The sequence below is a fragment of the Sinohyriopsis cumingii genome, unplaced genomic scaffold, assembly GCF_028554795.1.
Source record: "Sinohyriopsis cumingii isolate HCF-2022 unplaced genomic scaffold, ASM2855479v2 utg000426l, whole genome shotgun sequence".
NCBI classification, from domain to species: Eukaryota; Metazoa; Mollusca; class Bivalvia; order Unionida; family Unionidae; genus Sinohyriopsis; species Sinohyriopsis cumingii.
The window spans coordinates 5,422,655-5,551,786 of record NW_028315897.1 but is presented as its reverse complement, the minus strand read 5'-3'; the positions used below and the strand labels follow the sequence as shown (position 1 = coordinate 5,551,786).

The window sequence follows — 129,132 nt, the reverse complement described above, 5'->3', positions numbered from 1 at the left end:
GAAGCTTGCACCATTGCCAAAGCGTGTTCCTTAGTGTACCGCCAACGATTCATGCCTGAAAACACCGTGGCTGTCATCAGTCCTCAAACGACCCACTATGTCAAGCGTCAATACTCGGTCAAAGCCCTACGTTGGTTACATTACTTGTGCGACAAGAAAGACAAATGGATTCAGCATGCCCGCAACGGAGGAGGCGAAAAGACCATCGGAACGTATTCGGTAGATGGCTGGGACTTAGAAAACCCCAAGATCGTGTACGAGTTTAACGGTTGCTTATTTCACGGACGTCCCGTCTGCTACCCTGACCGTGACACTAAAAATCAGTTTTTGCAACGAACCATGGAAGACTTGTACCAGGACACTTGTCAGCGACGCCTAAAGTTAGAACAGCAAGGATACCAAGTGGTGGAAATGTGGGAACACGAGTACGATCATCGTTTGAAAACCGATCCCGAGTTTAAACGCCTCGTGGAAAGTTACCAGTTCATGGACCCGCTGAACCCGAGGGATAGTTTGTACGGAGGAAGGACCAATGCCACCTGTTTGCTGTACCAAGCCGACGAAGAGAAAGGAGAAGAAATCAAATACTTGGACGTGTGTTCGCTGTATCCCTACGTGTGCAAATATTGTCGCTTTCCTGTAGGGCACCCGCAATTGTTCACGGTACACATCGACCTGAAAAACATTCGACAATACGAAGGTTTGATCAAGTGTAAAGTTTTGCCTCCCACGAACCTATACCATCCCGTCTTACCTCACCATTGTCAAGGCAAACTGATGTTTCCATTGTGCCGTACTTGTGCCGAAACGTGCAACCAGGACCAACCTTGCCATCACAGCCAGGAAGAACGTGCCTTGACGGGAACCTGGGTCAGCGTGGAATTGTTCAAAGCTCTGGACATGGGATACCAACTGTTAGAAGTGTACGAAATTTGCCACTTTCCCAAGACACAACAGTACCACAAGGGTGACCCTACTCAGAAAGGCATTTCGCCGACTACGTGGATGCCTTTTTGAAACTGAAACAAGAAGCCAGCGGCTATCCTTCCTGGTGTCACACTCCCGAAGACCAAATACAATTCAAAGAGAAAGACTACGCACAAGAAGGCATCTCTTTAGACCACATCGAAAAAAACGAAGGCAGGCGATCGTTTGCCAAAGTGATGTTAAATTGCTTGTGGGGTAAAATGGCACAACGACCGTGTTTACCCAAGACGGAATATTTGACAGAAACTTCCCGCTACTTCCAGATGATTCACGACAAAACCAAATACATGAAACACGTGGACGTCGTTCGAGAGGATTTGATCTTGGTCAATTACGAAGAAGATCTGGACTTTGTACAAGACGACCCTTTTGGAAATGTCATCATTGCGGCTTACGTGACAGCTCATGCTCGCTTAAAATTGTACGAAGCTTTAGAACTGTTAGAAGAACGCGTCCTGTACTTTGACACGGACAGTTGCATTTAAATCATCACCCGATTCAACAGCACCCTGACATCGAAGGAGACCGTTTAGGAGCCTGGACAGACGAGCATCCCGACGACAAGATTCTAAGTTTCGTCAGTGGTGGTCCCAAAAATTACGGCTACGAATACCGGGACAAACAAGGAGAAGTGCACACGACGTGCAAAGTGAAAGGACTGACTCTGAATCATCGTACCAGTCGTGTGGTCAACTTTGGGGTATTGAAAGAAGCCTTGCAATCGGGAGAGGATGGAAACTTTAAAGTGACCACCTATCAACCGAACAAGATTGCACGTTTACCCACTCACCACATCGTCAGTCGACCCTTGGAAAAAGTCTATCAAATTGTATACCAGAAGCGAGTGCGACTTCCCAATCACTTCACCTTACCGTACGGTCACGTCGGTATTGGTCTGTATATGAAAAGGAACCCTAGGCAAGATCGATAGTTCATTGTTCATTGAAGTAACTTACCATGTCGTTGACGAAGAAGAAACCAGATTGGTTAGGAGTCAAATGTTGGACATCACCGAGACCAGGGTTTTGAGGCTTGGACACAAGAGGTGGCCCAGTATGCACGAGAGTTATTCAAGGAAAAAAGTTACTTTTCAACCTGTGTTAGTGACGGTGCCAGAAGAACCCGTCACCCAGGACAGGACTGTCGTGGACAGGCCTGAAAGACCCTTTCGGGAGGACACTTGTGTGACCTTACCCCTACTATAGAACTGGTTAGAACTTTACCCAAAACATGTTGTACAGACACTTGTGTTTATTCCACGTTCATGGTTATCATGTGCCTTTTATTCTTGTACTTAAGCCTTTGGCTTTTATGCATTTTTGTCTTTCGTATTCATGTTTGAAACATTCAATAAACGTGTTCTGAAAAAGTATATAAACTCTTGTCTTGTTTGTTTTTCGTGTCACAAGTGACATTTCTCACACCATGGCTACCTCTGCTGTCTCTGCTCCCTCTTCCTCTACTGTCAAAGTCATCGACGAACACTTAGATCGTGCCAGTTGGGAGGCTTTGTATCTTCGCCATCCCTTTAACATGCTCATTGCTGGACCTAGCGGTTCAGGCAAAACCGAATTCGTCAAACGTTTGATCGAACATAAACATCATTTGATCGATCGACCCCCTCAACGAATCGTGTGGTGTTACAAAGAGTGGCAATCGGCGTACAGCCTCTTGCGAGAAAGTCAAGGCGATTCCATCGTGTTTGTGGAAGGCATTCCTAAAGAAGACGACGGCATCGTCTCTGACTCCCGTCTAACCCATTTGGTCATTTTCGACGACATGTTAGGAGAAGACGAAGAAGAAATTTAACTGTGGTTCACGCGCAAAGGGCATCACCGTAATGCCAGTGTCGTTTACATCACCCAAAATTTGTTTCAACAAAGTAAAGCCCATCGCACCATCAGTCTCAATGCGCATTACGTGGTCTTGTTTAAAAGCCCTCGAGATAAATCGCAAGTGCAAGTCTTAGCCAAACAGTTAGGAACGCCTTGGCTGACTCAGGCGTACGACGATGCCACTCAAACGCCACACGTCTATTTACTCGTCGATTTGAAACCTACGACTCCCGAGGATTTGCGATTTCGTACCCACTTGTTTCACCACTGGTGCCAAGACGGAGGGCCTGTCCTGTACACGTCTCCGTCCTCGACTTCATTTCACTCCCCATAAAAAAATCTATAAAAACCTCAGACCCTTTTTCGTCTGTCTCACTCTCAGTGCGAACATGACGTCCCTTCAGTCGCATCTTCCCGTCAAATTGATTCGTGCCTTGTATGGCATCAGTCGAGAAAAAGATCCACAAACACGAGCTCGTGTCTTAGAAGCTAGTCTCAAAGAAGTCTTACGATGGTTCACGGTGACGGCACGTCAATTACTCCAAGGAATCATTCAGATTCCTCATCAAACCAAACGCTTTTTCGATCGAAACAAAGTCGCTTTGGTCCAACTGGCCGATCCCCGCATCGACACTCAAACCAAAAAACAAATCATTTTGAAACCTGGAGGGAGCGGTACTCCAGGAGGGGTTATCATTCGCTCACTCTTAAGATGGGATCCTAATGCCCCCAAAGTTATACCCAAGACAAAAGTCCAACGAAGCCCAAAGAAGAAAAAGACCAGGTCCCCAAGGAGAACTTCTCCAGTGGCAGGACCCTCCTCTGACCAGACACCACCCCGGAAAAAGAAAAGAAGCCCCCAGAAAAAGAAAAGTCCACAGAAAACTAGTCGCAAGAGAGGCACTTCGGCCAGGACGCAACCTTACACTCGCAAACCACGACCTGCCACAGCGGTGACTGCGTCTCTGGCAGCTTCACGTTTGTCCACTTCTCCGTTAATGACACCCAGAACTGAAGAGTACTTGGAGACGTTGATCACACCAAGAACTTCTCCGTTGATGACCCCCAAAAGAACTTCCCCAGTGGCAGGACCTTCCAATTTAGTGGCAGTGGCTGCTTCTCACAAAGTACCTTCTCCCAAAATCAAAGTTCAAGAAAGATCGGGCATGTTACAAAGTTTACTGGATTTGTCCAAGCAAGAACTGGCTCGATTTAGTCCGTTACGTACCCCTGCACGACGTGTCATGCCTGTCCTCAAACTGATACGACGTAAAGACAATCAGTGGCGACGCGTTCCAGTATAAAAAAGGCCTGTGACCAAGTCGGGTATCAGTGTTTTTTCGGTGCTCCTGAAGACTCAAAGATGTCACCCTCCAGAAAACCCCAAGGAAAGAAAAGGAAAGGACTGCCACCACGTTTAGGCAAACATGGGGACATGTTATCTGTCCTGTCCAAAGCTTCTCCACCCCTACGAGAAAAGCTCATTCAAACGGCCTCCAAAGAGGTCATCGATACCGTGTGCGAATGTTGTTTGAACGTTTTGAAAGGCACGATCCCTTTGTCCAAACACCAGAAACAATGCTTAAGCAAACATCGTCACGTTCTTCGCCAAATGGTTCGAAAGAAAATTCCCATTCGTCAAAAAAAGAAGATGCTAGTGCAACGTGGAGGTATTTTACCTCTCTTGTTAGGCCCCATACTGAAAGGAGTCTTGGGAACCATGTTGGGAGGACTGGTGGGAGCAAGATAAAAAGGCCTTCGGAAGTCCCAAGATCTCAGAATCGACCCCTGACAACCCCATGGAAGGACGAAAACTAGCTTTAGTGCCTTACAAACGATGGATGGAATACCATCGGTGGCAAGAACAACGCACCCCGCATTTACCTCCCAATCCCCATTTGAGCGGGATGTCCCAGTTACAACACGAATTGCAGTCCTTGATGGATCGCCAAGATTTGTCCGAAACAGAAAAATCGCAAAAGTACGGTCAACTCTTGCAACGACTGCAACTCTTTCACCAGAAAGCTTTAGACGAAACAGCTCTACCCACTCTGAAAGATTTTAAGACCTTGATGAAAAGTCCAGCACCATCACCAGTACCAGTACCAGTACCACCAGTACCCGTGACCAAGACAGAAAAAGGAGAAGAAGAGGAAGGGTTTCAAACTCCACCAGAAAAAGTACGCAAGTTAACAACACCACCTACCTCCAGAATTGGATGGATTAAAAAGATGATGGCCACCCCTTCTTCCTCACAAGAGAAAAAGAAAGTGAAGACAGAAGTGAAGACAGAAGTGAAACAAGAACCGATATCCCCCGCTCATACATCCTTCTCCTCTTCGACGCCTATTGCTGGCCGCACACGCAAAGCATTGCAATCCAAGAAAATACCCCAAGAGAAAAAGAGTAGCATCCTCCAAGAGTGGGTGTCTTATTAACACACCAACCAACACAAAAAAAAAAAATGGAAAAAGTCTTAGCCAGCATTTACTACGATCCCTCGCATCCTGCAGGTTACACAGGAGTTCAAAAATTGTATCGTGCTGCCAAAACTCGACTGAAAAGTCTCCGTTTACCTCAAGTGCAACGATGGTTACAAGAACAAGCTACCTACACTTTACACAAACCCATTCGACGCAAGTTTGCCAGAAGTCGCACCCGAGTGGAAGGCATCGATCATCAATGGCAAGCCGATTTAGCCGATGTCTCTCATTTGGCCAGCTACAATCGTGGCTACAAATATTTGTTTTGTGTCATCGACGTCTTTTCCAAATTTGCCTGGGTCGTGCCCTTGACTTCCAAATCGAGCAGCGAGTTAGTGCGAGCCCTGCAACGAGTGTTGAAACAAAGCGGTCGTCACCCTCTTCGATGGCAAACGGACAAAGGTACCGAATTTCTGAACCAAGCTTTCCAAAAAGAATTAAATAAACGTGACATTCATTTTTTTACCACCGAGAATCCCGAAACCAAAGCCAGCATCGTGGAACGTTTTCAACGCACTTTGAAAGAACGCATGTGGAAATATTTTACGCATCACCACACTCTGAAGTACATCGACATCTTACCGCACCTGGTGCAAGCGTACAACCAATCTTACCATCGAAGCATCGGACGTGCCCCGCAAGACGTGACTCCCGAGAACGAAGTGTTGGTGTTTGAGCGCCTGTTTGGTACGTCCCCGACGAGGGCTGTCCCCAAGAAAAGTGGAGAGTTGGCCGTAGGAGATTGGGTGCGCATTGGCAAAACCAAACGCACTTTCGACAAAGGTTACTTACCTAACTGGACGACCGAATTGTTTCGCGTCACTGGACGAGTGCATGACCGTCATCCTGCCGTCTATAAATTGGAAGACATGAACGGAGAAGTGCTCAAAGGAACGTTTTATTTGCCCGAGTTACAACGTGTGACCAAAAAAGAAGACGACGTGTACGACATCGAAAGCATTCTCGAACGCAGAACCCGTCAAGTGGGCAAACGACGTGTCAAAGAAGTCAAAGTACGTTGGAAAGGATATCCGCCCAGTTTTGATTCTTGGATCGACGCTTCGCAAGTCATCGACTATAAAAAGAAGTGACCATCATGCCTTTTCACACATCTGACGCAGCTACGTCGACCACTCCTCCTTCCCCTAGTTCTTCTGTGCAAGATTTACAAAAACAACCCTTGTGGGTGTGGTGTGGAGAACGTGTGCCTAAAACGCAAATCGTCTTTTTCTGCCAAATCTTCGTGGTGTATTGTGTCATCGGGGCAGCCATCGCCAATTTGAGTTTGCAACAAGGAGACAAACAATTGTGGACCATTTTATTGAGCAGTTGCATCGGTTACCTGCTTCCTAATCCCTCCCTGAAATTCACCTCGAACGGGAACCCCGGGAACCTTGTGTCCAGTGCCAGTGCCAGTCACCACTTCAATCACAACCAGAACCCCATTTTAGACGGAGACACGCCTCTGACGTCCAGCAACCCCTCGGACAGCCACAGAACTCTGGAATTATGAGTCACCAAAACCAATTTTACTTAACCTTACCCAGTGACAGTTCCATGGAGGTGTTTCCCAAGAACACGTTGTGCTCTTACACGGCCAAATTACCTCAGGCCATCCAGTTAGATCACGAAGCCCATTGGGAAGTGGCTTTAGTAGAAATGATTCACCCGACCCAAGTCCTCAATGTCCTTCCCAATCAAAATTTTTTTGATGTGGAAGTTCATGACGAGCAAATGCAACAGTGGATGGATAGCAATGTCAAATATGACAAGAAAACCCGTACACAAAAGTACACCACCTATCACTTGTTCATTCCCCCAGGCTATTATTTTAGTGGTCAACATTTGGTCAGCACCATAACCTCCAGGTTTAATGTCGTGTTTCTGAAAGCTTTGGAGCATGTCAACAAAAATGTCACCATGGAGTACCACAAAGCAGCTCGTCGCTTCTTGATGAAATTTGAACGGAGTAAAATCCTGTCCATTTTATTTTGTCCTGAATTGTATGACATGTTGGGCGGAGACATGGACATGAGAAAGACCATGATCAAGAAAAACGAATTACCCATCGTTTACGACAACGAGTCTTTTAGCAAGTTATTTCGTGCCCCGGTAGAACTGAACCAAGGACTGAATTTGATGTTCGTGTATTCCGATGTGGTGGAGTACAACGTGGTGGGACACACCTCCGTACCGTTACTGCGTGTCATTCCTTTCAAAGTGGATTCTGCCACGAACACTGACGAGGAAGGTGGAAACACTTACCACGTCCACCGCGAATTTGTCCATCCTCACTATTTGCCTGTCAGTAAGTCGTATTTGGACACGGTCAACATTGCTATAAAAGGAGATCTGGGACAAAATATTCCATTCACCAAAGGAAAAGTCACGGTGAAACTCCATTTTCGAAAACGGTTCTCTCACGACTCTTAAGTCATGTATCCAGTGTACCGAGGGGTTGCTCAACAGCGAGGACACGGCTTAGGAGATATGTTAAAATCGGCCTTTCGTTCGGTGGCCCCGGTGTTGAAACCGATGGTGACACGCGGATTGCACGCCTTGAAAGATGCGGCACTGACGCAAGGCAAAGAATTTCTCCAAAATGTCATCATCGACAAACAAAACCCTAAAGAAGCCTTCATGAGGGCAGGCAAAAATGTCTTGCTGCAAACGGGCAAAGACATTTTAGACCAACGAGAAACACCTATAAATGCCCTGCACGCTACCGAGTCAGGCATTCAGCAAGGACAAGGCAGAAAGAGACGACGAAGAAAACACCCTTTCACCAGACTTCAAGCGAGAAAGGCCAAGAAAAGAAGAACCGTTCGAGACTTAGACGTTTTCGATTATTGAGAAAAGAGACAAAAAAATGATGCACCGAGAATCTTGCGCTTGTTCCAAGACGGAACTGGATCTGTTTGCCATGCCCCCTACCATGATGACCATGCAAGAATCCCAGTGGGTGGAATTTCACCCCGTCTCCTCACTGACCGATTACGCTCCCATCGAGTTTGAAATCAAAGGATAGCCCGAAGATTACATCGATCTGAATAGCAGTTACTTGTACCTGAAAGTTAAAATTCTAGATAAGACTGGAGGTGCTATAGACGATGAAGCAGTAGCTCCCGTCAACAATTTCATGCATTCCTTGTTCAGTGGAGTGGACTTGTACTTGAATAACAAACTGGTCAGTAGCAGCATGGATACTTACCCTTATCGTGCCTACCTGGAAAATCTCTTGACGTACGGAATAGATGCCAAGAACACTCATCTCAATGCCTGTGTGGTATGGGAAGCTGACGAACCTACCAAGTTTGAAATATTGGAAACTGATGAAAAGAAAGAAAACAATGATGGATTTGTAGAACGAAGAAAGAGAATCACGGGAGCCGACACAAGTTTAGAACTGATGGATCGTTTGTATTTGGACATGTGGTTGCAAGAAAAGTATTTGCTGAACGGGGTGGATGTCCGCCTGAGACTGAATCGTAGCAGTGCCGCTTTCCATTTGATGGCTGATAGTGACGGTTACAAAACCAAAATCCTAGAAGCCAGACTCTACGTACGCCGTGTGGAAGTGTTACCTAAAGTGGGAAACGACATCAGTCAGACGTTGAGTAGAACGACCGCCAAGTATCCCATACGACGCGTGGAAGTGAAAACCTTCACCATTCCCAAGGGACAGCGATCCATAATCGAAGATCATCTGTTCCAAGGACAGTTACCCAAACGTTTGATCGTTGGTATCGTCGAGAATACAGCCTTCAACGGAGCTGCCGAAAAAAATCCTTTCTACTTTCAACACTTTGGCGTGTCCAAAATCGAAGTCAGTCGCGATGGCAAGACCTTGTGTACCCGACCTTTCGAACCTGACTTTACCAAGAAGAATTACTTGAGATCGTACTTGTCCCTGTACGAAGCCACCGGACAGTTAGGAACCAATACCAGTCACGGTATTACGTACGAGGATAATGCAGGAGGCTACGCTTTGTGGGCTTTCGATTTCACTCCAGACCAAGGCAACGACGAGGGACATTTCCACCCTATAAAATCCGGCCAGATTCGTGTGGAAATTCAGTTTAAAGACCGAGACCCTGATGAAATGGTGAACATCATCCTGTATGCAGAATTCGATAATACCATAGAAATCAACAGTTTGAGAGAAGTCATCCTAGATTACTAGAAACCATGGAAGACTGTTATCCCTCTTTACCTAGTGGAGAAACTTTTAGTGTTGGATTATTGTTAAAAAATGTTAGAGTTCTTGTTGTTTAGTGTTAAGTGATTTTTGAATAAAAAATGTTGTGTTTTGAAAAAAAATGCCTTTGTCTTTTGTTTAGCTATAAGAATGTTGGATTGATGCTCGTTCATTTCTTACTATCCCTCTCATGACACTCACTAAACGTTGCGACTCAAAAACCGTGTGGGGGATGTTTTCCTTCACGTCCGCGCTTTAACTTTAAGAACCGGGTTGTTTCCAGTCTAACCATCCATTGTCGACTCATCCTCCTAAGAAGATGTGCTCCAAACTAGCTAAACTCAACGAAGCTTACGTGAATTTGCATAGGGTCAGACACAGTCTGATACCGAAGCCAGAAGAAATAGAGAATGTGAGAATGTTAAAAATCACTGAAGACCTGATAGAAGAGCTCTTCAGAGAAGAAATGAACAGGGAAAAAGAAGAATGGACAGAGAAGTACAGACTTCAGAGACAGCAGCAACAACAACAACAAGAGCAGCAGCAGCAGCAACCTGAACCTGACAGAGGCTTTGTCGATTGCCGTATCGACACCAAAGAGTTCTTCTTTTCTTTCCGAAGAAGCAGACCTATCGCCAGAAAGTCTATCCTCAGAGGACATCGCATTCTTAGAAACTAAAAAAAGAATGCCATAGCAAACAAAAAAAAAAACAGCCCTTTTCAGGGCTACCCCAATACTCTAGAAAAGAAATGACGATCGATTTGCCAATGTGTGTAGGTAGAGTAGTGTGAAAATAAACACTAACTCTTTTTTAAAAAATGTGAGGGTATGTGTTTGTGTGTTAGTAAGTGCTTAAGTAAGTTGGTATGAATAGTAGATTAAAATCATGTTTTTTGGTGTTTGAGGTGTATATTTGGAGTTAGATTGGATTGCTTTGCGTATGTGGATAGTCTAATGAAGTGATTTATAAAAAATTTTAAAATGGTGATGGGTAGCATAAAAAAGTGAGTGAGTGTTTCTTTTAGGTCCGCGCGTTGTTGTATTTGGTCATGATGTAGGTAACATCAATTTTATGTTTTTTAGGGGGATGTTTTCCTTCACGTCCGCGCTTTCACTATAAATTGAAACTCGCTGGGCAGTCTAGCTACCCTTGTTGATTGATCAACACCAAAAATGAACACGAGACTGTCTAAACTGTTGGAACTTCATGTGCATCTGGAATATGCCAGGCGCCTGTTGAATGAACTGGCCGCGGAAGCCATTGTGGAGGAGGGAAGGATAAGAGAGGAGGAGGAAAGAAGAAAAAAAGAAGAGGAGGAGAGAAGATATAAAGAAGAAGAAGAAGAGGAAAGAAGATACAAAGAGGAGGAGAGAAGAAACAAAGAAGAGGAGGAGGAGAAGGAAAAGAAGAGAAGAAGAATAAATTTCAGAATCCCAGAGAGCGAAAATTGGGATTCTGAAGCGACATATCCTGCCTCTGCTCTCTCCCCCCAAAAAGTAAAAAGTAACTGGGGGATAAGATGTGTATGTGGCGCCAGGCCTGGAAGGTGCCACCATTAACCAGGTGTCCATGAAGTTCCAAAAAAAACAGCCCTTTTCAGGGCTACCACAATACTCTAGAAAAGAAATAACGATCGATTTGCCAATGTGTGTAGGTAGAGTAGTGTGAAAATAAACACTAACTCTTTTTTAAAAAATGTGAGGGTATGTGTTTGTGTGTTAGTAAGTGCTTAAGTAAGTTGGTATGAATAGTAGATTAAAATCATGTTTTTTTGGTGTTTGAGGTGTATATTTGGAATTAGATTGGATTGCTTTGCGTATGTGGATAGTCTAATGAAGTGATTTATAAAAAATTTTAAAATAGTGATGGGTAGCATAAAAAAAGTGAGTGAGTGTTTCTTTTAGGTCCGCGCGTTGTTGTTTTTGGTCATGATGTAGGTAACATCAATTTTATGTTTTTTAGGGGGATGTTTTCCTTCACGTCCGCGCTTTCACTATAAATTGAAACTCGCTGGGCAGTCTAGCTACCCTTGTTGATTGATCAACACCAAAAATGAACACGAGACTGTCTAAACTGTTGGAACTTCATGTGCATCTGGAATATGCCAGGCGCCTGTTGAATGAACTGGCCGCGGAAGCCATTGTGGAGGAGGGAAGGATAAGAGAGGAGGAGGAAAGAAGAAAAAAAGAAGAGGAGGAGAGAAGATATAAAGAAGAAGAAGAAGAGGAAAGAAGATACAAAGAGGAGGAGAGAAGAAACAAAGAAGAGGAGGAGGAGAAGGAAAAGAAGAGAAGAAGAATAAATTTCAGAATCCCAGAGAGCGAAAATTGGGATTCTGAAGCGACATATCCTGCCTCTGCTCTCTCCCCCCAAAAAGTAAAAAGTAACTGGGGGATAAGATGTGTATGTGGCGCCAGGCCTGGAAGGTGCCACCATTAACCAGGTGTCCATGAAGTTCCAAAAAAAACAGCCCTTTTCAGGGCTACCCAATACTCTAGAAAAGAAATAACCATCAATTTGCCAATGTGTAGGTAGAGTAGTGTGAATATAAACACTAACTCTTTTCTAAGATAGTGTGAGGGTATGTGTTTGTGTGTTGGTGCTTGTAAGAGCTAAGGTATGTTTGTGTGAATAGTAGATTATGGGTTTCTTTATTGTTTCTTAGCGTATGTGGAGAGTATAGTTTGGGTTTTGTAACCGCTCACGTACGATTGTGTGGATAGTAGATTATGGATTTGTTTATTGTTTCTTAGCGTATGTGTTTGTGTGTTTGTGTTTGTGTGTTTGTGTTTGTACCCGGTCACGTACGATTGTGTGGATAGTAGATTATGGATTTGTTTATTGTTTCTTAGCGTATGTGAAGAGTATAGTTTGGGTTTTGTAAGCGCTCACGTACGATTGTGAGGATAGTAGATTATGGATTTTGTTTATTGTTTCTTAGCGTATGTGTTTGTGTGTTTGTGTTTGTGTGTTTGTGTTTGTACCCGCTCACGTACGATTGTGTGGATAGTAGATTATGGATTTGTTTATTGTTTCTTAGCGTATGTGGAGAGTATAGTTTGGGTTTTATTATATGAAATGAAAAAGTAGGGGATGTTTTCCTTCACGTCCGCGCGTTGTTTGGTCATGATCTAGGTAAGATCAATTTTACGTTTTAGGGGGATGTTTTCCTTCACGTACGCGCTTTAAGTATAAGAACCCACAGTATTCGTCGTTCAAACCATTCTGCAAAGAATAAAAAAGAAGATGGCTTCTAACCAAATGGACAAAATACAAACATTACAAGACGTTTTAGACAACTTAGGAATGATGGAGCAGATGTTGATAAGACTGGTTGAAGACCATTATTCCTATAGTCCCCATCGTGTAAAGATGGAAATTAATAACTTAAAAAAGGTAAAGGACAAGATTAGTGGTGTCATGGAAGAGATAAAGGAGGAGAAGGAGGATGAAGAGGAAAGAATAAGAATAAGCAAATGGAACGAAAAGATTGAAAAAGAAGAAGAAAATGAGAAGAGGAAGAAAGAAGAGGAGGAAGAGAAGAAGAAAGAAGAGCAGGAGAAAAAAAAGAAAGAAAAGAAGAGAAAGAGTGTTGGAGATAAAATAAGAACTTGGTGGAGAAAAAGAAGAAACTAGAAGCAGAAGAAAACCCAAAGGCCCTTTTCAGGGCCAGCCATATTTCTCGAAAAGAGATAGCCTTTCCATTGCCTACCCCTTTTTTAAATTTAAATTTAAATTTAAATTTAAATTTAAAAAAACTTTAAAAAAAAAAAAAAATCCCAAAAGCCCAAACTCTATTCCCCATGTTAATTTCCCTTGTCCCTAGACAGACCCAAACGCTATGTTAAATTCCCATTGTCCCTAAAGTGGCCCAGCGTTTTTCTCCATGTTAAATTTCCATTGTACGTATATTGTCCCACGATTTTTCTCCATGTTAAATCCCCTTGTACGTATATTGACCCACGATTTTTCGCCATGTTAAATTTTCATTGTACGTATATTGTCCCAGGGGTCTCCGTAATGCTAATTCCCATTGTACGTATAGTATCCCACTTAACTACTTATAAGGTATACATTAGTCTCCATAACTTAAACGAGCTGAAGTCTCTATTAGGATTTTCTGTCTTCAGATCCTCTTGAGCACAAGCAAGACAAAAAACGTACAGGAAGGTCTATAATGATAATGATAACAATACAAATATGGAGTGCTCAGATAACGTACAGTAGGGACTTAAATAATAATACTAATAATAATAATAATAATAACAATAATAATGACACAGAAGATGAAGAAACAAAACCTAATAAAGAGCATCATGTATCACATTGATTTAATGAGTTTCCAGATTCATTAACATCTTCTTTTTCTTCTCAAAATATTTATAATAGTTATTTTATGAGCCATGATGGCTATTACTGGTGTTGATACTAATCACTCACTATCTGCTATTTTCAGTTAATACATTTATTGTACAAGCTTTCATCAGATGGACCTGCATTTCAGAAAATACTCTATTCAGATATCACACGCTCGTAATATATATATATATATATATATAGATAGATAGATAGATAGATAGATAGATATGTGTGTGTGTGTGTGTGTGTGTGTGTGTGAATATAAGGGTCACATGCGTGTACACTTGGGCTTGTATCGTTGTTTACAATGTACATACAAATCGCACATGTACTATATAACCCTACAACGCAGAACATCTCTCTCTTCTCACGAGAATGCTTATAGAATCAATACAGACATCAGGGCGACAAGAGATGTGATGCCAGGGACTAACAACATTTTTAAATTTTATAAAAGAAATTTTTTGTTTGAACAAGAACTAGGAAAGGCCCGTGTATTTCTTACCCTAGGGCCCATGAGTGCTTTCTACAGCCCTGGCTGACTCGTTAATTTCCACTTCATGTAGAATAATACGTTATGTACCAGTGTTTAGTGCGGGTATTCAACTTGTTATGCCTTCACCATATTTGACTTACTATCATATATATTTAAGGAATGCCAGACCATGCTATCATGCCTACACACAATTTGACTTACTTTTTTATTTTCAATGAAAGCCAGACCATGTTATCATTATTATCATGTCTACACACAATTTGACTTACTCTTGTGTTTTTAAGGAATGTCAGACCATGTTATCATGCCTAAACACAATTTGACTTACTCTCATATATATTTAAGGAAAGCCAGACCATTTTACCACTCTACTATTTGACATAGACACTATCACACCCGATTAATATGGAAGTGCAATGAGCTGAATGAAATGCTGCCCTCTCAATAATTGCTCGAAACTAACGTCCTTTTTTGGGGGGGGGGGGACCAGACAGATCCCCCGCAGCCAAAGCTTGTAAATCGTTTATGTGTCTTTGTCTCCCCCTTAGGTGTGTTGTATGTTTTATCTTATAGAATTTTGAATCAAATAATTAGAAATTTTGAGTAGGGTATTTCTATGTTCCCTAGTGTATCTATAGGGTTGTTCATCCGAGAGTGATTTTTATTATCCCCTCGGAATTCCTTCCCTGGTATGTTTGTCGACCTTGCTATGGTCGCCTACGTCCCGTGTTTGCTATGTGCATATGCTATATGTTGGTGAATGCTATATTATGTGTTCATATAGAGACAGCAGCTATATCGAATTCATTCTTCCCAGTTGTCTCCTATTCTCGCTTATTCCTATAAGCGTTACTGGTGGATTTATTTTGAATTTTGTCGAGGAGTGTCATAGCTTGTTTATTTGAAACCCTAGTGGTTTATGTGTGTGTATTATCACTCTCTCGAATAGAAATGGGTGCGGTATGCTCGAGATGGGGTCTTTACTTGTCTATTTTGTGTATGTCTCCCATCTCGAGCATTTCCCTCCCTTATTTTATTTGCCAAAAAGTCTAAAAGTCTTTATGCATCAATTGCCTTCCCTTTCGGGGTATTTGCACAGTAATATATTCTGTGCTATTGTTAGTAAGGAAGACATGTATATAATGGGTTAAAAGTGGGTAGGTGTCTCATAAAAGGTTGTGCTATTTTTTGATTTTACATTTTTATTTTAGCCATATCATAAAGGTTCTTTCCTCGACTCTTCCATGGGCCTGTTCACTTCGCGTAGCGCCATGCGACATTGCCCCATGGCGTCCTTATCCGTACATCCCTCGTGATAGGCTCTATTACTTTTTGTCTATGACTATAACTTGTCCACACATTTTCATGGTTGTAATTATGTATTCAGTTATTTTGTGTGTTGTATTTTTATTAAAATTTCCGTCAAGGTATAGAATATTTTGAGATCTGTATGTATCGTTTTTCTGTATTTCTTGTATTACCTTTTCTCTTTGTTCTTTTGTGTGTGTGCACTATATTATTGCATGTATTATTGTGTAAGGACATTATTTACACAGCGGACACATTGGTGGTACTCTGACCATATGCCGTCTCGCTGCTGCCTATCCCGTCAACCATGCATCATGCATGTATTTGAAGCAGAGGCTTTGAATTTAAGGGAGCCTAGTTTAGACCAGTACCCACGCGCTCTTTCCCAATTTACATACATTCTTTCTTTATCTATTTTGCATGGTATTTTGCTTGTTATTTCTTCCTTTACCCACCCATATGTCAATTTTTCTTCAATTTCCATAATCCTTTGTTTTCCCTATATTTGAAAAGTAAATATTTTATACTCCTAAACTTCCTTGGCCTCTCATGGAATTTGGTTAGGTTGTTATTTCTATATATTTATCTCCTATTTCTTAAAGTAAACCCAAACCAATATATGTATAATCCTTCCCATGGTAGTTTGGGGTCTGCATTTATTTTTTTAAATCTATTAAGAATATTCGTAATTTTTAGTAATATAGGGCTTGGTATCCCTATCTCCCCCATTCCTTAGTTCTATACAAAGTTTCTATACTTATATACTGCATTTTAAATCCCCAAATATAATTTATAATTTGTTTATCTGTAATGTTTAATGTTTGGTTACTTATGTCAATCAACTTTAAAATGAAATTTATATTAAAGTACATATACGTTTTTGCCACTTGGGCTCATTCCATTATACATAAAGGCGTTAGTGCCCATATATCAACATTTTTCCTTATTTCCTTTTCCATTTTTTTTTTACAGTTTTCTTTCTCTTCATTTAGGCCAAAGTACATACCTAGCGTTTAACCGTTTTTTTAATAAATGTGCTGGGAAACCTGAATGGTTACCTCGCCAGTTTCCTATTTCCAGAAATTCTATTTTTTTCTGATTTGTTGGCGATCCGGAAGCTTTCACAAATTTTTCAAATTCCTTTTTAAGTGTTTAAAGGAATTAGAATCTTCTATAAGTTTGTACAATCGTCTGCAGAAGTAAAAATTGTATCTTACATTAAATGCAACTCAAAGTAATTTCTCATTTACTATAAATTTGCAGAATTTTTACTTCTTCTATATTTGGAACTTTTATATCAACTATTTCTTTATTCAGTTGTATGCTAATGGCTAGAATTTCAATGGCTATTACGTATAATAGCATAGATAGTGGGCATCCCTGCCTCACTGATCTTTGTGTTTCGAATTTATCTGTCATCGCTCTGTTGACCTGTACTGTTGAGGTCATGTTGTTGTACAGTATTTTAGTCCATTTTCGGAAGTTTTCTCCGAAGCCAAATTTTGCATATAGTTATGTTCTAATCTGTCAAAAGCTTTTTCTTGATCAGAGTACCATGGTAGCTCTTTTTCCACTTATTTGTACATAATCTATTATAGATCTTATACTGAGTATATTATTTTGTATGTCTCTATTGTTTGGTCCGCATGTTTGATTTATGTTAATTATTTTGTCCATTTCTTTTTTCATTCTATTAGCTAAAATTTTACTTAGTATATTGTAATCCATATTCAGGAGGGAGATGGGCCTCCAGTTTTTAAGTTCTTCTCTTTCCTCTTTCCCTTGGTATATTAAAATAAGTATACCCTCCCCCATACTTTCTGATATATCATTATTTCTTAGTAATATATTATTATATAACCATTCTAGTATTGGCGACAACTCCCCACATAATTTCGTATAGAAGTCTGCAGAGAGTCCATCTCCACCTGGTGCCTTTCATTGATTGGATGTTCGGATGCTTTCCATTATTTCTTCTTGCGAGATGAAATCATCACATAAGTCCTTATGTTCTGATGATATCATCTCGTATGGGATGTTACACAAGTATTCATCAATATATTTATCGGAAATATGTTGTGTTTTGTATAATGTTGAATAATTTTTTTATGTAATTCAAAAGTTCTGTTTTATCTGTAATGACTTTGTTATCTTTTGTTTTTAAACTATCTAATACATTCTCTCCCCCTTCTTAGCTCCTCCCTTTTGTATAACCCCTCAGCTATTATATATATATTTGAGAATTTTCCTGCCCGAATTTATTTCCCCCCTCGTTTCTTATTCAACTATTCCCTCTTATCTCTTTTTTAGTTTTGTTTCAAAGTCTGTTGTGTTTTCCTCTTGGAGTTGGAAATTTATAGCTGCTTTTTCTATTTTTAGTTTTGTGCTTCTAATTCGAGGGTGTTTAATTGCTATTTCCGTAAAACTTTTTTTAAAACTTCCCACTCTTTGATAATGTCCATATTTCCTTTCTCTTTAAAATCCTTAATTTCCTTTTTTATCTCACTGGTAAAATTTTCGCCTTTTAAAAGTGCATTGTTTATCATCCATTTTCCTGTTCCCCATTTTTTAAATTTTTGAAAACCATTTCATATAAATTAATTTATGGTCTGATATTTTTAGGTCTGTTATTCCTGCTTCCCTATATTTTTTTTAATCATAATTAGTATAAAGAAATTTGTCCAAATGACTCCTCTTATTTGATTTATAAAGATAAGTATATTCCTTCCTAAGGATATTCAATCTTCTGTATATGTCTACAAATTTATGTTGAGATATGAAATTTTCCATTTCTTGTTTAATTCTTAAGTCGTTACTTATCAGTTCCCCCCTTCCCCCATCAATATTTTCGCCTATCCAGTTGAAATCTCCCCCTAAAATCACATCCTGCATCGTAAACCTTTCCATATATTTTATGAGTTTTTCTAAGAGTAATTTTTTATACTCTCTATTTGTCGGCGTGTACATATTGATAAAAGGTATTTGTTCTATAATTATATGTAGTAATCTCCCTTTAAAGAATTTTCCTTCATCAATTCTTTCCCATTTAATACCTATTTTATTTTTAATTAGAGTGGCAACCCCCTTTAACATCATTTCCTTCATACTTGTTTGTTACAATTATTCCATCCAAATGGTTTTCACATAAACCCTTTATTTCATCATTAAAACCATTGTGTGTTTCTTATAAAAATAGTATGTCATACATTATATCTTTTGGAAATTTAAAATTTGCACCCTTATTTATCCCATTAACATTAATATATAGAATCTGAAAGTTCGTTCCTTCCATTTCTATCTCTCCCCAGGTTGTCGCACTATATGGTCATACTTTCCTATCTACTATATTATTTATTAGTTTTATATTTATTTTGTTTTATATTATATATAACTTTAGTCAGTTGGATGGGGGCACTGGTTCTCCCCCCCCCCCCCGATTGTTGTGCGTAGTTTGTTTCCTGCATAGTACTGCTTGTTTCGATTGTTGTTTCCGTTTCTCTAGTATCACTTGTATCTTCAGTATTTTCATCCGTTCTTGTCTCCGTCACATCTTCCTCCTCCTAATCTCCTGTTTCACTTTCCATGTCTGTTTCCATTTCTGTTTCTATTTCACTTCCCTCTATTTCATCCTTTTTTTTTCTTATGTTGATTGTTCTTTTTCTTTAATTCTTCCATCTCATTTTTGCTTTTAGTAGTTATACTCTTTTTGTGCGACGATTCCGAGTCTGCTTTCCTCTTTTTCTTATTCCTTCTCGGGAGTGGGGTCGAAGTCAAAGGTGTAAACCCCGTGTCGTCACTTCCCTTGCTTCCAACTTCTTGTATTGATTCCTCATGTAGGGCTTCAAATCTGTTTCTTAGCGGTATTTGTCTTTCCCTCGCTGGCGTGGTTATCTTCCCTGATTTATTGGGGCTTAGAATTTGCTCCGATTCAGGGGTTTTCTGTCCATCGGTTATTCTTGTGATATATATCTCCGGGAGTGCTTGAGTTTCTTCTGTTGCTTTATCTTCTTATTGTTTTCCTTCTCTAATATCCTTTATTAGATTTAGGATTTGTTGCTCATGGATCTCATTTTTTGTTGTTGTTTTTGTTGTGTTTCCATCCTCTTTGGAGCTGCTTTGCTGGCATAAGTTGTTGTTGTTGCCCCGTGTGTTGCTCCTGTCTGTGGGCAATCTCTTGGCCCATGGCCAGTTTGCAAGCACATGGGGCAGGCCCTGTCATTCTCCGAGCCTTTATACCAGCTTTTAAGCGGAATATCATCACCTAAAAGAAAATGGGGATTTTCTTAGCATCTTCTCTGTTCGTGTACATTAGTCTTATTCCTGAATTGATTGGGGCGAAACCCCATACTGTAGCCCACTTGTGTGTTATGATTTTGGCATGAAACTTCTTTTCTGTTTTTGAGATAAGTACCTCATTTCCATCTTCATAAGGCAAACCCATTATATGAATCTCTGTAGCATTTGACTCAATGTCCCTTATAAATGGTGGTGTTTTGGTTACATATACCGTTATTCCCTTGATCTGCACCGTATCTGTCTCAATAAGGGGTGCACTCTGTTTAGGATATAACACCATCTTATTTATTCCTCCGTTTTGGAGGGCATCGATTTTTCCAATGTCTTTTCCGAGAGTATTTAAGCCCATTAGGACCTCCCCCTGCATTGGCATGGATGTTGCACCGTCAAAATCTAAGGTTTGGCATCCTTCTGGGTGGTCAGCATATAACCTTGAGTCTACGACTCGTGTATGGAAATAGTTGCTAAGCTTAGTGCCCCGCGGCACCGATCTTGCATCCATCTGTATGTGTCTGTGTCCATTGTTGTGAATTAGGCCCTTGAGCACAACTCAGTACTGCAGGTTCCACATCACTGTATTGTTTACACTAATTCTAAGGTCACTTATGTAGATACCCGTATGTAATTTTAGGCGGACACCCCACTAATATTCCACAAGTATCCCCTTTATATACTACTTTAGTAACAAAGGATTGTTTACCATTTGGGGGTAGGTGTGTATTTAGTCAGTTAAAGACTAATTGCAGGTAATATTTCTCAACTAACGCACTGGCCTATTGATAACCTGAGTGTCAATGTCGTCATTGCGATATCATATAGTACATGTATGATGTGTCGGTAAATTCTGTCGACACTGATACAAGTTCATTGTTGATAGTAGCCCCAACTTCAGTTTGGCAGCTATATATTTTTATTTTCATCAGCGAGACAATAAATCACTTGAACACTTATCTAGACTGTTCTATATAGGCAGATTCTTTCATTTATGAGGGAATGCTTTATATTTTCATTTTCATTTGATAATATAGCATGCAAGAGAATTACCTCGGTAGATTATATGATGGTCAAACCTTCACCAATTGCTTTCTATTTTTTAAAGGATTTATGAGCATAGCTAATGCTAGAATCATGTTGTTATTGCATTGGCTTGTATTAACATTACGTAAAAGAAAACATCATTATTGTGCTTAACGTATTAATGCAAATTATTAAAGAGACTCGGAATATATTTTGCTATTTTTCAAAAATATATTCGGAGCTTATTTAAACGTTTAATAGACTCCGAGATTGTATTAGAAGAACAACAATGCAAACGTGGTGAAGTTTAATTAAAAAAAGTGTGAAGTATCACTGTTTGGTGTTGTTCAAGTGAAAGTTAAATCGCATAATTTAATCACCTCATCATACTAAGATAGTTAAGTGGCTTGTGTATACGTCACAACGATAGGAAATCACCACAATTACATACTATTTAGTATTATAATAATATGGCAAAGAAACACAATATCATGAGGAAAATATGAAAAAGTCATAATAATGCACAACAAAAGACGGTTGGTACTTTCTGTTGATCACAACGTTCGTATGGGTTTAGTGATATAGGTAGTTATCCATTAAATATACAAAAAAAACAAGGGATTGTGGTATACGAATTGTTGTGACATTTAGTGATAGAACGATTTTGTAAAAGAAAAACTCGTGATGTGTCACAAGGATATAATTCAAACTGCATTTAAATGAATTCACAGTAATTAAAAAAAAACTACTTTGTCCAACCTTTATGAGCACCTTCTAAGGCCAATGTATATTTGAAATAAAATGATTAAATCAACTGAACTGAACACATTTAACTAATCCAAATAAGACTGATATTTAAGATCAGAATAATACATTCTTACGAAAACATCCCTTATAAAGACACTAATTACGCAATTTCAGAATCAGAATAATAATTGCTTCCAAAACATTATACTTGTCAACAAGATCGTATCCTTTAGCAGCTAACAAATCATAAGTTATGTCACCTAGTGTTCCCAGGCAGACACTCATGACCTGAACTCAAATCCCATCAAACTTGTAAACACGATTTATGCTACAGGTTGCGAGACCAAATTGCAACAAGTGCGTGTTTACTCAAAGATGACCTCATCCAAAAAGGCACCTCCACTATGTTCAAGCTATGAGATATGTTTAAAAATGACCGGTACAACCAATATTCCAAACACAGAGTAAGATTAGGCGGAAAACACGACAACATTGATGCAATATGGCGTGCTAATGGCATAGTTATGTTGCGTACTTTAGCATTGTGGATGCCTGTGCTAACCACTTCAATGGCTGCCAAAACAGGTTTATTATCGTCAATGGGGTATGGAGATACAACACCATTGTGATTTCATACGCTTACCATAAGCTCTAAGAAGTTCGCGATTACCAGTTTTCATGGCAGGTACCTAGCCAACAAGGTGGGAGGGCACACATCCCCATTTTCAAAGCGTTTCAAACTCAACGACGGGCGTTGGGCGTACACAACTAATTTTCAGTCACGAATGATGATAAAGTTAATCAAGCATATATGAGGTATCTTTATGAGTGATAAATTTGCGCAGATAAGTGATGATGATACCAGCTAGTCAGACACCTGTATTGTTAGCCTGGATTCAACAACATGACCGGATACATATTAGGTTGCATACTTGATAATGCCTCGACATCTTTATATTTCCACCTGTACGGGATTGCACTGCCACATGACGTTGTAGATTAATCACATCGAAGACTATGGATGTTTTATTCAACAGTGTCGTTGCAAACGCGGTTGAAGGTTTCCAATAATTTGACATCTTGTGTTGAATTATAGAAACCACCAGCGGAAAACTCGAGCATTCTTTGATTTTGTATTGCTACTTAACATCTATACTTAACACATATGCATAATGTATGTTGACGTTTACTCATCGCTGATGTGGGTCTGACACTTAAGCGTATTCGACTGAGTTTACCAGCCGAAGTGTTGTTGACTTTGACAATTGCAAGATTGTGGTTTTCCAAGATCAGCTATCAATGCAGGCGATTGCTCACTATTCTTTTAGTTATGAAAATGATAATTGGTTGATACTTAAATTTGGCCGACGATTAAGTTTACATAGAAGCAATATTAGGGTCAGGGTAAGGTAGTGTGATGCACAAGCCCTATAGTAATAACTTTTCCATCTGTACACATTTGTAAAACCCTTGCATATAAATGGATATCAACAGTGACAACCGAAATTGCGAACTGTTAGTGCAAGTTTGCACAAATTATTATCATCCAAGTTAGTATGGGAAACCTTGAGGCAAGCTTGTGTAGGTCATCACTGAAAACAATGAGCAAACCACACGAAAGACATATTTCAAGCTCGCAGCTAGTGCAAGCTTGCGAGGACAAACAACAAGCATGCGCAATCTTGTATAAACCAACACGCTTGCTCAGGCTTGCATAGACAAACAAGCTTGCGCATGGTTCATTTTAGTAAAATTATTACACGCAAAATGACATTACAGACCAGTCAATCACACTGTTCATTGTGATATAATTGTTGCAGTTAAATTAGAAAGTAGATTATATATAAACTAAATCTGAAATACTTGGAAGAAATTTCAACTATCTTTCTGAGGTAAATTCATTTACAAAAATACATATATCTTGAAATAATCTTCATTCAAGTACAAATTTTAAAGAGATGTTCAGAAAACAATGAATGTCTTATAACATTGTTTTGATAAGTATCTGTATTATATAGTGAAAACACGTCTGCATATTTAAATCAGATGCTTCATTTACCAGACACTAAACAACTTGGACTAATTCGGGTCTATTCAGGTTTTGTATTTAATTGCATGAACTGTAATACCATAATACCTTTGGATTGTAAAGTGCTGATGTGCAGATTGCAAACGCTGTATCAGCGTCGATTAAATTACCAGCTTTTAAATATTATAGTAAATGAGAAATTACTTTGATTTGCATTTAATGTAAGATACAATTATAACTATACCAAAATTTGCAACATCTGCACAAGTGAGTCTCACGTGTTAATCCTGTGTGCATTTTAACCTGCGAATTAGGTAGATCTCGCATGACCAATATAATATAATAAAACCTGAAAATCAAATGAGCAAGATCATATCCTATGTAGTATTAAAGGGATATTCCATAAATTCAGACTGCTACACAGAAAGGCAAACTCTTCAGTCTGTGGAATCCCTCAGCCATATTCTTGTACATGTGGGGAAAATCTTAGTTGTTTTTCTGCATGGCTTCAGATGCTTTTTACTTCATGTTCATACAGAAATCAGTTTGGGAAAGGATGCAGTCAGATGGATTCATCTTACCCTGCTTCTTGTAGATTCAGGTACCATCCGATGAAATAGAACACAACCACATGTGCTATGTAAACTGGTCAAACTATTTGAATGTTTACCTGTTTGGCAAACGTATTTCATTTATGTTCAACATTAGACACCTATTTCCAAGTCATATAAACTTTTATAAGTATTATGCAAATATTGACCATTGCCAAATGAATGGTAATTTACATCTTTAAACAGTAGAAAGCAATGAAATTACTCACTTGATAATTTAGGACATTTGCAATAGACTCACTGCCATCTTTCTGAAAATTGTAAAAAGAAGAGATTAATGTATTGACTTCTGAACCTGACTCAGTTAAAGTTAATTGCATGCCGGTAGTTGCCGAATTTGATATGCGAGATGAAAAAGTCCCAAAGTAAAAAGGAAATAAGATTAATAATTTTCATTTAATTTATCATTCATCAACCTATGTTCGAAACTATGTTCTGAATTAGCTTTCCTATATTTATAAACTATGAACATCCAAACGTGCATTGTGCATTTTACCTGAATAAAACTCGAGATGTATGATTTCGACATAATACGATTCTGGCGTAAATATTAAAGTTGTTAATTTTAGTTACCAGTGGGACTTCTTCAATTTATAGACCAGTAATAACAGTTTAAATCACTCGGAAACTTAGATATAAATTGTAACATCTTAATATTTCTTTCTTCATCTGAACAATGTTGTTGTTCTTCGCTACAGGACAGCTACATCGACCTCTTCACGAGAGAGAGAGAGAGAGAGAGAGAGAGAGAGAGATACTAGTTGAATCACCGACCCACGTTATATTGCTGGCAAGCATTCTTACGTACTCATATTGCCTGAGACCCGTTAACTATTTCTAGCGATTGGTGCGGTAAGTCGCTGAAACAATTTTTCATCGTAGTAGTGACAAATACAAACTTATCTCACATATATGATATTATTCTTGCTCAGTTTATAAATTCAATATATCATCACGCATCTTCGTAGATCCACTGACTGCACTTTACATTCTTTCTGGTCAATTGTTTACGTATCTCTCTTAATTTATATGTGCTTTGATTTATCTCAGAAGCATCTGGTCTGACTGTGTCTTATGCGTGGATCTAATCACTGAGCCAGCATGCGAGTGTATTTACTACGCGTGAATGCTTATAACATCCGCTACATTTCATCCATTCTTGGTGATGTGTGTATGTACGATGTGGTATTCTGGTTGGCGATTGCTACTGTAAACTGCAGACACAGACTCGAATTTATATTTTCCAATCAGTATAGTCAGAAGAGAATTAATTACTAGGTCGCGGTGCGATTGATTATCATACAGACTTGTCACATCACCTTTTGACGATGTTGGCTTAGTTGTGATGGTACATGCATTGGTTCGTAGAGGCAACGAAATTGGTGTCAGTATAAATATTAAAAACTATGTAATCTGTAAGATTGTATTATTTGCATGAACAGTAATCAATCCTAGTATTATCAAGCATTATCCTGTAGAATACAGGGATAGAAATTTCCATTCTGTTTTGTTCATATTTGCAATCACACACACACACACACACGCACACAGACACACACACACACACACACACACACACACACACACACATATATACGTATATATATATATATATATATATATATATATATATATATATATATATATATATATATATATATATATATATATATATATATATATACACGGAAAGATAGAGAGAGATTGCCATGCTATATATTGACCTATTTCCTGGCTGCACTGTTGTTTAGGAGCGGGGTGTGTGTGTGTGTGTGTGTGTGTGTGTGGTGCATTTATTACAAGTTTGGTTCCAAACTTCGACCGTCATGGCAAAGATTTTAAGACTCCATCAATTTACATATTATAAATGTCAACCATCTATTTTTAAAAGAGCTCGCTTTTCTTCCTTCTAAAGAAGCATTAAAAGTAACATGACGGGATTCTGTGAATAGGATCAGTATTGACCCATATTGTTTGTATCTGAAATGATATATGGCTAATGATATTCATTTATGAAAGCATTTACTCTATAGTCATAGGTAAGAATAATAAAGATATAAAGGATTGATTCAGGTAGGTATGCATCTTAGAACTCAACCTGCACTCTCGTTCTTATTTCTTTGACAGACATTGCGTTGGATGAAAATTTGAACTTGTACCTTCGCCAATTCTGGTTAGATTTAAAATTAAATACTATCAGAATGAAGATGACAGTACACTGAATTTATGAATTGAACTGAATAGTTTATATGCGTTGCAAGTCACTGTGGCAACTAATACTAATAATACTACATTAAATAATACTAATACAAATAATAATACATAAATATTCGGCACTTGTTACATCTTATATATGATTTATGTATTCGCATTTGTACATCTACGACAAAGAGATCTTACATGTATAGGCATTTTAATTGTAGCCATAGTGTGACTACATGCAAATCTTTCATTAAAATACCAAGCATATTTATCGTTAATACATATCGATGAAGGGAAACAATTCTATAAGTAACTTACCTTAAACGGTGATTTCCCTTGGAAAGCTATTTTTATCGCATATTTTGTTATCGACTTGGGTATCTAGGTAAGTTATACCGAATTGTAACTTTCAAGGTGACTAATGTTTAGCATGTAGCATGATAAGCTGATAATGTACGAAAACAGGAGCGGTCGTGCAGACGATTTAGATACAGATTTAACTGTGGATTACGTAACATTATAAAGTAAAAAGATGTCTAATAGATCTTAAGTGGACTTGATTATAGATTTGTAAAGAACCATCAGAGCCCTATTTCTACTGATCGAAACACAAGGAAAGTACTCTCCGTAATGGCGGCAAGAGGACAGGAATGCAGTATATGTATGGATAGTTTTAAGAAACCTAAGCTCATATCATGCCACCATAGTTTCTGTTGCACGTGTCTGGAAGATTATGTACGGGTTAGTATTCGCAACGGTCGCTTTAATTGCCCCATCTGCAGGACAAGTGTGGAATTGCCTGTGGGTGGTGTTTCTGCTCTGCAAAGTAACTTTTACATCGACACTGATGCCAGTGATACATTTGCCTGTCAAATATGTGGTCCGAAACACGTGGCAAGCAGTAGATGTTTAGTCTGCGAAGAGAATTTGTGCCAGTCATGTTGTTATGTACACGAAAAATCGAAAGCGACTAAGCATCACAAAATAAGTGACTTGGGAACACTAGATTCCGAAACGAAAGGCAAAATTCGACAGCGTATATTTTGTAATCAACATCCCGAAGACGAAATCAGACTCTTTTGTAGAGACTGTAAAGTACCTATTTGTATAATGTGCAAAGTAGTTAAGCATGAAAATCATGTCACAGAGCCTGTTGCTGATGCTGCAGCTGAAATAAAAACGATCCTACAGACCAAACTGAATGAATGCTCAGACAAGCTGAGACGTATCAGTGCTTCTAAACAAAAGGGAGAAGAGCTTGATAAGAGGATTAATCATGCAGAACAGGAGGAATTAAAAGCAGTAGACGACCAGGGTTCAAAATTGCACAAAGCCATTGATCAAGAATTGGCCAAGGTGAAAGCCAGAATAAAAAATGTTTACCACGACCTTAGGCAGCGAAACGCAGTTTTTAAAAGAGATGTGGAGGGGGTATTTAAGACGTGCTCAAACGCAAAGGAGAATGCGCAAACGTTAACTGATCAAGGGACATACATCGATATTATAAAGAAAGGTCCTGATCTCAGACAGTTAATTTCTGCAGTCATATCAAAGACTGTTAAAACACCTACTACATGCCTCGAAAACAAACTGTTTTCACCAGCTGAGATCAAGCCAGGTGTACTCATTTCCTTGGTTGGATTGATGCAAGATTCTACTGAGCGTAGCCCCGTAAGTATCAATTAGTATTATTCTAAATCCTTAACAACTACCTCTGGTTAAATAAGTTGCACTATTCGAAAATGATACAATATCTGCAGTTATTATTTTTGTATTTCTGATATCAAGTTCCTGGAAGTTAGATGACGATTTGATAACTTTGCCATAGTAGAATGTGCTGTCTAGTGTCTGAGTCTTCCAGAATATACGATACATCACCATTGATAGAAGATGAAAATAATAAAATAAAACTGCATAACAAACATAAATACAGGAAATTAATATGTAATGGGCTTAAAGTTTGTGTTGTATAGTTAATGTATTACCTTGGGCCAATAACGAAAACATTTGTCTTTTTTCTTTGACATGTAATTATTACAAAAGTGATTATATTAATGCAGACCCGTCTAATACAAACAAAAATATAATTACTTTGCACTGCATTAACAGGATGAATATACTAGTGCAACATAAAGTTGTATGACTGTCGGTTTCACGTGCCCATCCGTGTTTACAAAGCCATTACAAGTTATGCAATGTCCTACATGATGACCACTGATTATGAATGTTCAAACAATAAAAAGCACCTGCTAGCATGCATACATTGATCCAATAAATAGACGCATGTCAATAAAGCTGACCTGATAAGGTCAGGAAAACATGCACACATATAAACGAATGACATAATATGTTGACATAAATACCCATAATTTCGTGTAGTTCAACATAGTTACTCATTTGTTGCTTGTTTATCCACAACGATTTTTCTTGATGTACAACTCCTAGTTTTGGTTTAAGAACGATCAGTTTATACTGCGTAATTTACGCATATATGCGTTTACAATTATTGCGCCTATGAAAGTTGTAAATTGTATCGCCTACCTTCGATATATATATATATATATATATATATATATATATATATATATATATATATATATATATATATATATATATATATATGCGATATTTATGTATTACTAGAACCAATAACTCTCTAACGCAGAACTTTTAGACATTTTAGTATTATATGGAACGCAAAAAGAAATGATTCCGATATAACTGAGTACCATTTTAATTTCATTCAGAAAACGGCGACTCTTATTACTTTTTTGTATCATTCGTATCCATATGTCATTTATGACTAATGAGTGGAAATTCGTCATTGATATATATGCCTGCAGTTAAAATACTTTTTATGTATTAGTATTATTGCGCCTTGGAGGATCACAAATTGATATACCAGTATTATTGGTATATCAGTTGGCTTTATACCAACACTTTAAAAGTCATGTTATTGTTAAAGTGTGTGTGTATATATATATATATATATATATATATATATATATATATATATGTGTGTGTGTGTGTGTGTGTGTGTGTGTGTGTGTGTGTGTGTATGCTTGATTGCTTGTACCAAGGTGTCAAATTATACACTTTTTACCTAAATAATTGTGTTTATTATACTGAGGTAATAGTTGCACCTCGTGTTTTTATATCGTCAGGTTAATAAAAATCAGAAGCATAGAAATTCATATCCTAATTACAATATATCCAGTATAATGGATTAAAGGCAACTTTTGGGTAATAATCTGTTCAAGTAATGAGATCCATTTTATATTTGCAAATTTTCGCATGGTTATCTGCCATCCCTTTGTGTCATAATAAGCAAAGTGTATATTACGTTTCTAATAATTATATGTATCATGTTATTTCAGGCAGAAAGAAAGGAGCAAGTAAGTATGAATATGTTTGATTCAATCATATGTACAGATTGATGCATTCAATCATATGTACAGATTGATGCATTCCATAAGACTGATTGTTGGACATTCTGTTTATTAGCAACTAGTCATCACATTTTACTGATATTTCAAAAACGAAATTAATGTTGTCAGCTCATTTTTCGTGCACTGTATTTCCTTATTTGGGATCAAATGTCCAGAAAACCTCTTAAGATGACCATAGGCCATGAAATAAACTTACTACAATGGTTAACGAGATAAATGACTGCTTGGGCCAAATAACACCTGACATATTTTGTACCACATATTGAAATATGATAAGCGAAAGAGGATGTAAGTTCGTAATAAGAATTGCAAACTGATAGAAGTTTCATATTATATATCGACTTCCTTCCGAGTAACGAGCGGTGTATGTACAATATTGTTTTGGAAACATACAAATAACAAGGCTTCAAAAGTCTCAAATCATTGCACGGTGGCTGTCTGAAGGCAATATGTCAGTGATATAACAGGCGTACCTTTTTGCGTGGAAGAGATATATAGGAAATATTAATTCTGAGAATGGTGTGTGGGAATCAGACCGTATATTCCCTGAGATGTTAGAGAACCTTGTAGCGCAATCTAGTCCAACATTAATCCATTTCCCAAATTTTGCTTTTCCAACCTGACATCCATGAGTAGGTAAAATCAAGTACTTGCCAAGTACACAACATTAATGCATAATATGATACCGACGAATATAGAGGCCTTTCATTCATTGGTATGGTATTCAAAAACATTAGCGGTTTCGTGACTAGAATGATTAACAGCATATACATATAAATGGGACATAACCTATGAAGCTCAATCTTTTTTAAACAACGAGTACTGTCCCATATTTAACAAATACTCTTCAATTGTTTGTCCATATATTTGTTGGCAGACCTGGTAAGAAATATTTGCCTTCTGTTGAATTATCTTAGACTTTTGATTTTATATGTCACAAGGGTATCGAAGAACAATGTTTTAAGTATCGTATGACCAGTGTAAAATAGTGTACCTGAACACTTTGATCGGCCGTATACCAACCGTTTCCTTTTAACCTCGGATACAGCACCGATTGCACTATAAGTACTCTGATTCCGAATATATTTATTTATTAGCCAATACCAGATTAAATGAAAAATATATACATGTATTAGAAACATTTCCCAAGATTAATTGTAACAAAACTAAAAGTACGTTTATAGAAACAGGCCGGGTTATATAACCCTATCCCGTATGAGCGATTTCTTCTTCCGGGCTCGGAACACATTATCAATGTGGTTTGGTATTTATTACATACCCCAGTTCGATTATTCTTTGTATTATTTGATTGCACTCTTTAAAACATGAATTAATACAATTGGTGTTAATGAAAGATAATGTACAAGTCACCGAAAAAAACCCCAGTGAGACGTCCATAATCGCAGCTAAGCCATATATATACCGTGAACGCATGTATTGTTTACATTTATTTTTAAACAAATTTGTATAGGATATATAAAATGATTTAAGCAACAGTTACTGACAACTGCTATTTTCTATTTTGCGCAAAAGGTTTGGGGTGAAAATGTATTAATAATCAGTAATTACTAAACGCACACTCCAATACCTAGCACATGTTAGGGCAATGATCAACAGATTAAACGTAACTAATTACAACCAGCACAATAACATACTGATGTATTTAACTTTAAGGTAATAAATTGAGTACATTTATCACAATAAGTTAATGATGCATTCACATGTAATGTGATATTTTAATAGATTCATCACAATATCCTATTTATGCCTTTACCTTTAAATGTAGATTCAGTATTTTTATATCATGATGATTTTATATGAGAACGTCTCAATCTTATAAGCATGATGCATTTCTGTTTGCTCTGATAATTCACCACTCTGCGACTAGCTGCAATTACAGTTCAAGTTGAAAATAATGTGCCTTAGTTATTGTCCCTTAATTATGAGTCTATAGCTCTGTGTCCATTTAATATATGTGCATAAAGACGTGTTCACTGAATATCTGTCTATATATCTGTATTCACGGAATATATGTCTATATTTCTGCGTTTGATTGAACAACTGTATATACCTATGTTTTGACTGAATCTCTTTCTATATCTATGTGTTCATTGAATATATGTCTATATATGTGTTGACTGAATATATGTCTATACTCTTTATTAATTGAATATATGTAAATAGCTCTGTGTTATTTAATATATGTCTATATGTGTGTGTGTGTTTACTGACTCATTGTCCATATATTTTATATATATATATATGTGATGATTGAATATAAATATGTGTCTATGTGTTGACTGAATCTGCTATATCTCTGCGTTCACTGAATAACTGTCTATATCGATGTTTTGACTGAATATATGTATATATCTCTGTTCATTGAATATCTGTCCATATATCTGTGTTCATTGAATTTATGTCTATAACTCTGTGATAATATGTACATGTACGTATATTAGGTTCATAGTTTGCACAATCCGGTTTCAGGTCAATATGGATATAGGTGTCTAAATAAGCAAGAGTAACTTTGATACTGTCCTTTCTCACCGAACAAGGGGGTTTGTATGTGGCATTTCTGACCATGCCTTGAATGTGTGATTCCTACTGAGTCCTCATTACTGTGGATTAATTTTGCTTCACTTTACTTATAAGATTTATGTTGCAAAATGCAATGATTTCACCTCTCTCTTTACCTTATGTTTGGTGTCACTTCGCACACCAGCTTTATCTCAACTTCATCATCAGATATTTTGTCCAAAATGTTGATGTCAACCTCAAGTTTAATTTCTTGACGGTAGGTACTATGGAAAATAAACCTTCACAATCATTGTCGCTACTTACTGTTGCCACTCATTAGGCCGCAGTGGCTTAATTGGCAATAGTCACAAGACGCTTTCGTTTTCAATATTTGTATGTATTCCTTTTTATATGTTTTATGAATTGCTGTCATTTTTTTATCGACTGGTTCAACCCGTAATGCGTCGGTATTAAACAAGTTGAATTGAATTTTATAATAGCAGCTTTATCTTAAAATAAAAATCCATTTTAGCATTAAGTACTCTAGCAAAATTTTTAACATCTTGATTTTGATATTTTCCTCTTATCTATAATTTAACATGGTATGACTGGCAGTGGCATTCGTACTTCATATGCATCTAGAACAACTTGCAGCCTTCTTAATATATATATATATATATATATATATATATATATATATATATATATATATATATATATATATATACACGTTTTAGGTGCGTTGTGGGCAGTCATCCCGAAAGTGGGTTTACGGGAAGGACATGATATAGTTTACATTTCAAATCAAAATATATATACATAGCTTGTATTTCTTACATAGTAATTATGTATATGTTGAAAATAAGTATATATACTTATGTTATAGTCCTATTCATGTTTTCGGTTCGTGGGCAGATATATAAATTTCATGGGCAGTTTTGACCTTTAGGTTGAAGTTGACAAAGTAACTGCCCAAAAATACGTTCACGAGGAACAAACATATAGCATTCTGCCCGCGAATGCGCCCACGGGAACAATATATAGCGTACTGCCCACAAATACGTTCACAAGTAACAAATATATAGCATGACTTTCCGGTGTGCGCGCGCAAAATGGTTGTCAAGACACGACGATAAACATTAATCTATTAAAGCATCCTTTGCAATGGCCAGCGTACATATAGCGGACGTGAGGTTCGTTTTTCACAGCTTGTTTGAAATAAATGGATGATTATATATCCAGTGTAACAACTTGTCTTGACAGCTTATGGATGCTAATGTTTGACATTTATTGTGAAGATGATTGTTCACTGCTTGTTGATGAATTCGTAGCTTCTGTTAATCGATGCTATAGCTCAATTTAACTGTCATACACTGATATGTTTAAGTCTGCTTGCACAGTTAGCTAAGCAGAGTTATGGACATATAACAAATTGGTTTTAATAACTTTCAGAGTTTGTTTTACTATTGCTCAATATTTGTTTCAGGTACTATAAAGACTGTGATAGGTTGGGTGGCTGAGATTACAAATCAGGCCCTTCTCAATATAGGGGGCGGGGGGCGGGGGGATTACTACCCATTATGAATATTACTGGTTCTAGATGTCCAACCTGATATTTATGACATATAGGTTCAACATCTTACTGCCAGCAGAAATGGTGTTCTGTAGTATTTTTCCCAGTCAATAGTTTATGGATATATTATGTCATGTACTATGCTTGTTTAATTCTCTCATCTCAGTTCTGATTTTACCATTGAATGCTATAATGTTCCTAGGCATGCGGTATTCTTGGTTATTAAAATTATATATATACACAGATAACTGAAGGTGAGTTCTCATTATTCCCTAACAATTGTAATTAGTGGGGCTGTAGCAATTGATGGTCTGAGAATTCAAGTTAACTGGTTCAAAACTTGGGAAAACAACAAAGTGTTTTCTTCCTTTGACAGGCATCATAAAGTTTTGCATCTTTGTCTCTCTGATGACTGTGGTACACAAGTTACAAACTTTGCCTTAGAATGATCCTGATTGTTGATACTTGTTACTGAATGGGGTGGGGGGGGGAAGTAACAAAATTATTAAAGGTGGAATGTATGCAAACCATGCTGGAAATAGATATGTGCCAGCAACTGCAACATGTAAGCTTCAATCGATTTGGAAACTATAAGCTTTATTCTGTAAATATTAACAGTTCACACCCTGTATAAAAGATGATTTTGTGTTTGATTAACTGGAACTGTTAATTTATTATGTTAAGGAATTTATTGTTTTAACCCTAGCAAATGTAACATAATTAGGTCAAAAGTTCCAGTTTGTTTATTGTTTCCAAAGTTGATTATTGTAACTGGAAGAACCTGTTTCTAAGTGTTAAATGAAACGAAAGAGATACTGTTTACTCAAGTGATATAAAATAAAAGTTTAAAATGAACTGAAAGAAATATTGTTTATTCAAGTGATACAAAATAAATGTAAAAGTGTATATTCATTAAGAAGTGTATTATCAATTGCAAATAAATGAAGATTTATCTTATTTTGTTCTTTACTTGTGTACAAAATTATACCTGGATTGGGCAATAATTACTTGGACTCCATTTGGAAAAGAAAAATCTATATGTTCTAAATACCCAATTTTCATGTCATAATGCTCTTTTAATGGATGATTATGCTTTTCAGCTGACGTTACCACATTGCCAAGTGAACTAATAGTATAGCCTTCGGTGTGGCCCACTAATCATATTTGTAAATGAATTATGCATACAATAGAGAAATAGCTCTTAAAATATCTTATGAGTTGAATAATGTGTGTACACAAATAAACATGAAGCAAATCATTGAACTTGTATGCCACACATGCAAGCGAATTGGTGGTTTTCATATGTAACTTGTGTACTCTTACGGCTTTTGTCTGTATTACTTTTAGCCATTTCTATTCACACACCAGAACACAACCTTTTTTGTCTGATTCAGGTGCTAATGCAAAACTTATTTCAGCTGTAACTGAAGTATACAGAATTTTTCCTGATGCTGAGGCCTACTGTGTAGACAGTATAGCTGTAAGTCATCAAATCAAATGGAAGACAACAGTGTGCAGTTGAAGAAAATGATATATACCCAGTACCATTTAGAGTTATTTTAAAGAAAAGTCACAATGCACACTGATACAAGTGGTTTTAGAAAATGCATTTGTTCCACATACATTTTAACTTAACCCAAAAGTTCAGTCTCTTGCCTAAAATTCAATCAGATGTATGCATTTATTTCATAAAACACAAAGATATAATGAACCAAATCATTTTCATTATTGAGTTAGGTAGTAGGCTATGTTAAAGAGTGCAATCACTTTATCAATTTTTTTTTTCCATTACATTTTTATTTATTATAAAATGACATTTCTTAGTGGAATGCTAGCAACTGTAACTTGAGGAATATTTTGTACATGCTGGCCTAAGTGTCATGAATATACTGTGCTACATTTTGCTTTATTAGGTATAAAACTATCATGAGACTTGCTTGATTAAATCCTGAATTTGTCAGTTACACTTACAAGTCCACTGGTAGAATTTAAAATCTGTGACAGTTTGGGAACTTTTTTTGTTGTAACTACAAATCACTTTGCCTTCATAGTCAATGAATTCAAGCCATTGATAATTGTCAAACCATTGTGACTGAAAATGTGATTGTCTCTTAGTTGTGTCCTATTTGATAATTTTGCTGCCACAGAGTCTGGATTATGTCTCTGAAGAAATAGTTCATCTAGACTCTGTTGCAGTCTTACATTTTATATGTTCAATTTAATAAATTTTCTTTCTTTGAATCATTCTTATGTCATAACTTGCGAAAATAGTTTAGTTAACAATATTTATTCTAACAGAAAAGATCACCTCACTTGACAAATCATCCTACTAAAGTGATCATGGCATACACTTTATCTTTGAAATTCAAATATTGTCCACTCGTTAATTAATACAACTAATATTGCATATTGAAGGTGATCATATGTATCATCAGTTTTAAAAACTAAAGACATAATACTGTCATTTAAACACTGCATACAGGAAACAGACACTTGTGTCTGTAAAGTGCCTTTCATTGGATTACTTTGGTTTATTAAAACCAAACAGCGATCCACTCAGTATTTTCTAGGGTAGATACAGAGAATATATTATGGCCATTCAGAACACTATCAATACATCAGACCAGATTGTTTTTATTATTATTTAGGCAAAATAACTTACTAAGTCGGATGGTGATAGGTTATGTGGAATCTGCATTGAATCATCTGATCCCAGAAGATTTGATACAATGTCACTGGCTATGGTAATCATCAAGTGCAGTTGCACGGCACCATAAGACTTATCAAGATACCATAAGCTAGAAAGATGAAGAAAAAGAAAAACAATGACCCAAAGACAAATCCTGCAAACTGTGTGCAAAAACAGATTATAGATGAAAACTTTACTATATTTAACTTCAAGATATTAATAAATTCGGATTACTTCCTCCAGTCTGCTACAGTAATTCATGCCCATTGCACTCATAAATAGTTCACAGTCCTTGCAGTATTTTGTGTGGGCCACAATATTTTAATTGATGCAGCTGATGCTCCATTCTTCAGTTCAGTGTTGATTCAAACATAGCAATGTCCCTTTGGGATGTGTGTATAAATAAAGAATGCCTGTCCCTTCATTACCACACTTGTTGAATTTATCGTGTCTCTCTGAAAACTGTACCATGTGAGAAAGAATTTTATAAACAAACTGGACATAAGTATTGCTAGACATATACTCAGACCCGAGACTGCATAAACGACTGCTTACTTGTGAGGCATTATCAGTGCTAGGGCTTAAGGTAATAACTTGCTATATGTTTGGTAAGGCAAAATAAGGGGCGTTATGACTTAAATTGAAACTGTGAAAAAACAAAAGGTTCAGATGCAATAAACTTTTGTTTTTCCTCATTTGTTATATTACAGTGCCATGAAAGGTCTTTTCTTTTATCTTTTTAATCTCTTGCCAATTTTAAGTCATCGTCACTAACCAAGTCTCTAAATCAATTCTTGGCATATTTAGCTAAAATGGTGTCTACTGTTCCATTATATCATTGACTGTTTAGCTTGCTTGTATGGAGCTTAACACCATTTTTCAGGACATCATAGGCTTTACATGGCAGCCAGCATATTTATTGGAGGAAATCAACACACATAATGCTACTGGCAAGCTTTCTCATATATACACATTGGTTGGACTAGAGAGAGTTGATTAGTTTGAGTGATGTGTATGCCTAGACCATTCTATAACCCAGGGCCCCATGATTGAATACAGCTTAAAGAAATTAACCCTAATTCAAAATCCTTGTTGCATTTAAATCATAACACCCATCATGCAAAGTGACACATGTCTCAAGATTTTCCAATTTGTATATGCTTTGCAACTTTTAATTCTGAGTTGATGCATGTGGATGTGGAAATTCAGTTACTGAATACTTAGCTACTTATTATAAGAAGCTCTCACATTGGTAAAAGCATGCAATTGGGATTTTATTTGCAAGAGGGCAATTAATTGTTCAAAATACTGTTTTAGCTAACTACATATGCGAAGGGTTGATGTATAAAAAAGAGGATCAAGAAATCCTAGCTGGTGAAGATAATTGTATCCAAACTTGGTAGAAAGCGAGAAGGCCTTTTAATTTTGTACAGCAGTTTCATTAAGGAACCAACTATAATACCATTAGAAGTCTATGAGCAAAAACCACATTTAGTACCAACTAGACATCAAAACCATATGCACAGTTCCATTTACGGCCAACTAGACATCAAATAGGTCATCTAGTGAAAGCACAATGTCAAAATGACCAGCCATCTAGGAGAAGTAGCAAGGAAAGGGTTTTCCAGATGCCCATTAAAACAGCCATATTGGAGGTTAGATTGGCATTATTTTCATTTTACGTCCAACTAGACATAAGAAGTCTTTCACTGATATGACGATTCATTCAGAAGAAGTAGTGATAACAAGATTTTCAGGATGGCCACATTGGTGGCCTTATAGGATGTCTGTACAGCACCATAATTCTCATGCAGGACCTGCTAGACATCAACATAAGTATTTTGTACACATGTTGACACGCTGACACAATTATCCATTCAGAAGTAGTGATAAAAAGTTTCTTAATATGGCCACTGTGGCAACCACATTGTATGTGTGAGTGGCACCATCTTGTTTTTTCTTCCAGATATTTTCACACAAATATCATATTTAAAGATAACATGAATTCATGCAAGATCTTGTCGGTTTATTTCATAACAGATTTTTCCCCCATATTGACATAATCTTTTGAGAACATTTATACATTATAGTTCTAGAAATTTTTCATGCTGCCAGAAACTATTAAAATCACAGCAGAAAGTGTTATGTTATATCTTTATTCAGCACTGAAAAATATTTATGAATTCTTAAAGTTTGTTCCCCTATATTAACTTAATTTAATGAAGATTTTCAGACTATAACCTTTCCATTGGATTTATTTTTTCAAACATGGCATAAAAAGTATGGTATAGTAACCAATTTTTACATTGCCTTCACCATCGCAGAAATCTCTATTATCAATTTCCTAGTAAAGAAAAGCCAAGAAAATAAATGGACAGTTAATATTCACTTCAGGATCACAGACCTGAGGCAAATATGTCATTGTTAAATCAAACATTTTTATTGTGTTTCCTTGGACCTAAATATATATGTACTTGCTGTTACTCTAAACGAAGGATGGTGACCCAGTTGATAACATAAGGATTTCAAAACAAGTGTGAGGAAATGAGAAACATGGCCAAAGAAAATGCATACCAAGGTTCTACTTTGTATTTATTATGTACTTCTAACCAGCAGGGACAGGGGTAAACAAACCTCGTAAAATGCCGATCTGAGCCTTGTATCCACCAGACGGGTTGGGGTGAACTGACCTTTTGGGGGTTTTAAGGATCAGTCTTTAAAATTAAGGCCTTAAAAATGTTGAGATCTTATATTGAAAATGACAATTTGAGCCTTGCATTTTCATGTCCACAGGTGCCCAAATAAAAAGGGGGGGGGGGAGGGTGCAAGGGGCAAGCTTGTTGATGTGTTATAAAATAACTGACTTATCATTGGTGTGCTGACAGGTGATGTGTAATTAAATCACTGTTGTAATATTAATAAGTGAGTCTGCACTATGGAATTTCATACACCTAAACTAGCTCAACAACTAGAGGCAATTAAGAAATATATCCACGTTTGTGATTCTGTCAAATGGCAGATACAACAGCATCAGGAAGCTCAAGTAGCATTTACAGAAGGTAAAGAGCAGTTATACTTGTTATCTTTTTAGGGATGTGTTTGGATTTTGCCTTCAAGCTGGAGCAGTCAATGGATATATAATAAATCGCCATGGTCGGAATTTACCCCAAGCTGGAGTAATCGATGGGTAAAGTCTTATCCAAAGTCGGGGTTTTATTCAAGCTTCAGGTGCAAGTTTTTGTGCATGTCCATGCCCTTGCATAAAACACAGTTACACGTTTTTTTATATAGATATTTTTCAGTTGTAGACAGGAATAGTAAGTATTTGCGAGTGTTTGAAATGAATGGGTTCATTATGAATCGAGTGGCACTACATTTCAAAAGCAAAACTGGATTGAAATGCAAGAACTGTAGTACGGAATTAGTGTCGGTTCTGGATCGTAGAATGGAATTGTGTGTGTGTGATTGGATTTTTAACGTAGCTTGAATAATTTTTCAGTCATATTGCTACGATGTCTGCAGTGTGGCAGTTTATAGTGATGTATAGCACTGGGGCATTATGCTGCAAACATGTAGTATGATGTTGCACCCAGTCACATTATCCTGACACCAGGCCGATCAGTCCTAACACTAACCTCTTAATGCTGAGCGTCTAGCGAAGCAGCTGTTAATACCATTTTTGTAAGTCTTTGGTATGACTTGGCCGGGGTTTGAACCCATGACCTCCCGCTTCTGAGGCGGATGCTCTAACCACTAGGACATCGGAGCGGTCAGAATGGAATTGTAACAATTACAATGGAAGCAATTTGTATTATGCTTGTTGGGGCATTCCTCACTGATGGCTGTCAGTGACATCATCATGGGAATGTGTAACAGCCACATTTTGTAAGAACAAGGTGTAGTTGGTGAACAATACAGACACTTTTCTGCCATTTACACTGGCTTCAGATCATATGATCTTCCCTCATTTTCCTCCATTTCCATGTATTTGGCCATGAAAGCAATGAAGACCTAGAGAGATTTAATAAAATTTGTAATTGAACTTGCTTTCATAATAGTCTGTGGGAGGGGTCCTCTTCCAGGCTGTCGGTGTCATCATCATGGAGAGGTGTAACAGAGCTAACAGTTACATGTTGAAATAACATTGCCATAAGATTGTGGCAACATCATATAACGTTGTGGCAATGTGATTTGGTGAACTTGCTAGAATGCTGTATAATGTTATTAAAACAAACTTCCTACAACATACTCACAACATATAAAACCTATATGCAAATCTGATGAAAGCTGCTTGTGTTTCTGAAACACATATTCCATACTGGTGGCAAGAATGTCCAAATCTACATTACAAAAATGAAAACATTACCATCCATCTAGGAGTTGCAAATGTATGAAATCCTCTTGTTGGGTAGTTTTACTAACAGGCTTTACAGCAGGGCCTTCCATTAGATTTAAATGTGGCAGGTAAGTTGACAAAGTAGGGTGAGGGGTTGGGAAGACCTACCCCAATGGGGATAATTCATTTTTTTTTAGAAGTAGCATGGTGTAAGGTAAAAGTAGATGGGCTGATAAGGAATCCACTGAATTTACAGACTAAAGGTTCAGACATTTGTTTTTAAGAGAAAAATGAAAGAAGGAAACAATACAACAGATATTTTAATATGACTTTAATGTTTATTTTCTAGATTTAATTAAGATTATGAATCAGAATCAGTCTCCAACTCCACTGTAAAGTTTATCTATTACTTCTTCTGCTCAGGCACCTGCAAATTAAAACAAAATTGTCATGCTTAAATAAAGTCTTATCACCTCAGCACTACTTATATATGCAGAAGTCATGTTAATCAGCATTATAAAAATGTATGAAATTTTCTTCACTGCACTTGTGCTTCCCTTAATATCGTTAAGCCAAGATACAAGATAACTTTGCACTTGTCATTTCTGGCAAGTGGATAGTGCAATCAATTTGCGCAAAGATGAATTTATTTTGTCCAAACATTTCATGTGAATAAAAATTCCAAATGGACCAACTTGTCCAATCAGACAAGATGTATGTATATTGTAGTTAGCTGTACTCTAGCTCTGATAGTCCTGGGCAATAGGATAAGCTGATTTTGTTATCAGTTTAGAAATGCATCTGCTTTGCAAATACTATGCTTTAAAAGACGAAATTGAATCCAGTATTGATGAAATAAGAGTCATTTGGATTACCTTGTTTTTTATCATTCTGCGTTGGTTGGGTGCATATTTGAGGGTCTCTGATATGGCCTCTTCCATTCCATTTGCCTTTGCTTTGCCATTATTTTTCAAACAGGCTTCTGCAAGAGTAATACAATGTTTTAAAATAAGTTTCACAACAAAGGATGCATTGCATTTTTCTAAATGCCAGCAATAATCAATGGAATATTTTTAAAACATGTACTTTGAAATGTGGTCTCAAGTTACTTTATCAATTCATTTAAAAATCTCTGGCAAGTCACATGAAAAACACAATTTAAATCAAGCCATACTTACTTATCAAAACCTGACATATCACAAGCTCTTGAAATGCTTTTTTCCCTTTACGTCCCTTTGGACTATACTCTGGCCAGTCTTTTTGTTCCAAGCTTTTTCATCATCCTGCAGACACTATCCCCAATTGTAAACCTGCCAAGGGAGCTCAAGTAGCATATCTGAAAATAATAATAATAATAATATTACTATTTTTTGATTTTGATATTATTATTATTAGTAGTATTTCATGATCGATGTAACAAAATATGCTTGTATATGGTTATTTTTTGCCATGGTTTTGCAAGCAAATTTATTTTCTCTAACTTGAAAAAAATTTGATAACATTAACTATGCAACACAATGTACTAACAGCAATTATAAACCAAATTAACCACCGTGAATCTATTAACTTCATAAATGACATTCACTCAAGGATTGAATTAAAATAGCCACATAATATGTAATAGTGCATGTAGTAAAATACCTGTTACATGTTCATCTCTAAACATGTTTTGGCCTACATCCATAAGACAAAACAGCTGACCACTACATGTTCACCCCACCCCCAAAAATAATTATACAGGCACCGCAGAACTTGCATAATGCATATTGAGGTTCACAACAGCAAATAAAGGTTATAACAGTTTTTTTAAATAGAAAATAAGGCCCCAATTTACCATCTTCTTGGAGAGTTTGGGATTCTCCTCCAACCTCTGGCAAAGGCCCTCTAGTTCCTCCACTGAATCACATGGCATTGCAAGAATTTCTTCTCTATATTCTGTGTCTGGGCCTTGTGTATGAACTTGGAGGGCCAGCTGCTCCAACAAATTCTCAACATTTGTGTCCAGTTTCATAAGTACATTGAACTGGAAATCTGTAAGAGATTTGTGATGAAATTAGTTTTGAAAGATCAAGATCATTATTATAAACTCCTTATAAAGACCTGTACAGTGAACATGGGTTTAACAATGAAAAATATTTATGGAATGAAATACATGGTTTTTGTACAGTTTATTTGAAAATAAATAAAACTTTTCCCTATAATCCTTTATGTTTTTATTCCCTGGATATGTTGTTTCACTGCTGGTGTCTGTAAAGTCTGCATTCAATGTAGATGGTTTAGGCGTCTGACTTACAGAAAACAATGGTATACATAAGAAAGGAAAATAAAAAAAACCAATGGAATGATGAACAGTCGACACATCAATGAAAAACAATTCATTGTTTATTTGCACAAATAAGTCTTGAACAGTATGTTTTATGACCTATAATTTAATTAATTAACATCTCACAATGTTCTGAAATAACAGTATCTAAGCTACAAGAGCTTGTGCTTTCATGTCATAATCTTCCATTTTCCAAACAAATTTTGATGTTGACTCAATGTATATGACCTTAGCATTGAACACTAACATTCAAAATGTCTACAAGATGACAAAACTATTATCAACTGAAGTGACAACAGTTTTACGTGCATTGAACATAAGCATTTTTAAATGCTACAAAATGTGTTTTTAGTGTACTGCCACAAATTACCCAACATTTTGTCAAACATAAAACAGTTCTACTACCTTAGATGAGAATTAAATTTATGAATACAGTGTATAATTGACTTACTCGTACTTAGCGAGCTGTAAATGAAATAAGAGATTATATAAAAGTCAACACCTGTAGTATTTGTTTCATTATTCTATAATGTACATTTTTTTCCATCCTCAATACTTACTACTTGCAGAGGAACTGGCAGAGAGAAATCTTTATATTCTCCACTCCAGAGTGGATGGGGATGGTGATGGTGTTGTCCTTCTGGATGCAGCTAAATGTATAAAAATAATCACTAGTCCTTAATTGCAGTAAAAAAGAAACAAAGAAATCTGACTGGATTGTTTGGCATGTAAATAAAATGCATACTGGTTGCAATGACCACTGTATATAAGGCAGTGATACAATATATCACAAAATGCATTCTTTTTTAACAAAACATCTAATCTCATATATACAGCATCATGAGTAAGTAAGTACTCTTAAACACATCTTATTAAACAGACAGAAAAATGATGAAATTTATACATACTTTTGATAAGGAATTTCCAATTGTGGTATGGTATAAAAGCAATTGATGAAAAAAGACCAGATAAACTAAATAAAACATACCAGCAGGATAAGAGGAAATCTTGGAGTCTGCAAAATAATCTCCATTTCAGGAGGTTTTGGATGAGATGGCTGACCAGAAAGGTTTCCACTTGAGATTTTCATCTTTTTTTCAGTTCTTCATTTTCATCTGAAATATCAATGAGAATCTGTAAATACTGTATGAGTCCTTGAATACACTGACTCCTTGTGACATACAGGGTTTGCAGAACACTCGCTAGCAATATTCACCACTTTTAAATCCAGCTGGTGAATTTTCACCATGAAATGCATCCGAATGCAGTGAATAATCCTGGATCAAAGACAAAATAGTGTACAGAAATGTGCAATAAATTAGTCAAGCTCCAGACAAAACAAAGATATGATTTATTTCTGATTCATAATGACTTTTCTTGTGCTACACATTTTACCAATGCAAATTGCATTGAATTTTGCAAATTAAATGGTACAATTAAGATATGTATGTCAAAACATTACTAATCTTCAGCTTTCCAATTAATGCTAAACATAAGTATCAAGTCATGTATTTAGTCTCTCACCACCAATAAATGCATTCTTAAGTAATCATCCTAGAGTGCACCAAAGTCATGTGAACTTGATCCAATTCCAACATTACTGCTGCTTCAGTGCTTAGATCCAGTATTGCCTTCACTAACTGACGTTATTAATACCACTCTCTCATCAGCATAATTTCCATCATTTTTCAAAACTCCCATTGTAAAACCTCTGCTGAAGAAACTAACACTACACCATAATGATTTAAAGAACTACTGCCCGGTTTCTAATCTCGAATTCATAAAAAAAATCTTAGAAAAGGTTGTTCGATCCCAGCTTGTATCATGTCTGAATTCAAACAGTCTCTTTAGCAATGTACAATCTGCATATCGCCCTTGCCACAGGACACAAATTGTGTCTGCAAATAGATTACACTCCAGCCCAGCTGATCTATGTTGTGGTGTTCCACAGGGGTCTGTTCTTAGACCTGTTCTTTACATTATGTACACTCAGCTGCTCTCAAGTGTCATAGATCATCATCCAGTGTCTCACCAATTGTACACTGATGACACCCAAATATACAAATCTATCCACCCAAATGAAGTTGATGCTACCATCCAAGGTGTAGAGATGTGCATTTCTGATGTGAAATCATGGATGACTTGTAAAAAGCTGCAGATGAATGATGATAAAACTGATGCCATTCTGATCACAACACAAAGACTTTCTCATTCACATCCTTTACCTCACACAATAAATATCAGCAACATCAATATTAAATTCACACAATCAGTACAAAACCTAGGTGTTACTCTGGACAGTACTCTCACATTGCACCAACATGTCATGAACATATGCAAGGCTGCATATCTTCAGCTGAGATGCATCAGCTCCATTCTCAGATATCTTTCAGTTGATGCCACTAAAACACTTGTGTGTTCATTACTACTTTCAAGACTGGACTATGGAAACTCAATTCTGTCTGGTTCATCTTAATATCTACTGCAGAGACTTCAAAAAGTTCAAAACATAGCTGCTTGGATCATACTTAGAGTACCACAATCAGAGCACACCTCCCCACTGCTCTGTACCCAACACTGGCTATCCATTCGATCCAGAATCAAACACAAAATTTGTTCTCTGTGCTACGTTTCACTGACAGACTCTGGTCCAACATACCTATCCGACCTCACCTATGTGTACACACCAGCAAGATACTTACGCTCCTCTTCCGACAATCATATACTCATTATTCTCACTATGAAAACAAAGTCATATGGACAGCATTCTTTTGCATACCAGGGCCCAGCAACATGGAATGAATTGCCCACTGAATTTAGACACAAAGACTCAGTGATCCCATTCAAGAGTGCTCACAAAACTACTTATTCTGATTGCAAAAACAAACTTAAAGACTTAATAATGTTAACTACCTTAAATATTCTCAGCATGTTTTTTATGTTTTCTAATTTCATGGTGTTTGTTTTTGTAATCATATCATTGTGTATGTTTTTATGTTGTCGAATGTTGCAAAGCGCTTAGAACTTCTAAAGATTAGGCGCTGTACAAAGTCCTCATTATTATTATTATTATATTTAGCTTGGATGAATATTTTTAAAATCAGTGGCCATAACTAAAACAATGGGATTTTGTTTTCTGATCATAAAAGTATGTTGGACACCATCCATGATGTACAATGCTGTCTGACATTTCTATGCACCTAAGGTTTCCATCTCAAATATTAAAGCAAAATGCATACCGAATTTGACAGATTGACGAAAATAAAATAAAGCAATGCTTACCATTTGAAAAGAGGCAACTGTCACTAGAATATTCTATTTAAAATGATATTAATTTTGGACACAGGGGATACCACCCCCATGTTTTCCTGACTCGTTATATGTCGGCCTATTCTGTGCACAGCTTTGAAAAGATGTAATGTTTATCCATCGAGCTATAGAAATGAAATACATTTACTGTAGACTGTTTCTGTCAGCAGTTAAGTTGAGTAATTAGGTCAGGTTTATAGCTAGTTTACAAAATTCAATGTAGAATGCCAATAAATGACAAGATATATTTTTGCAAACTAAAGTGATCTTGAAAAAAGATTAGTAAAGTTTAACATTTTATAAAAAATAAGCTATTATGTGGAAGAGAAACAACAATGAAATAGGATGCAATGTGTTTGCGTCTTGTTGATGGGGGAAAATTACTAAAGAATTTAGAAACAGACTATACGCTGGGGAATTTTTTGAGAATTTATGTTCTGGCGACAAGTTTACATATTGGGTAGCAGATGATTTTGCATGTGCGGGACAACTTCTTGCAAAATTGGAAACTTGGATTAAAATGCAGTATTGTTTTAAGGTATACATTACCATATTTTATATAATGTATTGTATGATTCTAAAAGATGCATAGTTAATCGGAATTTCTGGGTTACAGATTCAAGAAGGTCATGGAGTGGGTCTACATGTTGACTAATAAATTACTATTTGATCCCCTAGGTGATATTTCAATTCTAAATTAAAACTAATAATACTTAATGTATAACCAAAAATGCGACAACCTGGTGGAGAGGCGAAAATGGATATAAAAAACTTCCATATAGCCTCAGCAAATTTAAACTGAATAAATAGGGAAAAAATAATTAAACTAAACAACAAGACAAATTATGATATGATTTTCATACAAGAAACACATAATAAGTTGACTAAAGAACTAATAACTTCATGTGAGGAAAAATTAAATGGGGTTATAATTGTGAATGATTATAAGGAGATGTAAGGGGAGGGGTAGCTACTTTTATCAAGAATAAAATGGGAGTAACTTGGGAGCAAAAAAACAAACGAAACTTTTTTGCAGGAAGATTGATACATATTGTGATAGAGGACACTCATTTTATAAATGTATAAATACCTGCTAATAAAAACAAAAAGCAACAATTCATTGAAAACCTGTTTAAATATGTAGAAACAATTTCAATGGCCCCCCCACCAATCTGTGTTGATATTGATGGAAATATTGTGGATCTGATGTGCAATCTTACTGCATGCAAATCTTTCCAGAAAGCACCTATGTACTGTTTAGACACCGGTATTTGGTAACAGCCATATCTAGCGCAAAATTCAAAATGGTCATAGGACAGAAGGTTGAGTAGCTACAATGTCATATCCTCAATGTCTCCACAAAGTAGGGATAGCAATATTTGTGCTAGGGTTGTGCTATTCCATGTCGATTTACAAGTAACCAAACAGGATTTGATTTGGAAATATTTTTCGCAAAAAGATCTCTTCTGCCAATGGTAGCTCAATGGCTGGGAGAAATACTGGCAAGTCAGATGTGTATAAAATGTCCAGCAATGTGTGCAGATAAAATTGTCAAAAATTTTTGCAGGTTTTAATGAAAGGGTTATATCAGCCTTGAAAGTGCCAGAAATTATCATTATAGATGTGGCTTGAGTCTACATGTTTTCAGTTAACAAAACCAGAGTATCAAAGCTAGTAACTGGCATCCTTGATAATTTGACTAATAACTATTTTTAATTAACCATTTCAGATTTATAAATATATACTCAATAGTAGTGAAGTGGGATGATATAGCGTCAATAGGACTTACCATTAAAAACCACCCTGGGACGATATAGCGTCAATGGGAAATTTAACATTATGGAAACCCCTGGGACGATATAGCGTCAAGGGGAATTTAACATGGGAATATGGGACTGTTTAGCGTCAAGGGGAATTGAACAGGGTGGGACTGTATAGCGTCAAGGGGAATTTAACATGGGAAAAAAAAAAAAAAAAAATCTTGGGCCTGTTGAGCATCAAGGGGAAATGGAACAGGGTCAGGACCCTATTTTAATAAGGTCCTGACCTGACGGGTCTATGGAAATGGAACAGGCGAAAATTGAAACAGGGAGGGGTCTCTATTTTTTATTTTTTTTAAAACAAAAAAAAAAAGGGTAGGCAATGAAAGTCAAGATCTTTTCGAGACCTATGAGTGGCCCTGAAAAGGGCCTTTGGGTTTCTTCTTCTTCTAACTCTTCCACTTCTTCAACCATCTTCTAACTTTTACCAATATTCCTGTCATCTTCTTCTTTATTTCTGACTCAGGCATCCAGTCAGGATGACCTATCACTCGGAATTTCTCCAGTATTCTTATCCAGTTATTGTTGAGTTTCTCAAAGCTTTCTTTTCTCTTTCTATTTTCTTCTTCTTTTCTTTCCTTAGACCACCTTTCTTTGATGTTCTTTACCTCTTCCGTCAGCACTTTCCTCATTACTTCTTCCATTTTTGTCAACTGGTCGAACCCCCATTTTACGTATCGCCACTCCATCCAATACAATACTTTTTCCAGGAAGCACCCGACTTGGATGACATGGTCCAGTGCTTCCTTCAAACTTCCCACTCTGACATAAGGTGGGTCAGTAAATCCTCTTGACTTGTTGACTTCTTCTTCTATCATCCCTGCGATGAGATCTCCGGCCACCTTTAGTCCTTTGACTTGAATAGTTAACAAGTCTTGCCTATTTCCATCACTCCATTCCTTTTCTATTCTTCCTACAACATATTCAACATCCATTATCCAAAAATAGATATCTCTTAATAGATTGAATAATTTTGTCACCTCCATCTTCTTTGTTTATTACGTGGAATGGTCTGAACGATTGTTGTTGTTGTTGAGTTGAATTATAGTGGCGTGCGCTTCGCATTGAGCATGTACCACTGGTTTATGATGCCACAGGCACCTAACTGATTACTCCTTGGAGGAAGGAATGGAGCCACTTCCTCCAGGCATTTCTGTGTTCACAGAACACTAATTGATTGGGCCGTCAGGTCAAGGTACTTTTGTGTACACATCGATCTGATTGTAAGGCCTATGTTTTGTTTGAGTGGGATTGGACCCAGCACACACTCTGTCATTCATTTGCATTGATTAGCGACTAATGGGATTGGACCCGATCTAGTCCGTATTTTTAATTTATGATGCGTGCACTGCACGTATGTGTTTTGATGTCTGTCCGTCGCAAAGGGCGAAAGTGGTCAGGCTCGGGCGGAGTTGTCTTGCCACAGGTTAGCAGGGTTTTTCCGATCCAGGGTATTTTTGTTCTACATTTCCGTCTTTGGAATTTTGAATCATAAAAACTCTGTGCTGTTTTTAAGAGAGATAGAGTCTATTGAGGTCGATGTTAGCTTTTAGGTGACAGCATTTGTCGATTGGTTTTGCAGCCTTGTGCTGCTGGCCCTGGATGGAGTTGGTGTTTTTTCCATCTTAGTGAGTAATTGTTTTTGGGTCCTAATTATCTAGTTGTAAATTTTGGTTGCAGCCTTGTGCTGCTGGCCCTGATAGTCATTGGGTTTTTTTGACTACCTTATGCAAGTAATTTTTGGGGTGGTATTCTATATATTTGTTATATTTGCAGCATTGTGCCGCCGGGCCCGATAGTCGTTGGGTTTTTTGACTACCTTATATGTGTAAGTTTAGGGTGTTAATACGGGGGATCCCTGATGGTCTATTCTTGCGACCACCTTATACGTTCTATTTTGGGACTATATGGTTATACCTAGTTTTTGTCTTAGCTGTCACCTATGTAGAAGATAGACTTTTGGAGCTGTTAGTTAGGGTGTTAGGTGAGTATTAAGTTAGAAGTGGAGAAGGTTTGTTTTGTTTTTCCCACCACCCACCCCCTGTATATTTCTTCCTGGTATTTGAACTAGGTGTTTTTTAATTTAATGATATTTGTTTGTAGAGTTTTATCAGTCAGTGGGCTAGTTTTGATAAAATGAGTTTTTCTGTTGTTCAGAATTTGGTACTTGTTTTGTGAGTGTATTTATTTTGTAATACTTTTGGCTAGATTCGGATTAGATTCCCTCATCGATCACACTCGCCTCTCATAAATGGAGAGTTCGGGGAGACCGAATCCTTGTCTTCGCCATTGGTCCAAATTTGATATATATATATTTTATGTAAGTATTTATTAGTGTAATTTAGATAATTTCATTGCTTAGCCGGTTTCGGATTAGATTCTCTCGTCGATCACACGGTCTGAATGACGAATACTGTGGGTTCTTATAGTTAAAGCGCGGACGTGAAGGAAAACATCCCCTAAGACTAAAATCTTATATTACCAAGATCATCACTTAAAACGTACAATTCACAATCTTCTCCTAGAGCAAACGTAATCCACATAGTGAGTAATTTCAGACCACTGCCATTCAGGGTAACGTTCAAGAATCTCATTGAACTCTTTTGATGTAAACGGTCTAAAGAGATATAATAGTATGAATGCACCCTTGACCCAGAGAAATCTAACACACTGGTTGACTTTTTTCACTTATCTCTTGTGAATTTCTCGGAATAAAAGTTCTACAGTTACCCATTGAGATTTTACTCTGGCAAGCCCCTGCCAAACTTCCTTGTAAATCTTCTCTTGCAGTTCTTTAGGTAATGATTCAATATCGTTTTTGAAATGAAGTTTAAATACTGGTCTCGGTGATGTCCAACATTTGACTCCTAACCAATCTGGTTTCTTCTTCAACGACATGGCAAGTTACTTCAATGTCTCGGTCCCACTAAGGGTAAGTAATGACAATTCGGTGACCAACAAGCATGTTCTAGATAGGCCGAATCTTGTGGTTCCCAGTGGTGAAGTGACACACCGCAACTGAAGCACTTGACTTTATCCCCTTCGTCCAAGTAGAAAAATCTGGCTCTGGCTAATTCTTTGGGGATCGGTCCTCCCAGATACTTAGGCCATTTTCCTTTGAACGATTGAAGACGATTTTCAAAGTCGCAGTACTCCGACAAACACACAGGGAACGAATATTCGTCTTTCACAGGTTCGTTTCGATGAGGGTTGGGTGACATGGACAGGAGTTTGCTCAGGGCTGGATGACATCCGTAGGGGGGTAGACGTGAAGGTGAACATCCACATTTAAAATGAAACCCAGTAAAGTGTCCAAGAAGACGAGCAGCATCGCTTTCGCATCCCTCAGGTTTGACATGCACAGCATCACTTTCCATGAGAGGGGTAGTGAGAACAAAGTTCTCATGATGCTTTACGGCATTGCTAAGGTCACAGCGTACAGCATCGTTCCCATCGCAAGGCTCACCATCACATTCCACTTCAGAAGCCCCAAACTTGAATTGTGCCTTCCTGAACTTGTTTTGTTTCTCTGAAAGTATTCATCTTGTTCGCTTGGTCTTGGTAGTCACAATGAACTATCGATCTTGACCATAGCCCCTTTTTATATTAGTCACAATGCAATCTCAAGCTTGTACATTGTTCCTTTTTTAAATCTAGTTTTGGAAGGTACTGTCTCTAAGGTACCGTCATAATTGTACCGTAGTGTAATGGGTGGAAAGGCCATAGAAAGGTAAGGGCAGTGCAAAGACCATCGAGTGTGTTCCAGAATAGCTGAACCTTTATAGATACATAGATCCATTCATAACTTCAGTCCACAAGCGAAACACTGTACTTCGTATCCCAATCCTGACTCAGGTCCCAAGTAGACAAATCCTGTTCTAGCTAAAACATGCGAAGAAGGTAATCCTTCCCTATCCGTAAACTATTTTTGAAACGTGTCCAATCGACGGGCACAATCACAATAGTCAGGTAAGAAGACTGGAAAATGGTAGGGTTTGAACTTGGAGTTCTCATCAGGTTTCTCACTTGATTCTTGCTGTGGCGTAGTCATGCTTCTGGTGAGTGGCTATCCACTTACAACCAATGTTTTATACTGACATGTCCATATGGCAATGTAAAGTGATTGGGAAGCCGCACTCGCTTCTGCTACACGATTTGACAGACTTTTTCCAAGGGTCGACTGACGATGTGGTGAGTGGGTAAACGTACAATCTTGTTCGGTTGATAGGTGGTCACTTTAAAGTGTTCATCTTCTCTAGACTGCAAAGCTTCTTTCAATACGCCAAAGTTCACCACTCGACTGGTACGATAATTCAGAGTCAATCCTTTCACTTTACACTTCGTGTGCACTTCTCCTTATTTGTCCCGGTATTCGTAGCCGTAATTTTTAAGACCGCCACTGGCGAAACTTAGAATCTTGTCGTCAGAATGCTCGTCTGTCCAGGCTCCTAAACGGTCTCCTTCGATGTTAGGGTGCTGTTGACTCGGGTGATCGATGAAGATGCAACTGTCCGTGTCAAAGTACAGGACGCGTTCCCCTAACAGTTCTAAAACTACGTACAGTTTTAAGCGAGCATGAGCTGTCACGTAAGCTGCAATGATGACATTTCCAAAAGGATCGGCTTCTACAAAGTCCAGATCTTCTTCGTAATTGACTAAGATCAAATCTTCGCGAACGACGTCCACGTGTTTGATGAATTTAGTTTTGTTGTGAATCATCTGGAAGTAGCAGGAAGGTTCTGTCAAATATTCCGTCTTGGGTAAACATGGTCGTTGTGCCATTTTACCCCACAAGCAATTTAACATCACTTTGGCAAACGATCGCCTGCCTTCGTTTTTCTCGATGTGATCTAAAGTAATGCCTTCTTGTGCCCAGTATTTCTCTTTGAATGTCTTTTGGTCTTCAGGAGTGTGACACCAGGACGGATAACCACTGGCTTCTTGCTTTAGTTTCATAAAGGCATCCACGTAGTCTGCCAAAATACCTTTCTGAGTGGGGTCACCCTTGTTGTATTGTTCTGTCTTGGGAAAGTGACAAATTTCGTACACTTCTAACAGTTGGTATCCCATGTCCAGAGCTTTGAACAATTATACGCTGACCCACGTCCCCGTCAAGGCCCGTTCTTCCTGGGTGTGCTGACAAGGCTGGTCTTGGTTGCACGTTTCAGCACAAGTATGGCACAAAGGAAACATCAGTTTGTCTTGACAATGGTGAGGTAGAACGGGATGGTACAAGTCAGTGGGAGCCAAAACTTTACCTTTAATCAAGCCTTCGTATTGTCGAATGTTTTTCAGGTTGATGTGTTCCGTCAACAATTGTGGGTGCCCTGCAGGAAAGCGACAATATTTGCACACGTAGGGATACAGTGAACACATGTCCAAGTATTTGATTTCTTCTCCTTTCTCTTCGTCGGCTTGGTACAGCAAACTGGTGGCATTGGTCCTTCCTCCGTACAAACTATCCCTCGGGTTCAGAGGGTCCATGAACTGGTAACTTTCCATGAGGCGTTTAAACTCGGGATCGGTTTTCAAACGGTGATCGTACTCGTGTTCCCACATTTCCACCACTTAGTATCCTTCCTGTTCTAACTTTAGGCGTCGCTGACATGTGGCCTGGTACAAGTCTTCCATGGTTCATTGTAAAAACTGATTTTTCGTGCCACGGTCAGGGTAACAGACGGCGCATCCGTGAAATAAGCAACCTTTAAACTCGTACACAATCTTGGGGTTTTCTAAGTCCCAACCATCGACCGAATGCATTCTGATGGTCTTTTCACCCCCTCCATTGCGGGCATGCTGAATCCATTTGTCTTCCTTGTCGCACAAGTAATGTAACCAGCACAGGGCTTTGACCGAGTATTGACGTTTGACATAGTTGGTTATTTGAGGACTGATGACAGCCACGGTGTTTTCAGGCATGAATCGTTGCCGGTACACTAAGGAACATGCTTTGGCAATGGTGCAAGCTTCTTTCAAGGATCGACCCCTCCGTGTTCCATGAACAGTTCTCGAAATTTTCCACAGCAACGCCGTAAAATGTCCACGTCGGAACGACAATACTTTAGCATTTCTTCCTGAAAGTCGAAAGGGTCAGAGGCGTGAACCTGGTACCAAGCGTAGAAAGCTTCTCGTTGTTCGGTACGCATGTTGTCAGGGTCGTAATAGTGAGCCTCAGGCAAATGGGGTAGAACGGTGTGTTGATTGGCTTCCGTATTGAAAAAGTGTGGAAAGCACCCTTTAGCCATTTCTGTCATTCCAAACGTTTTAGGCATTCGACTCAAAAGCATGGCTAAGTAACTCATCGAATCTTTAAACTGTACTTGTCCCACTTGCATGAAAATGATTTTGGCTCCGTTCAAAGTGACTTTAGGACGTTCGGTGCCATGTTCTGTATAGTATCTGTGAAGAAACTGTCCATCGTATCCGGAGAAATTGTGAGCCATCACTGTGGCATGACGATGACAATCTCCGTAACGTTCGATGTCCTCTTGGCTCCACGTCTTGTCGATGGGGTGTAAGACCCATCGAGCGAAATCGGCTAGCGTGTTCAGTCCTCGAAAGATTTTTTCACATCCTCCAGAAATCTTGCTGCAGTGAGGGCAATGACTGAAAATAGGTTCTTGAATGCACTTCTCGCACGCTCGATGAGCCACGCAGAAATTAGGAATGTGAATACCAGTCTCTTGCATGCATTCAAAATCGAAAAAGATGAAATTGCCTTTCTTCTTGTGACCGATCTCTTTCTCTGGTTGGGGTTGGTATTTTTGCACATAGCATTCGTGTTCCAAGTCCACGATGTGGCAGCAAATGTGACATTTTTTCTTTCCTCGACATAGGTGTGCCTTGGCGTTATTGGTAAGTATGCCTTGTCCACAGGTAGGGCACAATCTCAGCAGCTGACAAGCACATTTCTTCTGTGAACCTTGCATCTTCAAATGTTGTTGGTAACAGGCAGGGCTGACAAACGTGCGCAGACAAGTTGAACAATGCACTCGTTCTTGTCCTTCGCTCAGACAGGGTGGAGAGGCCAAACATGCTGAGCATTTCGATCCACATCTCGGTGATGAACCCTTCTGCTTTCTCTAACAGTACTTCGGACTTGAAATCTTTAAACTTCACCATGTATTTGTAAGCCGTAGTTCTAAATTTTCTAGAGGGATGCTTTTCCGTCTCTTGAATGGAATAGTACTTTTCAGGGTTGACTAAGGGTGGTGAAGTTTGTTTAGAGGGTTTGGATTCTGGTTCACTCATGTCCTCTTCAAAATCACTGGCATGAATTTGTGCCAAGACTTCAGCCCTGGTACGAGGCGATAAAGCACGTTTCTGCCTCTTACTTTCTTCTTCTTTCTTCTCAAATGAATTGGATCGTTTCATCTTGATAGCAAAAAGTCAAATGACTAAAGTTTAAACACCATGGACTAATTTATAGTCACAGCAGACCAGCGTATATAAAAGGGTATGTGTCTTGTCCTTTCACTATTCATTTCACTCTCAAACCAAGCACAACGATGGAAGAGACTACCCAGATCGAACAGGGATTCTTCAGAGGAAGAAGAGGAAGAAAACAGGTGAAGAAAAAGAAACAGGAGAAGAAAAGAAGAGAAGAAAGTGAGGAGGAATAGGAGGAAAAGACTGTGATGGTGAAGAAATTAAAAAAACAGAGAGAGTGAACAATGAGACAGAAGAAGTTTATGAACTTTTTAAAGTGCTCTGTTGTGAATTGTGAATTGGATTGTACATATTTATAAAAGAATAAATTAGGTATTAAAAGGTAAGTGTCTTTGGGTTTTGATTTTAAAATAAGAACCTACACTCACACACTCATACACACGTACTATAGAGGTAAAATGTTGTTTTTTTTTAGTTTGAATGGATGTTGGCAATTGAAAGTCTATCTCTTTTCAATAGACGTGGGTGGCCCTGAAAAGGGCCTTTTTTGGTGTAGGGGTGAGTTTAAGCAATCAACTTTAACTGCCTTAAGACTTTGCCACGGCCAAGGCCTACTTCTGGACTGCGTAGTGTTGATGATGATGATTTGGTTGAAATCACTAAGGGTGGCACGGGAGGCTTTGTCACAGGGTTGGAGTGTTTAGCTCGGGAAGGTCGTATTCTCTTTGGTCATAGTAAAGAAGTCTGATAACATTTGTTTCAGACGTCTTAACTCCGCTAAAATGTCTAACAGTACCGTGACCATTTGATTTTCACACCCTTGTTTCTTTGCTGCTGCTTCTTCTTCTTCTTGTTTTTTTCTTACCTCTTCTTTTTGCTGCTGTTGCTGTAGGAGAAAAGCTTGTTCCGCTTCCTTTTGCTGTTGTATAAATTTCTCCAATTCTTCTTTCTGTCTCTGTCTAAATTTCTCCACGTGTGGTAATGAAGGAGAAGGTGACGAAGGTTCCGGAACAAATTCTTGCGAGGTAAGAAAATCCACAAAATCCCAATTCACCTCTTCTGAAAGTAAGTCCGGTTTCCCTTGGGTAGTCTCCAGAGCTGGTGCACCCCAATTTATCGTTTTCTGAGTTTCCGTCATGTTGAAAAACTGTCGCATGAATTGACTGCACACAGGTGCTAGCAAATCTATATAGACCACATGACGTCACAGACTGCTCTCTTCGGATTGGATGTGGGCTGACTGAATTTTGTAACGCGTGTTTGGATTGGTCAATGAACTCAATCCGTTTCAATCCTTCCTCTCCCTATAAATAAGTGCAGTTCACTGCATTCCTTCACCTGTTCTCGGCACCTCAACATGTGGACCAACGTTCAATCTTCTACGCTTGTGTCTTCGATGATGTTCAGGACAGACATACCGATGTACGTCCGATCCAAGTGGACAGTTGTCCATAGGACAGATACCAGCCTATGGATACGTAGGATCTATGTGGAGAGGCAAGGATGTCTCAAAAGAGTTTTAGTCTATGGTCCTGCAGTCAGGCGAAGCCTAAGGACAAGAAGAAGTCACAGATGCCCTTTATGTTAAGGGCATATTAACATAAACCCAAAGGCCCTTTTCAGGGCCATTCATAGGTCTCGAAAAGATCTTGACTTTCACTGCCTACCCTTTTTTTTTTTTTTTTTTTTTTAAAAAAAAAATAAAAAATAGAGACCCCTCCCTGTTTGAATTTTCGCCTGTTCCATTTCCATAGACCCATCAGGTCGGGACCTTATTAAAATAGGGTCCCGACCCTGCTCCATTTCCCCTTGACGCTCAACAGGCCCAAGATTTTTTTTTTTTTTTTTTGCCCATGTTAAATTCGCTTTGACGCTATACAGTCCCACCCTATTCAATTCCCCTTGACGCTAAACAGTCCCATATTCCCATGTTAAATTCCCCCTGACGCTATATCATCCCAGGGGTTTCCACAATGTTAAATTTCCCATTGACGCTATATCGTCCCAGGGTGGTTTTTAATGGTAAGTCCCAATGATGCTATATCGTCCCACTTCACTACTCTCAATGTGTTTATACCAATATTAAGTTTCTGTATGTCACTGTGTTTAAGTTTTGATTTTCTCTGTTTTATTTCACTTGATACAAACACATGCTGACTAATCTTGTCATGTGGTGTATCTCGATCATACTGTAAAAGTGCATAGCTTAACACAGGTTTCGAACTCTTGCTATGAGCAGCAGCAGTAAACATGGCATGCACCACTAGAAATCAACTTTTTTCTTCTTGGCTATAAAATCATTAGGTACTAATGTGTAAACTATTAAGTTGGTAATTTTTTAAATATAATTATTGTGCAGATTTACTAAATGTACTTTTGCGATACTAAGTCCCATGTTTGTTTAAAGGTTCTAACAAGCTGGGGTTTTTATGCAATATGTCATAAGTATATAAGGTGTTGTGGGCTGCATGTATGAAGACAGCTCAGCAGCTTTCTAAATAATATTGCAATTACTATGAGCTTTTTTTAAAAGTTATTTATTTTCTTTAAGTTGTTTCTTACTGTTCTGTATATAGTTTAGAAACTTTAAGCAATATTTTGGACTAGTCCGATAACATAAGACACATCACCCAATATATTTGTTGGGGGGCTGATGGGTCTTACTGCCTAACGAAGGGTGCTGTGTGGAGCGTTTTGATGTCGACTAACAGTGTAATGAAAGTCAAACTTTCAGAAATATCACACACAACTGGTAACCAATAACAATGCATTTCTACAAAGTAAAGTTATAATGTTTTTGTCAGACTTTACTTACCCTGATGTCTTTTCTCTAATAAATTCAAATTCTCACAAAAGAACCAGACCTGTTTTCAAGTTTTGTTGGCCCACATTTCAGTTGGCTGGAAAGCGATGAAAGTCAGGAATGCCAAAATCGGGTTAAGCTGAAACATTACTCTTTAAGGAAACAAATAAAAATATGTTTTGCCTATTGGAACTGTAAGCAATGTTTCGTTTCATTCAAGAAACATATTCCCCACATGAACCTACTTAAACAAACTTTGGCGTACCTCGACTACTGTTGCATTGCAACAAATTCAAATGTATGTCAATGGAACATGAAAATGTGTCCATTTGCTAGTGTCATATTTTCACTCCACCAGGATAAAGACAGCACTGTAAGTATATTAATTACACATAAATTAGTGGAAGAGTGTCGATATAGGCTGCCAAGTGTGTGAGCCATTCCTGAAACTTGGACTACTCATTCCGATGACAATTGACATTGGAACACATATACATGGCCGTTATTTGGGTAGTAAGACATAGCACTAAAACAAAATATTTTGGACTTGTACATTTTTGTTTAAGATTTTATTTAAGCACAAAATATTTATTGATGGAATTTAATGTGCTTTTCTCTATTCTAAATTATATAATTAATATTCATTCCTAACTTATTTTACAAGCAAACTACATATAGTTATATCATTTGTTATAAGAACTTGGCTATATTGTCAAGTGAGTGTTATCTTCACATACCAACACGTTTATTTTGTATGTACTGATTTTCTGTATTTAAGACTCTAATTCCATGCCTGAGAAATTTTTCTTATGCTGCAATACATGATTCAATTTCTTATACAGTATAGGTCCAAAAATGTTCTTAGGGATATAGAATACCCAAGTCATTGTGAGTGTTATCCTTGCTGATTTGATCTTTGCAATACAATTTAATCATTACTTAATCCATGATATGATTGAGGTTTTTTTAAACTAGTAATTTTTTAAATTACATTACATTTTTTGTAATGTAACAAATCCAAATCACACACACACACTTAATCTAGCACTTCATACACATAATTCCAATGTCTTCACAAAAAGCTCAAAATGTCAAAGTCACTGTGAGTGTTATCTTCACTGACATAATATTCTAACTTCAAGTCAACAATAACTTATTAATCTAGCAATCCAGAAAAGCATAATTTAATGACATTTTTCTTTCATAATTTACTAGTTGTCTAAGTCTGAGGTGGGCAAACTATTTTTCAATGTAGCCACAGGTGTGGCGAATGAGAAGTGAAAAACATCATACGATGCCACAACTGAGCCAAACTTACATGGCCAATTTGCCACTTGTGGCAATTGGTGACAAGGTTGCCCACCCTGGGTCTAAGTCAGTGTGACCATTGTCATTACCAGCCTGAAACCCAATTTAATGCCATTTGTATAAATTCATTTCAAACAAATATTATGATATAGTTGAAGTGTAAAGTCAAGCAAGTATTCTGTTTGCAGATTTTACATTTTAGATATTACAGTAAAGTCATATTTTCTCTTGTGTAGTGAACTTTATTGCAACTGGTTCCAAAATAGTAAAACTTATTCAGTTTTCATTCACCAGAATAGGTATTAATACAATCCTGAATTAACTGTATGGTACTAAAATATACCCTGATCTTGTGTGAGATTGTAATATACAGAACTATACCTCAAGACAACAATAATATATTGAATTTATATTATATCAAGACTGTCATGGTTATGAACTCCAACTTTATTCAGGTTTTTTCATAATAAATGATCATCTTGTGTTATGGCTGAAAAGAAATCAAAGTTTATTTTAACTCCATTCTCTCCACATTTGTCAGTTGTTAAGAGGCATACTCATCATCAGTGTTATAGTAAAATGTAATCTTATCTGGATCAATCTTGCTGGTGTAATATATGAATGGAGAAAGAATATTATCATCCAGATTAAAATATTTTTTATTCAGACTCTACTGAAAATTTTAGCTGGATATGGGATACGCAGCCTGATGTGTACGAACAAAGCGATGTGTGCCATGACCTTTTAATTTAACATTTTAAACTCCTGCAGAAGAAAAAGATTTTTAGATCCATTAAATTGTATTAACAAAAACATTTCTTCAGTATGATTTTCCTTTACTTAGTAGTGACACAACTCATATTTTAAAGTTGTTGTTTTGTGTTTGGTTTGGCTTTTTATGGTAAAGCAACACAAGTAAGTTATTTAGTGCCAAGGCACTTTAAGTATAGTGCCTTGCCCAAGGACGCACCATGGTAGCTAACCCAGGTTGGTCCGATGGCAGAATTTGAACCTACCTTAATTCACAGGTCCAGAAAGCTAACCACTGAGCAACTACAGCTCCCCATCTTATAGTGGAATGCTAGTATACTTTATGATCAAGAAGGATGGGTTGGGGTATGCATGTTGCATCTGAAAAAAGTGATGGAATTTTTGTTTACATAATATTTTAGTCATACAATATGAATCATTTTCTATAGATTTAAGATGTATCAGATCAAGTTAAGAAAAATTATATATTCTGTTTCCTGGGAATGTACTAAAATTCACTGTTATTGTTTGATTTTTTTGGTAGTAAGTTTACTTGGTATTTTTTTCTTTTTAACTTGAATACCTAATTTGTTAACATCCTGTCCTAAATCTTCATGGTTCTGTCTATAAAGTGACAACTGTTGATACATGTAGGGAAGTTTTTGTTTATATCTTTTGATTTTTGTGGTTCTGGAAGTTGCAGTATTTGTTGTTGTATTATTAACCATTTCAGTAATTTAATGAATGCAGAGTATACTGCTCTATAAATGAAATTTAAGGGAAGATAATGTAAAAGTATGTTTCACTGCAAATATAAATTGTTTAAAATAATAATATATCATTTATCATATGACTATTCAATTGTGGTAACTAGTATTCCATCCAATATCTATATATTAAAATATGTCTTTTCATACAGCTGGTGATCATTTAGATACAAGTCCAATTGAACATAATCAAATTATCAGTGCAGGTGTTTTTATTAGTAGTAGTATTGCAAGTATAAGTGTTAGTATTAAGATTTCATATACAGGTATGATAAGTGTATCATAATGTTTAACTGATGCTCCTTGTTACAACATAAGATATGTTCATTGAAACAAATGGTTCACTGGTAAATTGGCAGTAAAGGTCTTCACTGAATTATGTTGCATAAACTATTTTACAATAAAACATATATGATGCATCTCAATTATGATGATGTGGAGGAGGAGGATTAATAATAATGCAGTTTAAGTTATCTTCATCACATAAGTTCTAGCAGATGTGTCATTTTTATGTGGCTCATTATCAGTTTGAAACTGGTCTATGGTTCCTGGATCTGGACATATCTGGTCCCCTGCTGTTGTGCTGCTATGGTCTTTACAGTTCATTAGGATATCATTTACACTGGTTTACATTTAGAACCCCATGGGATGGAATGCCCAGTTTGAAACTGAGAGAATGGTTAATTATCCATAATATAACTCCTGCAGTTATTATTAGGTTTGATATCAAGGTCTTTCATTAAAAGCTTTTCAACTCATGTTCTGTTCTACCATACAGATAAATAAAGTCAAATTCAAGGCTTTCAGAATTGTCCAGTTTGTTTCAAGTGTTGTCAGTTTAATGGGCAGGTAACTAACTGTGCAGCAGACAGACTGTATATTGCCACTGTACCATATAAATATCAATGCTTAGTCTGCTCTCAGTGGCTGAGGTTTGATTAGTTACAAGTGTCATCACATGTGACTAATTATTAACCAATGTAATGAAACTTATATAACTAGAAGGCTGTATTTAAAAGCTCTAAAGATCTTAAATGTGTGCTAGAGGGTAGGGTTAGCAGTTATAATCCCAATTATGTTGTGATGAGCAAAAGCACTGCACACATTTGAGCTTTTAGTTTGGTTCTGGTAGGGTCAAAACATGCAGGTACATTTTGATCTTTAAAAATTAACATAATTCCCATGTAATACTTTCCAAACCTAAGTATGCAATTGATCTGATAAAAGTTTTGAGATTACTGTTTAGGCTCTGTTCTTACAATACTAGATATACCTGACTACTCCACAGTGAAATGGCCAACTGTTAAGTTATATAAGCCAGATGAGTAATGTTAGCCATTTGTTTAAGTGTTTTCTCATTAATTTCATTTGTGTCACAGAGTTGCATGCAATATTTCTTTCTAGAATAAATTTATTTTATTTTCTAATTGTGTATTTTATGGTCTCACTGGACAGTTTATCTGGTGAATTTTCATCCGACAATGACCAATTACAGAAAAATGAGAATAATTTTACACTGAAGATACTAACAAAAACAAACTAATGATTTTTGTAGAAAGCATACATGTGAGATTTTGACTGCAGTAATCAGGTTAATTCCTGATGCAGCTATTGATTTCTATACTGAACCATCACTGCCACCATCTCCTAAATTTTACATTCATTTTTGACAAGAAATAGCTATTTTCAATATTTTTCTGTGACAAGGCAGCTAAAAGAATCAGTATGTGGCTTATGCATGAATAAAGTTCACTAGTACTATAACAAATTAGCATACTTTTCATCAACCCTCAACCATCTAGATTTTTTTATATTTGCCTCTGTAGCAGACACACATAATGGTCAGCAGCTCATTTGCAGATCAAGTTACGCATTTGATCTCCAATGCTCATCTAACTGTGACAGGCAGTCACTAACAAGCCAACCTATTTCCATGCCTAACTCAAAGTAAATCTAAACCACATTATAGATTTAGCTTATGTGTGAATTTAGAAATGCTAGGCTTGTGATAATTAGGTTCATGCCTTCTACCTTAAAAATTAGGTGTATGTCAAAATACAAAATTATCCAGTGAGACCTATGATGTTAATTTTAATCCCTATGGGATTTGTGACATAAAAAACCCAAATGCTTTATGTATTAAAAGGTAACTAATGGGGGCAGGATCTGCAGTGAATCAATGGTATGTATGATAGACTCCTGATAAAAATGTTTGTGTTACAATCCTGTTATCAAGTCAACCAGGTTACCTACTGCAATGTACCCTTGCCTTACTCCAATTCCCTCAGTACTCAGTAAACAACTAGTGTTGCTGTACATAACAAAACCAGTCCATATTGATTTTACCTATTTTACTAAATCGTGACAAAAATAATTCTCTAAATAAAGCATGATTAATATGTGAAGGTCTCGCATGTAATCAAACTCTTCCAAGCTTTTAATGATATGAACCGATTTATCAATGTTTATCAAATTTACATGAAAAACTATTTCTTATTTGTTATCAAATATGTTAGATGTTTTGATCATATAAGCATTTCTGCTACATTAGATCAAAATAATCTTTTTGTCAGAAATAGAGCCCTTATAGTATTTGCAAGGTCAACCAATCAGATGCAGAATTTGAGTTTAATATGAATGAATATTTTTTTTTACAAAATTGCTCCTTTGCTATATCTTGATGAGATAAATCTATTTACCAAGTCTGATAAAATTAATGAGAAATAGTTTTAAGAGCAGTAGCAAGAATGGCGAGTGAGATGTAGAACCACCACATTATATGCATAGAATTTGCTTACAGCCTCAGACATACAAGCAAATAATTAAACAAGTCAGATCTAAATTTGATCATAAACACTGTTGTGCAAGTCGTAAGAAACTCTGCCAATCAGATGCAAGGTCACTTCATTAACATACCTTTATCACACTCATAATAAGCATCATTGTGAAGCTTGACTATACAAGCCCAATGGCCAAGTATGATCAAACTTGAATCAGCAGTAGTGGTTATAACCTCGTGTATTTGTATGCATCTTCACTTCTTCAATCTAGATCTCATTTATATAAGCATGTATTCTAAATTTAGTAAAAACTGCACTATATGCATAAATACTGCATGCGGTGGTAACATGCTCAGTCAGGTGAAAGATCACTTTATTATTATTAATGGTTAACACTCATCAAACTTCGAGGACAACTTAATGATTTTAGTCTATATTGTGGAAGTATGGCTTTTAGGCTGGTTAAAAGAACTCAACTAATCTTATACATGATCACCTCGTGTATATACTTGGATTTTGCTCATTATTAGATTTATCCAAGATGTTGATTTAAGCCCAAAACCAAGTTTTATATAAACAAATTGATCAGAACTATGGACTCCAAAGTAGCTAATTTCTTACTGTTGAAAGACAGAAGGGATGTGAAATAAATAACACACTCTGGACCATTACATAAACCCACTTAGCCTTTTGACCAGTTGAGATAAAATAGCAACAATAATGTTAATTCAGATTGATAAATTATGTTTTCTCACATTACCTCTAGCCCTTTTCAACATGGATGGTATTTTTCTTCCACATATGTCAGCTCTTAATTAGTGGCCCTTTCCCATCATAAATGTTGTAGGTGAAACTCTCAGAATTAGGCTTTTTAATTTGTATCTGAAAAAGAAAAAAATTATTGGTCTGCATATATCAATGTCACCTTTTCTGTATTAAATTAAAATACCATATGTGTGTGTGTGTGTGTGTGTGTTCATTTTAGAATTTAAGCATACTTGTCTCCATGTGTTTATTTTACAATTGATGATGATAACACATAACTGGTTCAATTGATAAAATGTTATTTCTGACTTCTTACAACTGCTCATTATATCTGAATTTACATTCAATGTTTGTTTTAATTAACATATTTTGGATAATGGGCAAATTATTTATTTTGTAGTTTATCATTATAACATTTATCAGTAATTTATCATTCAAATATTTAAAATATAGTACCATTATACTGACTTCATATTCTATATGATATCCCAGCAATACATGTTAAGCAGATAAGTGCAAATAAAAATGTTTAGAATGTAAAAGTTACTCCAAGCTCAAAGAAGATCTGCAAAAGATAATCTCCAACATATTACCAAACAAAAAGCGAAGTTAACGCAGTTACCTTTTTTATGATGTCTCAAACACCAACGGTACTGTACAGCTACGTCTTCTGAGTTTTACTGTCATCTTGTCTTTCAAACCAGAATTAATTTCTTGAGCTCTTACAAAATGAAGAAAATTTTAAATACTATAATTTAGGCAGCTTCTTTACATGACATAAGATAAATTATGGCACAGTGTTATGTCTTTCAGCACGACGCAACTTCACATTTGGACGGCGTGCTGTGTGGGCATCCCTGACACAGCAACTGACATGAATTCTCTATTAGCAGACAATAATTCGGAATAAATCCTCCGCAAATCTAACATTGTTGATTTTTCATAGTTCCACTTTTTCACCGTTGCATTTGTTTGATTGTACAATCGCTCATGAAGTTCAATGAATCAAGTTTATCTGCTGTCTGAAATCCCGGTTCAGTTGATATTTTCTTCCGCGCATGATGCCGTGTAAATACAAGTTACGGTCGACATTCAAAGTGGTTTAGGTTAATTTATTATTTTCCTTTATTAAGGTCATTTGCAGAAAGTGTTTCGCTAGGATGAGATAATTTTTTAAAAAACAAAAAGAAAACTTTCTTTTCCAATGCTAATACTGGATATATTTCAATTTGTGATTGATACTATAAATAAATATTTAAAAAAACATTTTAGCCCGTGGCTTCGGCGCGCCACTCGTTTTTGTGGGTTTTTCAAAATGTTGTTGGTGTTGTTTTGGTTTTTGTGTGTGTGTGTATCACACTAAGAAACATACCAGGTATTAGGCCTAACGTAGGAAAAGAAATTATCCTCTATTTGTTACTATTCTTACTGTAAAATGACGCAAAAGTGATCAAATTGCTATTAAGATTTTGTTTTATATAACACTTACCGCTCGTTTTCCTCGAGATAAAGCAGCCACTTCAAAATGATTATAAAATCTGTGACAGATGAAGAATGTGGTTTAAATAATTCGTAATCGCCTGCCTTAAATACTGTAGGGATTTGCTAATGTATTTCATGGCCCTCGTTTGAATAGATACCAACGATCATGTATATCGACCAAAATTTGTATATTCCTGCCCACGATCATGTATTTTGTATTAAACCGTATATTACACGAGCGCTCTGTGGCGAACTCGGGGGGGGGGGGCCTCTATTATGCCCGCTATATCAGTTGAGAAATATATTGAACAGATCAGGCCCCTCGCTCTGAAAAACATTAAAATAATTATATGCAGAATATCGGTATGTCTCCCTCTTGCCGAAAATGTCAGCACCATATATATTTTGCAAGTAATGTAATGGGTATAGTAACACACACACGCACACACAAACACACTTTTTTTTGGGGGGGGGCCGCCGGAAATATGCCCCCCATTTCCAAAAAATTAAAAAGTATTTTATGTTTGTGTCTTTCCCCCTCAGATGTGTTGTATGTTTTATTTAAAACAAAATTTTATATAAAAAAATTTAGTTTGTAGATATTTTGATGGGGTATTTATGTTTCCATAGTGCTATCTAAAGGGTTGTTCGTCCGAGTCTGGTTTCCCTCACCTTGCTCGAAGTTCCTTCCCTTGAAATATTTTGTGACCTTTGCTATATGTCGCCTAGGTCTCAGTGTTTGCTATATGTAATGGTGCTATATTGTATGTATGCTATATTTTCTTTATGTTTGAGACAGCAAGTATAGATCAGCTATCTTTCCCAGTTGTATTTCTTCCTTTATGATGTTATATTGTATCTTTTAATTTGTTTTATGGTTTTCTAATTTTGACGATGGAATGGTGTACTATTTAGATTTTGTTTAAAAAAAAATAATTTCTCATTTTATTATTCGAGTGATAATATGTGTCGTTCCTCATAATAGGTTTTAAAGATGTTGATAGGTAGGTTACGCTCGATCCAAGGTTCACGCTTCTTTATTCTTTATGTGTTTCTCCTGGGTCGCGTTAGGCTTCCTTTATTTAGTTTATCTGATTATGCTTTATTGAAAGATCCAAACGTATGTATGAGACCACATTATTGTGCAGTGGTCAACCATGCAGTGCGGGAGCTGTATGGATTTTAAGATAGAGAAGAAGTTAGTAGGGTTTTAAATTAAGTGTTATACAGTATGTATTTGTGTCTCTGTTTTGTCTGTTTATGTTCTACATGGCGTGTTTTCAAAGACTTTTGATGGGCCTGTCCACTTCGCTTAGCGCCATGTGACTTAGCCCCATGATGTCATCGCTATTTACTTCCCCCTTATATTTTCCCTGTATCCCTTACTACATATGTCTTTAGAATTTTTTTTTCATAGAAAAAAAAAAAAAATAAATTACAAAATTCTTTTATTGTTTTCTTTCTTCCTTTCTTCCCTTTTCTCTTTTAAAAAAAAGTTCTATGGGTTTCTTTGAAATATTTGAAATATAATTTGAAATTTTCTTTAAAATATGGCTGTTGTGGGGTGCGAGGAGGGGGTATGGGTATGGCATCAGCTCGCAATTGCGCTACGCGACCCTTCGGTCTGTCATACCTATTCCTCTCTCCCCCAGTTCCAACACCAATTGCGTTATATCAACCTGACGGTAAGTATCTGTTCGTCGTAAGACGTACTGAGTTCGTATTGTGGTTAATATTCTTATTTTTACGGCGTATCCTATTTAAAAATCTTTATCACCTGTTCACAGGATATCATCGTAGTTACTATATAGTCTATACATTTTTAGAACGATTTTGTTTTCGTAGTCTACATCTATGAATAAAATGTTATTTTTGTTATACTTATATTTTTTTGCAAATTTCCATTATTAACTTTATCCTATTATGTTTAGTTTTTTCACATTGGGCAATCGTATGTAGTTTGGTGAAGTTCGCTGTTTTACATAAAGGGCATTTCGGCATTATCCTGAGCATACGACTTTTGATTGCTTCTTCGTCTGTTAGCCAGGTGTTGTGCAGGTATTTAAAAAATTATACTTTGTGTTTGACAGATCTTATTTTCACCAATTTTTCCAAGTGTTTGTCCAATTTATCCCCCAGTTGTCCTGCTCTAATCTACATTTTATATTTTTGGTTACCTCCTCCCTAATCCAAGCGTCACTTTTACTTATTTCTATTTTCCATAAATCTGTTTTGTCTCTATATTTTAAAATTAGTTCTCTTATATGTTTAAATTTGCGTGGCACTTCAATTTTTTATATTAATTTGTTATTTTTGTATATCTCTGGTCGGTTTCTCAAGGTGAAGCCGAACCAGTAGATGTACAGTGCTTCCCACGCTGTAGCCGGGTCTGATTGCAATTTTTTAATCTATTGATTATGTTAGTTAATTATAGTAGTAGGGGGCTCGGCAACCCCAAGCCCCCTTTACTTTTGGCCCTATATAATGTCTCTTTTTTACATAATGCATTTTATGATTCCATATCTAATCTATTATTTCCTTGTCTGTTTTGTTTAAAATAGTATTATCCATATATATGGATTTAATTATGTCGTTAATATTTGAGTATAAATAAGTCTTGGCCACTTGGGCCCGCTCCATGATACGTAATGGCGCCATGGCCAGATTTTCATATTTTCTCTTATTTTGTTGATAATATGTTCATAGTTTTCTACAGCTTCTTTTCTTTTTTACCAAAGTAAACCCTTAGAGCCTTTACCGTGTCTCTCAGTAGGTGTGTGTGTGTGTGTTGGGGGGGGTGGGGCAATCCAGGGTGGTTGCCCCTCCAGTTAACTATTTTAAAGATTTCGTGCTTGTTGTGGTTTATTTTGGAACCCGACGCTTTACCAAATTTTTCAAATTCTTCTACTAGATGCATATAGCATTTCCCCTCTCTTATAAAGTTGGTGCAATCATATGCATGTTAGAGCATTTTTATTCTTTTTTAGGTTTGGTATTTGTATGCCTTGCATTCAGGGGCGGATTAAGGCTCACTGGTGCCCTAAGCACTGACAAATCTTGGTGACCCCCTCCTTTCAACGTACACCTGGGAAGATAACCCTAGGGTGTACCATGATCAAGAAACAGAACATTATGATCAATTGGCACTAGTTTTATCAATTTTGTTTTACAAATCTTCATTCGCTTTTTTTTTTTTCACCCTTTTCTCAGCTTTGTGGTGCCCCCTTTGGCCCTGGTGCCCTAAGCAAGTGCTTAGTCTGCCTAATGGTTATTACGCCCCTGCTTGTATTTCTGGGTTGTTTCTTATCGTGTGACTTAGGATTTCTTTTGCCATTACGTATTGTAGCATTGATAGTGGACATCCTTGTCTCACTGATCGTTTTATTTCAAATTATTTCGTGCATTTCCCGTTTAATTGTACACATGAAATTATCCCAGTTTGTAGGATTTTGGTCCATTTCAGAAACTGGGTCTGAAACCAAATTTTTTAAAAACATTCTTTATATAGTTTTGTTCAAATCGGTCGAAAGCTTTCTCCTGGTCGAAGAGTACCATAACACTCATCATACATGTTTCATTTATGTAGTTAATTATAGTTTTAATGTTTAAAATTTTGTTTTGTATATCCCTCCCCCACAAGTTTGATTTACAATAATTATTTTGTTTATCCTACCCGTTACTCTATTTGTTAAAATACTACTTAAAATCTTATAGTCCGTGTTTAAAAGTCATATGGGCCTCCAGTTTTTAATCTCGTCTCTATCCCCTTTCCCTTTGTATATAAGTGTGATAACTCCCTCCCTCATAGATTTAGTCATTTTATTTTTACTTAAAAATATATTGTTATACAAAGCGTTTAAGATCGGGGTCAGTTCACCGTGGAACTTTTGATAGAATTCCACGGTGAGTCCATCGTTCCCTGGCGATTGTTGTGAGTGTAGATATACTTTTTGTGATTTCTTGATCTGAGATGACGTCATCACATTGGTCTCTATGTTCTGTTGATGTCATCTCACAGTCGATATTTTTTAAGTAGCTGTCGATTGTGCTGAAGTATATGTTCTGTGTGGTGTATAGTTCTTTATAATATTGGGAAATATTATTTAGGATATCTTCTTTTACAGTATGGGTTACATTGTTTATTTTGATTTTGTTTAAAATTGTATCACCCCCTTTTCTAAATTCTTCTCGTTTATATACGTTTTTTGCCTTGTTGTAGATCTCTATAAATTTTCCCGCCCTTATTATTCTCCCCTGATTTTCGTCTTCTTCAACGATTATAATTTTGTCTGTCAATCGTTTTTTTCTCTCCATCGTCGTTTGTTGTTTTGCTTAGTTCAAATTTGAGTTCGTGTTTGTCTTTTTTCTGTTTTTCCGCCCTCTATTTGAGTACTGAATATATATTCTTTTTATTATGTTTTTTCAAAACATCCCAATCAATTATTATATTAATATTTTCTTCATTTTTGAAGGTTTCAATTTCTTTTTTTATTTTATTATTTGGCCCATATTTTTCTATTATTTTTTTTTCATTTTTAGGTCAATAGTGAACATGAAATGGTCTGATAGTTTTTGGTTGGTTATTACAGTATTAATATATATTAATGGATCATAAAAATTCCCGTAAAATTTATAAAACCTGCTAGACTGGTTTTATTTATAGTTAAAGGTAAATTCTTTTCTTAAAATGTTCAGTTTTCTATGAATGTCATGTAAATTGTGTTTATTTAATAAATGTACCATTTCAGTTCGGTATATTTTGTCACTTGTTAGGTCAGTCGTTCTGTCAATTTCGTCCCCTACCCAGTTGAAATCTTCCCCTATGATTAGATTTTCCATCGAATATTGTTGTAGGTAGGTATATAAGTTTTCTTTAAAATTAGTTTCTTATTTCTATTAGCTGGCATGTACACATTTATAATATGGCAATTCAACATTTTAACATGTAGCAACCGTCCCTTAAAAAAATTCCCCCACCTCAAACCTTTACTAGCTTACTGCCTGTTTTATTAAAAAATAGTATTGTTGCAACCCACTCTAATATCATTGTTTGTAAAATTGTTGCATATCTTTATTGCGTTAAGTTTGTCTTCTACTAAAATTTTGAATTCTGGCTAATTCCATAGTGTGTTTCTTGTATCATTATTATCTCAAAGTTTGTTTCTTTGGCTATTTTGTCTGCTTTCGCTTTGCATATCCCCTTGCTGTTGATAGTAGCGATCCGGAAGTTTGTTTCTTCCATTTTTGCTTTACTCCCAGGTGCCGCATCACTTTTAAATATAATTTAATTGTATATATTTCAGTTAAAGTTATTATATTTACACACACACCAGCACGCTCGACAAAGAGCGCTTGAGTAATATACAGTTTGATACATCCTACATGGTAGTGGGCAGGAATATATATATAGGTCGCTATCCTTCTGGACCGAATGTTACCACTCGACGTACTCGATTTGTGCTTCATCGTATTTGCAGTCTATACACTTAAAGTTACAATGGAAAAGTGTACATGAACATATTTATACCATAGACAGAGCCTTGAAGTACTACTTATTTCGGTTTAGAAATGTAAAAAAAAAAAAAAAAAAAAAAAAAAAAAATATAAAAATAAAATAAAAACCCAGCTTGTGATAGTTCATTTCGATACATTTCCACAAGAGCATTTGACGTTCATTTTGATGTCAATATATATTTATATCGACTAAGTGCGATTTGTTTTCAAAGTTGCTTTATTGCTGGTAGTGCTTCTGTTTTCAAGTTCGATATATAATAAAACCATGGAGCAGTAGTAATAAAACAAATCATGAACAGCAACCATCATCATCATCATCGGGATTATTATTATCGTATATGTTGGTCACAGCTATGATCATTAATAAAAAGCGGTTGAAATATGAACAAGATTCCATCTCTTTAAATAGCAAATACCCTAGCAAAGTGTGTGTGTGTGTGTAATTTTTTACGTAGCTTTAAAAAAATGCAATCATATCGCTACCATGTCTGCATTGTGACAGTTTATAATGATGTGTAGCAATGTGGCATCATGCCACAAACATACAGCATTTTGTCCCACCCAATCCCATTATCCTGACACCTGTCCGACCAATCCGAACACTAACCTCTTAATGATGGGCGCCAAAAGAGGCAGCTGCTAGTACCATTTTTACAAGTCTTTAGTATGATTCGGCCGGGGTTTAAATCCGCGACCTCTCGCATCCAAGGCGGACGCTCTGTAGAGACACTGCACCACCGGAGCCATCGCTTAACAAAGAATGTACGATATTGGTTCCTGTTGTTCTTGACAACTCGACCTGGAGACCTACCTGAGGGAAAATGAAGGCGCATTATAAGGTTATAATATACGAATCCAGAATTTTTTTGATAATTATAATTTTCAAGAAAGTTAGTGCCTGTTAGAATTTGACAAAGTGTGCTTGCAGTAGCGTACTAAGGGGAGGGGGAGTTTACAACATACTTCGATGCTGACACTACTGATTTCAAGCATAAAATTAAAGCTAAACAACAGCATAACATGTTAATATATTTTATTAAGTACGTCTTCATTTGTCTTACCGTGCGCCAAATGCCTTCCTACACGAACATGTTCCACATAGGTAAATAAGTTGTACCAATCGTAAACGACCACCGATTTCGACATATTTGATATCAATTTATAGGTTTCTCATCAGTTTAAATCTATCTATGCCACACACACACACACACACACACAATAAAAAAAATATGGCGAAAATGAATAATAAAAAAGTTGCTATTTGTGACTCATTGTCGCTTGCGACTTTACCGATCTTCGTATCCTTGATGCTTCCACCCTTGCCGTTTAGGATGGTAGCACATAATTGGATGCTAATACTATAGATTTGAAGCATATAATTAAAGCTGTACAACAGTAAATAATATGTGTATGTATCTTATTAAGTACGTCTTCATATATATGTTCGTGCGCCCAATGCCTTCCTATACGAACGGTTTCGATATAAACGAATAAGTCATACCAATAGTAAACAAACACCAATTTTGACAAATTTCATATTATTATATAGGTTTCTCATCAGTCTAACTCTATCTGTGCCAATAGACATGTGTTAACATGCAAAATACAAAAAAGTGTACTTTTACTGAATATTGGGTTCGACTTTACTGATCTTCATATCCTTGCTACGTTCATACAGCGTTCCCGTTCTGGGATGGTCGCACATACTTCCATGCTAATGCTATAGATCTGAAGCATAGAATTAAAGCTGTACATAATTATAAAATATGTGTATGTATCTTATTAAGCACGTCTTTATCTGTCTTTCCGTGTGCCTACATCTGACCTATACGAACGTTTTCCATATGGGCGAATAAGTCATACCAATCGCAAACAAAGAACGATTTTGACACGTTTGATATCAGCTGACAAGTTTTTCATCAGTCTAAATAGATCTGTGCCAATATAAATGGGTGAAAATGCAAAATAGAAAAGTTGATATTTTTCACTCAGTACCGCTTGCAACGTTACCGATCATCGATTCCTTGCTACGTCCATCTGCCATTCCCGTTTTGCGATCGTATCACATTTTTACGATGCTAATTCTATAAATCTGAAACATATAATAAAAGCTGCACAACGGTAAATAATATGTGTGTATGCATCTTATGAAGTACGTCTTCATTTGTACGTCCTTGCGTTGAGTGCGTTTAGTGCCTTCCTAACCAAATATTTTCCATATAGGTGAATAAGTCATACCAATCGCAAACAACCAGCGATGTTGACAAGTTTGATATCAATTGATACGTTTCTCATGAGACTAAGTCGATCTCTGCCAACAGACATGTGTGAAAAAGCAAAATAAAAAAGACTGTTCTTTTTACTGAATATCGCGTGCAAAATTACCGATCTTCATATCCTCTGCTACGTGAAACTACCATTGCCGTTTTGCGATTGTACCACATATTTCGATGCTAATACTATAAATTTGAAGAATATAATTAAATCTGTACAACAGTAAATAATATGTGCGTGAATCTTATTAAGTACGTCTTCATTTGTCTGACTTTTCTCCTAATGTCTTCTATACGATCGTTTAACAAACAGGTGAATAAGTCATTACAATAGTAAATAAACCCCGATTTAGAGAAATTTGATATCAATTGATAGGTTTCTCGTCAGTCTAAATCGATCTGTGCCAACATAAATGTGTGAAAATGTAAAATAAAATAGTTTGTATGTTTGACTCGATATCGGTTGCGACTTTAACGATCTTCATATCCTTGATACGTGCCTCTGCCATTGCAGTTTGCCACGGTACCACATATTTCAATTTTAATATTATAGATCTCAAACATATAAGGAAAGCTATACAACAATATACAATATGTGTATGCATGTATATGGTAAAAGGTCGTGTGAAAATATAAAGTTTGGTAGAGATTGGTATGATACTTTGAGAGTAACGTAGACGATAATTAGATGCCTCATATCTCCTTTGTGGAAGAAGTTCGCTTAAATAGTTAGGTACTTGAGTATTTATAATCGAATACATAATGCATAATCTCTTCCTTTTCCTTCGTTGTGCAAACCAAACAGTTTCCGCATTAAGAGACTATCTAGAAGAATTAATGGGTATAGATCTGGAACGATCCGTGCATCTTCCATCTGATTTTCCCCCCTTTATTCTGATCTTTCCGAATCTTCAATAGAGCAATTATCCCAGACTCCAGAAGTATATTCTAAGGTTGGACTTATGAATAGTGTATATAATTTAGCCGAAGTCAACAATTAGTCTGTATTTAGACGGTAGTGTTTTATCTCCTTTCTTATACATCGGTATGTCATACGCTAGCTTGCACTATGTTAGGAACACGCTGGCTGGGAGTGATTTATTTAAAAGTATTTGCAATGGAACATACATTTCTTCAACTATACTTGTACAGGTTTATTACTTATTGGATTGGTTCCAGCGGTTTTGTTTAGGTCAAGACTAGTTATTACATCAGTAATTTCTTGTTTATATATAATGATGGCAGAAATAAAAGTTTGATTTCTAACTTCAAAATGCGGTAACTGTTTATCATAATTTTTTAAACGTGTAACATATCAAACTTGCGAGTTCAACAGATCGCACTTCTCCTGATCACTTTTTGCAAATTTAGATGATCATTTCGTACGTTTCAGTGGAAGTAATAGGTTCCATGTCTTTGTAGAATGTACTTGTTATCTCATTATTTTCCAATAAGGTCGAGGATTTGATCCGATGGCAGGGGTTGAACCTGCATCCTTTCGGTCGCAGGTCTGAGACGCTAACCACTGAGCCAATGTGGCTCCTCTTAAGATTAATATACCCATATGATATTTTCCAGTATCATACGTAACTATATGATACGTTTAATAACACCCAATAACTCAGCAAATACCGGCATGACGACATATGAATTGAAGGTGTAATGACGAATGTAATTTAAAGTCAATTATGTAACCTATTTTTATGCTTTTTTATTGAATATCAATTCTGTCATGTGATACACATAACATAATCTTACATTTAAGATTATTTAAAATGAAATTTATGAAATTCATTAAATAGTTTCAATCTTTTGCGACTCTCGTAAAAGATCCTTCATTGTTGTTCCTGTAATTTTACATGTCATTATATTCCTTTATTGATTTGCACTTTGGTTACAAAAGAGACAACTTTGTTACAAAAGAGACAACTTTTGCAATTTAAAACTTATTTCATCTATACTACACTAGTATAGCTCATGAAATGAAGGCAGTTTACTTGGCCTCTAATTCATCTATAGGGAATGATACCTGCGGGAGACTGCTCTATCTGATCAGTGTGTAACTATGGAAACGGTAATTTAGTGACCTCTTCTCCAGCATCGAGCTTTAGGTTAAGACTGAAATTCGCTGTCTTATGTAATGTTCTGTATCTGCAGTTTAAAGCTGGGAGAATTATACAAAGAGAAAAGCAAGTAAACCCTTCTGTAAACGGAGCAAACTCGCACTTTTACATTGTAAAACTAATTTCTCTTACAATCATTTATGAATAATTAAAAATTACCGAGTAGTAACTAAGAATATATAAATTCTTTAGATGGAGACCCAAATTTCATTTTTTAAATTATAGTATTTTTTTATGTTTACTTTCCAGATACATTTTAAAAAAATTCTCAAGAAAATATGAAATCTAACAAAAGATGAACGAAAGTCTTATTATTTTGATTTTTTGTAAAGAGCAAAGAAAGAAAATTATTGATGACGTAACCTTTCATCATGACATATACACACTAGCCTCCACAGAAGTACTTTTATGACAGTACGGTTAAAATAGAAATAAATATACATATCCAGTTGTAAACTTTCCCGATTTATGACTAAACATTTATACTGTGATAGGGTATTCTTAGTAAGTAAAATGTGTATTATACAATAAATGAATAGGAGGTATTCGATGAATGGACTGCATGCATTTCAGGTGCAGTGGCTACTCAAGATTATTTACTGATGCACAAACTAGTTAGAGTTGTCATACTGGTTGTCATTCCAGGGATACTGACAGTCAGTGATTTCCACCTTGTAAAATCTTTCCTCTAGGGCGGACAATAATAATAGTTTCTGAAGCTGATTTTATTAGCAATGGTTTGCAAAACAACAACAAATATCCTTGTGTTTTATCAACTCATTATGGTTCCGCTGCTTTGATAGAACAAAAAGGAATGCTCTTTATTGTTTTATGAATGTTATGCCCTGTGACAATGGCCAACATTTTGCAGGTCACGACCACTTTGGCATAAACTTATTTTATGCATGGCAGTTGGAAACTACGAAAATCTTCTTAGAGGCGAGCTGTATAATCGGCAATTACATTGTTATTCTGAAAGAGTTCTGATAACTAAATAAATAAGTAAATAAATAAAAACACCAACTTTTATCATTAAAAGTTGCCAAGTGTTGTTTATACATTGTACGTGGCGTAATTCGTAAGTTTACTCGGCATCTTTTCAACTCAGTAACGCCTGGCAACGGTCATAATTTTACCTAAATATGTGGGTCCTTTGAGAGCATCGTAAATGTATGGAGGAAAAGAAATTGTCTTTTATGCTCATCTCAAAAGATTTGTTTGTATATCTGCGAAATAGTCATGCCTAACCAAAGAATAGCAAAGAAAATCCCCCCCCCCCCATTGTAACTACAAAACCTTGAACAAGTGTGAAGTTGCCAGTTAATTTTATTGTTTGTTTCTATTTTTTAAGTTGTCTTCGTGTGTGTAAATTGAAAGCTTGTTATTACTAGTCAATATCGTCAATCATATTTGCTCCATTATTCCATGCAGATAAGAAAGGAACTAATTTTGGGTTGAATTTGTGCCCCCACCCCCACCCCACCCCGGCACGGTACAATAAACAAACACTTGATTGAAAATAAAATAAAAGAAACTAACCTTGCATTGTTATAATGTATTCCTTCTTTTTTCATCATGCGAAATTTAGAGAACAAAATATATCAACGAACTCCGTAAATGTAGCGGATGCCGGCATGCGTATGCATCCTTACTGTGTGTGTATCGCTAATGTCAGATAAAAAAAAAATATCGCAAAAGAAACGAAAATATCCCCAGATTGCTTGAAGGCGCCTGCCATTCACGCATGATAAGTTACAAGGTGCAAACGGACCAAGATTGTATTGTATCCAGGTTAACTATACGACGATATCTCGCAAATAAAAAAAAAATCATTATTTTAAAGAACATACAATGTGACTGCAAATGATAATCTTTCGATAGTATGGGTTACGAAAGTATTATTATTTATTTATTTTTTTTTTGTTGGGGGGGGGGGGGGACGCACCAGACAGATGCACCCCCCACCACAAAAAATAAAGTGTTTTCATGTACTCTTGTATACCCCAAGATGTGTGTGCTTGTTTAAAGTTTTAAAAAAGGAATTTTGATCAAACGTTTAGTTTATAATTAGTCCTAGTGTTTTCTAAAGGGTAGTAGTCTGAAACATGGGTCTTATTCCCATTTTCAGATTTCATATCCTTGATTTTTAGTGATCTTTGCCAAGGATTTCCTATGTTCCATGTATGCTATGTGTATCAATGCTATGGTGTGTGTATGCTACATAGTCTGTGTATAGGGACAGCAATACTATGTCAAATTTGTCCCTGTTGTCTTAATATATATTTTTCTATGGACTTTTCAAATTTATTTGTTTGTCCTGGCATAAATTTAGTTGCTTTTGAATTAATTTGCAATTCAGAATTCCGGCGAGATGAACGGTATACTACCAGTTGAAATTAAAAAAAAAACCTATTGTTTTATGTGAGTGACTATGGTGTGGCGTTTCTCACATTAAAGTCTATTTTCAAAATGAGGCAGGTTGTATTCGAGTCAGGGTCCGCACTTTCTTTCTTTATTTATTTGTGTTTCTCCCAATTCGAGTTAGGCCTCCTCTCTAGTATTTCATTTATAATGTAAAAGAAGTAAATATCCAACCCAAAACCCCTTAGGAAGCTTTATACATTTACGGGTTTGGTTTTAGCATGAAAAACATAAGTGACATCTACAAAAATAATAAACTGGTAAAAAGACTAGAAAAACCAAGGACCTTTAGAAGTATAAAGGAACTTTTATGTAAATATAGGGAAAATGAGGAACTTTGGGGAATTGAAACTAAGGAAACATATAATTAGATAAGGGAAAACTTAACCTCTAAAATTAAAAATAAAGTAGAGGAGGAAATATCTCGGTTAATTGGGACAGACCTTGGAGGTACTGGACCAACATCGGCTCTCCAAAAATACAAAGCTTGATATTCAAATATCTACACGACATATGGCTGACTGGTAAAGTGGCACTCCGAAGGAGAATGATACGCATACATGTAAAATATCTCATGTGCAAATGTGCGAACTCCACAAAATATCATGCGATAGCACAGTGCGAGTTTAGGAAACAAGACAGGATACAATTATTATGGAGATATCCAAGAAATAAGAATACAGAAGAAACCAAATTTTATATCAAGACGGCAACTTTAACAAAAATTTAATAGGAAAAATAACAGATTACATAACTAAAACCATGATGGCATGTGACCAAGTCATAAACATAAAAAAAATGAATAGGCCAATTTTTTTGTAATCCTTTCAAATTAATTAGAAAAAAGACCTTCTAGGAAGATTTGTGAATGGGAGGGACGGGGCTGCAATGGGTGAAAAGAAGGGGAGGGAGATGGGGCAGTGGATAGTCTCCCCTTAAAGGGGACCACCACAAAGTGAACCCTTGCCCCCATACCCCCACCCCGGATTGGAATCTGCTGCAGCCGCCACCCTTTTAATTTCTTATAAATTTTCCTAAAAAGCTTCAGTTTCTTTTTATTATCCATTAAAATTAAAATTAAATAATTAAATAGACTTTGATTATATTACGCAACCTATCACAAATTTTAATTATCGGGACAGAGAAACTATATGGGAAAAGTATGAGATAATGACGTCATGGGGCTATGAAAGAGTCGGGGAAAACACCCCATATAGGAAACTTTACATACAAACACGAAAACAAAGGATCTAATAAGTCTCTCTTCTAATTCTATTCGCTCTAAATGTGCAGCTCTCGCACTGCACGGTAAATCCCCACTGTGTGTGTGTGGTGTGGGGGGGAAGAACAACCATTTTTAGAGATTTTGGCAGAAATCCAATGAATAATTTGAGACGGCCTAACTCTAGGTGGGAGAAATACAAGCAAATAAAAAGGTGTATGGACTCCAACTCGAGTACAGCGGATTTCAATTTACAAATTCAATATGTGAATAATGACACAATATATTTGCACACAGAACACATTAAGTTTTTTTTTTCTTAATTAAATTATAATACACCGCTACTTAGCCAAAATTCCAAAATATGTTAAATAAATAAAAATAAACCTTTTCTTGATCCGATTATAAGGTCCTAAGATTTACTGGGGAGATTTGGGGAAAAAAAAAATATAGGCTATCCCAACATGGAAGCAAAATATAGCATACACAAACTATAGCCTATATACATATAGCACACACGGGATATAGGCGACCTCTAGCCAAGGTCAACCAAGAGTATAGGGAAGGGATTTCAAGTCAGGTGATGGAAAGATGGAAACCTACTCGGAAAAACAACCCTATAGATAAAACTAAGTTTAAAAAAAAATACCCCGTTAAAAATTAGAATTAAATGTTTTTTACCTAAATTCTTTTGCATAATATAAAACATACAACACATGGGGGGGGGGAATAAATACACATAAAACACTATAATTTTTTGGAAAAGTGGGGGGGATCTGTCTGGTGCCCCTCACCCCCCACCCACCCCAGTACTTCGTCTTGTGGGGATAAATGTACGTCATTTCCTGCTGGCGTCCTCTATAGGTGGAAACTCGTAGCTAAGTAACAGTGATGTATACTTTTATTTCGAGAAATTAAATTATTTTTTCTGTACACTTATTATTTTTTTTTTTTTTTGGTTCTTTTTGTTCAAGTATAACTACTTTTAATCATGTTATGCAAATCTGATGCAAAAAGAAAAATGTTGGTGCATGGCCGGTAACTTTTATTCGTCATGGCAACATAAATTAAATTCCGCGCATGCGCATTTTGTGTGGGAGCACACAAAAAAAAAACCCACACAAAAACAAGCAAGTGAATTCAAATATCTACTAAAACAAGCCATTATGTGAGAACTTGGCCTGAAAAGAGCAAATATAGGTACTATAAAATGTTGTCTAGTCTCGGATTTGACAATCCTTATTTTTTTATGCTGATGAAACATTTTTCAGTAGAATTTTTTATCCTACAGTTTAAATGCCTATATTTACTGTTTATAATCATACCTGTTCAAATGTACTGGTCACATATAATAATATCGTCGAAATATTAACTAATACCAGGCTGGATTTAAATAGAATGTCTAAATAATCATAAAACTAAAGGTGTAATTGATTATAACCAATATATATTTTTTGCAATAACAAGATAATGAGATCCGAACATTGACCAAACAGTACTTAGAGAAATTCAATATCGATTAGTTCATCCTCAACCTCCAACTGATATACTTTATTGCAAGGGGTAAATGGTACCCTATTGAAATGGAACCGTATTGAAAGACGTGTTAGGATAAAAGATACCATTGTTAAAGAATATTCTGACCGACTGAGATCTCAACATCGTACATCATAGCTGAAAACAGTGCAAGCCAGTATACATATTTGCATTATGCTCACGCAAGAAATATTGTATCAACCAAAGGGGTTTCTTGACCGAGCGATGTCAAGCCCTTGCGCGAATCCCGCTACGAGTCATAAGTTTCCCCTGATTCAAAGGAATCCTGTACAACTACTTCTGCAAACTGGAAAGTCCAACGCGTCCATTCTATAAATAATGTTACTCTAATTAATACATGACCACAAATCCCAATTTCCCAATTGAATGTCAAGGTCACAACTGCAAAGCTTCTCTTCGTTAACTTTCCGTAACGTACCACCAGTATTTCACGCCGTGAAACTATACAACTCAACAACCTAATACAGGGAACTTTAAACCGTTTTTACTACACCACCTTAGGCCATTTAAATCATGATTTTTTGCTTAATTTCGCCTGTAACTTTGTAACATATTTACCACCATAGCAACAATCCTTTCCTGTTGATTCCATTGTATAATTTACCAATCTCCAGTCATAAATACTGCACCTGGAGTCACACGATCAATTCATGCAACTGGATTTGAATAGGGACTACTGAGTGACAGGGACACTCATGCGGCTCTGACCTGAATTCACCAAAAGTAAACCATGTCATCTTGAAACTCACTTACACTTCACTCCGTAACGTTTGCCCCTAGTAACTGGCTAATTATTTCGGTCTAAAGACTATAATCCCAGCACCGACTTCCCATAGTCAAGCAAGTATATAATGAATCCTTAAAATGGAGAGCTGTAAACAAATGCGCATACTCCAAAATATATTACAATATTATACATACCTTGGAATTTTATTAACTATTTTTTTTTATATATTTTCATTGTACTCGTGGATGGACAATGTGATTTTGCGTTCTGCCTTGCTTATAAAATGTATTGTCTTTGGTCAACAAAAGTTGATTTAGAGTGGATAAGAAAAGAAGTTTTGCTAAACGATGATGGAATTAAATAAACACTGGGGACAATATCGTACGTTGCATCAAAATGATAACACATAAATCGCAGAGATTAATTGAGATTTTGCTTAACGGTCAATCAGTCCGCACTCGAAGTAGGGAAATAAGTGAATAATGCAAAAGCCGACCATTGTCTGATAATCGACGTACATCTGCCACTGCCATATATTGTAAAAATCCCATTACTACAGGGAAAAAAGAATTAACTACAACTGCTTCTTTGGGGCATCATGTGTGACCAGTGTATATTAGTATTGTGTTAGAAAAATATTGCGACAAACCAAAGTAAAGAAAACAGTCACTTTTATCAATAAGTCCACATCGTTTTACAAATTGTACTGAATAATTGACTTCAGTAGAACTCAGAAGAATGTATTCCTGTAAGCACATCACGATTGCGGTGTTTGTACATTTATATAAAGTGGGATCATTTTACAAGCAAAGTATACATTTAAAAATTAATACTACAAATGAGACAACACATAAGTACATACGGATTATAATCGTGAGATGGCAAAGAATGGTTCATATGTTGAGAGGTAAAACCAATACACCAACAAAATAAGAGTTCGTAAGAACATGTTATTTCCTTCTAAGATATACTTAGCCATAATGCAAATTGTTTCATAATATGAAACATTTAAACATATTCCGACCATGCTGGAAACAAAAATAGTAAATTTAATTCAGTTTAGCGTAATCTGTAAGTTAGTTCTTTCCTTTTGGCATGGTGTCTGAATAAAAAAGCATATTTCTCAAATTTGCTAACCACTACACTGTCATTATGTAATTAGATACCTAATTGTTGTACCATGGTTGTATACATATATCTATAAATATATATAGTTTTGTGGACATGTACGGTTGAATAATACCATCCCGTGTTTGTGTAGGGCAATGCGTACATCACAATCGCACTCATAAATTTGAATCAATACCATCTCATGAATGGTTAGGGGCCGTCCATTTAGAATGTACGCATAGAGGGGGGAGGGGGGTAACCCAAATGCATAGGCTTGCGTATGGAGGTATGCTGATAATAAATGTACGCATTTAAGGGGGGGGGGGGCGCTGAAACGTCGAAAATAAGTTGTATAATACGTATCCTGTTCGACTTGGTTCAGTAGGCTTTTGCATTTTAGCGGACACAAGACAAACTTGTCCCACCCAGTCACACTATCCTGACACCAGGCCGACTAATCCGAACACTAACCTCTTAATGATCGGCACCAAAAGAGGCAGCTGCTAGTACCATTTTTATGTCTTTAGTATGATTCGGCCGGGGTTTGAATACGCGACCACTCGCATCCGAGGCGGACGCTCTATAGACACATTGCACCATCGGAGAAGTCGCTTAGAAAAGAATGTACGATACTGGTTCCTGTTTATCATGACAACTCGACCTGGAGACCTACCTGATGGAAAATGAAGGCGCATTATAAGGTTATAATATACGAGTCCACAAATATTTTTAAAATTATAATTTTCCAGCAAGTTAATTTCTCTTAGCATTTGATAAAGTCTGCTTGCAGTAGCGTACTAAGGGGAGGGGGGTTACAACATACTTCGATGCTAATACTATTGATTTCAAGCATAAAATTTAAGCTAAACAACAGCATATAACATGTTTACATATATTATTAAGTACGTCTTCATTTGTCTTTCCGTGCGCCAAATGCCTTCCAACACAAACATTTTCCATATAGGTAAATTAGTTGTACCAATCTTAAACAACCATATATTTCGACATATATAATATCAATGTATAGGTTTCTCATCAGTTTAAATCGATCTGTCCCAAAAAAAGTCGAGAAAATTAATAATAAAAAAGTTGGTATTTATGACTCATTATGGCTTGCGACTTTACCGATCTTCATATCCTTGATATGTGCATCTACCCTTCCCGTTTAGCGATAGTATCACATACTTGGATACTAATACTATAGATTTGAATGATATAACTAAAGATGTACAACATTAAATAATATGTGTATGTATCTTATTAAGTACGGTTTCATATGTCTGTTTGTGCACCCGATGCCTTCCTATCCGAACGGTTTCCATATAGGTGAATAATTTATACCAATAGTAAACAAACACAGCTTTTGACAAATTTCATATTAATATATAGGTTCTCGTCTACCTACATCGATTTGTGCCAATAGACGTGTGTGAAAATACAAAATAAAAAAGTTCCACTTTTTACGGAATATCGGGTGCGACTTTACCGGTCTTCATATCCTTGCTACTTTAATACACCCTTCCCGTTTTGTGATTGTAGCACATACTTCGATGCTAATATTAGAGATCTGAAGTATAGAATTAAAACTATACAATATTATAAAATGTGTGTATATATTTTAATAAGCACGTCTTTATTTGTCTGTCCGTGCGCCTAGATCCGATCTATACGAAAGTTTTTCATATGGGCGAATAAGTCATAACAATCGCAAAAACAAGGTTTTGACACATTTGATATCAGATGAAAAATTTGATTTTAATTGATATGTTTCTAATCATACTAAATCGATCGGTGCCAATAGACATGTGTGAAAATGCAAAATAGAAGGTTTTGTTCTTTTTACTGAATATCGGGTGCGACTTTACCGATCTTCATATCCTTGCTACGTGAATCTACCATTGCCGTTTTGCGATCGTACTACATATTTCGATGCTATTGCTATATAGCTAAAGCATATAATTAAAGCCGTACAACTGTAAATAGTATGTGTATGTATCTTATTAAGAATGTCTTCCTTTGTCTGTCATTTCGCCTAATGTCTTCCTATACGATCGTTTTCCATACAGGTGAATAACTCATAACAATAGTAAATAAACCCCGATTTTGACAAATTTGATATAAATTGATATGTTTCGCATCAGTCTAAATCGATCTGTGATAGTAGAAATGTAAGAAAATGCAATGTGAAATTTTTGGTATTTTTGACTCTGTATCGGTTGTGAATTTAACGATCTTTATATCCTTGATACGTGCATCTACCATTGCCGTTTGCCTCGGTACCACAAACTTCAATGTTAATAGTATAAATCTGAAGCATACAAGGAGAGCTATACAACAGTATATAATATGTGTATGAATCTTATTAAGTAGATCTTGATGTGTCTGTATGTCCGCCCAATGTCTTCCAAAGCGAGCGTTTTCCATATTGTGTATTGTTCCACTTCCTATTTTTACGCTACCTAATTTTGACCTAGTTTAATAAACACCCATTTCTACAGAGGACACATCTGTGGCAGCCTCGACATTTGTTTTACACATATCAGCATTGAGTCACGCAGACAAAAAGATTTGTCAAAAGTCATATCATTATTATTAATGAAGTGAAACAAGGACACATACGATGAAAAAAATAATACATTTCTCAAATTCACTTTTTTCCAACCAGGAAGTCCTCTTACAATCTTTACCAACTATTCTGACAAGGCAAATACAATTCCTACCATACCAAGCATCCAGTCTGCTACTCAACATGTGTTAGCTATGTGACTCACAGCTGATAACTGCATCTCCAACACTTTTTTAGAATTGTGTTTTGTGTTTTACATGAATATGTCATTACTGATTTTCTGAGGTGGTTCTTGGGTATTTTACTTTGGAGTAATGAACATGAAACACACGTTTATGGTATATTTCATAAATAAATCAGCATCCTCTACATTACTGCTAATTTAAATAAAAGTACATTTATTGCTATTAGGATTTTTCTCTCAAAAATAGGCAATTTTACTTTAATAGTAAATTTTCAAACGTCCATTAAACTAATCTTGATATTTAACTTATTTTGACAAATTAATTCTTTCTAAATGCCTTCTGTCTCCTATTATTTGCACTATTAGATAAATAAGTTATGAAGTATGCAAAACAGTTTTGTACCTTAAACAGTACATGTACATTACTAATTAGCATTATTGAAAACTTCTTAGATATCATAATAAATAGTATATATGTATGGTGCTTTTTGGCGACATTGGCAGATTATTCACTCCACATCCTGGTTCCCGGGCAGTTGTGATCTCTCACAATAATAATCACGGGCACAGCGGCTCGTTACAAAGAAAATCAACAGATGTGGGTTCTAACCTGTAACAATATTAACATATTATATTGTTACAGGTTAGAACCCCATCCCTTGATTTTCTTTGTAACGACCCCCTGACATCATGGGCAGTAAATTTGAAACATACTACTTCCGGGTCAATCTATTTTTACCATGTAAGAAATGCTTGTACATAATGGGAGGTAACTCAAGTTGTGCTATTCAATTCAATTCATTAATGAAAAAATGGAAATAAATAGGTAAAAAGGCAATTATTTATTTTTCAGATGAATATTTATCGAATATTTAACATTCAGCAGCGTAAATATGCATTTATTTTATTTATATTTGTGGCAAGAGTGCAGAAAAGGACGACGTGCTTCATGGGCAGATTTCCATCTGCCCACGAAGCTTTCATCTGCCCACGATACCAGTCCGAGGACGACAAAACTGCCCACGACCCACCTTAAATAATAGTATATATATATATATATATATATATATATATATATATATATATATATATATATATATATATATATATAATAAAATTAACGTGTTTTTTTTACAGTTTTCGTATCAAGCAAATTAATATACCAAATTAATATACCAATACTACTGATACATCAAATTCTGATCTGCCCATTGCGCAATAATATGCATATATAATCATTATTTCAACTGTGTCCTAGTCGCTTCACCGCTCCGGTGGTCTAGTGGTTAGAGCGTCCGCCTCGGATGCGGAAGGTCGTGGGTTCGATCCCCGGCCGAGTCATACCAAAGCCTTGCAAAAATGGTACTAACTGCTGCCTCGCTTGGCACTCAGCATTACGAGATTAGTGTTAGGACTGGTCGGACCGGTGTCAGGATAATGTGACTGGGTGGGACATCATGCTACCTGTCTGCGGCATGATGCCCCAGTGCTAGACATCACTATAAACTGCCACAATGCAGACATCGTAGCGATATGACTTAAAAATTGTTAAAGCTACGTGAAAAATCCAAATCACAACAACAACAACATATCCTAGTCGCTTCAATGCCTATATATCAATGATGAATTTCTACGCATTAATTGTTATTGACTTATACAAATCTTAACGTATTAATAACCACAGATTTCTAAATGAATGTTTATATGGTACAAAACTTCATATGAATCCTTTCTGCTTTTCTTTCCCCTCCCCTGTCATACATAGGGACAAAAATAAGTAGAATTCTAGAGTGACAGAAAACAAATTTGTGCGGGTTGAAAACCTTGAAACTGAGTGTACACCAAGTAGCCGACAAGAATATGATTCATTGTAACGGAATGTGTACACTTACCTTGGAATGTATCTACTGTGTTTCAATATTCAAGATACAAAGTAGCCCGTCGACACTATACGGTACAGTTTTTGTCATGATCCATATAAACTAATGTAATGATTTGTTGTTGTTGTTTCTTAAACATATTGTAATGTTGTAAAATTCGTTTATTATTAATTAAATATAAAAGATGTCCAAATTCCGCTCCCTCTCTCTCCCCCCCCCCCTCTCTCTCTCTCTCTTTCTCTGGATCATGGTATCAAGATCTGGGCGAAAATCCATGTCAAGACGAACGTGGAGGAGTTTCGCATGGATCACACGATGATGTCTCTGGTATAGCGAAAAGTCAACCAAACTATGCATCACCATTTATTTATGTTGTGTCGTGTTCTATATGGTAAAGTCCATGGATTCAGACTTAAAGGTTTTTAATAAGAAGTAATGTGTGTATCTCTAGCAAAGTAACTGTGCAGTAACACTACTCCAATGATAGTGTCTAGTTAGTTTAATGCATTAATACTTTAAACCATACGTAATTATTTTCGAGTATGTTCAATGACATATTAAAGTGCCATACCAGTGTATATAAAGTAAATACAATTCAATATTATTTGAATAGAAAATCAAATCTGGTAGCGGTATAAAAAAAAAAAAAAACAATAAAAAAAAATCGCCATAATAACTGAGAACTTCGCTCAGGTGCGTTTTTGAGAATAATACACATCGGACCAATTTTATCGCTCGGTAATTTTCGGAGTGTGTAGATCGCCTGACGTCATATTTTGAACACACACATCACTTCCGTTTCTATCGAAACATAAACAAAGCACTTGTTCCGTTCCATATTAGCTAGTTTGAAAAATTGTATCATCACAGTCATGCCAAGAGGAGATCGTGGAGGTACAAGCAAGGGCAGCGGGGTCAGGTGTGTTACAGCAAATTGTTGGAATTCAAATGCTGATGGGTTTTCCATGCAATCCTTTCCGAAAGACCAAACACTTCGTCGCAGGTGGACAGATTTTGTAACAATCAAAAGAGCAAACTGGGATGGCCCGACTGAGTTTTCTGCCCTCTACTCTTTCAGTTCACACCAGAATGCTTCCCATTTAGGTATAAATTTGATGTTGAGCATGTGGGTAGGGCACTAAAAGAAAGTCAAACTCAATGATGCTGCTGCTCCGCCATTCCACTGAGTGAAGGAAACTGACAACCAAGCCAAGGTAACTGCCAATATATCAGAAAGTTGAACACCAAAACATCAGCTGTGTAGGTTTGAAACGTTGTCACCATCAGTTAGTAACTTGTTAAGTGTCACCACCAAAGAAAGTAAGAAGGGGCTATTCAAAGAGAGTTGCAAGGGTGAGTTTTTAATGACATGTACCATATTATATATATGATATTCAACAGATGAGTCACTGCATTATTTCCATTTCTGCCCTATATAACGTTTTTTCATAGTTTTCAAAACAAATGCAATATATATCTAATCAATCAAGAACTGAGATATAAACATTGGATACAGAGTCACAATTTTCATGTTGCCTTCAACTTTGCTTGACCATGTGAATAGAAAAATCTTTATGCTGGTAGATTTAGAAGGCCTACATATATTTTTATTGTCGGACAAATGTGTGAATCAGATTACATATAGATATTTACAAACGTGACGAGGTTTATTCACATCCGCAATGAATACAAATCTGAATAACACAAAATGTAGTAGAAATTTTACAATATTGTGTTAAGATTTATTTCAGTGGTGGTGGTGTTGTCATGTTCAACAATTTTTCAGTCGTATCTTGGCAATAATGATTTAAGTCCATCAAGTTTTTTAATTAGTAGATCTATTTCTTGTTGATCAATGATAATTGGTATGCAAAAGCATTTTATGGAGCACATGTCATATAGGTATGTGACTTTGATTTAACTGTATTGGTCTAGTGATTTATTAAATTTATATACATTTTTGCTAGTGCACACTTTAATTTTCATGCAAGATAGCATAAAACCAAGCTTTGATGAATATATTTTATAATTTACTGGATCTAAAGTATTTGACAAGCTTGAAGAGATTGTGACAGCAGACAAATGAGAAAATATGTACCAATGCTGTCATCTGGACAACAAGCTTCATCATTGGAGGGATACAACTATGTGATCAATTATTTTGCACCAAAGATGACTCATTTCTCCTATCGTGGAATGCTTTCAAGGTAAAGCTTAAATTATTGCACACACACAAATTCTGATTCAGGTTTTTCAGTGTTGTATTTATAGTCCAGTATATTCATATTCAAATTCTGATCTTTTGATATCCTAAAATGTAAAATTGTATAACAGTTTTTAGTGTTTTAGAATGTTTGCAAATAAAGTATCTATAAAAATAAGTTATTTGTATTCTGATAGAATTATATACTGTATTTTCCATCTTTATTTACTTTGAAATAAGCTTTAGCTACCTGCATTGCATTTTAATTAAAACAGCCAAAGAGAGAAAACATGCACTAAGGATGTGAGAGCCAGATATAAAATACTGTATCCAAAGTACAAGAAAGGAGAATACATGGTCAGGAAAATTCTTGTCGACTCAACATCTGTCAAGAATATACATTAGTAATATAAACATAAAGGCATATATCACTTAGAACTATAAATAATGTTAAACCAACTGTATGTACCTAAATTATTTTTTTAATTATTAAATTCAAACAGTAAAGGCAAAATATTTGTTAAAGTTGACACTCCTTTAATTTTAAAGGTCATGAATTTTCCCTGTGGTAAAATAGTAAAAATATACAAACAATTATAAAGAAAAATACTTTTAATTAATGTATTAACTCAACAAAAGGTTGCAGCTTTTGGCTTGGACAATACAATGCATATTAAATTTAATTTGCAGATTATGTCAAATGTCTGATGAAAACAGCATTCACAATTGGACAGGTGTCTCACACGAATGATGAAAGAGTAAAACTTATGGTAGATGTATCACCACCATTATGTGGTCTGTATGAGAGGCCTGACAAGGATATTGTTACTCAAAATCTTCCTACAGGTTTAATTGCTGTCAGCCTCATGAAAGCATGTGTAGTTCAGGTTTTGATCAGGAAAGGCAGTACGGATCCTCTGAACAACACATGATAAATGATGACCCTCACTTCCTTGCCCAAGAAGTGCCAACACAACCAAGCAAATTGTCTTTATGCTGTATACAGATGTCTTCTGAAATAATAATTTGAAAATTGAGTTGAAATAAAATATGCTTTATGCATTAGATCAAATTTGGAAATCAAAAGTTTTAGTAGATAGTATTAGTAGTGACCCAGTGTGAAATTATCATTATTTTGTATATCAATAAAGTCAAATGATTCCAGTATATTCTGTGTATATATATATATATATATATATATATAAACCATCTTTGTTTGCGACACAAAAAATGAATTAAAACAATATTTGTACATGTATATGTGTTGTTTTTTGGCATGATTCATCAGTATCACTGTCATAAAGGTTAGACAGTGTAGGCCTCCAGACCATGGGCTCAATCCAAGAAGATGTCATAAAATGACTTGAAACCGTGGTTTATTTATTTGCTGCATTGATAACCCTCTATAACAGAAAATCCTTCAATATGTACCCATTAGTCGAATTATTATTTCAATATGGCAGCCATGCGAGGGTAAATTTTACTATTTATGAAATAAACAAATTAACTGTTTTAAATGATCTCAACAATTATCAAGGCGTTCAATGCATCGGTGTGCTTAGTATGAACTTAATCGGCATCTTGTATAGAAAGACTAAAAGCATGGACACGTGTAAGGGAGATAATCTATGAAGCTCAATCTGGTTTCCTAAAGGGTTATTCACCATATTAACATGTTTACACTTCAAACATTGTCATATATATATATATATATATATATATATATATATATATATATATATATATATATATATATATATATATATATATATATCTTGGCACCCGTCCGTCTACGAGAGACGATGGCATAGCTCCAAAGTACGCTTTTGCTTATCCTTCTTTTTAGCTCTCTTTTCCGCTTGCTTTATTCTTCTCTTTTCCTCTGCGTTTTGAACTCCCTGCCTGACAGCTAGACGCCAGCTGGAACGGTTGTTTGCACAGCTCTCCCAGTCGTTGACATTGATGTTTGCTGTCTTCATATCCTTCTTGCAAACATCTTTGTAGCGCAGATGTGGTCGTCCAGTTGGTCGTGCACCTTCTGCTAACTCCCCATATAACAGGTCCTTGGGAATGCGACCTGGGTCCATTCTCTTGACATGGCCGAGCCAGCGAAGGCGCCTCTCGCTGTGTATGGAGAACATGCTGTTCATGTTGGCGCGTTCTAGAACCTCTGTGTTGGGTACTTTGTCCTGCCACTGAATGTGCAGAATGCGCCGCAGACATCTCAGGTGGAAGCTGTTGAGTTTCCTCTCGTGTCTTGCATAGGTGGTCCATGTTTCGCTGCTGTAGAGAAGTGAGCTGAGCACGCACGCTTGGTAGACACGCAGTTTGGTCTTCTCTGTGAGGTTGGGGTTGTTCCAGACCCTCTGGTTAAGTCTGGTCATCACTGCTGCTGCCTTGGCAATCCTGCCGCCCACCTCAGAATCAATGGAGAGTGAGCTGGAGATGTTAGACCCGAGGTATGTATATATATGGACTTAATATCAGAGATTCTTTTGTTTTCTACAGACATTTTCAAGATCTTTGATTCGACAGTTCACTCATAGTGTTAGGAATGTTTAACGAATTACGGTATCACAGAAAAAGTCTAACTTTGTATACAATCAATGTATAATAATAGTTGTGTACGTGTATACGGTGATCGGCATTATACACAATTTATCCTTCTAATATAAATGATTGCATTCTAAGTCCTCTAATTTTGAACATATGCATCGCTACTTTGATTACCAAATTAAGATACACAATATAATATGTATTGTGCATATTTTAAACTTTATATATATATATATATATATATATATATCACAGTTGCTATAAATTACAATGTATTGTACTGAATGATGGTGATCATACAGATTATGCAGATACGGTCATAACCCTAGAAAATCATGTTGTGGAGAAACATGGTTCATGACTAATATTGACTAAACGTAAAGCGTTGTTTATATAAACGGAGGTTTTTCCTGAAAACCACGGCGAGAATTGTCCTGTTTATGCTACAGAACAACATTTGTGTGGGTATGAATATTTGAACCATTCTGAAAATATGCACAATATATTTTATACCATTTATTCGAAATTATCAAAAATTATATTCTTTTTTACAATAATTACTGCCAAACAAGAGGTCGCGAGTTTGAAACTCGCGACATCCCAGTCTTGGTATAGTTTTCATTTGCTCTTAAATGTAGAAGGTAAAACATTTTGCAACTCACTGGACCTATTTGGTACATTTTTTAAATGCTGAAATGTACGTTTATGCCTAAAGTCTGCCCAACAAGATTTCGCGAGTTAAAATCTCGCGGCATTCCAAATTTATTTTCTTCTGTCTTTTAATTTATTTTTATATTGCTACTTTCTTTTCAATATGCGCATCCTAATTTTATCTGTTTCATTTACTTTTTCAAAGTGTGATGTGGAGATTTTATTTTTTGGTCCCCAGTCGATATGAGGTCAAATATGGTCACCAGTTCGGCCATCTTATAAATCTTGTTATTGCCACTTCTAAATGAAATCTAATATTGCGATAGGGTTTCTACCATAATACTTCTTAAGAGGGGCACTAGATGTCCCATCGTTCTAAAGCGCTCACCTTTACCAATCACGGGCATCTCACCTCTGTCCGCGTGGGTTCGAGTACAGGACTTGGCCAATGTGTTGATGTGAGAAAGCTTGCTGGGATAATCTCGTGGGTTGGTGATTCTTACCGGCCTTTTCCTTGTTTCCTCCTCCAACAGTCATTCTTGCCGCCATGTATAGCCTATCCTGCACTAAGGAAAGGCGTTAACCTAAAGCAACAACAACAACAACAAAAGCTATTCACTTGGTCCTACAAGAACATGTTATGTAGCAGGTAATTATTATAATTGAAATACATACGTAGTTCTCAGCACTTTAGTTATATCGTGATAAACTCACTGATTTTGCTCATAAAGGTGAGTTACAAATTTCATCCTTTTGGAACAACACATGCATTAATGCAAAGTTAGACATATTCTTGCCTATGGAGGTAGTAATGGTAGCGGTGTTTCTCAATATTCCACAAATATTAGCTTATTTCTACACTAGTTGAAAGTTTGCTCTTTTCTCAAACTTTTCGACATTGTTCTTTAATGTTTTCATTAATTATTCTGTACAGTATCAATTGTGTGTGTGTGTGTGGGGGGGGGGGGGGCATAGTCCTACATCAGATAATTATCTGAGTGTACAATTATAACTTATGGTAACTTGTATGAAAAACAAGATGGCAAACAAAGAGTGTTTAAATTAGAATTAAGAAAGGCTAAAAACAATATAAATTAGTGTGTTAAACATTTGCTGTCCGGTTAGCTGGCGCTGCAAAGTCCATATTTTGCATCGTTAAGATTAAGACAATGTTTATGAGAATATGCAAGATTCGCATATCATGGCCTATCGTGATATCGATATTCAGTTCGGCCCCTAACTTCCACTGAAGCGGAATGATGTTGTTACCGCATGATATACCACCAGGTTGGTTCTATGACACAATACGCTCAATTAAAAGTGGCAAAGTAGAGAATCGTGTAAACGTTTTTAATAAAAGACAAAAATGTGAAAAGCTTTAACTGATAAGACATCATAGTCGCTTGCACATATACAAGCTCTCTCGATAGATAGATAGATAGATAGATAGATAGATAGATAGATAGATAGATAGATAGATATACTGGCTGACTCTATCTAATGAAGCATGCTTCATGACAAAAAAATGTGTTATATTTTGATGAAATTTATCATTTTTGTATGGCTGATATAGATAATTCACAACGGCATGATTCTAACGAGAATTCTTTGTAATTTTCCCACCTAAATAATGAACAAACATAAATATATACAGAGAGAGAGAGAGAGAGAGAGAGAGAGAGAGAGAGAGAACGTGCATATTTGCACGCGGCATATTTGTCTCTTGTTAAAAACGTTTTCATGATACTCTACCTTTGCCACATTTAACCCCATCTGCTCACTGAGCCTTTTGTATCATATGTCTTGTGAGTCCGTGTTTGATCCATAACTGTACTTTTTTTTAAAATGACATCGACGTAATGGAAATATACATTTCTGACCTACTGTAGAAAGGGAGGTAATTCAGGTATGCGTGTCACAAACAATCTTTAATTATATCAATTAACCAAATAATGAACAAAAAGCATCAATTTGTAAAGCAAAATTACAGATATCTTCCAAGAAATAAGCATATGAGCATCCTTGAAAACGTTATACCATTATGAAAAATATTCATTCTCTCTGTCCATTTTCCTGTGTCTACTATACTGTATCACATTTTTAGGTTATTGATCCAAATGACCGTTGAGAATTCAGTGTCCTGGTAATATTATATGCACATTTTAAGGGCGATGGGAATAAAGCGAACAAAACACAAATTCCACAAAAATCAGAAAACGTCACAACTTGTTAATTGATATCTCTTCAGGATATAAAAAGAAAATAAGTTGAAATTCAGGGAGTTATATACGGTACAATCTGTATAGTAAATAAGCTCAAGCGACAATTATTTTTTGGATTACTTTGTTTCATTTAATGATTTGTACTGTTTGGCTTACACTGTATTTCCATTTGCAAATATGTGTATTCGTGTATAGTCCCTCTTTTTGAGCAGATAAATTGAATTTATATTGCCTTGTCTAATACCAGATTTATTTATTATTTCAGGACGAAAGAGAGAAAGAAGAAATTGTAAGTCTAATTGTAACTGGTTTCAGTATAAAAAGCACAAATCATGCATTAAACAAGTTATTTTATGATTGCTAACACAAACACACACACACACACACACACACACACACACAACCACATACATACATACATACATACATACATATATATATGAAAAAAATTATTCGCCAAATTTGCTCATATTTTATCACTTACCAAATAAGGATTATGTTCAAGCTCTTGTTTGGTTCATATAGTTTCCGTTATTGCGAATTTAGTGATTTTGTAGGAAAAAGATTTGGCATCATTCATTCAGCAAATACGTACAAATGGACACATTTATGAACTAACTGGTTATACGTTTGTTTCATGATGTGTGTATTATAGTAATACATAATCTGCCTTACTATCCATCCTGTTAAATTTTTGCCTGTCCGGTCCATAACTTTGCAAGCAATATATGCTAATTAGTTGATCTTATTTTGTTAATAACATTGTCTGTTATGTCTCACAGTTGAAGGATAATGTAATCATGAGACTTGTTTCCGTGTCCGGAATACAATATTTAGTAAAACGGGCAACCCTTTCTAATCATGTTCAACAATTCGTATCTTGAGTATAACATCCTCCCGTTGTTGTAAAAATGTTGATATCTCAGCGAGGAAATGTTTATTTGTTTTACCTTGTATTCGTCCAGACTATAATTGATTTAAGGACAATAATATTAAAATAAATCATAATTAAAAGATTAGTTCGTATGTACACAGTGCCTGACTATTCCAGTGAAATTGTTTCAAAACACAGCTGGCACAAGTCAACTTGGTGATGATACTAGCTCTGTATATGGTACATCTTCAAAAATGTATTTGTTTACATAGATATTAAATATAATATAAAATACTCCACAGAACATAGTCAAATAAACACATTTTACCACCTTCCTTTTATTGCAACACCAGTTATATCCGCAAGTGTGCTTAATTACCCACTGAAAATATGTCCGAGATAGTCCAAAAGAATGCATCATCTCTACTAGCCCATCAGTCTGCATACATAGTTTTTGTAGCTCCGCCTTCTAAAATACACAAGAACGGCCATCGTGTAATTATTGTTATCACTACTCCTCCTGAATGGATGGTCGTATGGACATTGGCTTTTACTAAAACAGTTCTTGTGATGTATAATTGGTCCTAACCGTGCCGTTCAGACATCGAATATGCCTTTCAGAGTGGCCAGCTTGAAAATATTCTTATCAATATCAATAATATACATCTTGAATTTGTTTTCATTGCTGCTGTTACATTTCTAGCTCTTAAACAAAATAACATAAAAAATTAAATAAATCATTTAAGGAAAATATAAAACACTTCATTTCCCTTGACTACAAAAGTGAAAATTCAAAAGACACACTACAGTGAATTATAGTCCAAAACAATCACAAATGTCTTATCACTACTACAACAAATATAGATTGGTTTAGTGTGTGTGTGTGTGTGTGTGTGTGTGTGTGTGTGTGATTAGGATGTTTAACGTAGCTTTAACAATGTTTCAGTCATATCGCTAATATGTCTGCAGTGTGACAGTTTATAGTGATGTCTAGCACTGGGGCATGATGCCGCAGACATGAAGCATGATGTCCCATCCAATCAATTTATGCTGACACCAGACCGACCAATCATAACACTAACCTCTTAATGGCGAGCGCCAAGCAAGGCAGCTGTTATTTCCATTTTTGTAAGTCGTTGGCATGACTCGGCCGGGGATCGAGCCGACCAATTTCAGCATTCGAGACGGACGCTCTAACCACTAGGCTACCAGAGCGGTCCAGAATGATTTCGAATGAATGTCAAAAGTCTGTATATGTTGATATAGCAATAATCTATAATGTGATGATCCACAATAGCATTGAATGTGTTGATGTACCAACAGTTTTTAATGTGATTTTCTTACTATAACGACACATTCATTTATGTTGTCCAATGAGTTCTCAACAATCCCAAAGTAGTGTTTTTGTCCAGAAAGTCAGTGATCACTTTATAATTCTAATGAACAGTGTAGCCTATTTGTTCATACCAAATATATCTGAGCATATATGAAAATGTTTCCAAAGTTTGATCTCAGAATATAAATGAAAACATTTTATATGACCTCCATGTTTTACTCAGACTGTCGCATAACCTTTGATGAAATATAATACTCTAGAGAACTGATCGTTTTGAATGTAAAAATTCACTAATACGCAAACAAAGTCAGGCCTTGAATTTCATATTAGTAAGCATCTTATTTACCATTTACAATCATGACACAAATCAGGTAACCAAAATATGACAGTAGTCAGGTATGCAAAAACTACTCCATTCAAGGACAAAGGCCATGCACATATCAAACAATAAATATGCACAACACTGCCTCATAAATAGAAAGTCATATGAACATGGGATTTCCTATGAAAGACTTACGTTGATGCTATGTTGGGACTGAAAGAAAATAACGCAAAGGTGACATCCACTATGTCCACTGCAACATCCATTTTGGATATGTTGTTATCGCTGAAAATATCACAAATGGTTTAGAGACTATGCACTTAAAAGGAACTAATTCCATATCATGAATTCCTGAAAATTCTTGTTGGAAGTAGAGCGTTAGTCATTTCGAAGAACTCTTGTCTTGATTGTTATCAAGACTAATAACCGTAAGGTTGCATCTGTAATACATCTAACGAGCGAAGCGTGTATGGACCAAATGGAATGCTGTTGGTTTCTGTAGGATCGAGGTAATAACATATATCGAAAGGTATACACATGGAAACATTATTATACTAAACATTAAGTAACTTTTATTTCTGAATGCTCGTAGTCAAATCTATATTACTACGTGTGGAACCATATTTTATGCAATGTTGTTTATATATAAAACTATATTAATTATGGCCTTTTCTTTTAATCTACATGTGCATCAGACACGGGGGTTAAATACTGCAGAGAAACATTTAGCAGCTAAAGTCAGTAGTGATTGTTTCAAAATCAAGTTTGTTAAAGAGCTGAAATTCCACCCATACAGGAATATTGTCCGCATTTGTTTCAGTTACAAATAAGATGAACTCTCAACTGCTTCCTTGTATTAATATTGTACTTGTCATTGTCAACCCATCATGGACCATTACATTATTATAATGCTGATCCAATTCTTAACTGGCTCCCATTTGTCCATCATATATGTACTACATGTCCTGTACATGTTTACGTGCCAATATTACGTTAGAGAATATAACATTATGTTGGAAGGTGATGTAAACAACATTATCATTGTTGTATATCAGTATTTGAGCCTCAATTCTTACAGCAAGAAAATATAGCAACATAAACAAAGAGCTACATTGTTTGCTATCACCATTTATGTCTCTTCAAGTTACAATATATTTTCAGCGTTGTCATATTATACAAAACATGAGTTAGGGTGTAAACGACTTTTATATATTGATTTAGTAATTTAAACAAGGAGAGTTCAGTGACATAATTTAAAAAGCAAAACTGTTTAGAATACATATACTGCATACGTAAATAGGATATACCCAAGCAAATTAAAATAGTTTCAAATTAGGGGGACACATACTCATGAGTATTTGTCGACATTATGCATCATGGTAGAGACTAAAGTATCAAACCTGAAACGGAAGATCTCGAAATGCAAGGTGTAAATCTCAAATTGGACAACATAATTACTCTGTAAATGTATGAAATGAATATATTTGGCTGAACGCATGTTAACCAATTTGCAAAATATACTTTATACATTATAATGAAATCTGCGCACCCACTATCACCACCATCATACAGATCCATCACAGTTCATGACAATACCTGCCAAGTATGCATTTATGTTTAATCTTGCCACTTAAGCCATTTGGAAGTAACATAAATGTATATCATTTGTTTGTTATCACCAAACATAAACAATATTTTGCATATATTTTAAACTTGATTGTATAATCATATATGGGCCTACTGTAGCACAATTGTTCTCATAGGACCCGCGAAGCAAACTGAGTTCCTATAGAAAAATGCATTTAGACATTTATACATGAAATTTGAAAAAACAATTGCCAGAATGCTCATGACTAAACGTATCTTTTTCAGTATAGATACATTCCTTGATAAAGCTTCTGTGTAGAAAAAGTAATATACAAGCCACAACATCTTTTTTATATATATTTTTGTGCTTGAAATAGGTGCTTTGAATTCCACGCCAAAAGCATCAGGTACTAATTTCAGTTAAAGTCATCCATATAAAGGACCCAGACTGCCATCAATATATAAATGTCTTTATTTTATTCTACTATAGTTGTAGTATACTCTAAAAAAGTCCTTTTATTATAATTGTATTTTTCATTCCTAATTGGTCGTGGCCTTGTAAACATATACATACTCTAACTCTATATTGACCCATGTCTAGATTGGTTGGCATTTATCTATATAGGTAGTACCTCGAGTCCGTTAATGTGCATGTTTTTATTAATGTCAGCTATAAACAATGTTTTTGCCCCACATCTGGGAACGTAATTTTTGATCGGTACAATTTAGATTAGAAGTCCATTTTCATCATGCTACACGCCTGTAAACAACATTCAGATTAATATACAAACACTCTCCAATTATCACACCTTAATTATGTTGCCTCCTAATTGTGTGGACAAGAAGGGGTATGTGGTTGTAAAAACGGGCGTTTGAGACATTTACAGTGCATGCATCCAAATATGTGGCCAAAAGATCAACTATATGTACTATTTACATGCTACATGATATACTGGCTGTGAAATTATGATATCAAACAATCTAAAACATATGGAAATTTGCTCTTGGTGGGGCACGTACCCAAACTAAGACCAACTGTACACAGTTAATTCACACGATCTGTTTGACTATTGTTGGTGTACTTTGCACAATGCCATTTAACACTGATTATGCGAACGTTATTATATTTAAGTAACATGGTTCATCAGAATGATATATCAGCTTATAATACAATGCCGTAATTTGTCAATAGACACCTAATCAAATATAACACGACACCGAAGCAAATTTACACAGGTGGAAGATTCCTGCGTTGGTAGCTGTGGAGTGTATTTAAGTATACGCTTAAAGAAAGCAAGATGTAACCCAAGCCGAAAGTAGCAAATTCATATTGGACTGCATCGGTATTCACCAAATATAACGACAAAAGATCAATAAGCAGATGTATCAATCCCACCATAAACAGCTGTGTTTTATTCATTTGCGTGCAAAGGCATCACTGCTACAACTGTGATACGGCAAGTATTTTTGGAGTTATATCGTATTGTTGATATTTTATTGACCTTCGAATATTTTGGTGACTTGTCCAATTAAATGCAAACACCAATGCATAATGTCGCTAAACATTAACTAATGGAGATATAAACAAACAAAATGCAAAAATAAGATGCAGTGAGAAACATATAGGGATGATTATTGTTATGAACGAGATTGCGATGAAAATCGTTTGGCGTATCAACAAGTGATTCTGTATCAGTTGTTATGGAGACACATACGGTGGATAATATCTTCCGTTTTAGGATTTGTGGTCTGGGCATGATTAATGCCATAATAAACATGGTATATGCACATGCGATACTAGGAGATCTATACCACACAGAGTTGTTAAATGTGACCAAATCTACGTTATGTTTTATTTACATTTAAATATCAACCTGGCTTGACGACGGAAAGTGATTACTACATAATTATGAGCCATGTTAATGCGAAAATAAACTATTCAGTTAAACATTTCGTATCGTTTGATACAAAAGGAATACGTCTAGTGAGTGTCCGAGATAAACTATTTGCATAGCAAAGCGAGTTATTGTATGAAATCATATTTCATATGGATTGTTTCCAAACGTATACGCTTGTGTTCACTAGCAGCATAACATCGATGATTATATTTACACGTTAACCTAACTTGTACAATACTTTATCGCGATGTTCATCCAGTTGATGCTGTGTCATGCGGGTACGACATCGAACTTGTAAAATAAATATACGCAATAATTTATCCACGTAAGTAATGCGGCTGGACGCATATTTTAAAACATAGCGTATTTAATATACACCTCCGTTTGAACAAGGGCACGCTTGCAAAGGAATACAAGGCGGCGATTTCATATATGCTTCTGTGTGTGGTATTGGTTAATTCCACCTTGTGTGGCGTATCTGTTTTTGTGGTGTCATAACGAAACACTTTACACGAAAGAAAAAAAAAACAAAAAACGCTAATTTCGCACATGCTGTCATAAATCGAGGGATTCAAGTTTTGGAGAAACAGGGTTCAGGAACAATATTGACTAAACGATAATTACTGTTTGTATAAATGAAGGTATTCTGAAAACCACGGGGCACATCCGTCTCCTAATTTTGCCACAGAAGGGAATTTGTTTAGGTATGAATATTAAGACCATACTGAAAATGTGCACAACAAATTTTCAACCAGTTATTCAAAATGACCAAATATTTGGTTCCTTTCCTTCATTTTCTAGAGATGAATGTGACCCATATCCCGTGTACAGTTCAAGGCTTTACAAATTGCTTTAAATACTGAACAAAATGAACAGGAATGACCTCTTATACATATACAGGAGAATTGTGCAGTCCTGAACCACAATCCGCATCATATTCACTACATAATACCTGACGATCTTCGTTAAACAATTTCAATGTTATTTATAAACACCCACATTTATATGTGTGTTCGACTTGTCAAACAAGAGGTCGAGAGTTCGAAACTCATTTAGTCCGAATCTTCCTTTTCTAATTTATTTTTACCTTTATAATTATGTTGTGTTTAAACTTTGTTTTAACTCGTAAATCCTATTTGTTTCATTTAAAAAAAAATACTTTTCTTTCATTTTTGTGGTAGAACCTTCTTTTATGACTCCCGTCTGTCAAACAATATACACGAATTCGAAACTTGCAGCATCCCAGTTTTGCTATAATTGTTATTTTTTTAAAAATATTGTATTCTTAAACTTTTTTAAATTCGCTCATCCCAATTTTCCTCTACGTTTTCACTTTTTATTTCTACGTAGAAAAGTTATTCTGTACCAAAGTCTGCAAATCAAGAAGTCGCGAGTTATAGGCTCTCAGCATGAGAATTTGTTTATTTATATTGAATCATTCCTTTAATCAAACGCATCCCTTTTATCTTTAAATTAGTTTTCGTTTACTTGTTAAATTTAATGTAGAAACTTCCTGTATGACTCCCGCCTGCAAAACGTGAATTTGCGAGTTCAAACTCGCTGCATCCCGTTTTTTTAAAACTATCTTTTATGACTGAACCTCTTAATAAAGTCATCATCCAAATTTGTTATTTTGCTACTTTTTACTTTTTTATATCTTTCTTGGAATGATCGCTAGGTTTTAACCGTCTTTTTAATCTTCTATTTTCGATGTTCATGACAGCATGGAATTTTTACAAATATACTTATGATGATACAAATGGGGCTGATCTGAGGTCAAATATGGGCAAGAATATGACACTCTTGAAAAATGTGTCCTTGTTACTTCTGAAAGAATTGTAATATTGTGATATGGATGCCACCAAAATACATCTTAAGAGGGGCTATGGGTGGTCAAGTGTTCTAAAGCACTCTCTGTTACTGATCACTGCTATCTCCCCTCCGTCCACGTGGATTCTAGTCCTTGACATGACCAATGAGGGTATGTGAGAAGGCTTGCAATTAGCATCCAGTGGGTTGTTGGTTTTTACCGGATTTTTATCTTCTGTTGTACCTCCTCCACCAGTTATAGTAGCCATCATGTATAGCATATCTTGCGCTGAGGAATGACGTTAACCCAACGCAACAAAAACAAAAATAACTGACCATATTTACATCGTCCAACATGAAAGGTTTATGTAGCGAGTCGTATTTATAATTGAAATACATACTTAGTTCTCATCATCTTTGCTATGTCGTGATAAACTCAACGACTTCTCTTAAAGGTGACGTAAATAATATCCTTTTGGAGCTACACATTTTGTTATATAGACTCTTGCCTATGGACGTAATAATGGTAGCAGTGGTTTTCATATGTTTTTTTAAATATAAGAAATTTGTTTAGATCTACAGTAGTTGAAAGTTTGCACTTGTCTGAATATTTTCAGCGTTTTTCTTTAAATCGTTGATTTCGTTTATTTAAAAACAGTCACATTTATATTTGCTATTTTATCCAAGACCATTTTCACATTATTTCTTAGATAGTGTTCGTCACAATAACACATCTAATTAATTTGAATCATTTGAATATATAACTAATAGTACATACAGTGTCCGCTCATACGTTTAGTTTTATTTAATCATGTTAATTTTATTTAGTTATTTAAGCTTTGAGTGGTCACCGTTGATATATTTGTTAATCCCATAATGCCTCGGTACTGCAAACGTGTACTTTAGTTTTAAAGAAACATCTGTCGAATGACAGTAATAAATGTTAACATATATTCGGATTGTGTTTGCATTAGTGCTTTTGATTCTGTAACATTTTGTTACAGTTACATCTGGTGCATTAAGACCATTCTATTTATACATAACATTATTCTTCAGTCTTTAAATTCAGTCGAATTAACTGCTGTAATTTATCTTGATTTCACGGCAAATATATATTTTATGTTTATTTATTTTATCTGGTTGGAAAATTACAACGAATTCTGAAGATTGATTTGCGGGTTTAGAGTGCTATGCTTCTCAAATTACACTAGTCGTCTTAGATCGATAATCGATATATACAGTGCTTAATTGCATGCGATTATGCTAAATTGTATCGTTAGAGGTTTCACTTCTTGTCTCTTTTTGTTATGACTATATGGTCACAAACTTAATTAATAAAAAAGACGCAAAACTTACAAGTGTTATAAAACCTAACAAATAATTTAATTATCTAAGTTAGATATAAAAAATATGAAAGGAACTTTTATTATTATGAAGGGAATCCAAGCTTGTCCTTATAAAGTTCTATGACAATGAAACTTTCTTAATAGATTTCAAAACGGGCAAATTACTGGTCCTCCAATAACGGTGACATCGTCAAAATGGCGTAGTAAAGAATTATTTCGAAAAATTATAACAGCTCCAAAATAACACAATAGTCCAAATAATTTGCAATTATTATCATCACTGAATAGTCTAAACAAATGTTATTCATCTAGATAAATATCCAAGTACAATAAAAAACAATGCTTCAGATTTCCATCAGAATCATAAGAAGTGTGGATGACAAAAAAGTCAGAATGTAGCTGAATCCTTGATATTCTGTTTATATGCACTGTATATTGCAACCATACTTTGTAATAGACCCCATGTGACCGCATACAGTATTGATTTTAATGAAGAAAGCTTGACCTCATGCACATAATGGAAAACCAAACTATTATTATAGAAACTTCCATATCCGATCAGTCACTGAGAAATTACACCATAGGCGCCATTTTAAGTCTTATTATAACGATTATTATTATTAATTGTCAATAAGTACGCAGACATATATGTTATAGATCCTAGTGAATTTGCGCTCTTAACAGAGCCTGGTTACGTTCAATGTATAAAAAAGATATTCTATAAAGTTTACAACCATGCAAATAACGATACACAACACTTACTACTTTACTACTGCCACACTCATTTGATGATTGAGCCTTTCGTTTCATATAACTAATCTGTTAATACGTCATGCGATTACAAGGTATTCTGGCTCGATGAAAGCAGGGGACCGAAATAAATATCGATATCATGATAGGCCGTGATCTGCGCATATGTCATAGTATCATAACCATTCTTCTAATCGTAATGGTACAAAATTGAGACTGTTCAAAGCTAACTTAGCGGATAGTATATTGCATGTAGCCTTTCTTAATCATAATGTCAAGCATTCGTGCCTGACATCTTGTTTTGTAATAGGAATTACCAAGTGCTATACGTATCCTCTCCAATATTTATCTCATGTAAATCTATGCCCAACAAAAACGAAAATGAAAGTTACAGCTTTGCCAAGATGATGCAAATAAACGTTGCCTAACACTTCTAGAGAAATGTATCCAGAATAGTCAGAAAACTCTTATGGTAAGTTGAACTGTTATGAAATGTTTAACTCATTTCCGTTGTCCTTTCTTCTAATATTCAAATATCCACTGAGGATTATCTGCTTCAGATCGTATCAAGGGAGCAATAGGCACTTAATTAGAACAGTATCGTCGTTGCATAATGTATTACTTATTCATTTTCCTTGATGATAATATCAAAGAAACCTGATTTTCTAATCGGTTTCTCATAAGAAGATCCACAAAGCACACACAAAAACACTTCCGCATCTACATTATATAAATCTGTGCTTTCATCCATGTTTTTCTTCCCTTTATTAAAATGACATCAACGTAACGGAATTTATTATTTCTGATATCCTGTAGAGAGGGAGATACTCCATGTATTTGCACCAAAGCAAAATCTTTAATTATATAAACTAATAAAGTATTGAAGAAATATCATGGATTTGTAAAACAACATGACAGCTAAAGTCTTCGAAACAATGGGCAAATGAGCATCTCTAAAAACATTATACTATTATGAAACAAATATTCGTGCTCTCTTCCAAATTTCCCGAGCCCACCTTATCACATCCACGGTACCTTTCTATTTTATCTGTACGCATGTCTATTGACAGATTGGCGACTTGATAATTGCATGCGCAGTTTGAGGATGAATGCAGTGAAACGAGAAGAAATATCAAACTGCAGAAAGGCTACATTTGATCATGAGTTGTCCCACGTTTTATTTGTTTCTGTGATCAGCAGCGCACTGTACGTTTTGCCCAAAGAAGTAAAAGTACTAAATGGCTTAACGATGTACGGCTTGTTGATTTATATCTCTGTAGGAGACGAAAAAACAGAAAAATGAAGTTCAGAGATTTATATACGGGCAATCTTTACACTAGGTTAATTAAAACGTCATATATACTAGATTATGTTTGTTCATGTAATGACTTACAATGTGTAAACTATACTGTATTTCCAATTACGAATATGTGCATTCGTGTTTACTCAATTATTTTTTGATCAAACAAGCAGAAGTTATGTCATGTTATCTATTTATTTATTCCTTTTTATCAGGAAGAAAGAAAGAAAATAGAAAGAGTAAGTAAAATTATTGCCAGTTTCAGTAAATAAGTAAACATATTGCATTTCATGAAGTTATTGCATCATTTCTAAGATTCATATATTTATGAAAAATAAGTATTCTCCCAATTTATATCAACATTTACAACTTAACATTCAAAAATTTCCAGATCGTTGTCTAGTTTATATTTTTTCTATATCGCACATTTAGTGCTTTCGTAGGAAAAATAATTAACATAATTTTTCGATAAATACGAACAAACAGCCACTTTGTATGGATTAACACAATAAACGTTCGTTTTAAGATATGCTTATTATAATTTTGCATTGTCTGCAAAGCTGTCCGTCCTGTTAATATACTGACTGACATAGCAATAATATTACAAGCATTTATATATTGTAATTAACATAGTTTTGTCCAAATAAACGATGTTAATAGATTTGCCAACTATTCTTCATAATTTATGGCGACAAGAAGAAAAATGTGATCGTCACAAATGTTTCAATGTCGTGTCTTGGATTTTTGCTTACGGGCAAATTTTTATCATCATATTCATTAAAATATGCGATATGCGTAGCATGAATATATCATATTCTCTTCGTTATTAAAATTGCAATGTGTGAACTTGTGTGACCTCAGTAGGTGTTCAGGCTGTAATTGAGATATGCATCAAAACATTGAAAAAAAAAAACAATAAATCAAGCTTTAGTTCATGCTTAGACCGTTGATGACCCCGGTTGATTAGCATAGGTTGCTGTAGCCAATGACAAACATATGCACATCTGATTGATGTCCCCGCGCAAATTGATAGAACGATTAATTGAGCAAAAGTAACCTTTTACCATCAGTGGATGTATCATATAATTTAGTTATGCTATAGAAATAAATAATATATAAACTTATGTTCCTTTCTTTGTAAGTGTGGGCCTAAATATGTCAGTTGTATCTATACAATTACGTGTAATTTGTGTAACATAAAACGTATTTCTTCAAGAATAAAGTTAAAGAGAATCGTCCAAATAGTGATATTTACGCATGACACAACCTGTCGTAGACTAGGTTAAATGTCAGATCTTGTGGAATACTGAGACAAAGTAGCGACAAACGTTGTAAGAGTATTTCGCGCAAGCTTTTGTCTCTCCTTTTTGAGACCTAATAACCGACGCTTGTTTTCCCGTTTATGATATCACATTTGCTTTATTTTTTCAGGAAGAAAAACAAATACAAATATATGTAAGTATTAGTATATCTACTTTCACTCATTAAAGAGTAAGTTGTGTGTTTCATATAGTTCTTATTTGATTATTAAGACACATCTAGTCATTGAAATATGTATTCAACAAATGTAAGACATTCTTTTCTACTAAATAGAAAGCTATAGTTTATTCCTAATGCCCCTTCTTCTTATTTCGGATGAAATATAAATAAGATTATTCAGATCACATTGGGTTATTAAAATGGTTTAGATTAGCATGTAATAAATGTGTATTATGTTTGATTCAAACTATACATGAATAAGTTCATAAAAGAGCTTTATATTTTCCACAGAAACGAAGACGTAAATGCTTAATGCAAACATGAAAAACCCAATAGAAAGCGCATACATTATTTAAAGTATCCTCTCCATTATTGAAGAAACGATGGGCGTTTCGCCATTATTGTCAGAACAGTGATAGTAATACCATGCAAGGTGTTGTGCTGTGTTTCCCAGATATTTAAGACTCGAAGCCAGCAAATTAGATTATATTTTTCAGCTTCCTCGCTTTTGTATCGTTTATTAACCAGTAGTTATCTTTTTGCATTATGTTTATGTTATGTTGGTATAAATACCCCAGGACAATATATTTGTCATAGTGACCTAACTTACTATTGTAAGCCACTTCTACGGGTGCTATACACTAACTTGTTGTCGTGCACCAAAATAGTACTCTACGTCGAGGATTGTCATGAACCTTTACACAAACACACATACAAACATATCGTGAGTGTATTAGTTGTAGATGAAAAGGGAGCTGTTCGGACATATAAGATAGCAACCACAGCAGCCATCTTGAAAATCATGTTATCGCTATTCCATCTGAGTAGATGATGATATCAGTATGGGGTAGTCACGATATCGAATGTGGCCATATTGAAAATATTGGTATCGCAATTCCTCCTGATTAGATGGTCATATCAGTATGGAGTATTCACGATATCGAATATCCAATAGAAAGACTATCAAAAAGCCAATAGAAGGCGCATACCTTTTCTAAAGTTTTCTCTCCATTAATGAAGAAACGATTCACATGTCTCCGTTATTATCATGACTGTGAATTACACCTTGCAAGCTGTGATGCTGTATTTCCAAAATATTTCAATCTCATAGATTGTAAATTAGGTTTGAATTTACTTCAACTTCATCGCAGTTGTATTGTTTATTAAGCAACGAGTATCGGTTTGCTTTATGTTTACGTTTTGTTGGTATAAATACCCCATGGAAATATACTTGTCAGAATGACACAGCTTACTGTTGTAAGACACTTATGTGAGTGGTATAAACTAACCGCTCTGTTGTAGACCAGCAGAGCGTATGGGTTGTTATTTTGTCCATTGTTCGTCCGTCTGCTAGCACAATGTTGTATCCTTGTACACTACGTGGAGGATTGTCATACATCGTTGCACCCCCACCCACCCGTAGCAAGTTTAGTTAGTCCTAGATGAAAATGGTGCTGCTCGGACATATAATATGGCTACCAGAGCAGAAATCTTCAAAATCATGTTATCGCTATTCAACCTGATTAGATGATCATATCAGTATGGGGTATTCACGATATAGAATATGGCCATATTACAAATCATGTTGTTGCTATTCCTCCTGAGTAGATGGTCTTATTAGTATGGGGCTTTCACAATATCGAATATGGCCATATTGAAATTTTTGTTAGCACTATTCCTCATGTGTAAGCTGATCACATCAGTATGGGTTATTTACGATATCGAATATGGCCATATTAATATTAGTGTTATCGCCACTCCTCCTCCATGCAATAGATGAATATTATTCCAGAGTTAAGCAATACAGCTTATACAGGAAGGTACGTGTAAGCTCAAAAATAAATTGACATTCAATGTGAGGTACCATTTGCCTGAATAATACAAAGACTGTTTATATGGCTTGTGCAAACGAGTTTATAAATCGTTACAATTCCATCATTACATCATTATAAGTTACTTAGTAGACACACAGCGAGTAAAATGTAACATTTGACAACAATGACTGATATATATATATATATATATATATATATATATATATATATATATATATATATATATATATATATATATATATTCCCATTACTGGATCTATAACATGGATACAAATAAATATATGATGAATAATGGACAGGTTTCTCGAATATTAAACGATCTTATCAAAGTTTCGTTCATGCCACAACAACACCGTAACGATCAAGAGACCATACATTTTATACCAAAGACGATGCTGGAATCAAACATCATAACAATTGTACTGGAATGTAGTCAAACGACACTAGCCACAGCAAACAAATTATATTCTGTGACGGTGTATAACAATTTAAAGCTGCACGGACTATTTTACAATTTCAGAGATTGCATATGAAATGTGGGAAGTTTATTCATCGTTTCGAATATGACGTTTATTTATTTCTACTGGGAAGAACGGAAAATAACATTATTATGAACCAAAAGATGTTGCATCTACTTTCACAAACTCATTATAAAGTATGCATTTGATAGAGCTATAATATCCAAACACCTACATTGATTACAAAATACATATTGAAACTACCTACGAGAAGTATATTTAACTGTTTCTATAACCACAAATATTGTTCTTTTAGCGCTTGATGTGGCCAAGAGTAAGTATAAATTTGATCACGTTATGCTTTATATAATATATATTACTCAATGTTAATTGTTACTGAATGACTGATTATAAAGTTGTCAATTCATATATTATTTATCATTTAATTTATCTAGTTTTTTGAGGTTAAGATATCAGCGACACTATCTCATAACATTATGATATATATCGTATTGTTGTTTTTCTTTAGCTTATAACGAAGTTTACTTTTCGATAACACTGTAACACATAATGCATTTGATACTAAAGGTACGTGTATGATACACAGTAAAGAAGACGTACACTAATATTACTATAATGCGAGTATGCTCATAAGATACGTCCAGTCAGACTTTGCAAGCTTATTGTTCAAGTACCATTGCAAACGATAACGCTGTACTCCCAGACATTTAAAAGTTCAAGTTTCCAACGGCTGCAGACTTGTTTGTTTTATTCTTCCGCTCGGTCAAGTTGGCAATAACTCATTCATTGAAATGACTGCAAATATATATATATATATATATATATATATATATATATATATATATATATATATATATATATATATATATATATATATATATATATATATATATATATATATATATATATATATATATGTATATATATATATGTATGTATATATATATATATGTATATGTATATATATATATATATATATATATATATATATATATATATATATATATATATATATATATATATATATATATATATATATATCTTTATTTTTTATATATAGACTTGTCTGTTTTAATCTTCTAACCGGTTGTGTTGGCTATAAATCATTTATTATTTTCACGCATTGATTCTGTTCTAAAGAAGGAAGCATGGTCGTATGTTTTCTTTAATTCCTTAATATCACCAACAATATTGAAATATGACACCAAATTAATTAAAAACGATATTCCATCTAGGTACAATAGCCAGTAAATAAAGTCTATTGTTATCCTTTTTATTAAGATAACCATGAAACAATGTGAGATTTTTTTAAGGATAATTGCATGGTTCTGTTGAGAAATATCCATATGCATGTATGTATGTACGTTTGTATGTATGTATGTATGTATGTATGTATGTATGTATGTATGTATGCATGTATGCATGTTTTTTCTGCTCAACTGAGATTCCATAAAGTTAATTAAGCACCAAATAAATCATCATCTTGAAACAGAACACATAATTTGCTATGTTACTTAAATAGTAGTACTTAGTCAACTTACGCATTTACAATTAGAGACATAGAATCAAATATATATGACAAGGCAAGAGTAGAGCGAGATATTAAACTTTATATGAATAAGCGACTGTGTACAGTTATTTGGTGCTGCTGATGTGACAAATGAGATACGTACATATTGTATTTGTAAATGTAGTGTTAGATATAATTTTAACGACAATTCTGCTATAAGTATTCCTAATGCGAAAGACATATACATACATGCAGCCATGCAAAACTGGCGTGAGAAAATGTAAATATTTCGAAAGTCCAATAAACATGGAGTAACACAATATCTTTTTGTAATATCAAGTTTTGTAATATAATTTTGGAATAGTAAAGTCACCCATTGTACTGCATTCATGTGTCACTCTAAGTACATTGAACCTAAATTAATAGGGGAGAACAAGTTGGAGGAAGTTTTTGCCGACCGACGATGTAAATTTCCTGTACCTCCTTCCCCCGGCTTTTAGATGTTTAACGGTACCCGACACAATTGCTTCGCTGTTCATCTCGAAGACACTTCATGCCTTTGCTCTCACTTCAGTTGATCACTCCAGATTTCGGTTAAGTCTTCTAGAACTGTAAATTTTGGAGCGTGTTTTTCCACTTATGTGCACGCTTTTGTAATGTGGAACTGAAAATGTGACAGATGAAGCTATGGAGCTCTCGATGCTTCGAATTGTTCAGTCGTACACTGGTATTGCTTCGATTGTTTCAGTTAGGAAATGCGTCTCGAATCCGATTAAAGCGACGATTATGTGATAAATCGTTCCTCTAAAAAATGACGAAGGATTTCCAACCAAGCAATTGGTCGCGTAATTCCATAAACCTGTACCGTTGACTGTAGCACCAGCGTCATTATTCTCGTATCTTGGAATAGACTAAAGCTCATCGACGGAATACGATACCGAAACATATGCGTATGAAAAAGGACTTGCAAACCCTATTTTGTTTTAATTTATTAGTCTCTGGACAATACCGTTTCGTGCAGGACAAACTTTCGAGATGTGTCCACTCCTTGATACTTAACCTTGCTTTTCTTACTATGAGCACCCTTTTCGGACTATAAGCATCCCTCCATAAAATAACTGGGCTTATTGTGGTCTAACTGTATTTTGTCTGTACATTAATTAACTGAGTGTTTGTATGTTATATCTCATTATTGCTAAACATCTGAGTTTTAAGAACATAGTCTGCTTTCATAGCTATGTCACAGATATTTGTGATGAATATTTCCATCAGAAAGCGGTACTGCTCTTTAAAGCAAGTGGTCAAGAAATTGGTCTCTGAGTAAATCAATTAGTGAGCTCTGAATTCTGTTCTACCTTTCTGCAAATAATCCATCGTTATGGATGCGTACCCTCGCTACTGACCTATCGTGTGAATGTGTTCATGTTCTAGATTGCGTTATATTTAAAGGTTTGCGCGAAACCTATTGTCGGTTTTCTCGAATAGTTTGCGTTGTTTCACCAATAATCTAAGGAACAATTGAAAATGCTCTTAAAACACGATTGTATGGTAATAATGATGCATGTTCTCAAGTGACAGTCGATTTCCTGGTGCCTCTTATTAAAGTTCCATAATTAAATGAAACTTATACAATATTTACTAGACAGTGTAACGATAATTATCTTGATCCGAAAGGGTTATCCGAAAGGGTTATGACTTGATCGAAAGGGTTATGTTGCTACGTCATTTTCTGACTATCGATAATACAAGAGAAAATATAGTAAGATTGCAGTTTTATATAATTTGATGAATATTTTGAAATATTGGTTTGCTTCTATTTTTTAGCGTTACATACATATCATCGAAATTAGAATTTTTGATGAATTATTGAAAGTTGATTTACCTTGAATCAAAAGATTTGAACTCCTTGATGGTTTAGTTTTCTCTTGGACAATTGGAGCAGATATGAATTAAATTAGGTTTTCTTCATACAATATATCTCTGTCTGAATCATGCTTAGTTATATCATTTAGCTTTTAAAAGGCTGACGAAAGTGCGTAAGTAGTTACTAAAAGATGTGACAAATTAATATAATGCTGTTACATAGAATTAAGAATAAAGAAATTAATGACATAGCATAAATTGTATTAGGTAAACTAATTTGGAGCAATATATATTATAAATCACATTTCGTTGTTAAACATGCAAATGTACTCCTACTAAACGTTTACGATTAATATGGCTGTCGAATGTCGGATATTCAAAAATGTGTAAACGGTTGAAATTTAGTAAATTTATGGTAGGCACAGAATCTCATAAAGATGCACTTGTTTATCGCATTTTTATACATTCTACCTAGATTCTCATCTTTAATTTATAGCATCCTGTGAAAACATTTCATTTGGGATCACTAATATATTTATTTCAATATTTCAATAAATATATTCTCGATCATATGGCATCTTTATTACTATTGACTACATAGAAGTGATAAAAGTGAGGTAGAAACTTAAATTACTGTTAACTGCATTTCTAGTGTGATATTTTATTGATAAATAAGTGTTCCCCCTATCAATTGCTTTCGTGCAAACGCGCCTGTATGTGCCTTTCTGGTGACTATTATCGTAAATTCAATATGTTATAGTGTGAGCCTCGTATTTTTATTCATATTGTCAGTTTATCTTTCTTTAATGAAAGTCAAACTGACGTCAACGAAAAAATCGATAACTTATATGTTGTCTGTTTTGGGAATATATGACGGTTCTATACAATGATATTTTTTTTTCAGCAGCTAAATATTACCATTATATCCTTGAATGTATCGTAATGTTTTCAATGTAAATCAATGTTTATCGCCATTTTGATGAACAAATTATTCACATTTTGGTCATTACGAACTCAAATAAAACCCCAATATATTGTTGTCGCTAAATTTTACATTCATTGGGAACCAGTATTGACAAGAGAAACTCGGTTGTTCGTCATTTTATGTTTTTTGATAGTTGGACTGCTTTTATTTGTCATATCAATAATACCGTGATACAAAAATACACTATATTCCCCTGAACCCAATTATGATTCTGGTAGAACTTGAATAACAATGTTTGCAGGCACTTTAAGTAAACTATATAATCGACAGCCAATGAAAGACATTCAAATCTGAAAACAATGCCAGAGAGTGTTTCGTTGAAAAGCCTCACCATGATGAGAGGATACAACATCGATATATAATTTGCGTCTGTGTTGTGAGTTCCCGATAAGGTGAAGATTTCATATCTCATTATTTCCAGTGATTGATGAATGCATACATTTAGCGACAAGAGCAGTATTTCCTTCCGTTTGAAAATAATGCCTGGTGTAGTAAATATTAATCATAAAAAATCTGTTGTAAATCAAGATTGCCCCATCCCAAATAAAAGCACATCTGCCAGTATAAAGAAAGGAGAGATGTATCATCAAAATTCTCCTTAAGGTTACTGATACATAACAAGGGCAATTACCTCAACATCCGTAATGTCTGATAATGTTTATTCAGTCGTGTAGGAAATAAACGTATTAGGGACAGCTTGGTTCTGAAATTGTGTCTTCTTTTTTCTGTCTATATTTAGAATTAATGTACATTGTGATCATAGAGCCCAACGAACGAAAAGCCAAAAGAAAGACTCAATTAAAATAGGAAAGCCCAGTTTGTGACGAGAAATGAGATATATAAATTAATCCTTTTCATCATCTGTGCGTTGAACTTTATTGGAAAAATAGGGAAACACACTGTGTTAAGGAAACGGAAGAGAAAGCATTCTGGTTGTTTTGAATTCAGAATTCAGACAATAAATACTAGGTTGCTTTCTAGCCTTGTCGACCCAAGATGAAAGAAGCCAACTACTCATATTTCGATTACCTGTAGCATCCTTAGCAAGGGTCACTTTTGGAGGAATATTTACATCCATGTCTTCAAACTGGATAACAGTTTCGAGTACATGGTTTGGCTCGGTCATTTGTAGACTCTATGACTTCTTCTTTAGTGTTTTAGTCTTGCATTTTCACCCTATGCACATTATAATGGCTGCATATTTAAAAGGGAACATTGAAAGCAGAGTAACCCGTAGATGGCGAGTCTTTTTTATGTATATGTAAATTAAATAATTTCATGAAGGTAGAACATTATCGGACATATATTTGATAATCATAGACCAAATGTATCCCAATATCTTTAAACACAAAGGATCCTGTATTGAGATATTTAATGAAGCAATATTTAAAGCATCTTTCAGCATCTTTCAGCATAGTCAGTCATTGCCTTATAAAGCTAGTTGGTAATGGTCATTTGACCACTGGTCAAATTTTCCACGGTATGTTTATACGTTCTCATCCTTGGTGAGGGCTCTGAGGGATTTGCCAATCATAGCAGTCTTTAGACTAATATACTTTTTTATCATATTCGGGGCACTGTGATATGCCTATTATTGCAGTCTTTAGACTAAAAAGTTTTTCCATCCAAGCCAGGGCTCTTTGGGATTTATCTATTGTTGAAGTCTTTGTACAGCACACTAACATCTGTGAGCAAGTCACTTGGAGTTCCAAATACCCGCATCGGAATATACAACCATATCCGGGATTTAGGCATTCCTTTACCAGACCTGAACAAAGACAGCAATAATATACACACATCTTATTCTGTAGCTGGAACATGTTGTTATGCTTGCGGTATGGTTTGGTTTAAATATGTTGTGTGAAAACCTTTAATCTAGTAGCATTGAAGCTTGCTGTTAAAGAACATTGGCTAGAATTTGCCAGATCTAAATCCGAATTTTGTATTCCAGATCAAAACATAATGCTAAATAATATCATTAAATACAGAAGAATACATAATTTGTAGTTTGTTTTGATAATCTGCACGAAGACCGCCATCTTGGATCTCCAACCCTGGTATCAGTGTCCGTGGGATAGGCCCTATTTTAAGTGTTTACCGGAATGATCGATGATTTGAGGAATTTTGTAACACGTTGTAACATCCTTTGGTTAACTGTTTTAATGTGCGATATCTGACGCTGCATTTTGTACTTCGAAAACAAAAACACGTCCTACATTGTGCGCATGCGTTCTCTTTCTGGTTTGAATGAATTTGGCAAATACTGACAATAATGTATAATTAATATGTGTTCCACATATATGACCACTCCCACGTGCATAATCTATTGAGCGATGAAATCTTTGCCTTATATGCATTTGCTTACATTGGCCAAAGTTCCACATTAATGCATGCTACTTATGCAGGCGAATGATTATATACAGAACAGAAGGTACTTTAATTATTTCCCGATTATAAGACTTGCTAAGATCTTCATTTCGCCGTTACTGATGCGTATGTTTGACCCTATTTCTTTATTTTTGTTTTAAATTGCATATTAAATGTACACTTGCATAATTCGCATTTTGACTGAGATGTGAGCTTTGTCAAACAGAAAAATGGGAAAAACAGACATTCGATGTTATTGAATAAAACAGCGGAGCTTTTTCTTTGTGCTATATAAGTCTCCATATGTTCCTGTCGTTTGACATTTTGCTAAGCAATGGAATGACGAGAATGAACCATTAAAGTGGTTTTGTTTGCTAAAGAAACGTAACTGATAATGTGATGATCAATAATTAGACCACGCACAGTTTCATTCAGTTGAGTGGTTCATTCGTTTATCGTTAAGAGAAGAACCACGCAGTCAAGATATGGCCCTGACCTAGGCACTACTTATAACAGATTTATGCAGACTACTTCCCTACAAATAACTCATTACTTGTCACCCTATCGAACGAGTCTTTCATGATCGACCAGGACGTTCAGTGTACCCCAAGTCAGTACAACATGTAAAATAGCCCTCTTTGCCCATCTATAGTGAATGCGCTAGCGTTATCAAGGAACTTATCCTTGCGAGAAATATCACTGGCCATAAAATAGCGTATATCGTTTGTTACACAACGATACACAGTTACATTACGGCAGTTGTTTCTAAAACCCTATCGAAATGGGTCTTCAGTAGAGAGAAAACAATAATTTGTTCTTTCTATGTACTTTTCTCTAGGACTATATGACCGAAATTATAGTTATATACTGAGAAATATTCATTTTTAAATTGCTCTTCCTTCCATCCTTAAAGAGCGTTTGTCCCATGCATTAGTTCATTAATGAGATTCGGGGTTTTATTTGTCTCATACAGTTTTGTTAATAAAATTCACAAAATCGGTATACTGCTTGGAAAATCCGCAAAAAGTAAATCATCATCAGCAATACCGTCGTAACTGTACCTTTATCATTGGCATACCTAGTTTCACAGCTGAGGTCTGTTTAATATGAACTGTGTGAACGAATTTATCAAAGTTTGAATATGTTTCGTTTGCTGTGTTGTGTAAGGTCTGTTAGGTCAATCCGACTATATTTCTACTCAATCGGATAAGTATCGTCATGGTGGAACAATCTAGAAAAATAATCGCCTAAAACTCCAGTCGAGGTCGCGTACAACCACTTTAACTGCTTCGATCCTGTTGATTTCATTCCATCCACATAAATAACTTACAAGCTCTGTAGCCTTTTCATGCTCTCTAAATTGCTCTCTGTCGTATATTTATTTTTAGTCTTCCAAAAATATGCAGGCAATTTGTTCATTTTCGTATTATTTGCGAACGACATAAATTCACAGCCTCATGGCCTGCCAATCCAGATCTATCTTCTATGTTTATCCGTGTGCAATATGTTTTCTTATATACAAATAATTATGCTCAAAACCGCTTAGGATATGGTCAGAATCTTAGAAAATGTTCAATATAAGAATTGTTACTTACTAGGATGAAAAGGTTGCAATAGTGGATCAACTTAGTCGGACTCTCCTAAAACTAATTGTGGCCCATTTAAACCATTAACCTCGGAACTTTTCAAAAAGTATGCTTTGACTTATTTGACTCTTTGTCAATAGATGAACCAGTACCAATATATGAAATAAGTAGAGATATACAATCTAAAATGTGTCTAATTTTGATAAAGGTGTATGCCATTTTGCTAATCATCAGAAGTGTAATTTAGGGGAAGAAAGTCGTACATAAATTGGAAGACTTAAATGGTTAAATGATTAATTACTAATTTACGAGGTAGAGCTATCTTCATACGACAAATAATATGTCGTATTACTGATTGAGACGACTTGAAAAAACTAATGTTAATGGTGACCAGTTGTGTACTTGTATAATGGAAACAAATAATAGTAATAGTCTCATAATTCACACCGTGGAGAAAACATTGTTTCATTAAAGTAGTTTCTGATTAACAGTCCAAAGTTATAACACTAGAAACAGAGAACTAGTCACATATTCCAATTGTTCATTGATCCAAGTACACGGAGAATGTGTTGTCAGGTGATATTTTTGATAAGATGGAGGGAGGTGATGTCACACTAGTTTCGTGAATGGAAGTTTAACACTCCAAGAGTTTGCACTGACATTTACATCGAACGAAAGTAGTACTATGCAAATATTATACAATGTCCCAGTCAAATTCCAGCTGAAGGTTGCAGTGGCTCGACAAACTCCATGTTCTTTAACATTTAAGAAAGCTATGAAAATAATTAGCATCTACTTGCATGATATATAGCCAAATGTAGCTGCCGAAAAAGCAGACTGTGAAGCCTGATATCACTTGCAGTGTGGGCTACTTTTAATTTATCCTCTAAGTATAAGAAGAAACATTACCTCTCAACATAGACAGTTAGATCTACTGTAATTCCGACAGCAAGTGCAACAAATTCAAATGCATGTCGAATAAATCTAAGAAAAAACAATTATTACAAAATATCAACAATACTCGTTTAATAGATTTTGACATTTTTGTTTTTACATGAAACCGTAGAAATTGGTGAACATCACTTTACTAAGTTTATTGGCTTGAAGGAGTTGGATAAGAAAAGGTAGAAAAGCTAAATATTTAGGGCCAGTTAAAGTATAGGTTGATTTATATATTAAATTTGGACGACTAAATGGTCTTAAACAAAGTATTAAAAAAGAAACAAACACCATACTGATTAAAATAATTCAATTTATTTTTATAGGATACAATGTAACAACTTTTAAAGGACATTACAAAATCTATCAAAGAATGTGCTGAAATGATAATGGTCATGGAAGAGATGATGTGCCAACATTATTGATGTATAATAATGATGCAATTCAGAATAGCCTTGATTACATTCTCAATAATTCGAAAATAATGATTTATTCTAAAATGTCAATAAGCAACATGTTACTCAATGATAAACATTTAAATAAACGACTCCCATAAAAACTACCATCAAAATATAATTGAACAATATAGAAACAAATAAATTATGTTTATTTCACCACCACCTAAGTACACAAACTAAATTCAATAAGATAAAAAGAATGTGAATCAAACGCTTACCTGCAGAAGGAAATAAGCGAAAAAAATGAGAGGCCTCTCAGCCTAATGTTAGCAAACAACAGGTAATTATTCACATCAAAGATTTAAACTGAAGTAGAATAACTTGAACAACTTTATATAAAACTCATTGTACACTATTGGAAGAGGGGGAAGTAAACTCGTTATTGTGCCTGAATAATTATTCAATACTAATTGTATGATTTGTTTCCTTTCAGGCTTCGGTAAGTGTTTGCATTAATGCTAAACATGCTACATGGCGTTACGTAAGTAAACATACATCATCATGTTATGGGTTCTGATTTCATTGGGACAAAAATATGAAGTTTGTTCTGTAACATCCGTACAAAATATTGTCGGAAAATATGATTGCTTTGATCGTAAATGAGACTTGCATCTGCAGTTTTACCTAAGCATATATTATTAGATACCGATACATATTTTGACATGTGTTAAGATGGTATTGTGAGAAAGGGTAACAATGCCATACAATGTCAAGTCAAGCTGCTTCATACGTGGAGTAATAATACGAGGGAATATTTCTGATCGATAATAGCATGCTTGTATAAATGCATATATACTAAGGTCAAGGAAAGCATAGAATGAGAACGTACTGGTTGCTTTTGATTCTGTATTTGTGTTCTGGCTGGTTTAATGTGCAATTTGCCGTGTCATGCATATTACGTAAATACACCCAACCTAACCAGGTTATAAAGCAGCTTGCTATTTTGTACTCCATTGTGTTCATTTGTCTACCGTATGTTTATAGTTCAATGCAATACCGTGTTGTGGGAGAATATGTTAAGTGTCAATGTCAGTTACCTGAATGACGTATAATGAAATGATTTTGTTAATCAGATTATTGATTGGATTTCAATATCACTGTTTAGACAAACATTACTGAGTTATTAAAATTCCTTGGAAATATGTGCTTAGTTTGTTGATGGTAAGACGTTTCACTCTGAGTTAGACTGAAATCCAATGTTTCCCCTGTTATCGTCATGATCATAATATTGTGAATATATAACATGTATATGCCATAAGTAGAGAAAAGCGATATACTGGAGGGGGGGGATTAAACTCAATACTGTGTATATAGTGAATGTATATACATTCAGATTATTTCATACCAACATCAAGATATTATGTTCCATTATATATGTTATGAACATTCCGAAATGAAATGTATGGATCATCAGAGATTATAAGGTTCCAATCTCAAGTGTTTGCTATCAAGCGAAACACCTTTAGTAATTATTATTAATTAACATATGTGTTAACAAGACAAACTGGTGTTAAGTTGCAGATATGATGGCAATTTTAATTTTAATTTCTAGAGGTGCAAGAATTACCTATTCATAAAGGCTATACTATTTCCACACCACCTTTGTAACGGCACCAAACCCACTTCGAAATAAATTGCGTTATCATAAATCATAATAAAATGCATTATGTGTAATTCCTTTTTCTTTAAGGTTTTGAATATTCTGCAAAAAATGGTTCCATGCAAAACAAGACTTTTCATTTATCCTTAATAAAGTTTCTGAAACTATTAATTACGACAGAGTGAAAACTTTGCAGCATGTATAATTGTTACGATTATATGATCTCAAATTATGAAACAAAAAGCTAACAAACTTTGTAAAACTCAGCAGATATTTAAAACATACGTACAGTATTGTAAATTAAATAAAAAATAGACATAAACGTTTTATCGCCAGTCCAGATCCATACAGTTCCAACTGAATTACATTGATGCTCTAAAAAATTCCAATACTGAATGTGTTAATGTGCATATTGTATCAACTGTGCAAATGTGCCAATGGCCGGAAATGTGTCGCTGTGCTAACAGTCTTTTGATGTATCACATCAATATAATCGAAAACCTCCTTCACTGACATTATTACAATTCCAAACTAATGTTTATTATATGTGGGCAAAATATAATTCCAGTGAATAATTTAAATAATACTGTGCCTAACATTAAATTCTGAACTCAAGGATACAAATTATTCCGCTTCTGACATTAAGGCAGATATACATTGTTATAACATGTTCGAACAAATTAATTAAACCAGCAGGTATGTGAGTCGCATCCCAGGACATTTTAAGTTGTCAAAGTTATGGAATTTCCAAGCGAAAAAATAATATCCTTCATGAAAATAGACATACACAGATTTACCTATATTAATAATAGTCTGAATATGTAATATATAATCATATATAAAATCTTTGCTATGTGTTATGTTGTTTACAAATTAAATGACACTGTTTATGTAGAACAAGAACATATTTTTTGACTAATGTCAATTACAGTGTAATCAGAGAGAAACATCAATGCATTTGCTTAGAGATTTGCTCAGTTGTATTATATATGCTACATTCCACAAACCAAAATCTTAGAAAATTGCCAGCAAGTACCAGATCCAATGTCTGAGGGGAAACGTGAATGAGAAATCAAGAACGACGATGTATATAAAGAGAGAAAGAGTGTGATGTGCGTTATTTGGATTTTTAACGTAGCTTTGACAATTTAAAAGTAGCTTTTCAGTCATATCGCTACGATGTCTGCAATGTGGCAGTTTATAGTGATGTCTAGCACTGGGGCATCATGCCGCAGACATGTAGCATGATATCCCACCCAGTCAATTATCCTGACACCGGGCCGACCAGTCCTAACACTAACCTCTTAATGCTGAGCGCCAAGCGAGGCAGCTGTTAATACCGTTTTTGTAAGTCTTTGGTATGACTCGGCCTGGGATCGAACCCACGACCTCCGGCATCCGAGGCGGATGCTCTAACCAGTAGGCCATCGGAGCGGTTAGAGAGAAAGAGACTGGTCTATCTGACGATATAGTCATTGTGGCTCCTGGCCATGTGCATGGTTTCTAAGATAGAACTGTATAATCTGGATGTAAAATGACGACTTTCCTTGGAATTTCATTACAACGTCCCTGTAAATATATGATCCAGGCCATGCGCATGATTTCTAAGAGAGACAAACAGACAAACACAGAACAATAGACACAGGGAGACAGATACAGATATCGATAAGCGTAAAGTGCACCGAAGTGAATGCATTGATAATGTTCATAGTTGTGATGCACATATGGAGTAACATATCATTACGCTTATCCACATGTAATGAACACAACACGCACTTAAAAAGAATTATGCTGTTAGTGGGTTGACGAAAAGCATGAGTTGGAGAAATCCAGAACTTCCGTAATATTGAACTATAATTAATTTGACAAGTGCCCATTATCTTATGAAGTCCGGAATGGTTCAGATACAAATCAACCAGTAGCAACATGAATTATAAAGGACAGAACTAATCAAAATTTCCGCTTAGGAAAATGTACACTTTCATAGGCATTTATATAACGAACACAATTCATAATGCAGAAAATTTATTCACGTGATAAGTCTGTTGAGCACATGACATTTTCATACTTTAGAGTCAAACTGGGTGTTAATTATAGGCTGCATATATGCATACATTATTGTAATATATACCAATATTAACGACGGCTTTACGTCCCCGACATGCACAGTATGACAAGATGGTGAGATAGAGAGACGAATATATAGGCTATACAGGAGAGAACTAACACCATATATAACACTATTTAATCTCATAATCTTCTACGGGATTTACAATTGTCATCGATGTAGTTGTTGTAAACAGTATGCAAAAAAGCCAGGCTTTCAAAATAATAGAAACAATTGTCAATCTAAAGATAGAAATAGAGAGAAGCTAAATGAAGTCGCATACTTTCCTGTCATCATGTATTAATTTGTCATGGTATGCTGCACACACATATCAGCTAATCGGTTTTGCAAAATGACAGCAGATATTTTAGTAAAGAAATTTCAGTCAAGAATAATATGTGTTCCTAAAATAATTAACAAAAATAAAAATAAAAAAATAATAAAAAAACAGAATAATGCACCAATAATTGCTAAGTGATATCATAACTAAATAATATATCACATGAAAACATAAGAATAGAGCTCGCAGTTAGTATAAATGAACGAAATATTAGTTGGGACAGAAAAAAGCAAGGACAATAGTTACTTTATATTGTAACATGCTTTTGTCACTTAATACTATTACATACAACTTCCGCATTTATGACTATTGCAGGCATGATGTTTTTAACACTGATTCTTATTAAACAGAATATCCTATTTTAAGCAGAACACAGTTATATGTTTACTGTTATTGCATAGAATATCCTATTTTAAGCACAATACGGGAACTATTTTTAAAAAATAATAATATTACACAAGTTTTCGGAATTTAAGCATCTTACAGTTATGACATTGATTATTATTACATATAGTATCAAACTTTAAGCATATTACAGTAAACATTAAGGATATATTTAATTATTATATCAGATTATTGTATTCTGCACATTATAAAGTGTCAGTTTCCATGTATAATAAATTACATGATACCAATCGAATAACATTATTATTATTTAAATTCTAATCCATTTGACAGTTTGTGTTTGCTTATATTTTTTTGTTTCTACATATTTAATTCTGCCCATTGAATCCTTTTAGTAGAATAGTCTTATTTTAAAACGCAGCTGATTAAGCTTGGAAGAAATTAGGGCATGTTACCTACTGAGACTTGGCCATTTTATCCGATAATGCTAATTATATTTTGCAAGAGCAGCTTTATACATTAGCTGCCAATGATAAGTATGTTATTGTCCAATAAACGTTAGAACATAATGTACCTGTACTTGATCAATTCCTTTGAAAGACGCACAATTTAAGAACATTCTGATGGAAAATAAGATCTGCTATCACCCGTAATATTGTGAATTTGAGTTATCACTGATACGCAAGCTAATTTTATCTGGAAACCCAGGATAATGAAATATAGCACAAATTTAGAAAGTAAAACGATGTTACTCAGAAAAATGAGGTTAATGTGTTCTTCAGAAACCTTTTAAAGCAAGCGAAATTGCAGCAAATTTATTAAATTCAACAAACAATATATTTTTTGCGAAAACAAAGTGAATAATTAAATGTAAAACTTACAATATTGTAAAATAAATACTTAATAATTACAAATATTCGCTCATAGTTCCAGATGTATGGACTATTTCGCGGAATGGTTATTCGATAATAATTATGCACAGGAATTACTTATGGGCAAGATCATAATAACGAATGGGTCTTCCACTAGTAATATCAGCACCAATCAGCGAAGTCTCAAGAATGATTTGATTAAAACCAGCCAATGGGATTCGACAAAATTCTGTTAAAAGAGGCCCCGCATCCAATACGAAGATGATCTCACAGCTCCCTCCGTTACTTCACTCGGAGACACGTTTTTGTGCTGGCTGCATCGACCTGGGGAGTTAGAAGATGAATGTCATCGTGCAGTTAAGCCAGTAGAGTCCGTCTATGTGTTTTCTACCTCGGAACAGAGTGGTGCTCCAAGACAACCAACACGGTATCGTTTGAGACCATCGTTACATGGTGGAATCAAACGTCCAAGTCGAGCATTTGTGTTCAAGGAAATGCAAGTCTTTGGAGCAATTAGGGAACGTCCACCGAGAGATGTGATTACCAAACGCGCAAATTGTGATTCCATTAGGGAGTATCAATTGCTTGGCATCAAGCAAGGTCAAACTCATGAGGTGGTGATATGCATTAGCATCCAGAGACCGGCAGTGTACATCATCTTGACCTGATCTACGCAGCAACACGTCCACCATCATAAATCTTTATCGACTAAATTGACGGGTCAGCGATGAGACTTCAAAGTTTGTCTTGTTCGATATCACAGATAAGGTCGACTCGGTTTCATTTGCGCAGATTGTCCATGTAATGGAGTTTACAGACAATGAAATGTTCATGAGCTTGAGAATGTCCTACCCAAACCTTTGGTATCAGGTCCTTATTCATCCTAACGTTCAGGTTAAATTGAAGCTATTGATGGATCTTCGTTAAACTAATGCAAATACAGCTTCGCAAGTGCAGTACATAATTGTTTTATACTCGGAGACTTGGTAATGGTTTCGTACATTCAGTGTATCTACCTCCGGATTTATCAGTGATATAACACGTATACGGAGACAGCCAGGTACCAGTCACATACAATGCTTCTGATGCAAGCGGATAATCGAGTGCGTAATGTAATTGTTCACGTTGTTCCCGATAAATTTCAGACAAACTTCACTATTAATGTTGTAATCGCACGCTGTCAAGCCTCTGAAACACATCAACCGCTATTGTTGCATCATTGCCTAGCTTTATAGTTTATTTGGAAAGAGATAAACGCAGAAACTGTTCGGGGCTGAGGGATCATACCGGTCAACATTTGATTTGGTTTGTTGGAGAGCGGAAGTATGCAACTCACCATATAAATCTGTCAAAGAATAGTCCGCTCAATAATAAGATGCTGTTCAATTTCGGTGAGAACTTCCAATTCGATTTTCACTTTAGAAAACAACGCATCCCACGTTAGTTCTGTTAATGAGAAGTAACGCGCATGTTCAAATTTGTACACGTACATGACTGATTCAGAACTGTCGTTAATTACAACTACTAGCAACAACAGATAGGTGCACATGCATAGTGTTAGTAGTCTAAGGTTTTGCATGTGGATGTGTACCACACTATGATAGCATGCGTGTAATCTTTATCGAAAATACCTTCAAGTAACAGCCATAAATAAATTGGTTTGACCGGGGGTAACATAGTTTCATCATATTTGTTGCAAATACTCGTGTACTTGTATTGATTTGTTCTCGTTAATAAGTACGTATTTTGTTATGACAGTATCTAAGACTGATGATAAACTTCTTCCCCGCTAAAATACCCATCATGTCAAAAGACGAATTCAGAAACTTGAATGAATCGATGAAGGGCTGCTAACCTAGCATAATACATGTATTTGTCCATGCTGTTGTAGATCACTCATATTTTTTAAGTTTTATTACATGGTTAATGCTTGCATTATTAAGTGGTTATCACAGCCATGTTAGTTATTTAACACTACATGGATTGTTATCAACGGTCATAATCAAGTCAGCATGTGAATATTCCTGTTTCTGAATCAATTTACTTGTATCATCGAGCAATTTAAGATCCAACCCAACCGAGTCCTTGCCACGATACAATGTTGGTGGTTCAGATTGTCAATCAGATCAAAGTGTTATGTAACAAAATCAACATTACTTTTGGTGAGCGGCTTGCGTTGTTTTTATTTTACTGGCTGCAGAGCTGGACGCGTTTGCGTCTTTGGAAGCAGATATTGCCAATAGAACGTTCCGACATTCAGATACCTTGTAGATGATATAAGAAACTTTAATTTTCATTGCACTGCACTGTTTTTAAAAATGTTTTAGTTTGGTTATTTTCCTCTACCGTTTTCGGCCAATCGTATCACAGTAAAAGGCATGGTCGATTAGCCATTTTTGGGTATTAATTAGATACATGCAATGTCTGCATGGATTTGTTTTGACATTGTCCTTGCTCATTCGGTTACGCATTTATCCATACGTAGCGTGATATATACATTGAACCAGTTATATCACTCACCAACAGCAAATCAAGCTCGGTTCGTCCACGTTGTCCATGTGGTTATAGTGGACGCGGAAGAAAGCCTTTATTGGAAGTGAAGACATTAAGGTCAATAGCAGAGATAAATCTGGCACTTGAGTAAAATCACATAGATATGAGTGTGTGTGTGTGAGTGCTTATGTGTGTAGACACGTATCTAATTCATTGTAAACTATGCCTCTTCCTGTTTTGTCTTGCTATAAACATGTAGTCTTATTTTACACAAACACATGTTGTATTCAGCTCGTATTTTTAATAATTACATATTCCTTTGCAGCGATGATTAAATTACATTCATAAAAGTTTGCATAAATAACCTCAAATAATTGCAATAGCAACAACATACATACATTTTATTAGTGTAACCAATATTTTCAAACATCTTGCGAATTTCATAATACGTTTAGCTGTTTTCTGTTCAATAACAGCAATTATTATCTTCCTCTTCTGTATATTGGCATATTACTTTGTAAAACTGTTCAGGTTCCATTCCTATAAAATCGGCCAAAACACACGTTGAATTGGCCAGCTCTTAAATATATTCATTATAACAGTTATACATTCACTAAAATCATCAAAAACTTCCCACGCTACAAGCATAAGATGAAAATTTAGTCAGAAACTCTACTTGTTTGCACAATATTTTTAGTTCCTTCTTTCATTTTCTTATCTGAAAACGTATACAACAGTGGGTGTACTTCTTTGATAAATTAATATACCGCACTCAAATGATACAAAGATTTCAGTTTTCAGCACAATTTT

At 35.6% G+C, this 129,132-nt stretch overlaps 1 protein-coding gene and 1 long non-coding RNA gene across 2 annotated transcripts; one reads left to right on the top strand and one right to left on the bottom strand.

Annotated features, from left to right (window-relative positions):
• The first annotated feature begins 26,990 nt into the window (after nt 1–26,990).
• On the top strand, nt 26,991–107,336 carry LOC149774115 (E3 ubiquitin-protein ligase TRIM56-like). Its single transcript, XM_089945846.1, has 4 exons — nt 26,991–28,241; nt 29,948–29,965; nt 96,108–96,131; nt 107,280–107,336. The coding sequence occupies exons 1-4, from the start codon at nt 27,201–27,203 to the stop codon at nt 107,334–107,336; spliced, it is 1,140 nt and encodes a 379-aa protein (XP_089801972.1). The 5' UTR covers nt 26,991–27,200.
• Nucleotides 41,454–66,133, bottom strand: LOC149774116 (uncharacterized). The gene is made up of 8 exons (XR_016417038.1): nt 65,774–66,133; nt 65,147–65,268; nt 44,449–44,575; nt 44,021–44,110; nt 42,972–43,168; nt 42,316–42,473; nt 42,013–42,119; nt 41,454–41,564 (listed from the first exon to the last, which is right to left on the bottom strand). It is a non-coding gene; the product is annotated as an uncharacterized LOC149774116 (long non-coding RNA).
• Nucleotides 107,337–129,132: the final 21,796 nt, after the last annotated feature.

Excerpts from the sequence above, each read along its gene's own strand:
- LOC149774115 (XM_089945846.1), top strand. The coding sequence starts at position 27,201 with ATGGCGGCAAGAGGACAGGAATGCAGTATATGTATGGATAGTTTTAAG. Across the intron at positions 96,132-107,279 it reads AAAGAGAGAAAGAAGAAATT|GAAGAAAGAAAGAAAATAGA; the intron begins GTAAGTCTAATT and ends CCTTTTTATCAG.